This window comes from Hoplias malabaricus, chromosome 8 (genome assembly GCF_029633855.1).
Source record: "Hoplias malabaricus isolate fHopMal1 chromosome 8, fHopMal1.hap1, whole genome shotgun sequence".
Lineage (NCBI taxonomy): Eukaryota > Metazoa > Chordata > Actinopteri > Characiformes > Erythrinidae > Hoplias > Hoplias malabaricus.
This window is the reverse complement of record NC_089807.1, coordinates 36,595,344-36,710,460: the sequence shown is the minus strand read 5'-3', so window position 1 is coordinate 36,710,460 and position 115,117 is coordinate 36,595,344. Positions and strand designations below refer to the sequence as shown.

Sequence of the window (115,117 nt, the reverse complement as noted above, 5' to 3'; positions counted from 1 at the left end):
TGCCAGGTGCACTAATGCTCACATATACCATCACAGTTCCTGGCTTTTGAATTGTGCACTCATAACAAAGCTAGATGTTTCCTCTCCTCTTTAGCCCTGAAGACGTGGCATTCACAATTCAAAATAACATCGAATTTCAATTCATTCAAATTTTGATTTGTCAGACCACAGGGCACTTTTCCACTTTCAGGCCCAGAGAAGGCGGCAGTGTTTCTGGATTTGCTTTATATATGGTTTCTTCTTTGCATTATAGAGTTTAACCTGCATGTGTGAATGCAGTGACAATGTGTCACAGGCTGTGGTTTTGGGAAGTATTTCTGAGCCCATGAAATGATTTCCACTATAGAATCATGTCTGTTTTTAATGCAGTGCATGTTTTAATCTCTGCATTAAAATATCAAAATAACAGCCAGCAATTGGTTTGAGCCTTGTCTCTTGCCAATAGAGATTTCTCTGGACTCTGCATTTGATATTATGTAATATTAATCTCATCTGAGATTCAGAATTAGAATCACTTTATTGTTCTCCACATTTAACCCAATCAGTGCAGTGAAACACACATTTACACACACACACTAGTGAACACTAGGGGGCAATGAGCACACGGGGAGCAGTTGGTGGCACTTTAGTCATGACCTGCTGGCTCTGGAGATCAAACCAGATCCTCTCTGTTTTAGAAACTCTCCAGATTTTTTGCTATTTTACACTGAGAAATGTAATTCTTGAATTGTTTCATTCATTATTTGCCCTGTGCATTCTTTCACAGAGTGATTAAACCCTCTACATCTTTAATTCTAAAAGACACAACCGTGCTGAGAATTTCTTTTAAAAGGCATCAGTTTCATTAACCAGTTGCTAATTAATCAAATTTATTTTTTGTAGAAAAAAGTAAATGAAAAAAAAAAAAAAATATATATATATATATATATGCTTAATTTTAACCTTTGAAATACTGTCTTTGCAATGTATAAAATTAAATATTTGAATTAAATTTCTTGTACATCTTTGCATTCTGTTTTTAAATACATTATTTACATTTGCATAATATATTTATAAACCAATTGCTGGGTTGACAAATTGAACCAACTTGGGTTATTTCAACCCAACCAATTTTTTTGGAAATGGGGTTTGAAAAAATAAATTAATAAAAATTAGTACAAATGGTGTCAGCAGCACAAAGATGTTTGTCTGCTGCAGTTGTTTATGAGAGTGATGGCATGAGAGAAAAATCATTTCTGCAGTCTGGTTGTTGTAACCCTCATTATTATATTTCTTACAAATGAGGGCCAGGGTTTGACAGGTCAGCCATGATTTCCTCTGCACACTACTTGGTTCTGGTGGTGTGCAGGTCCTGCAGGGTACTGACACCAGTACTCTTTTATGCAGATTGAATTATAGGTTTCAATTAGTGAATGCCATGTTTGGTGGCTGAAAAGCATTAGAACTCAGATGGAGGAGGTGATTATAAATAACAGCTGTGTAGAACTGAACTTAAACTTCAGCTGGCGAAAGAAGGAAGTATCTTAGTATGGTGGCATTCTTGTATCAGTTATATGCATGTTTTGAGATATTGTCCTGCTGGAAGTTCACACCAGAGGCAGGTATTTGGCAAAAGACAGGTTTTCCTCAAAATATGAGATTTTATGAAGTCATTGGGACCAAATATTCCAATAAAAAAAAATAAATAAATTCACAAGGTCTCTGAGGAACAACAACCCCATGTTCAGCATACGTAGCCCCAATTCTTACTGTCTTATATGAATGTTGGCAGCTATTATTGGGGTCATTCATATCAGTTCATTCATTATCTGTAACTGCTTATTCAGGGTCACGCTGAGTCCAGAGCCTACCTGGAATCATTGGGTGCAAGGCAGGAATACACCCTGGAGGGGGCGCCAGTCTTTCACAGGGCAACACAGACACACAGATACATTCACTCACACCTACGGACACTTTTGAGTCGCCAATCACCAACGTGTGTTTTTGGACAGTGGGAGGAAACCCACGCGGAAACGGGGAGAACACACCAACTCCTCACAGACAGTCACCCGGAGCGGGAATCGAACCCACAACCTCCATTTTTTTACAAACTCAGTATCACTGCTGGACTGAGAATAGTCCAACAACCCAAAATATCATGTATAAAGTGTCCTGTGACCACTGATGCAAGTTCAGTGGACAGTGAGTGGGCAGTTTTTAATAACTCCAGTAGCACTGCTGTGTCTGATCCATTTGTACCAGTGCGACTCTCGCAGTAACTCTGTGGTTCTGATTATTGAGGAAAGGAGGGGTCTAAGCAGTAGAACAACACACGGAAAGTCATGTTTATGGTTAGGACAATGAATGTAGAAACAAACCAGTAAACATTTAGCCGTTGATTCAACGTTGAAATAACGTAATGACTGCCGTCTAATCAACGTTCTCTTAAGGTTGAAAATGAAAGTTGAAAAGACGTCGAAACACAGACATTGAAAAGACGACTATTAAACGTATTTTGGACGTCCGTTGACGTTATTAACTGGTTCCGATACTGATTACTTGTATATAACGCATTTTGGACGTCCACTGACGTTATCGATTGGTCATCACTTGATAACTAACTTATTAAGATGGATTTTGGACGTCCATTGACGTTTAAAATATGTCCTTGACGGACAGACTACTTTTAGACCTATTTTGAACGTCCAGGGACGTTCCTAGTTTACTGGGAAGAAGGTCGTTTTAATCATCGGGGTAAGACACATCCTCCACATTCCTACTGTCCTGTTGAGAGTACTGTGGTGCTGTGTGGAGCTCGGTAGTGGGCGCTGGAGCGAACGGTGTTCTGTTCATTTCTATCGTTCGTGCCATGTTTGCGGAAGTGTTTTCATTGAGCTGATCTGACAGATACACGTTAGTGAAGTTTAGTCAAAAATGGACGTTAAAGCCTCAGATTTTCAGTAGTAAACAAAGTGACACATTCCTGTATCCGCTCTTCTCTCTCCTTTAGAAAGATGAATCTGCCAAAGGGACCCGACTCTTTGTGTTTTAACAAAGACGAGTTTATGAAGGTAACGTTACGCTCTGTAAACTAACGACAACGGCGCTTTATATCTGCACTGTTTTGCACATAAACTCAATTTACAGCATTGTTTTTGCTTTTACTGCTCTCTACACATTTACATTTATCGCTACATGACCATTGTTAGCGCTAAGAGCTTTAGCCAAAAGTTAGTTGCTCTCTGAAGCACGTAGTAATGTCTTAACGGCTTTTTTAAACCGCTGCAGCCACTAAGTTTAGGTTGCGTTAACATTCGTCAGCTTTTTTATTCGCGTATTTCATGCCTCCTTAAATTGTGCCAATTTTCGAATGTAATTTTAACTTTTAAATTTAACTGCTGCAACCATTTAAGGTGGAACGGAAAATTCTAATAAGAACCAACTCTTATTCAACGGCGTACAGCTGTGACGTATAATTAATAAGACAATAAATACGTTCTTAATAATATCAGGTAACAGTTAGCTACTTTGCTAACCTGCCTTAAACCGTTTTCTGCACCAACTGATGCTAATGTCATTTAATTTTGCACTAACGTTTTCCAAACTCTTTTTGTATTTTAGAAATGTACAGGCTTTTTACTGTATTTTCTAAGAGTTTTGTCTATATTAATACTCTGTGATATTGTCTCTTATTCAAAAGGCAGTCAGAGTGAAACACTCTTTATAACTTCAGTGTGAGTGGGTTTCTATGTAATGTGGCTTGTATGAGGTCACAAAAACAAGCTGACAAAACATACATGACTTAAGAAGTAGGTACACTTACATCCCCCACTTTGATTGTTTGCTACTGTTTTGAAACAATCAAATGTACCATCCTTGTTTAAAAACTGCTAAAATAAAAATGTGAAGAAAAAAAATATTGAGGTCAGTGCCCCTTGTGTAGTGCTAGATAAATTCTTCTATAGGTGCAGAAAACGTGGCTCCATAATGAAGAACAATATAATTACATGTCGTGCAAATTACTGAGCTTATTTCCCACCTCATTTTTTAATGCTCTCCCTATGTTGTGTTTGTACTGGAAAATAGTGTCCACCAGCACTTCTTGCTGAATTCCACCATGGCTGCACTGGTCTCCATCTTCTCTGAGGACACAGAACTGACTAAAACAGCTAGTCCTCTTCCTCTCACGTTCCTCCTTCTCTTGAATGTTCCATCTCTGTGTTTTGCAGGATGACTTTGACGTGGACAGCTTTGTGGCTGAGTGCAGAAAGCATGTCCAGCTGGAGCAGATGCGAGAAGATCTGGAGCAGTATTACAAGCTCCTCAAAACTGCCATGGTCGAGCTCATCAATAAAGACTACGCAGATTTTGTCAACCTGTCCACTAATCTTGTGAGTGTGGGATTTGGCCACAACAAGTACACCAACAAGTTAATTACAGTTTGTGGTTTAATCTGTGACCACTTTATGTCTATAGGTTGGAATGGATAAAGCCCTCAACCAGCTTACTGTTCCTCTGGGTCAGTTACGTGAAGAAGTGCTGGTAAACACTTTAAAGATTATCTTCATGGGCAATTATTACACAGTTTATGTATGTAACGATGTTCCCTATAATTTATGTGTATTGCCATGCCTAATGTAGCATTCTCTTCACTTGAGCAGAGTTTGAGGTCATCAGTCAATGAAGTAATCCAAGCCATAGACACGCAGTTGTCCAAGCAAGATGACATTCAAAAGAAGAAGGTATGTTTTTCTATTGATTTGCTTTATTAATATCAGAAGATGTGAAGTGGATTGAGAGTATATCAGAAGAGTTATTAACAGCTTAACTCTATGGCAGCCATGACTTGAGTGTGAGTAGGTTGGAGGGGTTATGATTGGATTATACACCTCACACCACAGGTTAATCTGAATATCTAAGACCTACCTGAAACTTTTGCAAATGTTGGACAGACAAAATCCATCAAATTGTGCATTATTTGTTTTTCTATAGGCAGTTTTAGACTTTTATCATGCATCTCATCTCATTTACACTTATTTGTACTTCAAACCAGATCTGTGTATTAAGACTCATCCAAGTCGTTCAGTCGGTGGAGAAGATCGAGAAGATCCTACACTCTCAAAACACCAAAGATACATCATCTCTAGAATCAAGCAGGTGACTTCAGTTGTAAATCATTTACAGATATTAATGCATCTGAAGTTGAATGAGCAAGATCCTGTTTCTTCTGGTTTTCTGTTACATTTTATTTCTCCAAAAAGGGAGGGGCTTTGCAGGCTCACTAATTTAACTTGAACATCTATCAGGGAGCCAGTTAACAGTTGACTAAAGGAATTGAATAGAAATATCAACTACAGCTTGAATATGTTGGCGTAACTCTTTATTCGGTTTCTTTGAAGTCCTCTGCTAGCGGGGCAGATTCTGGAGAGGATTGCCACTGAGTTCAATCAGCTGCAGTTTCATGCTGTCCAGAGCAAAGGCATGCCACTGCTGGACAAAGTGCGACCGGTGAGCCCTGCTTTCACAGTCACACTCTTTCTCTCCCCATCCATGAGCACTCAATGCAAAAGTAAAATAATAGAAAAGCTGTATGTTACACGATATATTGAATTAAAATGAGACGGTTTGCACTGTCTGTTTTTCTTATTTTGGTTTGGTTTTTTGTTTGTTAGAGGATTGCAGGCATCACTGCTATGCTCCAGCAGTCTCTGGAGGGTCTGCTGATCCAGGGTCTGCAAACATCAAATGTAGACATTGTGCGACACTGCCTTCGCACCTACGCCACTATCGACAAGACCAGAGATGCAGAGGCACTAGTGGGACAGGTTTTAGTCAAACCATACATGGATCAGGTGGCTTTATATACGTAAATCTTGATAGTTCAAATAAATATATGAAAAATGATACACTGAATAAAGGCCAAAAACTAAATGGAGAACATGGTGTTTTGAACAGGTCATAACTGAGCAGTTTGCGAAGTCCAGCCCTAACGGTCTTCAGCTGATGTACGCAAAACTTCTGGAATTTGTGCCTCATCACTGTAGACTGCTGCGAGAGGTCACCGGAGGGACCATTTCCAGGTGTGTTGGAATTTTTTTATGCCGCATTAAACACTGGTTCCGCTGGACTGCTTTGCTTTTGAATGTAAACTGTCGGCTCAGGTTCAAACCAGGAGCTTTTGTTGTTTCACCAAGAAAGCTACTTTGTGTGTGTGTGTGTGTGTGTGTGTGTGTGTGTGTGTACAAAAATACAATATACATATATAAAAAAAAAAGCATGTGTTTTGATTTGCTCTGTTCGTGTTGATAATGTATTAATAATTAAATTTAAGTGTTTTTTAAATAATAAATTAACGTAAAGTGACAAAAGAATGTGAGTAAGATTGAATTTTTAATTACAACAATATTTTGCAAAAAAACACTTTTAAATGTATTTGTACCCCCAATATTATTATTTTTCTGTGATTGTACATTTTATTTTGTGAAACGTTGTTTGTAAAGCACTTTGTGACTTTTATGTTGCTCTACAGAGAAGTTTTATTTACGTATTTAGGCTCAGTTTTTCTATTTGTCTGGTTGAAAGCATGTGAATATGTGATTAGATACAATCCTGATCACTGTGCTATTGTAGATTAGGAACATGATGATGCTGTTACATATGTAACACTGTCTAAGCTCTTACTTCACATTGTTTACTTTTAGCAACAAAGCTGACATCGTGCCAGGTTACGACTTCCTGGTCAACTCTGTGTGGCCTGAGATTATTAAAGGTGTTGAGGGAAGGATTTCTTTTCTTTTCAATCCTGGAAACCCAGATGCATTTTACGAGGTGAAAAACAACATAAAGACAACATATACACGTGTGCACATCTGTGATATTTAATGATATTTAATATGCCGTCATTTTGGCAAAGTAAACTATGTGAATGACACTAACCTGCCTTTTGTCTTGTGATTTTGCAGAGATACTGCATTAGCATGGACTTTGTACGGAAGTTTGAAAAACAGTGTGGCTCTCAGTCGAGTGTAAAGAGACTCAGAGCACATGCGTCATACCAAAGCTTCCACAACAAATGGAACCTCCCTGTGTACTTTCAGCTACGGTAAGTTCCAGACCGTGAAGAAGATGGTTTTTATAATGAATACTGCAAACTCATCAACTTTCTGCAACTCTTTACCTTTTTAAAGATGCCAGTCACAAAAGAACCACATGGATTGGATGAATTTTACAATTTGAAAAGGGATGCCAGGTGTCTTTTCAGCAGATAATTTTGAAAGAATCCCTCCTCTCCCTGAAACAAAATGTCCTATGGCAACCCACTGATAAAATAGTACATTTTTATGACCCAACCATTTGGAACTAAACATACGTTACACAAAAATGAAGAAGGAAAAACAAATCAGAGCTATTTTAAAAGAGCTTGAGCATTTCTTTCTTCTACAGTCTGTGAATTGTGGCTTAAATATGACCATTGTAGCATTTAAACTGACTTTATTATTTTTTGGACTGTAGTAACTGCTATCACAGCTTGGTGGCAGTTTGCAACAGGGGCAAATATTAGCTGTCATTATGGATCCAGTAGAACCCAAAATTAAGGATGTCTGCCAAATATTCTAAATGTTTTTTTCTCTTTAGCCATTGTTTGTGGGCTTTTAAATGTTGGTATGGTAAATAATTATTTCACTCTATATCCTGGAACATTAGTAAAGTTTCATGGAAGCTGTCTATGGATGTTCCTCTTGGATGCAACATGTGTGAATCAGTGCGTGAGATCGATAGCTGTGTAAGGTTTGGACAGTGTGTGCTTTGGCCTGTTTATTTTGAGCCCCCACATGTTGTAAAGTCCAGTCTTCTGCTTACTGCTAGCTTACTTACAGAATTTGGTTTGTTTTCCAGAACTGATTCAAAACCATTCTCATTATGCAATCGATTGTGGCTGTAACTGGAGTTAAGCTTGTCCATACTGTTTAAAACAGTACATTACATTTCCGCCTTAACACTAAATATAAATACGGGGATTGTCCAGGTTAAGAATTTTAGCATTTTTGTTTTCCTTTCAAGTCAAGTCTCAAGCAAATATATATTTAAATTTTTCAATTTGTCAAGTCCTTTTTCTCTGTGTCCAGCTTTAGGGTGATAAGTAGTATACAGGAGGTTCTCGGGTTACGTCAGTCCCGAGTTACGATGTTTCCTGGTTACGACACATCTCCCATTTACTGTATAAAGCCTTGTTTCGACTTAAGTGGTTTTGTTTGTTTGGTGTGCGCGGCGGAAGAATACACGGTTACAGAGGAGGATAGGGGTTCGGATAGGATAAGTGCTTACAGTATGTTATTTACGTACAGTATGTACGTGTGTTCCGACTTACACCGAAAATTGGTTTACGACGCGACGTAGGAACAGATCAACGTCGTAATTTGAGGACCCCCTGTGTATGAAGTATGAAAAGTATATTTATTTTGTTCTCTTTATGGTAGATGATCATTTTTATTATTACTTTTATTTAAATAATGTGTACAGCAGCATGAATATTTTTCACTTATTTTTATGTATAACAAACAAAACAGATAATCAACAGACATTGATAATAACTAGTCACTCAAATAATTTCAAAATCCAGCAGTATCCAGAGTATTGCACAAAGCAGGATTTCTTAGTTTAACCAAGTAACCACAGCCCAATGTTAGACCTGTCTAGTAGGAAAGGAGCCAAGGGACATTTGGGCTTGCAATATCTGGCTAATTAAATAATCCCAGTCACAAGTTAGACACCTAAAATATAATCTCTCTTCATCAAAATCGCATATCCACTAACACCTTAAAATAAATCGATATAACTCTAGAGTTTTGAATTTGTTCAGTACTCGTGGATCTGTGAATAAACAATTACTTCCCCACCTCTATCTCTATTGGTTCCTTAGGTTTATGATGTAAGAAACCCTGGCTGTCTGTGTTTGCCAGTTTAAGGCCAACACACTTGAATATATTTTGAAGCATATAAAAACATCACACACACATATTAACGAGGTAAAAATCTTGAATATTACATGCCATCTGGAATCTTGAATCCCTTATGATACTTGTCCAAGCTTACTTTCCCATATGATCATTTCTCCCTCACCATGTTACCTGCTATCGTAAATGTGATCTTGAAGCACTGTATTCACGCTGTAATGTGTAGCCACATCTGTGAAAACACCATATAAGCCTCAGATTTAGGTTATTTATTGAGTGCCACTATTCCGCTTTCCGATGTATATGTGCTGTGTGTTCCCTGACCTCTTGGTTTGGATATGTTTTTCAGGTACAAGGAGATTTGTGGACATTTAGAAAATGCTATCACAGAGGGATTAGGACCAGCTCCAGGTAAAGTCTATATACTGTGATGGCTGTATGATTTTAATGTGGAAGGGACAGAAATACTGGTGTCAAATTCATTTTGGTTCTCTTTAATTTGTGAAAAACAATCCCATTTATGTTCATATCAATGCTCACTTTTTCCCCCTCTGCGTCTTGTATGTGTGTTTATAGTGGGCAGTCGCTACCGGCTGCAGGTGACGGAGGTGTTATGGAGCTGTATTTGCAGGTGTTGGGTAGAGCACATTTACTTGCCACCGCTGGCTCATCGTTTTTGGAAGCTGACGCTGCAGCTGCTCTCCAGATATGCCTCCTTCCTCACTGAGGTACAGAACTGCAACACAAAGGCTCAAAAGGTCTTGTCTTGAAGTACCAGCTTTAAATCTTACTGTGCTCTCTGTAGGAGGCCTAATGTGACAGTGGCTTTACAGGTTCAGCTTGTTAGGGCTTTGCAACATGAACCCCCCTAATTTTTCATCAATTTCCTCATACTATTTTCAGTAATACACTTTCTGGTTTCTTTATGGCTCTGTAGGTCCTAACGAAAAATGCACCTCCTGAAAGCACCAAAGACCCAGTGAGACCGCTTCCGAGCTCGGCCTCCTCTACGTCAAGCCGCACGTCTCAGGATGCAGACAGCGAGAGTGGAGGCCCCACAGCCCTGTCCACCAAACAGCTGGTCTTCATTGCTGCTGATGTGGACCACTTAATGGAGCAGGTACTCTGGAGTAGACAGGCCAAGCAGAAAACACATTAGATTACATTTCATACCTGTCAACTTGGGGATATCAAAATAAGGAAAACAACATACTCCTTACCTTCGACAAGGCTACACACAGTGAATCCTAAAATCTCTTGTAGACAAACACTTGCTTTAAAATATCAGTGCAACAAGGACGGAGATCTTTTAGAAGAAGAGTTCCTTTAAGAAGTCATGTCTGTCTGTGTGCCTGAGGCTCGCGAGTGCGTGTCAGAAAGAGAGCGAGCAAGAGGAGAGAGTAAACACAGAATAGAAAGAGAAACATTGTGATCTTAAACTTGCTTTTGAAATAAGGGTCAAAAGCCCAAAGCCCCCAGTGGAAAGCAGCTAGAAACCTAGTTGTCTGAGCAGTTTCTGCACTGTGTTTTGTTTCTCTAATAATCTAATCCATTTTTCTGAGGTTCCTTGGATAAAACTGCTGTTTGTGTTCTTGTGCTTCCAGATTCCAGAAATCTCTGACATGGTCAAAGAGAAGCTGGAAGGAATAGGTTTCAAAAACTTTGACATTGTTTCAGGCATGGCTCATTGGTTTACTTGTTATTTTGATTTTTAAAAAAATAATAATCAAATGATCTCAAGAGCTATGGCTTATCCTTTTCTCTTTTGTCTTTTATTTTGTAGAGGCCTTGAACGACTCCAAAACTGCCCTGTCTATGTGCGTCCCGACACTGAACAACAGAATGACACAGAATTTGACAGAGAGGAGCTTCCGCTTCCTGAAAAATGCTTCGGAAGTCCCACGACTTTATAGACGGACAAATAAGGTCTGCTCAAGCACTGGGCGTGCTACCTGTAATCACTGCAGAATCAAAGCGTAGTGTTTAATGCATCTGGGGTGGGCTGTTTTCAACCTGGTTTCATTCCTGACTCAGGCAACCACACCACTGTATACCTATACAGTGCCTTGGGCAAGACTCCTAATGCTATATACAACAGTTCTTGATATATTTAAAATCAATGCCACCTTTTTTTTTGTTTGTTTGACAGGAGGTGCCCACCCGAGCCTCAGCCTACATGGATAACGCTTTGCAGCCGCTACATCAGCTGGTCAATGACTCCACAGGTGTTGTGAAGGACTCCATCATCCACCAGTGGCTTCGTGTTACACTTTCAGACTGCACCCACAGGTAGAGTGTATACATGTGTGTGGACAAAATGAAATCCTCAGGAAATGTTTAGGACTGTGGTGTTCTGGGATGACTCTTGTTGTCAGATAAAACTAAAGGAATTACACAGTGGATCACCTAAGCCTTTCTCACTCTCTCTCAGATACTTTGAGACCATATCTGATGTCCTGAGCTCTGTGAAGAAGATGGAGGAGAGTTTGAAGAGGTTAAAACAGGCCAGGAAAACGGCCACTACCAGCACAGCAGGAACCAACACCGGGCCATCGGACGACGGCAAGATCCGTCTGCAGCTGGCTTTGGATGTAGAATATCTTGGAGAGCAGGTACAAAATGCCATGACCATTTTTGTTAGATTTCCCAATCATAGTTTTCCTAATTTTCCACCCTAGGTATCTCCAGCTTCATTTTTAAGGACAAATAGACATTTTCAGAATGACTCTGAATGTGTAATTTACACAGCTCCAGGGTCCCGGGGTTGTGAGGTCAAACCCTGCCTCAGGTAATCTCTGTAAGAAGCTTGCTGTGTTCTCCCTGTGTCTACATGGGATTCCTCCCACAGTCCAAAAAATAGGTAGTGATGTTGGTAGTGATTGGCGATTGACTGTGAGTGTGTGATGCCCTGTGATGGACTGGCGCCCTCTCCAGTGTGGGAGCCTGCTTTGCGTCGGGTAGTTCCCAATTGGGTACATGAAAATCAAATTTAAATAGTGTGTGTATGGCAAAAATAATAATAATAATAAATTCTGATATTCTACTTCATTGTAAATTTTATCAGCTCCACTGATCATATTGGTGCACTTTGTGGATCCTCTCTTGCTCTTCATACCTTGTTAGCCCCTTTTCACCCTGTTCTTCAATGATCAGGACCTCCACAGGACCACCACAGAACAGATATGTATTGAGTGGTGAATCATTCTCATTGGTGGCGATGTGCTAGTGTGAGTTGTTTTGATGTGTGTTGATCAGACACAGTAGTGCTGCTGGAGTGTTTAAACAGTTTGCCCCCTCACTGGTCTCTGAATAAAACACATCTACATTTACTCCACCTTGTAGATGCAAAATATAGAAGTATTATTGTATGTATTTAAGGCAAAAAAAACCAGTAATCACTCACTTATCGTGGAAATCCGCGAAGTAGGGAAGCTATATTTATTTTAATATTCATACATTATTTTAGTAGTTGTACACTATTTTAAGAGCGGAGAGGGGTGGCTGAGCACAAACGACTGGGATACATAGCAGCATTCTCTGGTTAGTCGCTTTCCATCTGTCAACCAATTATGTGTTGTTTACAATCTCATGTCTGCAAGTAGCGCTTCAAGGGACCATATATTAATTATATATTAATTAAATACATTAATTACATTACAATAATATTTATTGGAAACTCGCGAAACAGCGAGTCTGCGAAAAGTGAACCGTGAAGTAGCAAGGGACCACTATATATATATATATATATATATATATATATATATATATATATATATATATATATATATATAATTTGATATTATAATATTTTGAAATATATATTTATTAAAATAATGGATTGTTATTTTTAGTTGTATTTTATTCAGTCGTTTTAGAACAATCTTCATCTCTGTTCATTGTTCTGAAAACATAAAAAATTAATAAATATATTCATTACTGCTTGTAATTTCATGCAAAGTAGGCACAGTTTGAGCATACCAGAATAATTGTATTTAACGGTAACTATGGCACTTTTATATTGTTGATACCAAGCTTTAAAATTGATAACAACTTAATTTAATTAATTCATTATCTGTAAGCGCTTATCCAGTTCAGGGTCGCGGTGGGTCCAGAGCCTGAGGCACAAGAAGGGAATACACCCTGGAGGGGGCGCCAGTCCTTCACAGGGCAACACACACACATTCACTCACACACTCACGGACACTTTTGAGTCGCCAATCCACCTACCAACGTGTGTTTTTGGACTGTGGGAGGAAACCCACGCAGACACAGAGAGAACACACCACACTCCTCACAGACAGTCACCCGGAGCGGGACTCGAACCCACAACCTCCAGGCCCCAGGAGCTGTGTGACTGCGACGCTACCCGCTGCACCACCGTGCCGCCCTTAACAACTTTAACATAACATTGATACCAAGCTTTTGATCTTAGACTCCAAAGTGTGTATTTTTAAGTACAAAGGTAACAAGGTCTGTTTCTTTAAACAGATTCAGAAGATGGATCTCCAGCCGAGTGACATCGCCATGTTCTCCGCTCTACTGGACCTGGTGAAGGAAGCACGGGACTTAGCCACAGCAGAGCAAGCCGGCTCCTAGGGGTCAGTTCCAGAGAGCCCACAACAGCCTTTGTGATTGGAGACGCCTGATCTGAATGGCTTCTACATGCTCTAAACTGTGAAGGGAGGAAAAGGACTGCCTGCAATTGTCCTTAATTTGCTGATCAAAATTGCAGTTATGAAATTACTGAGGAATCACAGCTGATCTGGGGGCATTAAACTCCACCCGTGCAGTGAAGAAGCACACTACAAGAATGTGTCTAGACGCTCATGTTATTTATTGTTCTGTCCTACTTGGTAATATGTAACAGAATAGGATCAATGTCACTGGTAACATGGTTAGATTATATATTATGCAATGTGAATTCTAAACACGTAAGGATTCAAGGTGCGAACACTTCCTTTGTGAAGTGACCCGGCCAAGGGGTTAGCGTGTCAAGATGTGTCACAATGTTGTTATGGCCCGTCGTGCACAGTTACATCAAGTAATGACAGGCAACGTGACAACATCTGACTCGAAACCTGGTCATGAACTGAGCACTGTCTGTCAGAATCAGATATCAGCATCACATCTGCCAGTGTCTCATCTGTGGCCAGTCTAAACAAAGCTCTGTGCCCTGTAGAACCTTACTGGATTGTTTCTGACATTTTAAACACCATGCTAACATGGCAGATAATATTTACTTGTTCTTTTACTGGGAAAAAATTGGGATCTCTGTACCTTTTAACCTCAGCTTTGACAATAAAGGGTTTGGATAAAAAGACCTGTGTCGGTGCTTGTAGTTATTATTCCCACAGTTCTCATTATAGAGTACACACAAAGGGCACAAAGTCTGCAAATGCACATCAAAATGCTGCAGTTTTTCATCTAGGAAAAAGAAAAAAAGAACAGTCACCTTTATTATTCCCCTTAGTGGAATTATTTCTCTGCATTTAACCCATTCATTTTAGTGAGCACACAAACACACACTTAGTGAGCAATTATTCACACACACTAAGAGCAGTGAACACACACACACAACTGGAGCAGGGGGCTACCAACCTCCTCAGCGCCCTGTGAGTAGTTTGGGGGTTAGGTGTCTTGCTCAAGGGCACTTCAGCTGTGAATGATTTTTTTCCTGCCAATCCCGGGAATTAAACTGGGGACTCTCTGACCTCACGTCTTTAAACTTAAGGCCATGGCTTACCCCAGACTGAGTTCCAGGTTATTAAAGGTGCAATGTGTAAGATTTAGTGGGATCTAGAGGTGAAATTGAAAATTGTTCCCCTGCATTTAAAGGCAGTGTAAGCAATTACTTACCATTTGATAGCCCTCCGTCCTGTTTGCATACTGGAAAGAGATTCTGTGTTTGTACACATCCCTCACTCGTTAAATGGGGAAAAAAATATGGGTCTCGGCCCAGTGATTCCTAGTAGCAGGTCCTTATTTACAAACGAAAACATTGTTTTGTATTCTGTTTCTAATACAGATGCACCAACATTTTACACACTGCACCTTTAATTGAACAACTTTTACACAGACCTTGAAAACTTAGAATATAACTTAATTTTATTAAATTAATTTGTTAAATATTCATTCATTCATTCATTGTCTGTAAGCGCTTATCCAGTTCAGGGTCACGGTGGGTCCAGAGCTTACCCAGAATCACTGGGCACAAGGCGGGATCACACCCTGGAGGAGGCGCCAGTCCTTCGCAGGTTTGGTAAATGTGTATTTTTAAATTAAAATATAAACAATCAAACAAAATGACATACTATTAATGTGGGCGATAAGATATTTATTTTTATTGTGATAAATCCCTTCACAATGTTTTTCTGATATTATCAGTGCTTAAATAACACTGATCTGCCACATGATCAATTTCAAACAGTGCATTATTCAGCAGCACGTTGTGTGAAATAAAAAGTAAAAAGTGTGCTTAGCCTTTAAAGGAACACTAGGTAAAATTTAGCAATTTTGCTCCTGGGCTCCCCCTAGAGTTGCAGAGTGTAATTCACTTTAATATCACTGCCCTGAAATAAAGAAAGGGGGGGGGGTCCTATCCTCCTACATAAGTTACATAGTTCAGTTTCTTCAGTGCTGAGCCCAGAGTAGCACTGAGGCAGGCCCTGTTCTCCCTATTATAGGTCAGTGCAGCATCAAAATGATTTTGAAACTGTACTTTTAAGGGAAAAATACTACGTAATGTTGCTTTAATAGTGTTAGTGTTCAAAATATATCTAGCACTACTGTGCCTGTTATCAAGCCTCAGAAAAGCCAAATATTGTGATACATAACATGAAAATGCCCAAGTATCACAGCCATGTGTATTGTTTGCCATATCGCCCACCCCTGCTTTGCTGTTTATAAATAAATGGAGTTTACACGGATGGGTTCCTTATCTTTCCAAGCATAAGAATGGCTCGAGAGTTGACCTCTGCAACGGCAAAAAAGAATGGTCTGTTGACAGTGACTTTGAGGGGCACTCTTTCATCCAGAGGCGTACTCTGAACCTCTGAGCCTTCTTCGGACATCTCAAAAAGGACCTTGTTGTACACCTGTCAGACACACACACATATAACAGTGCTGTTTAGGTGCTTTTTTACTTGAATGATCTTAAACCAGACTGATATTTTCAACAAATAATGCAACTAATCTTTTAATTACTCAGCGTCTGCGAAGCTTTTACCTTTTCCACTGTGAAGTTTGCCTTGCTGCTGAGTCTCTCGAAGCTGGTCTCAGAGTCAAACAGGTATTTTTCCACATCCATGTCAGACAGCACTGATCTCAGGTCAACAACAGCTGTCAGGGAGAATTTAGGCAGAGACAAATCCAGATACCTACAAAACAAATCCCAAAAGAATTATAGAAATAAAAACACTACCTCCACCAGCTGCTCCGTACTGGTCCTGACTACTGACGAACTGTAAAAGAGGGCTAACAAAGTATGCAGAGCAACAGACAGTCTAGAGTGAGTGTAGAAACAAGAAGGTAGTGTGATTGTTATGGCTGGTTGGTGGATGTAGATGTACAAATGTTTATTTATGACACTGTTCTTAATATCCGCTTAATATCCACAGCAAGGGCCTGAGATTAAAAACTCTTAGAGAACTTGTGTTCTGTGAAATTATTGATCTGTGGCTACTGTCACACGTGTTAAGGCCAAGCTCTGTGGCGTGAGTATGACACTTTGACTCCTGTTTAATCATTGAAATCATTTTGTCTGTACTTCTTTAAAGCAGCACCGATATTTTGAAAGTAAAGGAGGAAGCCTGTTCACTTATGGCGCTTTTCCACTGCATTGTACCTACTCTACACGGCTCTACTTGCTTTTTGGTCCCTGATTGGTTTTCCACTTCAATGGCTTCCTTATTAATTGTAACCAGTCATGTCCCAAAACACTGTTCCTAACAGGACCCGCAGGCTTTGGAAACCACAACAACAGCATCTGTAACATTAAGCGTTGTTTACTCGTTGTCACGCCCTCATCCTGTCTGGTCTGTTTTCCCCGCCATGTGCTCTCTCAGCACATGGCTCTGTTTGGTATTGTCCTTGTCTCTGCCTTTGTTCCGCCTCCTTGTCCGTCATCCTCGTTATCCCTTTTAGGTGTGTCTCGTCTGTTGATGTATTTAAGTCCTCTTGTGTCGCCTCCTGGTATCAGTCATTTGTTTTGTTTTGTGTTATTCCTCTCCCAAGTCGTGTTGTTTCGTGTTGTTCTTATTTCTAGTCAGTTGTTCCTTGTTTTCGTTGCCTCATTTCATGTTGTTGTTTCAAGCCCTTTCATTTATTCAGTCGTCGTGTTTGCCCTCAAGTTTGTTTGTGTTTGTTTTGTTCTTTCGTTAATAAAATACTGTGTTTTAGCGTCTGCGTCCGCCTCCGTCAGTCCGCCATCCGCTAATCGTGACACTCGTTGTGTATTCACTTGTTGTTGTTTTTTTTCGGGACTGAATACAGCTCCACACGTCAGTTCAGACTGAGTTTTTCAGCTCCTTGTTGCATAGTACATCTCTTGCTGGATTCTTTCGGCCATTAGCCACCAATCTAAGGAACATTTGAACGTCTTCGGAAAGAGCACATCGTAATTTTACCAGCAGATAAAACAAATGTAATCTCTACTGAAACGTTGGAGATTTTATAAATGTCTAGTTTGTGCTGGATGTCTTCATTTCAAAGTGATTTACAGGTCACTCTGGCCAGTCAGCACTCTGCAAGTTTTAAACCTGACAGTTTAGTCCCTACTCAGCTTGCTTAGTAAAATGTACCGTTCCAGGTACCGAGTAGCAAATTCGCCAAATTGAAAAAAAAAACAAAAAACAGCAGAGTAGAGCCGAGTCGAGTTGAGTAAGTACAAAGCAGTGAAAAAGCATCATTAATAAGCTCATATACGCTTATCAGTAACTACTCACTACTCACCGCTCCTTCAGATGATTGATCCATGTTGATATGACTCCTGTCTGCAGCTTCGACTCAATGTCTTGCAGTTTGGCTCCCTCATGGGGGAGCACTAGTAGCATATAAGTCCTTTTGCTAAGGTTGAGTTTGATTACAGAGCACTTCATGCTAGAATCATTGAGGTACATGTAGTCACCCGTGTGAGTCATGAGAGGTACTTTCACAGTGGACGTCTCATTGACTCTGAAGTCTTGCAGGCTTGTCTCTTTCGGCTGGAAAGCGGTTCTCCAGTTGCCTAAGGAAGATGATGATTATGGTTATTAAAACATTTATCAAAATAAGAACAGTAACTTATAAAGAACCTTATGATAAAGGACAAGAAACACACACCTTTGAAATGTACAGAGCTTGCGAACAGTAGGTTTGTTCTCTGATTGATGTCTGTTAACAGGTTCTGGACCTTGCTGTCGGAGGTCTTCTGAATGAAGTTGTTGACCTGAGCTTTGGCCACTTCGGGCTGAGAGAAGTCCACTGCTCGAACGAAAGAGGCATCCGAGAAGTCTTGGATTCCAGTCACAAAGTCTTTAGAGAGGTCCGCTTCACTGTTTACGAAGCTCCAAACCTGGGTCCTGAGCTCATTTTGAGGGCCATCTCTCTGTGAATTGATGCCCTGAAGAGTGCGCAGCACCTTGTGGCCATCTATGAGGTAAACACAGTCAGTTCTTTCAGAGTCCCTGTTGAGTCCCAGCAACTGCTGGAAAGAGCCAGACGTTTTCTTTGATGCCCCGAGGTACAGAGTCACGAGGACACCATAGGCATTGTAAGGGGACAACAGGAGATTGCCCTTCTCCTCCTTGGGGCTGAGGGTCTTGTACATCCGCAAGCCCAGAGAGTTCTGCAGTTCGGCCAGCACGGCAGTCCGCTGTGTGAGGTTCTTCAGGCCCTCAGGGCTAGTGCCAGTTCGAGGGTCTGGCTGGATGTTGTCTTGGATGGGAGTCAGAGGATGGATGGTCTGCAGGGGCTCAGGGTCCTTGCTTTCGATGGCTTCACAGCTAATGTTTTCGTGGCTAAAGAGGTAGAAGGGATGGACGTAGACCCGATTGGATAATCCCATTGCGAGGCAGGAGAGCAGGAGAAGAGAATAGAATAACGTGTTCATCTTCATTTGTTGGTTCGGTAGTAGACCTCAGAAGACACCTGGAAGACATGAAGACATCAGAGACAACCCTTTATTTAATTTCCAGTCAAAAATGCAATATATTACTGTTAAGTAGAGATTCTTAATTTATCAGGGGATATTTCTAAAAGTAATAAGAAAGTAAGTGGGGGACACAGGAGTTAATTAAGTATTAAATATGAGAAAAAAAATATTAACAAGGTCTGGTAGAACTTCAAAAATGTCACAATTAGATAAACAGTACTTGAAGCTTTTATCGTTGACAGGAGAAAATCCTCTCCACTCTTGCTTCAGATCTGAAAGAACCCATTCATTCATTATCTGTAAGCGCTTATCCAGTTCAGGGTCGTGGTGGGTCCAGAGCCTACCTGGAATCATTGGGCACAAAGCGGGAATACACCCTGGAGGGGGCGCCAGTCCTTCACAGGGCAACACACACACTCACTCAGACCTACGGACACTTTAGAGTCGCCAATCCACCTACCAAAGTGTGTTTTTGGACTGTGGGAGGAAACCGGAGCACCCGGAGGAAACCCACGCAGATACAGGGAGAACACACCAAACTCCTCACAGACAGTCACCCGGAGCGACTCTAACCCACAACCTCCAGGTCCCTGGAGCTGTGTTACTGCGACACTACCTGCTGCACCACTGTGCCGCCCCAGAACCAATACATTGCTTGCATAAAATTGTATCTAATTATTATAACTACGGTAAATGTAACTACTTATTGTAACAATGTTATTTGTATTTATTCTAATGTTAAGGGGGCATTTTGTTTGTTGGTTTATTCCCCTTTTTTGTGCAAATAACTAAAATAGATTTTAAATCTCATATTCCCAGGAGTCTAAAACATTTGCACAGTGCTGTACCTGCAGGTTTCTTTAACAGTCTGAAAACAAGTCTCAGAAGAAAGCAAAGCGTTGGTGCGCTAAATACACTGTTCTTTTAAATACACTTGTTTCAGGTTTTTACCTCACACTAAAAATAATAACACATTCTCTTTGGCGTTTGGATCATATATTAAAAAAAATAATAAGAAGAAGAATTTAATTACTTAATTAAGTTAATTAAGGATGGATTCTGTGTTTTGCAATGTACTGTCTATCACCTCTAAACAAACATAATCAACAGAAAGGTCCTGTCTGCCTGTCTTCCTGTCTGTTGCTGAGGTCTGTGTGCTGGTGAACTATGTTTAGGGACAGATGACCCCATCTGAGTGGGAGGAGCGCCTCATAATGCACACCACGCTCTTAGCTCAGACGAAAGAGTAAACACTCAAAAGGGCAAATATGACTCCTTTGTTGTTGACTGAAGAGCATTATTGACCAGTTTACAGGAACACTGAACTGTAAAGAATGTGCTTGCCAAGGCGGCAAAGCAATGAATGAATAAATGTTCAAAGCTACGTCTGAGAAAAATTGTGTTAAACTCTATTACGCTATTTACATTGGTTCTTATTCTGATGGATTTAAGTATTTAGAACAGATGGAAATAAAAAAACACTATGTAAAAATAAAATAATTTACGTTCAAACTTAACTGAATCCATTATACACGTCTAAATGATTTTATTTTCTGTAAACAACTTTTGAACCATCCTGTTTCTTTCTGAAGAAATGAACAGTTCCTTTTTGTAGATAAGAATATTTTTGAGCCCTCCCACGTACACATTCCTCCCACGTACACATTTCTGCTTCCAAACTCCACTTGAATTTCTTTTACACACTGAAATTCAAACAGCAAATTCTTACTAGGAAAAAAGAATCAAAGAAAAAAAAAATCTGTGGGATTTTGCATATGTATATGTATTCAATTGCACCCCCCCCCCCCCCCCCCCCCGCCAACGCAACCATTCTACACCAGTCCTTGGACACAAGCTTCAATGCTAGCTTGCCTAGCCTCTGTAACATTATTAAAAAATAAAGTCACCCCGAATAAGATCCTCTGTCAAATCTCACTAACGTTAATGTTTGACTTGCCTAAACGCTTGAGTAATTGTTGTCTGTTGTCTTAGCCCAGCTGGTAAACAGCCTTCTCTCAAAACCAATGTAACCTAAGATTTAACCACCAAAGTGAGCTGGATGTTTCAGACAGGATTTTCTTACCTAAAGTTGCACCACAGGCCCCACCGCTGAAATGAGGAGCAATGGAACCTGCTGTGAGTTTTAAAACCTTGATGGAGTCATGACTGGTCCCCTGAGTTACACATTAACCTCAGAGTTAAGAAACTGATTCTCTGGATGCTATATTTCAACATGGCTTTTGAACTTCTGTGCTGAACGACAGATAGGAAGTCCACTTTTGCATCAAAGCAGTACTCAGTTTGTGACGTTGGAGGGGTTAGTGGTGAGAAGCAGGGTAATGCAGTGATTACATCAGGGGCCAGCAGGAAACTACGGGGGAAAGGGAATGAGTCATGTCCTGTTGTTATTCCTTGAACTGAGATGGAGCTGATTGGCCAATGTTGTTTTTATTTTTAATTCATCAGTGCTGTCTGCACACCCATATTTCAGAATCAGAATCAGATGAAATTGCCAAAATGTAGCACATACAAGGAATATGACATCGGTAACATCCAGTATCTGTAACTCTTATCCAGTTCAAGGTCACAGTGGGTCCAGAGCCTACCTGGAATCATTGGGTGCAAGGCGGCAATACACCCTGGAGGGGGCGCCAGTCCTTCACAGGGCATCACACACACTCACACATTCACACCTACGGACACTTTTTGAGTCGCCAATCCACCTACCAACGTGTCTTTTTGGACTGTGGGAGGAAACCGGAGCACCCGGAGGAAACCCACGCAGACACAGGGAGAACACACCACACTCCTCACAGACAGTCACCCGGAGCGGGAATCAAACCCACAACCTCCAGGCCCCTGGAGCCGTGTGACTGCGCCACCGTGCCCCCCCTCATTGGTAATATCTCAACATAAATTCCATACTGACCTAAGCTTGTTTATTTTAGTCTGGTTGTGGTTTTTCTGGCCACTCAACCGCCTGTTCTACTGACTTAATGTAAATGTGTTAATTTTCTTAACAATTCAATACATCTTCACATTTCTTGCAAAACATCAAATATATATCAAATGAAATAGCTTTAATGTGTTTTATTAATGTGAAAGTTATATATTAAACCTTTAATTAAGTGAATTTAAAGGAGCACATTAATTTTTTTTTTGTAAGAGTAGTGTTAAACAGACCAGAAATTGACCAATAATAGGACTTGCTTAATGTATGTGGTGCAGTAGTTTTGCAATAAAAGAAGTGACACAAACACATTAAGTCCACTTGTACAATAATCTGCTTCACTAATATAGTCTTTTCTAATGAATCCCCCCATTGGACACAGTTAGGGTTGTTTCCGAGGAACAGTTTGTTAGTTTACAGTCATTTTAAATGGAGCAGATCCTTCACACTTGAAAGAGACAGAAATGGAAGTGAGCTTGTTTGGAAACAGAAAGAGAACGTGACAGTGAGGAATTAGTCAGAGCAAAGTCAAAAAATGTCAGCTGACTAATGTGCTGTTTGTTTTCTGCTTATTTCAAACACAACTGAACTAAACAGCGAATGCTCTGCTGCTAGGAGGATTAGCAAGGCCAAACTGGTGCTGCTGTTTGCTAGTGGTTTTCCCGCCTGTTTTCATACATATCCCGCCCTTCGTATGCTTTGATTGGTTAGTTTTTCCTGATGATGCGCTTGGAATGGCCAATGGGATAACTTCTATTGAAATATTGGCGGAGCTTTCCTGAAAACAATAATATATACTAATAAAAAACGTGAAGGCTTTTCACTACTTTGCAATACAAACAAACAAATGAATACATTAATATAACTTGTTCAAAACTCTGTTTCATCCAGAAACTATTTTGGAAAAAAAAATAGACGATTCTTATTTTTGGTTTTGTGATGAAAATATGTTGTCCATAGATTTTTCCAGATTTCATTAATATTTATTTTATTTAAAGAGAGAGGAAAAGCCTTAATTTAAACTATGATAACCTCTAATCTATAGCATCAATTAAGCCATTTTAGAGGCGTCAAGCCACACTTGTTTAACATTGTGAATTCAGTTCAATAGGACTCCATTTCAACATGTGGAATATCTCAGGAACATCTCAAAAAATATTTAATGATGTGTACTTCATTCAGGCCCAACCCCCTTATACACAGCTGACCTTCTTCAAGTTCCTTGTGGGTGGATACTTGCGCCACCAATGAACTGTGCCTCAAACTTACACACATACACATGCACACATCTCTAACCTGCTCTGAGGCTGCAGCTCAGTGCATTGTTTCTCATTGAGCTTCTGCACCATGAGCAATGAGGACAGTTTCCCAGATGTGCAGTCGTACACCGCAGGATTTCCCATGTACAGATGGCGCTCTCAAAGCGATGCCTCTGGTTTCACATCCAGGATACTGAACAGGTTAAGGAAAGCATGCTCAGGTATGGGCCTTTCATAATACTTTTGTATAGTCTCTATACAGGAAAAGACTTAATTTATATAACATTAAGATGTCCACATCTATTTTTTTCAAAAGATATGTTCACTTCCAAGTTCATATTTTGAGGTTGGTAGGTTTCTTACAGTATAAATAATCCCAAACACATTAATTACGCTGAAGTCTGGACTATTATCATAGAAACGAATCTATTTTTTATTTGCTTTGTCACCTGTGGATTTGTACAAAACGAAAGCAACAATTAGATTTTTTTTGTCTCTCTAACACAAAAGCTTTGCACTAATCTGATGGGGTGGTTTTGGTGGTCTACCATGTGTTGTGTTGGTGTTAAACATCCCGGTTTCTGTATATCTTTGAATATATGTTTAAACTCCAAATCACTACGTTTTTTTGGGTCTGGAGAGGAATAACATCCAACCAAATTCTAATACAGAGGTTATCTGCAGACATCTACCCAATCATCTTTTGGACTTTAAGTGTAAATACGGGGTAGTTTCTTATTTTTGCATAACGTAATACAGTGTGGATCTGTATTTATGATGCCAGATTATTAGGCGGCCTGTAAATAATAAAAGTTTATCTAGTAAACTCTCAGCTTAGTTTGCACATAAATGAAGAGAACTCCGGCAGTATGTCAGCTCCACATCGAATACACTATTTCATTAGGATGCACTGTTTCTTGTGTATTCTCTCAAGCTTGAGATTAGAACAGAATGACTGATGAGTCTAGGGGTAGGGAAGCAACAAAAACAAAACAACATCCGCTTGTCCTATATACAAGTCCCTGTCCAAGCTCTGGCCACCACTAACTAACCACAAGATGTTTATCTGCTTGGCTTTGGGCTCAGAGATAATGTTATCTATTCATGCCAGGCATTCTAGTAAACATTCTGTTACACTAAGGTAGACTGCTTTTGGAGCATAAACCTCTACTATATATATAAACATAATTACAGGTTATATTTGAGTCATGACGTATTTACATTTCATTCCTATGTCTCTTTTGAATTTATTTTTCATTGTAATCTAAGAATATAAGCATTGGGGCTGATTTGTTGCTCCTGACATCTGTTCCATCTTTCACAATCTTATATTACACCACAAAATCCCCCAGACATGAAAAGAGGAACCGTGACTGAAAACCTCTGTTCTCAATTTTTAAAGAAATGCCACAGTAGTTCTATTTCTATTCGATATATATATATATATATATATATATATATATATATATATATATATATATATTTGAAATGATGTCGAATATATGGCAAAAGTATAAAACCAAGACAGTTAATGACTTGTTAACATCATGTATCATTTTGTTTATGTGAGACTTGATATTAAAGCATCTCGCAATGCATAATCTTGATGGGCTGCTGAGGCATGTGAAGCCCTAAGTAAAGAACCTTGGGGTTATATTTGATCCAGACCTCAGGTTTGATAAACAAATTAACTCTTTTATTAGGAGCTCCAAGATTAAGGCATTTCTATCACTTCAAGACCCTTCAAAAAGGTTATCCATTCATAGCTTTTATTACTTCTTGCTTAGACTACTGCCACAGCTTGTATTTGGGTGTCTGTATGCCCTTAATAGCTTGTTTGCAGTTAGTCCAAAATGTGGCAGCTAGTCTTCTCACTGGCACGAAGAAACGGGACCTCATTACTCCTATTCTGGCATCATAACATTGGCTTCCTGTACAGTTTAGGATTCCATTTAAAAATGTTGCTCCATGGAGTGGCTCCATAGGAAATTTCCTTCAGTTCTGCCCTGCCTCCAGGTCTTTGAGGTCATCAAATCAACTTCAGCGCACTCGGTGCTGTAGCTGCACCGAGACTGTGGAACAGTCTACCTCTGGACATTAGGTCTGCACCCTCTTTTGATGGTTTTAAGTCTGGTCTAAAAACCTATTTTTATCGACTAGCTTTTGGCTCAGTAAACTGATCATCACTGTATTTGGTTTGTTTGTACATTAGATGTTGTTTTATATTGTCTTTTTAAAATGTATTTTGCTTGTAGAGCACTTTAAAATGTGTTTATAAATAAATAGCTACCTACTTACTGCAAAATGGATAAAGCGGAAAAGATGATGATGATGATGATGATGACTTTAGCTACTTACTGTCATGCTACAGTGATTACTGGGATAATTGTTGTCCCCTTGGCCCAAGCTTATCTCGGACAGTTCCAAAGATAGTAGAAACATGTGCTTTTACATGAGGAGCCCATGTTTAAGCTTTTCTTTAAAAATAAAAAAATATATGTTGTATTTTCTTGCTAATTATGTAAGGAACCATCCAGACTGTTATCAGTGAAAGGAGCAGAAGCCATCCCTCATGGTATGGGTGGGGGTGACAGTGACCACAGCATGGATGACTTGCGTATGTGAGAAGTTTCCATTGATGTGGAGGTGACCTTTGTTTTTAGAGGTGTATATGCTATCAACAATATGACGTCTATTACTGGAAAGTCTGTGCTAATGTCAGCAGGACAATGTCTATGTGCTACAAGAAAAAGGCTTTGTAGACAACAAGTGCGTGTGAGTGGCCTACCTGCGGCCCAGAGCTGTCTCCTATGGTGCAATGGCAGTTGAGCAGCTGAAGTCTTGTATCAAGTCACAATGGGCAAAAATTACACTTGCAAAAATGTAACAATTGGTATTCTCAGTTCCCAAAATTAGTATGCAGAGTTGATCAAATGAAAGCTGATGTAACTCTGTGGTAAACAGGTCTGTCCCTAATTTTTTGGAATGGGCTGCAGGTGTCAAATTCATTTGAGTTGTATCAAGAATGAATAGGCAAAAAATTAACTTGCAAAACTTCAATCATTTCAATTCACAGTTCCTAAACATATTTGTTGCAGGTATCTAATTCTACATTTGTTGATATTTATATTATAAATTCAAGTTAGTAAGCTATTGGATTATTTATTTTTTTTACATTTGTTAGTTTTATAAATGTTCAAGAGACTTCAGTTAACAATTCACAGATTTTATTTAGATCAGCTGTAGCGTTTCCTTGGTAAAATTACACAAGGTCCTGTTTCAGATATGGCTTTGTTTGCACATCATAGATTCCAGATATATATTTGTGGGTATAATGTTTACAGGAAAGTCAATCTTGTGAAGTTATATATAGTACAGTTGTGCTGTGTGACGCATATCTCTCAAGCCACAGTCTAAAACCACTAGAAATGAAGCTCTATTAAATAGAACTGTGACCAAACTTTTGTTGTCTGTGTTCAGAACTGTAAGTGATGCTGACATGAACCAGATGTGTGATGCTTTCGACACTTGTTCAGTTATACCTGTACAGCTAGTATAATCTCCATAAAGCAACATGGAATGAAGCAGCTGCACAATATTACCAAGCTCAGTGCAAAAGCACCTGCAAGATGGTCATAAATCTTAGAATGGTAGCTGTAGAGCTTTGGCTTCATCCCCGTCTGATTTGACCATTAGATAATTAGATAATTAGTTGCAACAAAAACACCACTCCTACTCCAAAGCTAATGGATGGAGCTCCATGTTAGCTACATTAGCCTCATAGCTTGACAAATGTTTTAGCTGGTTAGCATGACTGGAAATCTGTATAAATGTGATTGTTATGGTCCACCAGTTCAGTAAAACTTGTATTAAGGTGCAGACTTCTAGTCAAATCTTATTGGCAAATTTTATGTAGATGAGTACTCTGTTTTATCTCTGCACCATTTCTGCAAAGATGACGGTTTCAAACCACTTCCTGAGACATAACCTTTTTCAGGCAGCAACACAAACTCCTTCACCCAGTGAATCTTCCCCAAACACAAGAGTGCACACTCATCTCACTTTCTTTGTGTTTACTGGACACTGAGCTGTCTGATACCATAGTAAACCTCAGAAAGTTTGTAATTACACTATTAATTAACTGTATTAAACAACTGAAACTGAATTAAATAACTGTTAATATAAATGTGAAATAAATATTAGAGACATGACAAGACAAGTCATTATCAAAAGGTGCTATGTCATTATATGAGGTGTTAAGTAAGGTGCTTCATTATTATGATGTGTTTTGTGGTTACTACGTGGTGTTAAATGAGGTGGTAAATGGTTATTTTGGTTAGAAATCACTATTATTAGGTGTTAAGTCATTATTATGTTGTGTTAATCCATTACTATGAGGTGCAGTGTCATTAACATGAGATGTTAAGACGTAATCATGAGGTATTAAGTTGAGGTACTGATTTACGATTATGGGGTGTCAAGCGAGGAACTGAACAATTTTTATAATGTTAAATAAATATTGTGAGGTACAAAGTCATAATTATGAGATTTTAAGTTGTTATTATGAGGTGTTACATGAGGTAAAAGTCATTATTACAAATTATGAGGGTTTTAGTCATTGTTATGAGGGTTTCTTATGTCGTTTTATAGGAGTAATTGCCAAGATGCTAGTCACTATGAGGTGTTGCTAATGTCATTAAAACAAGACACTTACCCATAATTATGAGGTGCTAAGATATTACTATGAGGTGCTAAGATATTACTATAAGGTGCTAAGTCATGACTATGAAGGTGTATATTTATTTAAAAATTAGGGTGGACTTTTGTTTTGACAGACATCTTCAGGCGTTGTGATTAGGCCTGTGTTTCCATCAGCAGCCACAAGGAGGCGAACAAGTACTTTCTGCACAGTCCGGACCATAAAATTAGTCTAAGTTTTACTGGTGTGTTGGATTGTTTGGGAACGTTCTGTAAAAAAAAAAAAAAAAAAATAGTGAAATTAGGGAAAATACAGTCTGTCAAAGATTTGGGGACAATATTGGGGAGAAAAACTGTATGTAAATTTAATTTTATGTACAATTATAATCAATCTTCATCAGGAAGGACATGAAAGCATTAGCGAGGCCAGATAAATAGATGCTAGAGAAATATTTTTGCATCATAAACGCCAGTCCCAATCCAAAGGTACTAGATAGACCTGTGTCACTCCAGAGAACATAGACCAATGTGCCACAGCACAGCTGACACTTAGCATTGAGCCTGGTGACCTCAGGTTCAAGGGCATCAGTTTGAAGGGTTAGGATGTCAACATTAAAGCATGCTCAATATTTATAAAGGAAAAGCTAATGTATTAACTGATTCTCTGTTTTCTTTGTGGCTGATATGACAGGACCCTGCCATTGTCAATAACCTGTGGATATTATGATCCAGAGAAAGCTCTGAACTACAGTTTTTCCTGTTTTAATCTCAGTGTGATAGTCGTTACAGCTTCTGGTATCTCTATCTTTTTAAAACTCCAATTTTTCACTATGAACTGGCCCTTTCTGTTGGAGGTGGTTTGTCATACAGACTTTACAGTCCACTGTTTTGGTGGAACCGGAGACCACCATGTGTAGAACATTCTTTGCTGCAGATGTGGCTATTAGGCATCTCAGATACTTGATGATTTTCTTAAGCCTATGAGCTGTGACCTTCAGAATGCTTATTAAACATTTATAGCATTCTGCACTAGGCCTTTGCAGATATGACTTCCCATAACTGCCTAATGCAGCTGACTTAATTTGCTCTGTGGAGCTGCGACTGCATTACAGCTGAGAGAGGGTTATTGTGACATACAGACATTGCTCCAGATTCACTGTAATGTATAAATGTATTGCAATTAAACTTCTGGACTTTTTTTTCTGCAGATTGAAAGGCCTTGATCCATCCTTATTTAGACAATTCTGAATTTTCAGAGTTTTTTTTCCATTTTGTTTTGTTTTTAAAACAGACTTTTATTATGTAATCTGATTATGTCACTTTTGTAGCACAGTTCTGTTGTGAAATATTTTTCAATGTGTTGCAATTGTCAATTTCAAAACTAGAGAAAACACTGAAGTTGATGAGTGTGAACATTTATTTATTTATTTTTGCATCGTCTTTGCCTCTGTCACTACTTTGTGTATTTATTTGCATTTTGCATATTGTTTAAGAGAATTTGGTATGAGGTTTAACATCAACTTCAACATGCATTGAGGACACACACACTAATGCACTAGGGGCAGTGAGCACACACACACACACACACACACACACACACACGCACACACACAAAGCAATGACTGGGGAGCAGTTGGTTGTTGGATGCTTTGCTCAATGGCAACCAATCCATGGATGTTGAGGGAGGAGTTAGTTCTCATCCTTCACTCTGTCTGCCCCCAGTTTTCATGTCAACTCCCCTGTAAGTTCCATAGTAGACACCCTTTGTTTAATCTGTGTTCTAAAATGCAGAATGAAACTTTTTATTTTGTTTATTTATTTATTTATTTATATTCTTGCAGTTGCTAGAAATGTAAATTTATCTTGTGACGGTTACTAAATGTGGTGTTTGGCATTTGCAGAACAAAAGCAGCACTTTCCCAGTGATTTTAGAGCTCTGGTGTAAAAAGGCAGGAGAAGCTGGCAGAGGCTGGTTTGTTTGGATTAATTTGTAGGTTTCGCTTCCTTTGATGCGGCTGTGAGGATGCTGGCTGTTAGGGTAATGACAGAAAGGCGGACAGTGAGGGGGAAGCACTCCTCCAGCAGTGGCTCAGAGAAAATGGATTACGGATGCTCACACGTCTACATTCTACAAACACTTTCCTCCTCCGGCTTCCACAGTCATTCTGTTCAGTTTAGCATCAGGACTGTCGTGTGAAAACCCACAGATGCACAGTAATGCATGGGCCCAGTGGTGGTTATTTAAATTGCAGCTATTTTGAAAAAGTTTATTATAGTGTTTCCTTATTTTTGGGTACATTATACATTTGAATACTGTGTACACTACTGTATATTGAGTCTGTTATTTACACTCTCTCCTCTACTGTCCACTCAGTCCTGTACTGTCACTGATTTGATTACAGTTCCCTTAGTCCACTACTGTACACACAGTCCTCTACTGTCTACTGAGCCACTACTGTGTATTCAGTCCACAGCTGTACACTGAATCATTTACTATACACTCTGCTTGTTAATGTACACTGAGTTGATTACAGTACATTCAGTCTTGAGCCACTACTGTGCACTCAATCCACTATAACAGGAACACATATATAACATGGCAAAAAATAAAAGCAGACAAAAAAAACTCAGAGAGTTTGTGCAAATGGTGAGTGTGTGTGTGTGTGTCGCCCTGTGAAGGACTGGCGCCCCCTCCAGGGTGTATTCCTGCCTTGCACCCAATGATTCCAGGTAGGCTCTGGACCCACCGCGACCCTGAACTGAATAAGCGCTTACAGATAATGAATGAATGAATGAGTTCCATACTGAGAAGTATGTAATTTATTAATTAGAATAATTATCTTGGGGCTGACATAGTAGTCAACCACAATATAGAATTTTCTTCCAAAATAGAAAGAGTGTGAGCAGTGGGTATGTCATAAGATCTAAAATCATTATAAAAATAAAGATGCTTAACAAGACTGAAGGCTTAAACTTGCTCTGGGTCCCGCTGAGCTGTCTGAGATGAACGTGTGATGGAGCCTCTCTCCACAGGCCGAGCTGCAGGCTGCTGCCGCTGCTCTCTGTTCCTGCCCCCCCAGCTAACCTGCGGGGGCAGCAAGAAACAGCCCCGAAATATCTCTTTATCTCTGCCTCCTCGTCTAGCTCTGTCTCACTCTCTGCTTGAGTGCTTTTAAGAGTGTCTACTCTGTGCATGTGTGTGTGTGAGAGAGAAAGAAATCAGCTGTGGGTGTTCTGTGCTCAGGTTTAAAGGCCATGTGTATTAGAAAGGCCATCCTGCCTTTCAGCTGTCATTACTTTAGCGCAGCTTAGCTTCCCTCGCACAAGCATGTCTAATTTTGCTGTATTTATTAGTGAAGGCATGTCTGGAGTCACTCTGAGTCGGGAACTGTATCCTCATACATATACAGCGATCTTCAGATTCACCAGCACCCCACGTAAAAAAAAGTAAACAGAGTACCACAGTAAAGGATAAATAAGACTTATTGTGCACACACTCTTTTGGGCTGCAACATCATTGCTCAAATGCTCCACACACTTGGAGGAGAACACCAATATCCAGAATCTGTTATGTTAGCTAATATATGGCTGCACTGGCATGCATTACTTGACCGGGACATAGACATTCTGTGTTACACTCATATATATATATAATTGAGAAATTACTGTTGAGAACAGTAGTTCTCCAGAATAGCTTACGTTAGGGTGACCAGGCGTCCTCTTTTACCCGGACATGTCCTCTTTTTTAGACTTAAAAAATTGTCCGGGTGGAATTTCACAAACGTCCGGGATTTTGTTTTTCTAGAGCTTCCATAGAATACATAGAAACTACTCCCGCCCTCCCCTACTCCGATTGGTTTGCTTGAGTGAGAAGGGGGCGTGGTGAAGTAGCCTCAAATATTCTGATTGGACGGTCTGACTGTAGAGCTACCGTTATTGGTCGATAACCTCTGTAAACATTTAATTGGTCAGTCTGCACGTCAGTAGTCCTTGTTTACGTCAGAGGCAAAGCTCATGTACCTACCCTCATCTCGAGCAGCTATGCCGAAACGCTAATGTAAGTTCTCGGGTGAATTAAAAAAGAAATTCCCATGTTTTGTGTAGCAAATAAAGGTGGAAAGGACCTACAAGCACACATAGGTTCAGCTATAACGGCAGCGAGGGGCGTGACCTCATCATAAAATTCGGCTGGATTAAGGTATCTCAGTAGGCAGCATGTTTGAGGTGTCTACCTAGGTGTCGGAAGCGCGCCCACTATGACGTAAATGACGTAAATGCTCTCTATGTAAACAGCTCACTAGGCTTTTGGACAGACCCAATGTGTTGTCCTTATCTGGCCATGTGGATTTTCTAGTTAAGGAGTTCAAAAGTGCAGTTATTTATAAATAAATCAATGATCCCAGTCCTACAAAGCACTGCATGTATCCATGGCACATGCTTCCTTTATGAACAGGGTGATAGTACTGATAGTGTGGTGATATTTTAATGTTAAAATGTGCTAAAATTGTAGCATAGAACTGCAAGGAATGTCATAACAGCACCTCATTAGTATACCATGGAACGCTATTAGAATAGCAACTCATTAGAATAGCATCTCATTTGAATATCATGGAATCCAAGTGCATTCCTCCCTGCTGAATATCTCCACATCTCTCAGCCTCCTTGGTCCTTGTTTACATTCGTTCAGTTCAAAGATGGCTTCCCTAAATAGGCAAATGAGGCCTCATCCTCACTTTATTTAAAAAAAAAGGAAAAAAAATCCATCAGGAAAAAGATTTCCTTTTTGGCCTCAATATTGTTTTACTTGCGGTTAATACATAAAAATAGACAATAACCATGTGGAACCAATAGCAGCACCACGATAAGGTTACAATTAAAATAGGAGTAAGCTGAGATAGGATAATTCACACAATTAATATATGGTTCTTTTGTCAAACATGATGATGTTTTCCACAAAGAGTCAAGCGTGCCCTAAATTTGTGTCTTATAAGTCAGTCTGGGCTGATATATTTAAGCCCAATGATCTGTAGCTCTGCCTTTACAGTCTGCAAATGCCAGAACATTCTGGAATGCATTGTAAAGATATATTATAGGCATTAATATGGAGTTGGTTCCCCTTAACAGCTATAACAGCAGGTTTTGAAAGTCTGCAGAGCATTTTATGCACTGTGCACATCAGCACTCGGGACCCTACTTTGTATTTTATGTGATGTGCTATTTAATGGCTGAATTGCTGTGGTTCCTAAATGTTTACCCTTTTCAGTAATACCTCTCACATTTGATTGTGGAATATCTACGAAGGAAGATATTTCACAAACTGACTTGTTAGAATGGTGGCATCCAACTACAGTACCACACTCAAATTCAGTGAGGTATTTTGAATGACCCTTTCTTTCAAAAATGTTTGTAAAGATTAGTGTAGCGTTGAATTGGGCGCCCCTGAAGTAAACTATTGATAGCAGGTTCTAGCCCTCCTGTCTAATACTATGACCAGACATTGCTGCTTTCAAAGTCTGGGGTTTTCGCTCAGGAGATTGGAATGACCTTTTCAAAAGCTATTTTCTGTGGTCATTCAGCCATTTTTGCACAGAGGTATTCTTTGTGTTATTGGAGTTTTAAGCGACAACCCAGTTTCACACTCCCTGTAGAGGCGGCCAGGTTTCCTCTCTAAAATATCTTGGTGTAGGGCAGCGTCTACAATGCCATGCAATTTTAACGATGTCCCCGGGCCTTTGGAGACAAAATAGCTTTGCAGCCACACATAAACTACCACCACACCATTTATATCTTTGTTTTTAGACAAATCCAGTTTCAGTATGTTATTAAAAACATTGTATTGTTGTCTGAGATTATCTCAGCTCCAGTGACACTGAGATTACAGGTTAGCCTCTGGTTAAATTAAGGGTTTTTGTATAACTTTTATGGAAGATAGAATTGTCATAGAATTGGATGCAGTGGAGCAGCCAGATTTTGGACCATTGTTGTGAGGATTTGATGTAATACAACCACTAGAGCATTAGTGAGTCAAGGTTTGTATGCTGATTGTGTGTATATATATATATAAAATGTATCACATTTACCACACACACACACACAGAAGAGTGGGTAACAGCCCCTGAAACCAGAGAGCATTTGTGGGTTATGTGCTTTGCTCAAGGGTACCACAGCTCTGAAAGCTGAAGGAGGAGATGTGCCGTCACTTCCCCAACCCCGTTTTTCCTGCCAACTGATGGTCTCTAACCTTTAAGCCACAGCTGCCCCCACTACTGACATTAGTCATTAATTGTCAGCTTTAAGTTCATAGACAGTTATTTTCTTAACACTATTTAACCAAATTATTAAACAAATAGTAACTCTGTTTGGTTAAAGTGTCTCCGTGTGGCCCTGCAGTTTCCGGCAGAGTAACACAGAAGGTCAGTACGGGTCATTGCTATGGTCTTGTAACCTAGTGCTGATGCTGTTTTAAGAACAGAGGGGCACTAATGAACTGACCTTGGGAGTGCACGCTGGACTTTGACACAAAGAAACTGTTGGTTCAGACAAAGTGAATGTAATGTGTTGTCTATTCTAAGCATTAGACCAAACCTCTATCGCTGTATGTGTCATAAAAGACATAGAAGGAGAAACATAGAAGTGTTATCATTATATATATAAATTAGTGTTGTCGGTCAATTAAAAAAATTAAAAAATTAATTGCAGTTTTCTGAAATGAATCACATTGTCTCTTGTTAAGACTGAAGCTTTTAATAATTTTAATAAAATATACAAATCAATGTAAGATCAACACAATGGAATATTTAGATTAGTAGTGTCTATCAATTTAATAATAGAATTTCAAAAATAAAGCTAAAATGGCCATTCTTGCTTGTATTTTTGGGAGCGAGATGAATGTGCAGGGTGATATGCATGACAAAGTGACTACAGGATACTTTTTTTTTACCTTTATAAAAATACCTCTAAAATACATTTAGAATTTTTGAATTTGAATCTCTTAATTTGCTGAGTAAAAGTTTCAGGGGGAGGTTTTACATTGGACACAGAAGCTTTAATAAAGGAAATTAACACTAAAGCACAGCTTGTGGCTCAATAACAGATGGATTAAGCCATAAAGAAGATGAAAGAAGAGCTGTGTGTGCAGGCGGCAGTAACCCAGCGAGCAGGGAATGTTCCCACAACTTTGCTAGCATTACCCAAAAGGTCTAATAAAGTTTTTAAAAAAGCATTTTAGCCTAATGTTAGCCGAACGTTTTGTTTAAAATTACAAACATTATTAAAGCATTCATTGAACATTTGACTAAAACATTAAAAATAAAAAAAACTTTATTGGAACTTAGCCAAAGTTGTGGGAACATTACGTGCTAGCTGGGGAGGCACTATTCAGAAAGAGAGAGAGAGAGAGAGAGAATTATGATATTTAAATAAAATGCAGTCTACCTTCTAAACACAACAGTAGAGACACTGTTTATATCACTAGATGAAACCGCTAATACGTCACTAGAAATTAAGGTGACCAGACTTCCTCTTTTACCCGGACATGTCCTCTTTTTTAGACTTAAAAAAATGTCGGAATTTCACAAACGTCCGGGATTTTGTTTTTCTAGAGCTTACATAGAACTTCGAGAAGCGTTTCGTTCACAAACTAGTCCCGCCCTCCCCTACTCCTATTGGTTCGCTTGAGTGAGAAGGGGGCGTGGTGCAGTAGCCTAAAATCTTCTGATTGGACGGTCTGACTGTAGAGCTACCGTTATTGGTCGATAACCTTCTCTGTAAACATTTAATTGTCCAGTCTGCACGTCAGTAGTCCTTGTTTACGTCAGGCAAAGCTCATGTACCCCCCCTCATCTCGAGCAGCTATGCTAAAATGTAAATGTAAGTTCTCGGATGAATTAAAAAAGAAATTCCCATGTTTTCCCATGTGTAGCACATAAAGGGGGCCTACAGAGCGCTGAACTTTCTCACAGTGGCTCCCCAAGCCTAGGCCTGCCTCGTCCAGTCATATATCATGTGTTTAGCATAAGGCTAATAAGTGTCCTCACCTCCCTGCATCACTGTACACCCTAAAATGCAATATTATATTACACACACACAGTAGTGATTAATGAATCTGTGATTCCCTAACGATATCACCTAACTGCACCAGTGGGGAGCCTGTGTTTTTTTGAAAGAGGATATGACAAACAGCTTGTGATGCCTGCAGAAATTTCTTTTCATTCCTTGACATCTGCGGTGTGTTTCCTTAAAAAGTGTTTACTCATAAGCGAGCTGGATGGAAGCAGCAGCAGCAGCAGCTGCACACGTTTTTGTGGTTTTCCAAATATATCTCTAGTCTTACCCTGCGCCTCCACGAGCCTTCAGATTCTGCCTCTCGGCTCTAGGCTGATCGCACATTATAATACGAAAACTAATTCTTGGCTCATATGACCGCTGTAAGCCTCCAGGGGTGAGCTTTGAAAGCTTGCTTTAGCTCCTATACAGCCAGCGAGGAGCATCACAAGCTGTGATTCATCCTTCTTGAGCGGTGGCCAATTCTGAGCATCGAGTCCCTGCTGCTGAAAATAGTCAGAAAAACGGTGAAAGACTTTCACCCACAAGGAGCTCACCCAAAGATGACCTGTTCCTCAAGGTTCTACCCTGAACAGCATGTAGAAGCTAATCTGGTTTTCCAGGATACAGAGGAACACAAAACACAGGTGTGGGTTCTAGAGCCTCTGTAGGTGCTCCTGAGTGATAGGACGGTGTAATAAAGGGAATAACTGTGGTTTACACCAGCTCTTTTCAAAGTGGAGGCTGGGTTACACCGGGGTGTTTAGATGCAAAGCTCCCCATTCATCTCTTAACTCACTCACTGACACACTCATTCACATTTAACAAAGTCCTTAATTCAGTTTTATATAGGTGTCTTCATACTCACATCTGGCGGCACAGTGGTGCAACAGGGGGTGTCGCAGTCACACAGCTCCTGGAGGTTGTGGGTTCGATTCCCTCTCCGGGTGACTGTCTGTGAGGAGTTGGTGTGTTCTCCCTGTGTCGGCGTGGGTTTCCTCCGGGTGCTCCGGTTTTCTTCTCACAATCCAAAAACATGTCAGTAGGTGCACTGGTGACTCAAAAGTGTCTGTAGGTGTGAGTGTGTTGCCCTTTGAAGGACTGGCGCCCCCTCCAGAGTGTTTTCTTACCTTGCGTCCAATGATTCCATGTAGGCTCCTGACACACTGGACTCCGGACCCATAGCGGTGGAGTTTTAAAGAGGAGATCTTCAGCAGCAGCTGCTACCTGTTGAGTGAGTGTGTGAAACTCTCCAAATGTGTGAGTGACTGGGTGAAACTCTCCACATGTGTGAGTGACTGGGTGAGTGGCCAAACCATCAATGCCATTCAGCAGTACAGAAAAAGATAAGAATCCTGTTAGCACTTAGCGTGTTTTTACCTGAGAACCCCAGGGACAAAGGGAAAGTGTATTTTTGGAGGGAAAGTAGCAGCAGAAGGTAAAACATTCCTTAGGCAGTTTTCCTTAGGCAAAGCCACACTGCTGGACTGTGGCCTGTCTGCTTTATCATGGTCAGCAGTAAGGGTTAATGGACACAGGGATTGGATAATTTAAATGGACTGTTGTGCAGGGGTAATTAATGAGGGTTACGGAGCTGTTCTCCATTAAACAGCTCTCTCTTAACACCTCTCTCTCTCTCTCTCTCTCTCTCTCTCTCTCTCACTTTCTCACACTTTCTCACTGTCTCTTTCCTTCTCTTCCACACTTTCATTCTGTTTTGCTCTCTCCACCTCTCTCCCCTGTTTTTCTGTGTATGAATATGTCTTGCCCTGGGCAGTAGCTGAAAGCCCCAGTGGATTCGGAGTTTCAAGAAGATGCGCTGGGACCAGCGCAATCAGAGAGTTCTAATGGAGGTAATTGCTGTTTGTCATCCTTCATCCCTCGCTCTCTCATTCCTGCTGTGGCCGCACTCACTCTAGCACAACAAGAGACAATGAGAGAGAGAGAGAAGAGGAGGGGCAGGGAGAGAGGAGAGGAGAGGGAGAGGGAGGGAGAGAGGGAGGGAGGGGGTGAGAGAAGAAACAGAAACAGAGGAGCAACTCACTGGAGCAGTCATTTTCTCTCCTTCCAGACATGGAGCATGCCTGTGAGTGTTTATTTCGCTCTTCAACTCTGTGTGTGTGTGCGTGTGTGTGTGTGTGTGTGTGTGCCAAGAATATATCAGGAACTTGTCTTGTCTTCCTTGTAGGGACCACTGACTGGTCCCCACAGTGTAAATCATTGGATTTTAAGGTGGACATGTTTTAAGGAGGGGTTAAAGGGTTAAAGTTAGGCTTAGGTTTGAGGTAAAGTTAATAGTGAGTCTCCACAAAATGAATGGAAGTCTATGTAATGTCCCCACAACTCAAAGGTACCAGATTGTGTGTGTTGAACAAAGTTTCTGAGCTGGTGTGAGCGCTGATAATGAGAGTCAGTCATATGTGATGTTGCTAACCTGTGGTCATATGTAGTTACACATGGGCATTTTTTTTTATGGTGGAAGATATGGGACGCGTCTCATGATCCATTCACACGCTGCGAATCCATGGAACATGATGGGTTTTATCTTGAATAAACAGAGTGTGTTGTACAGTGCTGTTTTACAGTCAGATTATTTTTGGTCCACATCATATGATGTGGTCAGCTGAGGTCACTCTACGTCTGTGAATGGCAGGATCTTATAATGTACCTATTATGAAATGTCTTTAACGCTTCAATCAAAGTGTTTTGCAAGTAGAAGGAAACTTCAGAGTGTGTCATCTCTTTGACAGGCAGTTAGCGAAGCCTGCAGCTTGTTGAGAGTCCAGTACTGGTCAGATTCAGAGTGACATTCATTTTCTACATCACATGAACACATCAGCTCCGTTTTATGTTGAATGAAAATGCTACAATTAATGAACCAATAGAAATGCTCCAAAATGACATGGATTTATATCATTGTTCATTAAAACACAATGCTTTCTTGTAAATTTACCGTTTCAGAGCTAGAGTTTAAGGTTAATGTTCTGGACAGGGACAATAATGTAGTTTCGGAGTGAACTCTGATCTAAATGTGGTGCAGACTCAGTCCTGAGCAGTGTAGCTTTGAGGGGAATCTTTGGTCCAGATGTTTTGCAATTCAAATATCATGATTAGTAAAATTCTCAACATGTTTTAGACATTTGCATTCCCTTTTTATGTGCTGGCATGCAAGATAGATAGATAGATAGATAGATAGATAGATAGATAGATAGACGTTCATAGATAGATGTTTAAATATAGATAGATAGATAGATAGATAGATAGATTGTATGAGGATAGATAGATGTGTATAGATAGATAGGTAGGTAGGTAGGTAGGTAGATAGATAGATAGATGTTTGTATGAGGATAGATAGATGTGTATAGATAGATAAATAGATAGACGTTCATAGATAGATGTTTAAATATAGATAATTGGATGGATGGATAGATAGATAGATAGATAGATAGATAGATAGATAGATAGATAGATAGATAGATAGATAGATAGATAGATAGATAGATAGATAGATGTTTATAGATAGATAAATGGATGATTACTTCCAGAGGCCTTGTGGAGTCCATAGCTAATAGTCAGAGCTGTTTTGTGGACACATGGAGAACCTTCACTTTATGCAGGTGGTTTTAATGGTTTTAATGTTATGGCGGATCAGTGTAGATACAGATGTGTAACAGAAGTGTGCTCAAAAGCAGGTGAATACTAATACAATCATATACTGATACGAGCCAGCCATTCTGATATAACACCAGCAGCTTTTTTGTTCATTTCCTTTTATCAGTAACTGCTTTTAGACAGCACCACATCCTTTCAGACCCCCCATGTGTTGAGTTGCCTTCTCACAGTGAAAGGATGTACACAGAGGGATGTGATCTGAAGAAACATTGGAGCTTGCTTTTCTTTTGCCTCTCAAAGATGAAAGCTTCAGGTGCTGTTTATCTGATGGAGACCACTTTGACGGTCTAAAAGGTCTTGCATGGTTGTTAGAAGTCCAGTTTATTGAACTCCTGTCTTCTACACAGCTTGAGCAGAACACAACACTATAAAATAGGAGCCAAGACTCCTAATACTGCAAATTTAATGGTGCCTCCAAATTCAGAGCAAATTTAATGGTTCCTCACATGTTTATTCTGGGCTTCATGGCAGGATATTTCAGCTCTGGTTCATGTGGACCACCAGCTTGCCCATACTTTTGTTCTCCTGCGCTCTTGACACACCTGGCCCTGGTAATCTGTGCTCTACAGCTCTGTAGCCCCTCATTATCTGGCTCCGTTGTGATGGGAATGGGAATAGAAAGCCGTGAGCTGCGCGGGCTGGAATAGCAACCTCTTTACTCACAGGCTTTACATGACGTCTCTTCCATTATTTCTATGTCAGTCCTGCCATTATACAAAGCTCGGAGTGTCAGCAATGTCAAAAACGTTGTGGTAAATTATACAACATGGTTTTATAGAAAAATATACAATGAGAATACGACTTCTTTTTATAGAAGTTTAGACATATTTATACATGCATTTTCTTTTACTTAAATCTCTTTTGTAATTATAGTCATGAAAAACACAAGAGAATTCCACCTACAGAGAGCAGCAGTTCAAAAGAATTGAAGGCAGTCCTGGGTAACTTCACAATCCAAGACCATGTATTCACTCTGGGTTTCTCTTGTACACTGCATTGCATTGCTTTGCTCCCTCTGAAAGAGCATGCTTCAGAACGGTTTTATTGAGACGGACAGCTGGGGTAAAACACCTCAGTGCCTTGCGTCATTGTATCATTAGGTCCCAGAGTGGAACATCACCACAGAAGCCATGATCCTCAGGGAGCAATTCTTGTCAACATATATACATTGCCCTTGCACATACATGGATAACATAATAATATAATAGTAATTAATTACTATTTTTAGATGTTTATTAGATGAAGAATTATCTTCCTTTGTAGTCCCTGAATGATCCCGTTTATACTGCATGGAATGGGTACTTCATATGGGGGCAGTCATGTTTAAAATAGATTAATGCTGCATTCCATTTGAACTCTGAATTTGGATGTCTGATTTTCCAAGTTCTAAGTAAGAAATTTAATCTGGAATTCCCACACAAGTCAGAATTCCTAATAGAACCTCAACCTGAGTTCAGTGTCCAAGATGGCTGCCGGCATAGGATTACTGTGTAGCAGTAGTATCATACAGTTTATTATGTATTCATGTATTATTAAATCAGTCGCACACACTAATGTCCAGCTGCTGTTTGTGGATGTGTTTCCGTGATGTGTAGATGCATACCTGGGACACATGCTGCTTTCCATTTGAACTCAGATGTCAGAATTTCCAAGTTTCTAGGCAATTAACATTAACTGCAAAAGGCAGTAGAATCATACAGTTTATTAGCACTTCTTATTAGCGCTTATTATCTAACAGTGCTATAACAGTCTAACAGTGATAAAAAATAATTTGAACTCGGATGTTGGAATGTCTGAGTTTCAATTTGGAAATTTCAACTGAAACTCCCCACAATTTCGGGAGAGCCTCACCAACCCAGAGTTCAGAATCCAAGATGGCAGCCTGCATATTAACAGTATGTTAAAGCAGTTGTATCTTAAAGTTTATAAGTGCTTCTATGTATTTGTATGTTGTGCATACAGTACTTCATCCATTATCTGTAAGCGCTTATCCAATTCAGGGTCGCGGGGGTCCAGAGCCTACCTGGAATCATTGGGCGCAAGGCAGGAATACACCCTGGAGGGGGCGCCAGTCCTTCACAGGGCAACACAGACACACACATTCATTCACACCTACGGACACTTTTGAGTCGCCAATCCACCTACCAACGTCTGTTTTTGGACTGTGGGAGGAAACCGGAGCACCCGGAGGAAACCCACGCGGACACGGGGAGAACACACCAACTCCTCACAGCCAGTCACCCGGAGCGGGAATCGAACCCACAACCTCCAGGCCCCTGGAGCTGTGTGACTGAGACACTACCTGCTGCACCACCGTGCCGCCTCATACAGTACTTTCCAACTTTTATATGTTTCCATGGTGTTTGGATGCATATCTCATAAAGTGCTTTTCAACTGGAATCGCTAACAACGCTAACCAGGGACAAGCTAACAATGACAAACTGGAGCATTGGGTTTTTTAAATGTTTAAATGGAATGCAGCATTAGTACAGAACTTCTCATACAGGCTACAGTTAGTGTTATGACTGTTTCATTATGTAAAGAAGATTCACTGAAGGCATGTTTGATAAAAGCCTTGTTGCCTCCTCTTGCATTGGACCGGCTTGTTGTCCATCTGCAGGTGTTGAACATTTACTGTAGGTTTCTCTCTGCTGATGGCATCATTAGCTTCCGTTTCCCTGCACTTTGAAACCTAATGCTCTCCCTGTGATGCGCTATTATTAAATGTCCTACATTTCCAAATAAGAGCCATCCTGGCTGGGGAGAAAACACTTACAGGCAGGATGTCAAATATTGATTGACAAGGTTCTTGCAGTACCTTTGTTGTGCCTCAGTGGTGGGTAAAAGGCCCAACAGTAGCCAGAGCCATAACAGATTTGTAAAGCCATTTACAAGCTGTCTACTGTCCAGCACTGTCGCTGACCCAAGCACTCTAAAGATTCTCGGCATCGGTTTTAATGGCCGGCTTATTTAATTTTGCAGCAAAATATCAGCTCATAACTAATTGTATGGTGACAGAATTTTTATCGTTATATATTAGAGCACACTAATTTTGAACGGAAACATCTGAACTGGCTGGTTCATACTGGGTGGGTGTCATGACAATGTCACTGAAAAACACATCTTTAAAATGGAAATTATACAGAGGCAAATATGTTCACAAAGGTAATCCATAAAGAGATTTTATTCCAAGCCATTTTGTAGGATTTCTACTGGTCCATCTGTCATGAACTTTCACACAGTGTAAAGAGCACTTGATGAAATGAGATGAAAGAAGTAGAGAACATATAGACATGTTTTTCTTTGGACATTTTCAAAATAACAACCACATCCCTGTTTATATAGATGTGTAATGCTGCTATTTTCACTTTATGATTGTTTCAGAGCATTTTTTTTGCCTTCACTCTTGCATCCACTAACTGAAATGCATCCTCATTTTGGCTCAGATTGGGGCTTGATAAAAATCCATAACAGTTTTAGCAGAGTATTTTTGATCAATCGCCCTAATTCATCAAAGCCACGCATGATCTAATCTGATAATAAGCAAATTTCACAGACTATTTTGATATTTATCAATTTATACTTTGGCCTAGATATCTGTTCCAATAAACTCCTGGCACAACAGTTAAGCAAATGTGAAAAATACAGGATTTGCAGCTAAATAATAAAAAATATCAAGAAAATTTACAACAGGAATAATAATAAGAACGAAAATTCCCACAATGCTAAGAGTTTGTGTAAACTGCACCTGTACTAAAGTGGAAGGTTTTTTTAATGTACACTGATATAAACACTGTGTCTAATCTAATATGTATTATATGACTGATACTGCACAAAAATAAAAAAATACACAAATCTAGTTCATTAAAAAGAACTAATATACTGCAATAATACACCGTCAAATATGTTATTTTCTGAGAATATTCACACTACACAGTCACATCATTCTGTCATTTTTTAATCAAATTCTAGAAGTTTATTTATTTTTTCACATTTTCCATTTGTTGTAATTTTAACCCTATAAGTTCATGTATCCATCTCTTGACTTCACATTTTGTCTAGAAGTTCTGCCATTGGCTCACAACTCTTAGATTTCCATATTTTAATGGTCTCACTACAGAAAATGGGCATGAAATAGGCACTGGTAGGCTGTGCTTGATTTTTCATACTGAAGCTGATTCATCAACTGTGCTCGAATGTCTGCTTGCTTCCACTTTGTAGGAAGCGTTCATGAATGAGACAATGACAAGTTGGTATGATATATCTGCATTTGAATTCATGCAACATTGATTAATAAGGGCCATTGTACTGATGCAGGGGTTTTAATATATTTAATTCACTTTTTATCTATAACTTGGCATTTATATCAGCAAGTCTCACTAGGCATCTTCTTATGAAATACCAGAGTAATCTGGTATTTCTTAGTGAACAATGAGAAGTGAAAAAAGCAGGATGAGAATGAATTATGTCTATGATAAGAGTAAACTAACAGTAAGTAATCACTGAAAAGAAACTATCTGAGAAACAGGAAGTATGGCGTGTCTATGTCTCTGATTGATTTAATTCTAATTAGCCGCCTCATGATGGGATGGCTTTACTGGCATTAGCAATTCTTCTGTCCTTGAGGGACAACAGCAACAGCTGCAAATGCATCATTAAGTACTGAATCTAAAACTTTCATTAGTTGTTAGTGCATGAAATCATACAACAACAACAACAACAACAACAACACACGACTGGCAATGAGCTCGGTATAAAACAGACTGTAAAATTCCTACCCAAATCATCTGCTACAGATATATACTCTATACCTGCAGAGTAAAGCCAATAGTATACGTAGATATAAACAGTTGATGTCCAGGCGTACAATAGCACCATAGCTTTAAAGCAACACTACATAGTATTTTTTACTTTGAAATGTCAGCTTCAAAATCATTGTGACGCTTCACTGACTTGTAATAGGGAGAATATAGCCTCTGTTGTTTCCATTCTTGGCTCAGCACTGCAGAAACAGCACTATGTAATTTTTGAGGAGTGTGAACTCAGAAAACATCTGTTGATTGATTGGTAGTTTTGTTCACTGGAAATCATGTGACCCCTACCCTTATCGTGACCCCCTCTTCCTATCATCAGTCACTTTCTCTACAATAAACCACTTTGTTTGTAATCTATGATTGAATTATATAGACGTTTTTGGAATGTATTTGCAATATTCCCATTAATTAGAAAAAGTTGGCAAATGGGACACCAAGGATTGTATAGAACTGAATCCATTTCACTCACTCTTCTACTGTGACCTTAGACCTGTGGATGTTTTTTGGCCATCCACAGTTATCCATTTGCATACACCCATGGGAAACAAAAATCTATATTTTCCAACACTTCAGAGCTTTATCGCAGGACTTGCGGTTAATGAATAAATCATCCGAGGAGAGGAAAGAACTAAAGAGCACCACTTAAACAATAATTACCCAATATTTTTGTGCTGAGATTGCCGGTTAATATTTTATGAAGCCCTCCTCCTGCCTTTGTGGATGTTGTTGTATTTATATTCCATGCGTAGCCTCAGACCTGCAATTTTAGTTGACTGTGGCGCACTCCACAGACATCAGGGTCATCATTTTGATTGGCACCATCTCATGGCTGAGTCAGTGGCTGCTGGGAGCTGGGTTTACGGCATACTAATGCTTCTATCAAGCACTTTCCACCGCCAGTGAGAGCGCTGCAGCTTGCCTCGGCTCTCATTATGGGAAGTAGCTTATCTAGATTGAAACATTAGCATTGTATTAGCATTTAGAGGTTGCTTTTGTGTTGATGGGAGGGTACAGCCGAGTGGAAAGGTCTACTCCGGCCTGTCTGCCATCGCTGCCTTCGCATATGCACTTAGGCTCTACTCCAGAGCAAATGGACAGGGCTTTCTCTTCCTCACTCAGTCAGGACTCCTGTCTCTTGGGATATTTGACCACTCTGGAATTCGGGCGAAGGCATTTCTGAACACAGATGGGGGAACACTATGGTACGTGCACCAACAATAACTCTGTTGAGAATGCTTAATGTGAAACTGGAAACTTATATTAGAATCATACTGATATGATACTGGCAACAGATAAGTTCAGAAATATAGACTTTGACAAAAGTAATGACATATGGGTTGATTGAGTTCATTAGTAAATTTGATGGGCTTTTTTTTGCTATATATGTTTATTATAACAATAATAATACATTTTTATTTGAAAATGTGTCTTTCAAGAGACCCAAGGACACTGTACAATAGATGATAAAATAAAAATAGAAAAATAAAATAAAAATAAAAAAAAGAAAAGAAAAGAAAAATAAAATGTTTGTCTCTATTTGCATTAAACCCTTTAAAAATCTAATTGGCTCCATAAATACTTCTCAATTTTTGCTCTCAGTCTTTCAACACATTACTGACTTGTTTTGAATAATGAATATAAATATCTCACAGGAAGAGTTGTTTTATTTTGAAGGATTTACTGGATAATAATAGAGTAGATAGAGGAACTGAATCTTAATAAACGAAAATTTAATAAATGGAAGCTTTGCAAAGAAGAAAGGTACACAATTGTTCAAACAGAGAAATTTTCATGAGCGGTTTGGCACGGGAATGTGGGCTCAATCCCCCTCTCTGGAGACTGTATTAGAAGTTTGGGGTGTTCTCTCTGTGTCCGCATGGGTTTCCTCCAGGTGCTTAGTTTTCCTCCCACAGTCCAAAAACACATGTTAATAGGCTGATTGGCTACTTAAAAACGCCCACAGCTGTGAGTGTGTGAGTGAATATATGAGTGTGTGGTGCCCTGTGGTGGACTGGCACCCTGTCCATTGTGTGTTCTTGTCCTGCACCCAGTGATTCCATGTAGGCTCTGGACACATCTTGAATCTGAACAGGATGAAGCAGTTTTAGAATATGAGTGAATGAAGAAATGAATGAATAATTACTGTGGTGGAGGAGACTCAAGATAATATGTCTCCAAAATGGTGGTACACAATGACCTCTTGACCTGAGCGCGGTCAGCAGTAGGTTTCTAACAAAGAAATCAAAACATAAAAGCAGTTATTGAAGTCGGTGACAGCTATGTACAGCTATATTTCGCCTGGGGTTTTCACTGGAATACTTCATCTGTTATACACCTCACATTCTTCCATTCTCCACTACAAGGTGGCCACTTTTTTCTTACATACTCCCCAGGATTATATTTTTGAATAAGGTTGTTATTAAATGATAACTCACCTGATGTTTACAACTGAGTGTAAAACACAATGAACTGCGTATGTAATGAGTCATACTCGTATTGTGGTTGATGCTTAAATGTTCTCATTATAACAAATTTGTTCAGAGGTATAAGGAGATAACTACAAAATGTTTTGGATTAGAAGTAATTTCTTTGGCATTTGACCTGGAACCAAGGTCTCGTTATGACTTTATCATAAAATCTCGCTTCACTGACCAGGCCAGCTCAGAAATTTTCAAGCAGAAAGTAAACAGATGACCAAAAGATGGCAGTGTTTTCTAGAAGCTGATTGAGTTGGAGTTGGAGGAGGTGCTTCTGAGCGTTGGTGACTCACCAAGCAGCCTCTATAAATGATTTGTATCAAGAATACATTACAAGATGCTGTGAGTCAGCACTGAGCATGGATGTCTAGTTTGTTCTGTCTTCTAAAGCATATGCTGCACCATGTATGCTGATTCTTAATACTGTAATGATGGTGTCTAACAAAATGCTACGGCTGCATTTAAAGGGTTAATACTCTTTATTGAACTGGTGTCTCACCAACTGCCTTTACATAGGCTCAGGGACGACTAACCCAGCTCATAACACAAAATGAGAAGAAGGAGAGGACACACTGTGACTGAGTCACTTAAAGGTACATAACACAATATGTTTTTACCGTAAAATTACAGCTGAAAATAATTGTGATGTGACCTGTAAAAGGGAGAATAGAGCCTCTGTTGTTGCTAATCTGGGCTCAGGACTGCAGAAACAGCACTATGTAACTTTTGGAGGAGAGTAGGAACCAACCCCCCATTGATTTCAGTACGTTCATTCATTCATGGTCTATAACCAGTTATTCATTTCACTTCTGACAGACATTCACTCACTCACATCTCTGGGCATATTTGAGTTGCAAATTCACCTACCAACGTGTGTTTTTGGACCGTGCGAGGAAACAGGAGCACCTAGAGGAAACCCATGAGGACAGTGGGACAACACACCAAACTCCTATCAGTCACCCGGAGCGGGTCTTGAACCCATGTGACCGTGACACTAATTGCTGCGCCCCCGTCCTGCACTGATTTCAGTACAAGGCTGTTGAAATGAATTACATTAAGGGGAGTTCTAGGAGCAAAAATAAACAAATATCTAATGTTCCTTTAACAACTCAAAGCCAAATTCACAGTACACCAACCAACATGGAAAACACATCTACACATCTAAAACAGCATAACAAGTATTAACACTACAAGTAAATTCTTACTTGCCCATGAGACATGGTGGCGGCCATTTTGTACAGCCTCACCCACTTACCATCCAAAGGAAGTTTGAGGGCTGTGTCAACTGTTGAAGGAATTAGATCAAACAGTAAGGTCAGTGTAGTCTGGGTCCTAGTGCGGTCATTTCATATAATGTAAGTGCTTTTTGAATAATTGCACTATAGTTACATCATTGTTTATAAAGGCTGAGGTTGATTGGATGCTACAAAATAACATTCTTCCAATGCAAATATTTGTACAGTTTGATGAGAATTATATATGACACTTTGACAGTTTCCCCTGCTTGCTTCTGTACAGTGTGTGTGTGTGTGTGTGTTTTCGTAAGAGCACACTAGGTACTCTATCAGGCCTTGTCGGAGTGTTAGCTGATCAGAAACAGGCAGGGTGTGCTATCGACCTGACGTACAGTTACGGTCATCCTCTGACCATTAAGGGCAGCAGCTGCTGACCTCAAGGGGGAAGTGCTTTTAAAAGCCCTGGCCAAGAGAACTGCTGAACTAGTACTATGTCTACATGTATTAGCATAGCATGCTTAAAGCTTAAACATTTAGGGGATATTAGCAGACTGTTGTACAGCCAGTGCTATTTTTTGGCAGCTGATTTTTAGTTTTAGTCTTTTTGACCAATTCGCATTAGTTTAAATCTCATTTTAGTCATTTTAATCATTATTAGTTTTAGTCTAGTTTTAGTTCACCATATAAAATAGTTTTTTTGCTGTGGATTTTTAAAGCTTTTACTATTTTCGAGGTTTTAATTAATACTATAACTTTCATAATTGTTACATTTAAAAACAAACCAACATCCAAAATTCTGAAAAGGATCAGGGCACTTTTTTCAAATGCGTTTTGCACATATTTAAAGCTAATATTTTAATTTCAAAATGCGCTGCAAACTGAGACTGAATCGACTCCAAACTGAGTCGACTCCAAGTGCCTCAACTCTATGAATCATTGGCCAACAGTTCAAACAAGCGACTCTCTGGGGAATCATTTTGTTGAGAGTCAACTCATCTTCCCTATTCCTGCAGGCTGCTTTCATTGCCCTGCCACAGCAAATAAAGTGAGCATTTTCCTGTTTTATTTACTTGTGATATCCTGTTTCCAAACCAGAAATAACAACAACAAAAAAAAAAAACTAAACATCCCCCCTCAACTGTCAACTGCTGTGAAGTTCCAGTGCTTTGAGAAACAGAACAGAATGAAAGCATTAGTATCACTTTCTCTTTCAAACTAATTTCTGCCACCAATGGCAAGCCTAGAACCACCAGATAATGCCCTCTTTGTCCATAAAGAATAATTTGAATGAAATTGATTTTATCATTTTAGCTGAAGCATCTCTGAATGCCATCCTAGAAATCTCATCAGTAAAAGGTCAAAAATGGCATACACATGTAATGACAGAGTAATAAGAGTTCCAAGAGCTTTAAATGATAAACTATGCCATGGCTGAAATATACTGGCCAGTAATATATTCTAAGAGTGATTGATACCATGATAGATTTGTTACCGAGTATTGTATTTGACTGTGGTCTTGAGACAGCTGTTGTGGTTGAGGCTGTATTGTGGTAGTGTTAAGAAAGCTCAGGAAGAAGGGAAAGGGTGGGGTGCAGAGGCTTGATGAGAACTCATAGCAGAATGGTGTGTAAAACAATGCCTTCCATCTCCAGAGCAGCCTCATTTCCGTAAGCCTTCCTGCCTGGATCCCTCCCACTACTTCACTGCTGAGGGAAAGGGGAACCAAAGGCAGTAGCGCTTTTGGCCTTTTTTACAGGAAACACACACACACAAACAAGCACAATCCAGACACAGACACCACAGATCATGGCAGACCTGACATCGTGCTTGATTGCTAGCTCACAGTGGAAGCAACCGAACAGCCGACATTGTTCTAACTGATCTCAAAGGGGCTGGGAAATAGACTCTGTTCATGGTTCCTTTGGTTTGTTCCCAATACTTTTATGTCAAAAAATGTCTTTCATTTTTTCTTTTCTGAGTGTGTATCAACTTACTCTGAAAACTGCTTTATCTTTATGAAAGGTGCCAAAATGTTAGCTTTGGCACCATATATATATTCCCTGAGGTCAACTTTTGTAACAAATGTGTGCTTTTTAGTCCAAAAATATATTTTTTCACAACAATTATCAATAAACAGTGACCCTGAACTGGATAAGCGGTTACAGACATGTCTGACGACCACACTATATAGTGTCTATATCAAAAACAGGCCGGGCTGAGCCACTTTAACTCTTAACTGTACATGGTCAGAGCTCAATTCTTGTAAGCTATAGGCAGATACCTTGCGACGGACCTGTGCCTGGTCCAGGGTGTGTTCCGTCCTTTTGCATTCTGGGTAAGCACCAAAGCAGCTGTGACCCTGAACAGGATGAAGTGGTTACAGAAAATGAAAATTGAATGAACGAATGAATGTAGGCAGATATATCCCAGTAAACAAGGAACGTCCCTGGACGTTCAAAATAGGTCTAAATGTAGTCTGTCCGTCAAGGACATATTTTAAACGTCAATGGATGTTCAAATTTCATCTTAATAAGTTAGTTAAGTGGTGACCAATCGAAAACGTCAGTGGACGTCCAAAATGCGTTTTATACAAGTAATTTATTTCGGGACCAATTAATAACGTCAACGGACGTCCAAAATACGTCTAATAGACGTCTTTTCAATTTCTGTGTTTGGACGTCTTTTCAACTTTCATTATCAACCTTAAGAGAACGTTGATTAGACGGCAGTCATTACGTTATTTCAACGTTGAATCAACGGCTAAATGTTTACTGGGAAGTATTAGGCTTTGGGAGATTAAAAACAATTCAAAATAGAACTCACTTTTCAAATATGGGTTGTGGTTGGTGAGTGGTTAAGACCTTACTTAAAAAAACAAAACTCAAAACAAACATCAAGCAAACAGGTGACACCCCATATCTTCCCCCTTTAATGAAATGACAGAGGTGTTAGGCCATGCTAGTTTACTTCTTTTGACTCCAGCTTCCTCCTTATATAACCAATTTCATGCGTTAGTCTGAAAATAAACACACGTTTCCAAGATATCTTAGTGTTATGAAGATGAATGTAGGTCAGAAATAGCGAAGGAGCTCTTACTCGTGGCTCAAAACTAACATTTGTGTTGAGGGGCTGTAGCAAGGAGGAGCCAGGCAACTTCCTCTGTGTGACCTCTCACAGTTTTGCATTCAGTGTGTAGAAAGGAATGACAGGCATTTCGCTATGAAGAAGGCAGGCTAGTTTGTTTCTGACGAGCTTCCGAAGCATGGAGGAGCCTCGGTGAACGGCAGGACCTGAAATGAACGGACTTTGTGGCCAGAGTTGCCGGGGGAGTGGACGGCTATCAGATTAGTGAGAGAGACCGAGAGAGTCATGGGCCAGACCTCCGTCTCCAACTCCACTCACAGAAATAGCGGTGAGTCTCCTCAGGACGTTTAATTTCGCCTTTAGTTTTATATGTACACCGCTAGCTGCAAAAAAAAGCAGGCACGAAGCTTGTTTACGCGGTAAATATTCGCCGAAAACACAGTAAAAACGTCCAAGTGACGTTGACTTTAGAAAAGCGTTGGACTGAAATTTAACGTATTAAAATGCATTTTTGAGGACAGAAAGTAGAAGTAAGTTGCCTGAAGCACGAAATGACACTGGTATTGATGAGCTCCTTCACTTCATTACACCTTTGTTTACTATGTTTATGGAGTAACGTTAGTTAGGAACCTTCTTAGTAGGAACTTTGTTGACTACAAACCTTCAAACAACCTAAATCCTAACCCCCTCACCAATGCTCTTCCACAGAATACTTTTCTCTATGTTCACAACAGACACAGACCAAGGAAGTTGTGCTGTGATCTATCATCTGCAGAAGTTGATATTAAAGATAAAGCTGTAAATGTGTTTGAATGATATTGACTCAGAAATGGCCTAGAAATGATTTGTCTCTGCCTCCGTTGGATCAGATACCACCATGACTTCCTTGTCATTTTGTTAGAAGAGGGTCATCACTGTCAATTACAAATATTACAGATGCTCTCCGGTCATTAATTGAACTTGATGCATTCACTAAAATGTTTCTGCTGTATCCCCAAAGTCATTACTAGGAACTGAAACTGTGAGATTAGAAGATGGAAGTACAGTTGAAGAAGAAGGAGGGGGGAAAAAAAACGATTTCCTTTGTCTTTGACGTGACTTCAAACTGTGCATTTCTTGTTGACATCATCATTGAAGCGTAGATCACTGTCACTAAAACTACAGCCCGAGTTGAGGCAGAGAAAGCTTGTCGTACGCAGAGCAATAAATAGGCTATAGGCCTAGAATTTTCCCCTTACAAGGACGTCACAGGAGATGAGTGGTAGATGTCCTATTTAAACATATGACACACATGAATTATACGGTTACGCCGATCTATAACTGACACCAAATCCAAAGGTTCTTTTCAAAAATCACTCCCACCCCTCACCTCTCCCCACAGCCGCTTTCTTTTTCTCTGCCTCTATTTTTAGACAATGATGCAAGCCAATAGTATGACTAATCTAATAAGAAACACGTTTCCATGAGTGCTGATAGGAACGACAGGCTGAAGTATATTTCAGCTGAGATCTCCCAGTCTTGTTTTTTTTAAAAAACTTTTTAAAATCATCTGTTGTATAGAAGTTTTTCACAGAAGTCCCTCTTCTGAAAGCGTTTCAACAGAAACACCAAGCTGGAATACACTGTTGGTAATGGATTCTTCATAAGCTGGAAATAGGGGTATGGAATTACGCAGAAAAACCCACAGACAGTGTGGTATTTATGTCTAGGCATGACATCGGATTGATCTAATTTATACAGAAACCAAAACTTAACTCTTGTTTCATTCATTGTCAGACACGATTATCCAGCTGTTTGCCTTGAGTGATGTTTGCCCAGCGCTGGCCCAGTGACCAGCCTGTGTTTCAAATGGACCTGACCTTCTGAGAACTGCCTCCAGGGACCGACCGCATCAATCTGAGAAATTCTATTAATAATCCCCTCAGAGCCTGACTGCCTCTTGACAGATGAATGAAATCATGGGTCAGTGACTCTGTGGAGAGGGGTGGTCAGGGAAAGAGCATTGTGGCATTCCTTAGCTGCTGCTAAAAAGACCCTGCTCATGGTACCCGATGTGTACTTATGTCATGAGATCACTAATGAAATCTGTCACTGTGGTGAGAGTAACAGGCGGAGATAAGTGTGGGTAAAATCCATCACCACTGGGTAGTGCCAGTCTGGGAAATTGTCCCTGAATTAATGGATGAAGGGTTGCATAGTGTATGAAACACCAAATTAATAGATTGTTATACTCACAATAGGGATGCAAGTTGTGGCCTGCACAAGGGTTTGTATCAGTGTCAGAAAAATGACGCATCACACCATGTTTATTATTATGTTGTGCCTCATTTATCTGAGAGTGTAGAGCATTATTGCCAAATGTTCCACTTCTAGTTGGAAGGTTGGTAGAGGAATGGTATGTTTGGGTATGAGTGGTTGTGGCATGTTTAATCAGTTGGTGTGAGCAGAGATACAGGTTATTTGGTAAATCTATAAAAGTGATGCCCAAATAAAGGACTGCAAACTGTCAAATGCCTATATTCAGACCTATTCTGCATGTGTTGTGTTAATGGAGATGTAAAGATTGAAGTCTTAAGGCCTATATGAGCTGATTAAAGTTTCATGGGGTCTTGGGGCGATTCTTTCTTTACAGGAGGTGCTCTGTAAATTTATTTCCATGTCTGTGTTTTTCCCCAAAATGTTCTAAGAAAATTACAGGCTGAATTACCTACTGAATGTCACTGAACTCAGGTGTCATCTGATCATTTTAATCTGCTGCATCTTATTTAGCCAAAGAGAGTGTGTTTTAATAGATACTCCAAGAAAATATTTGCAGAGCAGCGAAACAGTACCAAAATGGAAGAGTGGTTTATTAGAAGAGGAAAGGGAGATGACACAGGTTGATAAAAGGAGCAATTATAATGGAAGCTGCAGGTATACAGTGTTACTTTTATATTCATATAATGTTATAATTAAAAATGTTGCAAAAAATATATAATTTGGGAACTAATGATCATGTCACAGGAAGAAATAATTCGGGAACTGAAAGCTCAGACATCCTCTAGTTTGTTTTAAATTGCCGTCCAGATATGAGAGTTTTATCACAGAGGACGCATATAAAATTTATATTATTACAGACGTCTCCCTGAAAAATTAATCCAATCCGAATGGGGCTTTAGTGAAGGTTTATAAACTCTAAAATGTGACGCTCAAGCTCAGTTAGCTCCTACTATTCCTCACATGGAAGACTGCAAATGGATGGATCACTGCCTTTCTACTTTATTCAACATGTCACTTCAGACATGGCAGGTCATATACTGAGAAAATGATGCTAAGCAGAGAAGGTGCAGAGGACAAATCCCTCAGATCAGAACATGGAAGTGAATGTCACATTTTGCTGTGTTCAAGTGCTTTTCTACTTATGTTTTGATCTTGTGTCAGGAAGGGATTTGTTGCTGCAGTTCATCATGGATCATGCTGCAGATTCTGCCAAGTCATTGTGCTGCTTGTATTAGTTTGAGTGAAGGAGAGCTGCACACAGCTTGTGTTTATTATAATTTATGATATTGTTTATGGAATCTAAACATTTTCTGGCTTGGATTCTCAGCATAGGGGGTTGATTAACTTAATGGCTGTGCCCCACACCCCCAGACATACTAGAACAACCTGTTGTGGATCCTCCAAAGACAGCTGACCTGCAAGATTGGAGAATGAACCTTTATTAAGCTAGTAAATAACATTTGAATACACAGCACAAAGGGTTGGTTGATTAACCAAACTGATAATGAAGAAGGCTACAGTATGAAAATGTTGCGTGCATAATCATCTAATATGATTATTTTGACATACAAGGAAAAGAATATGTAATCTGATCAGTGGCAAGAACCACAGCCTTTATTTATTTGTGTGTGTGTGTGTTTGTTTGTTGTGGGGGCCATATAGGGTACTGATTGTCTGGTTTCAGACCACAGCACTTAAACAGATGGCAAAATGTATAAATTTATCTCAGACACAGCTCTTCTCCCTGCACTGGAGAGAGTCTCACATCACTCAAAAGCACAGAAACCCACTGCCTATTTGTGTCAGGAAGGGTAAAGTACCCCAAAGTGTTGCGTAATGAGGATAAAAATACTATTATCCACTGTTAGCCGTGTTAGCATTTTTATAGTAGAATCTAATGGAAAACCATTAGCGTGTTATACTGCAGTGCGCTTTTCTGGTATTGTGACTGAATCTGAATGAGTTATTTATACACAGATAATTTACCCGCTTCAGTAATCATGTTATTTCACAAGCTATGCATTCTTTAATCTCATTATTTTCCCCTGATCCTGCTGTCCCTGCACTCTGAGAGTGGAACAGATTCTTGGAGGATGATGTTTTATAGCAACTACCTTAATTATTTCTCTGATTTGGCTTAAAGTTTAATAACGTAGTTCTCCTTGTCTGAAAATTTGAGTGATCAGGGAGTGATGTATCCATGCTGCAGTGAAGCCAAAGCCGAAGCCCAGAACCCTCTGTAGGTCACAGCATGGGTCATAAAATAACGGTTTCTTTACTCACGTAGTGTGTTGTGTGTCGGAAATATTTAGTCAGGTATAAGATTCACATTTTTCTGTCGAATTAGGAGACTGTCTGGGTGCAGTTTTTTAGTTTTACTACCTGTCATGTACATTATGTAGGAAGTGTGGCGGTCTTCGGGACGCAGCCTGTATTCCCTTCTACTGACTGACCCAGACGAACAGAACTCTCTTTACACCGTGGCATGGATAAATAGGTTATGGATTCCATGGTTATATTTTGGTTGAAAGAAGCAATACAACAATTTAAATATTGCAGTTTTTATTGGAGTTGTGTGTTTGAGTAATGATTAAAAACCCAATATGGCGGCTACTATACATAGTGATGTCACCTGCAATTCATGGATAAGTGTCTTGAACTTTTCCATTGGGAATTTTTCCCATTCATCATAAGCAGTTAGTTGCAGCTCTTGAGTATGTGGATTTCTTTTATCAGTAAGCTCTTTAAGTTCTTTTTCAGTTCAGTTTCTTTGCTTCCTCTAAAAAGCCTTGGTAATGATCTGAGTTGATGATTGCTGTAATATTCTCAGGTACTCCAGTGTAAGAAGCAGCTCAGTAGTCCCACCATATTATGGAACCTCCACTATATTTGACTCTAGCTAGGGTGTTGTTTCCTAAGAACCTTCATTGTTTGCCTGTAAACAAATTATTGGTCTGCACTCACAAAGGTTTTGGTTTCATCAGGCCACAACATTTTCCCAGAATGACTAGGGTTTGTCTGTGTAGTTTTGGTTAAAGATTAATTGTGCTTTTTTATGGTTATGCTTCAGTATCAAGATCCTCTTTGGTGTTCACACATGAAGCACTGTGAGTTCACTCTGTTCACTCCGAATCCCTCTGGGGTCAGCTTTAAGCTGTTTGAATGTTATAGTATATGGTTTTTAACAGTTCATCGCAGCCTTTGCACACTTTTTTTGGTCATGTTTATTCCTACCTGCACGTCCAGTTCTATGAGCCACAACGTTGTTAATAATATTTGCGAACAGGGACGCCAGGTTCTCTGGAGTTTGCTTTGTACTCGTCTGAATGTTTGTGTTTGTTAATGATGATGTCTCTGACTGTCTGACTTGGCTTTGGCGTGTTAATGTATGGTTATCTTCATTCATACGTTAATTCAAGTCATATGAATATTGCCAATTTATTGCAAATAACTTCACAATGAATAGCAAAGTATTTAATTTAACTAAACACAGGACTAGGTGAAATGACCAAAATTTATATCAGGATGTATTTCTTAATTTTGGCCGATGTGATTTAATTCGAATGTGGATAGGAAAAATATTAAAGCCACAGAAAAGCTGGCAAGAACAAACAAGAAAATTAACATCACTCTCAAAATATCTTGGCTTTGTCAATATTAATTTTTAATGTTTAAAATGGAGTGCAGTGAACTGATGGCTATGGTCCGTACGGAAGGTGAATCAGTGACATATGCTGTAAATAATGTATATTTAAATATTTTAAATGGGTTTAAAAATCGTATTGTTATTGAAACATTTGATAATGTGGTATATATTGATATTAGATTATTGTCCAGCCCTATTTTTTACACATGAACTCTGGAAAAGGTCCTTAGAGATAGGATTGGCCATTTCATGCAGGTAGTGCACAGGCAGAGATTTTCTGTGACTGTTGGAAATGTTCCACGTGATTTAGGCACCGGGCTGTGCCTGTGTAGCATTTGCAGGAGACACGGCATGAATTCAGTGTGACTTTCTGGAACATTACCAGCTCTATTCACACGTGGCCTCACTCTGACATTAGCCGGACTTTGTACTGTGTAGATGGCAGGTTAAAATCCAGGTAATTTCCGGTGCAAATGTATACAACCTGGCTGGGTCATGTGTGTCAGTAATTATGTCATGGCAGTTTTTCAGTTTTAACTTCCACACACTACCTTTTTAAAAATGTTATAGATTGTGTTACTGGGCACGGTGGCACAGCAGGTAGCGTCGCTGTCACACGAGGTTCGAGCCTTCTGTCTGTGAGGAGTTTGGTGTGTTCTCCCTGTGTCTGTGTGGGTTTCCTCCGGGTGCTCGGGTTTCCTCTCATGGGCCAAAAACACTCGATGGTAGGTGGATTGGTGACTTGGAAGTCCATAGGTGTGAGTGTGTGTAACTAGCCACTGGAATGCATCGTGTGTCAGTGCCGGTCCCAAAGCCCGGATAAATAGGGAGGGTTGTGTCAGAAAGGGCATCCGGCGTAAAAACTGTGCCAGATCGATGGTGCGGATTGTGGTTGATCCGCTGTGGTGAGCCCTGATGGGAGGGAGCAGCCGAAAGAAGAAGAAGAAGAAGAAGATAGATTGTGTTACTGGGAGTCAAAATACTGTGTACTAACCAAAGCCTTTCAACTGCTCCCTTTCTGTGTAGGCATCATGTAGAAATTTCACACACCAAGGGCGCCAATAATATTGACCAAAATTGTATCTTAAGCCCAAAGTTCAAGTTTGTACCAATAGGGAAGCTTCTCAGCTCTTCTCCTATTGGACAGTGCTGAGTCTGGGGTGAGACTGCTGTTGTGCAACATTCATTCATTCAGTATCTGTAAGCGCTTATCCAGTTCAGGGTCACGGTGAGTCCAGAGCCTACCTGGAATCATTGGGAACAAGGCAACACACATTCACTCACTCACCTACGGACACTTTTGAGTCACCAATCCACCTACCAACGTGTGTTTTTGGACTGTGGGAGGAAACCGGAGCACCCGGAGGAAACCCATGTGGACACAGGGAGAACACACCACATTCCTCACAGACAGTCACCCGGAGCGGGAATCGAACCCACAACCTCCAGGTCCCTGGAGCTGTGTGACTGCGACACTAACCTGCTGCACCACCTGTTGTGCAACACCTCCTTGATAATTAAGGTGTTCACAGGTTCCAACAAGCAGAAATATTTTGCCACAAGGTCCATAACCATATCACGTCATAATTTACTGATGCACTTCTCATGAAATATATATTCAGACTATTCAGATAGTCACATAGTGCTATAGCAGTAGTTGGTACCTTTTAAAAAAATACTTTAGCCTTAAAGCAGACTTTATGAAAAAGGCCCATTCTTCTGATTTCTGAATAGTTTTAGAATTCTATATCATACTTTTGACTTTTGTGAACCATTCTAAACCTTTTAAATGTTAACATATGCTTTTTGGGGCGGCACGGTGGTGCAGCAGGTAGTGTCGCAGTCACACAGCTCCAGGGGCCTGGAGGTTGTGGGTTCGATTCCCGCTCCGTGTAACTGTCTGTGAGGAGTGTGGTGTGTTCTCCCAGTGTCCACGTGGGTTTCCTCCGGGTGCTCCGGTTTCCTCCCACAGTCCAAAAACACACGTTGGTAGGTGGATTGGTGACTCAAAAGTGTCCGTAGGTGTGAATGTGTGTCTGTGTTGCCCTGTGAAGGACTGGCGCCCCCTCCAGGGTTTATTCCTGCCTTGCGCCCAATGATTCCAGGTAGGCTCTGGACCCACCGCGACCCTGAATTGGATAAGCGCTTACAGATAATGAATGAATGAATATGCTTTTGAAAAGCTACTGAGTATTAGCATTATCTATAACATATTTTAAAGCAATATTCCACATCAGTCCCTTGCCAATCCCTCAAATCCCTTGCCATATATAATCTTTTATACACCCCATTATAACTAATAGTGTATTAGATTAATGAGTCAGTAACTAAACTGCACTCTAGAGTTTGAGTACGATTCTAAATTTGCTCTAAATCAAATCCATTTGTTGATTTTTTTTGTTTATCTTCTGTATGTATTTAATTTGCAGTGGAAGGACTGGAAAAAGCTTCTCTGGCCAACTGCGATGTTGTAGTCGGGGGCTCATCTCAGCTGAAAGGGAAGGGGAAGCTGTCCTCTCTAGGCAAAATCTTTAAACCCTGGAAGTGGCGGAAGAAAAGAACCAGTGATAAGTTCCAGGACCTCTCCAAAGGTAGGAATTCGCTCGAGTCTCCTCACTGTCGGTGCCTGGAGATGCTTCTTTGTTTACTTGTTGTTTTCCCCTCATGCCTCTCTAGTTGCTACATTGGGTTTGTAATGTCAGTTTTGCAGAAATAAGGGAAAGCTGTTTTGACTGAGATCTCGGAATATCTTTGTGCTTGTGTATGATTTTCAGTTTTAACTGCGCTGCTGTAAACCTCACTGTTGCAGAACTGCTAAATTTGTCTCAAGTCCCACAGTCTTACACCACCACTGGGAATTTTATATGACTTGGGCTGGGAGTCAGGTGTTGATTACATTCTTGTGTGTGTGATTTACAGTGTACAAGGATCATAAAATATATTGCAGTACACTATGGCCATCCACTGCCTGTAATTAAGATGAACCAGGTGCTCCTCTAATAACCAGAGCCTTACAACCACAGATTTGGTGCTGTATTTAACCACTTTCTCCCATCTGTTTTTCTAGTTCTAGAGAGGAAAATTTCCACCAGACAGACGCGGGAAGAACTGATCAGGAAGGGTGTCCTTATTCCAGATCAAGGTGATATTTTCAGCAGACAGAACACTGACAGAAAGTCGACTGGTGTGACACAGTCAATGGGTTAATATTATATAACAGGTTTGAATGTGTTCCTTGTGAGCTGCGAAGTTGCCTGGTTTGTGTCCAGAGGTCACCGTCTGCACCGGTTTTATTTATTTATTTTTAATGTAGCGCAGAGAACAAGGAACAAAGTCATTGGCTTGATTCAAAATGTAAATGACATATTTGTTGTGAGTTACCGTGATTGTGTAAGCAGTAACTATCTCATAGTATCAATAATGAAAAGTCTCATTATGTCTCTTAAATGCAACATTCAGCTCCTCTTAGTTAAAGACAAAATATAATTCTTTTTCTAAATGTTGTAATGAATATAAGAAAACTTTCAGGTGCAGGAAAACTGTGTGGCTAATTTTCACATCATTAGAGTCCTAAAACACTTTTTAACACAGCACCATGCCTCCTTCACCTAATGTTATAAGTGCCGAGGGCTGCAATGACCTGCTCATAGCGCCATGCTGTTTTCACCTATAGCCTATTAAAGCACATAATAATATTAAATTCTCTCTATTTATTCATTCATTCATCTGTAAGCGCTTATCCAGTTCAGGGTCGCGGTGGGTCCAGAGCCTACCTGGAATCATTGGGCGCAAGGCGGGAATACACCCTGGAGGGGGCGCCAGTCCTTCACAGGGCAACACATACACACTCACACATTCACTCACACACTCGCACCTACGGACACTTTTGAGTCACCAATCCACCTACCAACGTTTGTTTTTGGACTGTGGGAGGAAACCGGAGCACCCGGAGGAAACCCGCGCGGACACAGGGAGAACACACCACACTCCTCACAGACAGTCACCCGGAGGAAACCCACGCAGACACAGGGAGAACACACCACACTCCTCACAGACAGTCACCCGGAGCGGGAAGCGAACCCACAACCTCCAGGTCCCTGGAGCTGTGTGACTGCGACACTACCTGCTAAATTCTCTTTACAATCATTTTGCGTATTTAAATTTAAGTAAAAAAAAAGCAACAAAGACATGCAAATATTCAAGATTTAGCCTTATGCCCCCTGAACAGAGGAAGATCCAGGGGCACACGTGTTTCTGTGGTACTTGGTCTAAAAAGTTTGAGAACCACTGTTCCATAACATAGTTTTAGACGTTTTGGTACAACAGTAGTAATATGAACTGTCGGAAACATCATGAATTCTGAGGGAGCAAGGTGCAGATTGATGTCATACATTTGTGTAAAATGCTACCATAAGATATTTCAAAACAGTGCAGATATATCCTTTGCTGCCTTTCATTTGCCATAACCCTTAACTCAACATGATCAGCAGCACACTTTGGTAGAAAATGGCCAAAGTAGCAGGAGTGTTATGTGGATATAGATATGTTTCTGTACAAATGTGCATTCGGTTTATATTAATGTCTTATTTATGTCTTATTTCTGAACAGAAATAGCTGAAGTAATCATAGCTGTTTCACTCATTTCCTCCAAAATAATTTTTCTGGTTAGCCTAGTGTCGTGACATACTGCTGCCTTCAAAGTGGGTGTAGAATGCGATTCGATAACAGTTACCCTTCTCTCAAATCGCTGCCTTCTAGAGCACTGACTCATAAGAGGGCACAGGCGGCACGAATTGAGGTTGCAACCTTCTATTTCAGACACAACCATATATTCTGTCTGCGCTTAAGGCAAGAGTTAAATGACCGTGCTGTTTGCTGTTCTTCAGAGGACCCTGCGAGCACCGAGACTTTGAATGGACACGCAGTTCCCAGTGGAGTTACCGAAGAGGTCAAAGTGGACATAGAGTCGCCAGACACCCCCACTGAGGAGAAGACAGACCTACCCACAGAGGACACAGAAGGTAATTTGTTTTTGGCTGTCTGTCAGTGTCTGTGTATTGCAGCTAAACTGTGTTCGCTTGAAGCAATCTATGCTTATCGACTAAACTGAAACCGGAAATACAAATGATTAATTGCAGTTATTTAACTGTAAGTCTATGTTTCAAATAAAATATTTAATTATATTTCTAATCATCGATTAGAATTGATAATCTCAGTTCTGTCTCGTTCAATTTACCAAAGTTGGAAACACTGTTCAACTCTAAGCTGTTGAATACAGCATGTATAAAATGTTCATTTAATGGACATCTCATATTTCTCATTGGCACAAAATGGCTGCTCTGACTGGAATATTCCTTTTAGTGAAAACCCTGTTGCAGAATTAATTTAATGAAAGTTTTCCATGCGCAGAAAATCTAAGGAACAAATTCTATTCACAGAGAGACGGTGCAAACACACATATGTCCAAGCCTTTTTCCAGAAACGTTATTGGCTTCTCTGCTATGGCCGAACACATAGGTCTGAGTGGAGAATATGGCCTTCTACTGCTGCAGTTAGAGCTGAATGATCCACCGTTTGCTAAAACAATCTGACACACTCAAAACTGAGACCTTCTTATTTCCTCCCTACAGTTGATCCTCAGGGCTCTCAGCAGTCCCAGGCTTTCTCATGCTCTGAACTGTTCTGTCAGTTAAAGGGGAAAATCAGTCCAAATACAGGTGAAAGCGCTTGTTATGCATCCCCCTGCGCTTCATGGTAACTGTTGATTACAGTAGTCGTAGTCAGACAGGTTAATGTGTGGCTGTCTGTTTCTTTGATGAGGGATTCCAGCGTTTATAAAGACTCCTTTATAATTAAACAAAGCTATTCAGAGTGGTCTGAATATCTTACCTAGTCAAATTTGTTCAGAGCAGTAGTGAAAGGAACCAGATGTCTGAAGTGTTTCACATTTTGGCAAGCTAAGACATGAAAGGGTTATTAGTACATTGCATGATGCCTGAGAGAAGGCTTTGGCCTAAAGCCACTTTATATATTTTTCCCATAAGTATTGCTATTGCATATTGTCACTGTCCAAACAAAAACATGCATCTCCATTTTTGTTTACTACATCATTGGAACACAGCAGCTGTCCCTCACATCATGTAAAAATGTAATAATAAATGGACCAATAGAAATTACTTGGAATATAATTTATTACACACATGTCCATTGAAAGATAAGAAGATTTTTCCTTCTATAAATGTACAATTTTAGGAGATACATGTTTGCAATTGGACAGCGATGATATATTTCTTTCAGATTTATCGCTATATTATGCAGACACACTGAATTAAGGACAGTAATGTGCGAAGGTTTAAGGCACCAAAGAAAAATGAGATTTAAATGGTATTTAGCTGAGCAGTAAGAGTGTATTTGCTAAAATAACAAAATTAAAAACACTTAAATATTTAAGGTTATCATCCAATACCTAGATTTACTGGTTAATAAATACTTCATTATGTTAAATCAAGTGAGAATAACTGTAAACAAATTTTTGTTCTTCACAGCAGCTCAAAAACTCATCTACTACCAAAAAAAAAGAATCTTTTATTTTACTGTATTTGTTTTTGTATGTGTTGTAATTATAAAAATAATTTTATACAAGCGCCATACTTAGTGAGAAGATACATTTTAAATTATTTTAAATAATATTAGTAATCTTAAGTGCCGAAGACTTGAAGTAGGGTTAGGGTTAAGCCCAATTAAAGGCTAAGCACCAGCTCTATGAAAGTGTCAAACAAATAAATACAGTGGAATTTGAGTTCCTAACTTGTGTTTATTGATAGTCAGAAAACATGTTATTTCTTACTGATTCAAGGAATAAGGTTTAAAAGACCGTTGGTCCCCCCCCCCATGCGTCTTGCATGTGACGTAGATGGTGGAAAACAACTCTAGAAGTTGCACACAAAATGACAAAAAGGTGTGTTGTTTGCAATAATTCAATGTACAGTGGGACATCTGTGCACAAATGGCCCAAAAATCCCAAAATATCCAGAAAATGGACTAAATTTGTCAACTTTATTTCCAACAATATGGGCATGTAAGGACACCAACGAAAGGTGTTCAAGAGCCTCTGTAACATGGAGGTAAACAGGGTCAGGACACTTACTTCGCCTGTTTTAGTTGGTGTTAGTTAACGTTAGCTTGACTCGCTAAACTCTGTGTCTCAGATTATACTCGGCTACGTAGCTGCATTACGGAGGTTTATAGTGTCGGGTGAATTCGAGTTCAACTTCGATCACATTTACAAGAATAACGGTACCTCTACATTTGAGTTTAGCTTATTGCTAGGCTATTGTCATGAATAATGTTGTTTATTTAGCTAGATACTGTCATAACAGTCAGTCATAACGGTGTTTTACCGCGGCGTTGTTCAGCTGTTGTCCACCAGTGACGTCATGGTTGTGTTCAAGAATTTCCGTAGCGAGCTCGGGTTTTTCCGTCAATTTAATAAAATTGTCAGTTTTAAATCAAATTAAGCTGCTGTTTTCATCTTAATTCATACTTATATATGTCAGTAACTACAATAATGTGAAATATTCATGGAGGTCCATTAAGTGGTGCTTAGCCTTTAATACTTCTGTGTTGACTCGACGCAAAGCCTATGTCGTTGTCCCACTTCTTGTCTGCATTTTCCCTTTGTTCAAACGTTTTATTCATCCCTGACGTCCACACCTTGTCTGAGGAAATCCCTCGCTATGAATTTGCTGCTGTCTTCGTCTGTGTGTGCGGATGATAGGAGTTCATGTTTCTATTCTTTTTTGGCTCAACTTAAACAATGTCCGTCAGACTACTGACCAATCACAGTCCTTGTGCTCTGCGTCGATGCAACACGTAGTTACATTTCTAGGGAGGAGAGCGCCAGGCTATGCCATAGGTTAAACACAGAAGTATAAATTGGGCTTTAGGATAAATACTACTGAATGTAATCTGATCATTTTTTGTTATAAATATAACGCCAATATTTGCCCTGTAAACATCACGACCCCTGATTCTGTTCACCACCACTGTAAATATATACAAGTCTACCTTTGTCTACAAAGCACCATTTCTCAACAAATCACTCTTGAGTGCTGTTGTTTACATCGTAACCAGTGAATGATGCCGACGTTTTAAAGAGGTTCTCTTTTAAGTGGATGAAGGGTTGGGTTCCTTCTTTTGTTTTTTGGCTGATGTCCTTCTGGACTGGCCAGAGCCCTTTGCACAGACAGAGTCTTTTAGGCCTTTGATAACATTTGGCAGTGGACTTGCAGAAAAGTGTCTTGCTGATGAAAAGCCTCCCTCTTGAAACTTGACTGCAATTTGTTTTTATCCACTTTGGGCCTGTTACATTCATCAAGCCACACTTGACAGCTGCACAGACTCACCCAAATTTGTGAGGCCTTATTGTTGCAGTTGACATCATTATTCTTGTCCCTCCCGAGCTCTGTCTGTCTGTTTGTCTGTCTGTGTCTCTCTGAGGCTCTGCCAGTTTTTGTTTGTTTGTTTTGGTTGCTAATGCATTAGAGCCCTGTGCTCCTGTAGAAAGGAAAGGAAAAACACGCAGCCCACAGGCCAGCGAGGCTGGAGCTCAGAGGACCCCTGCTAAAAAGCAGCAGCAGCCTGTATCCACCAAGGCCACGGGTGGGGCCACAGCCTCAGGGGCCAGGAAAGATGGCAAGACAGGGGGTAAAAAGTTGCCAAAGGGGGGCAGTAAACAAGCCTCTGCTCCTCCACCCAAGCAAACCCCACGAAACACAACCCGTGGGAACGGTGAGTAACTGGCCTTGAAATGTTAAAGGAGCATCGTCGTATTTGCATGTGTGGTGGATGCACGGTGCATGGAGAAGTCGTGTTCGTTTGATACCCATGTGTAATCCCCAGCAATTTACTCCTCGGTTGCATCACGGGAAGGATTTATTTCGGATAATAAATGGGAAGCCAAAGTTCATGATCGGTTTCTAATTGAGATAAAAGGTAAATGCAATGTCAGCCCTATGAACCGCTTACTGTAAAGTTAAACATAGAGCGAGTTACAGTTAACATATGTGTTAAAGTTTGCACAGACCTTATCTTCACTAGTCAGAAGGCAGATCTCAAGAGTCTGTTCCTGATTTAACTACCTCTATTCTATCTTTTACATATTCTGTTAGACTACGGCATGAAATGCATTGACACGTGTTAAATCATACTCGCCAACAGGCTCCAGAATTATTTGTTAAAAGCATCATTGAACTTCAAAAAGCAAAATCAGACAAAACCAATTTAACACGAATATAGTGTCATCTGCAGTTTGGATTGAACTAGTGCTGGGCGATATGAGCGCAAATCAATATCACGATTATTTGTACATTTTACCACGATTACAATTAATCAACGATTATTTTAGTTTTTGTATTTATGACCCTCATAGTCCAGTGACACCAGTATATTCCAGTATTAAAGCTGGGATATTTTTTTCTAATGTTGCTGGGAGCTTGTTCCTCTATTGTTTTTTGAGCACTGTTTATATTTGGTGTGTGATTGTGCTTTGGTCGCTGAAATTGCTTTTTCTGATTTTACATTTGACTTCTTTTTGTTCTGTGTCGTAATAATTAAAGTTAAAGCAAAACACATCCAAACCACAGACGCTTTGTTTTATTTTGGTACGAGCTGCTCGAGTAAAAAAAAATCATTGCTGTAAAAAAAAAAAACCATGTATCTCCATTTTTTAAATTTTAGTTTACTACGTCATTTACACACAGCAGCTGTCCTTCAAATTTTCTAATGAATTAACCAATAGGAATGCTCCATAATTATTTGATTTGGAGATACAAGTTCATCTTTGGACAGCGACAAAATATATGTTAGCTAATAAATAGCATACCCTCACATTCCAATTAAAAATATATAGCAAAAAATACTAACTTTATTGGAGAAAAAATATCTTCCTAATATTCAGTGGAATTCAATGTAAATAAATATATTCCAAGTCATTTTGGAGCATTTCTGTTGATTCACTCGTCATGAAATGATAATGCGATGGAAGGACAGCTGGTGTGTTCATGTAGTAAAGTGAAAATGGGAGGAAAAACGGAGATTCATGTTTATAGGTGTATAGGCGCATTTTTGGTAATACTTGTGATTGCCTGACATTAAAACAAGTGGGAATATCAGAAATACAGTGAATGCAGTCATTGCACAGCTCAATATTTGTATAAACACCATTTGAATTTAAATATTATAAATATATTAACTCTCATCTTGTAGTTTTGTTTTTTTAGGTTAATTTTAGCAGTTTTGCTAAAAAGGGAAATGGGGGGAATACGCACTGAGGAAAACAAGCAGAGAGCTTCTGCCTAACTTCTCCATTTTTACTTTTGAGTATGTTTTATGCTTGATGAGTCTGTGCATGGTGCTTTATGTGTGGTGTTGCTGTGTAAGCAGGACTGAGTGGACTCTCTTCAGGACGCATCTTCCGGTTTGAGTGCATGACCAACGTGCTGCTGGTGAAAATACCGGACTGCTGCGTTTCTGTGTGATATGAAGTATTAAGCCACAGAATGATTTCTTCTGTGGTTCATGTTTTGCATGCGGTTTGTTCAGCCTTGTCCACTGCATGAGTCTGTGTGCAGGGAGGGGCTGCTCTTTGTCTAATGATGCTGTCCTTACAAGCCTTTTGAATATTGTGGTGTGGAAGTAGGGTTGGGTCATTTTTCATACCGTCTCAAAATATTATCGTGGTATACGGTACTACCGCGGGTAGGGGGTGCTCTTTCGGGCAGCACTGAGCCTAATATCTGTGAGCACAAATTCGACTGAATGTAGCTAAGCATAGGATGACCAGACGTCCTCTTTTACCCGGACATGTCCTCTTTTTTAGACTTAAAAAAATGCCCGGGTGGAATTTCACAAACGTCCGGGATTTTGTTTTTCTAGAGCTCACATAGAATTTCGAGAAGTTTCGTTCACAAGCTAGTCCCGCCCTCCCCTTCTCCGATTGGTTCGCTTGAGAAGGGGGCGTGGTGAAGTAGCCTAAACTCTTCTGATTGGACGGTCTGACTGTAGAGCTACCGTTATTGGTCGATAACCTTCTCTGTAAACATTTAATTGGTCAGTCTGAACGTCAGTAGTCCTTGTTAACGTCAGAGGCAAAGCTCAGGTAATTACCCTCATCTGGAGCAGCTATGCCGAAACGTAAATGTAAGTTCTCTGATGAATTAAAAAATATTCCCATGTGTAGCAAATAAAGGTGTAAAGGACCTAAAAGCAGACATAGGTTCAGCTAAGAATACAACGGCAGCGAGGGGCGAGAGCTCACCCCCCCCCTCCCCCGTTGACGATAAAAAAACCGTTTCTGAGAGAGCAAATTTCAGCAACTGGTGCTGAAGTAACAGAATATTTTTATTATTTTATTATTAAAACAATTTGAAAAATAAACGAAATAAGGCGGTGTACACTGTTTAGAAACACAGCTGGCGCTAACAGGCATTTGTGATTGAACACACCACAGGTGATTTTTTTTTTCAGCGAACTGAGGCTCAAAGTACACATACTTACGGGATAAAGCCATATACATGTGAGCACAAAGTCAAGTGAATAAATTTTTCTGAGATTTGTGTCTATTTACAGCTTTCTTCCTCTCTCTCTTTTAACCAAAACTCTGCGCTAAACTTACAACGGTGGAGGGCTATTGGGCTTGTGCTTTTCTCCACCCGTTTTCAGACCGTGACGTCAGCAGTCATTGAGCTCCCACAGCGCCCCCTCCCTGTGGCTGTTTTTAATGCACATGAACATTTTAGCTGACTTTTAAAGACACAACAGAAATTTGACAAACCACACCAACGTCAAAAACACCGCCTTCATTTTGAGATACGGTACACATGTTAAAGTACCGCGATATTATCGTTATACCGCCCAACCCTGTGTGGAAGTGTATCATTTCTTATTGAATCTAAATGACATTTGTATTTGCGTTGTCTCCGTTTGCACGTGTACTACATACTTTCCTTTAAGTGTATTGTTTAATTGAATAGGTAAAAAAATCTATATGCTGCATGTTCTGGCACTGTTCTCATCTTGTGCTCACTCTTTACAGCGAAATCCCCGAATCCTAAGAAAACTGCCACCACACCCAAGAGTTCTTCTCTAGCCTCGGGACAGAGCTCATCAGCCGGTGAGAAGATCCTCAAAGAAAGTGTTTCAGAACTTACTCCAGTAGAGACTAAGCATGGCAAGAAAACCAGCAAGTCCAGATCTCCACAACCCCGACTCAAGACTCAGACCGAGCAGACTGGAGGAAGCTCTTCAAGTAAAGACCAAAGGAACAGCACTGTAGCCTCCAGTGCAGAGGAGAAGCCAGTTGAGGAGATCGCTCAGGTTTGCGAAGATGCTAACAAGCAGCCAGATTGTTCTTCAGAAGCAGAGGGAGCTCTGCCACATGTAAACGAAGCCACAGAGGAGACCTCGTTCACTGAGTCCTCCTGTCAGCTTACCTCAGACACCACAGGAGAGCCTCAGAGTACAGAACAAGTCACAGAGGAGGAGAAGACTGCAGCAGATGGTGACCAGCAGTGAGTATAATTCAACCACTGTCACATTTGTTTCCTTTTTGTAAGCCTTGAAAGGAATATTTTAGTATTTCTCAACATAATCTTTGTCCATTACCACAGACAGTAAATTCAGCATGATCTACTTCATAATAACTGCTCGCGTATTTCATAAAAACCATTGGGCAGTTGCTGAATTGTGGCTTGGTTTTTGAAATAATTGACTATATATGCACACAAGCATTTCACGTAGTACAAGTCCTGCTGAAATAATGGCTAAAGCTGTTTCTATGAAGTTGTATCCAACTTTCAAAGACTGAAACCATGCAGTAGACCATTTCCAGTTGGTTGTGCTGTATCCAAGGTTTTTTGGAATCCTCCGTGATGTAGTTTAGTGTTAAAGCCAAATGTTTCTCTGGTGTGATTTCTTCTAAATGCAGATGCTTTGAGAGTGCATCTGAGAGCTAAAAAGATGCATGTTCCACAGTCTTAAATGCAAATGCTGTTTTAGACAAGTAGCTTGTATAGTGTCAGGATCAAAGGATATCATCAGAATAGTTTTATTTATTAGATATCTGTGGTTTATTGTTAAAGAGGTTTAAACAATGTTTTTTGAAAATGTTTTGGTGAAAGCTAATTGTTGAGATGTTGTTGTTTCATGAGGACATTCTAAATGATACGATGATGCTGTTTGTTTCTGATGCTGACTCAAAATTAGCTCTAATCATCAATTTGAAAGTAAATATTGCCTTCATGTTTCTTAACCAGACATTTTTAAGTTTTGATTTGTGTCATCACTCCTGTTCACGTAACAAGGGAGGTGGTAGATTGTGATATAACTTCCTATGGTGTAACTCTGCGGAAAGTGGTTTTTGTAATGAAAATCCTCACTTGCCCCTGGCACACATTGATTGTATTAGTGCAAGGCTGTTTTTTTACGCAAGTCTTCCAACTCCTGCGTGACAGCGTTGATTAAAAACACTTTGCATATTTCAGTGAGGAGTCATTGGTTTGGTTTTGGTTTAAAACCATGTTGAGCCTTTCTCCTCCTCTTGGTGTGCTGCAGGACTGAAGGAAGCCGGAAGCCACAGGGGGTCAATGTGGAAAACCCCGGAGTGACCATTATTCCTGACACTGTCCGAGAAACTCAGGCCAGTGACTCGGACTCAGACGGCCCTGTGCTATACAGAGATGAGGAAGAGGAGGATGAAGAGGACGAGTATACTTCCAGTATGTGTTTCCTTGAGCAGCGCAACATGACAATATTGAGTATCAGTCTAAAGGGCAAGAGTCTGGGGTGGGCACTGTGGTCATATACGGTCATTTTACTATTACATAACAAACAGGTCAAATCTAGACATTAAAAGAAGCCATTCTGACTTTGTGCTGCCTTTTAGCTTTAGATATCTACCTGTGCAGCCTTTTTAAAAATGTATTTATTTATTTTTTTTTGTGTGAGGAACATGCTGTATATATTCAACTGCAGTTAGTCTTTTGGCACATTGATTGTTCTGTTCATTTTACTTTGTCTTTGCAGTGCTTAAAACCCAGCCATAAAACCTCTGCTAGATTGACTTTTATTATGTTACAGTGTTCACTTTTCCTCTCTCTCACACTCTCTCTCTCTCTCTCTCTCTCTTTTTTTTTTTTAACCTCACCCTCATTTTCTGGCAGAAAACTATGTGTCTAAAAGAGATTAGAATGAATATTTGTTTCCACAGGTTCTCTTGCCAGCAAAATCCGCCGCAGGGACACGCTTGCCATCAAACTCGGCAATAGGCCCAGCAAGAAGGAGCTGGAGGAGAAGAATATACTTCCAAGGACTTCAGAAACAGAGAGGCAGGAACTGCGACAACAGATCGGCTCTAAATTAGTGAGGTGAGGCTGCCCTGCACCTGTAGCATGGCTTTGGTTTTTTGTTTGTTTGTTTTTGTTAAGTATAAAAAACAAAACAGACTTCACTTAACACTTGTAAAGTTCAGTCTTAGAAGTTGCTTGCATTCTTTGCTTCTCACAATATAAGTAGATGTAATGTCAGACACATCAGTGTTGTTGTGGTGGCCTGTGCTCTGGGGTGGTTAGTGTGTGTGTGTGTATATATATATATATATATATATATATAGGGTGGGCCATTTATATGGATACAACTTAATAAAATGGGAATGGTTGGTGATATTAACATCCTGTTTGTGGCACATTAGTATATGGGAGGGGGGAAACTTTTAAAGCCAAGCACACCATTGTTTTTCTTGTGACACATCAAACTTATTGGGAATTTCACATGACCCTCTTCCCATTGAAAAAACAAAAGTTGGATCCAAAATGGCTGACTTCAAAATGGCCGTCATGGTCACCACCCATCTTGAAAAGTTTCCCATATACTAATGTGCCACCAACTATATATATATATATATATATATATATACACACACCAATATTCTGAAAATAAGACATACTGACACCTACTTGGACACCTCCCACTTGAGTTGTGACAGGCATGGCCTATTGGAAGGAAAGCCTCATTAGATATCGCCAGGTCAGCTGGAGGAGCTGGTGGGAGTTGTGTGGGACAGACACAGTTGTGTAGGTTGCCACCGCGACCCTGAATGGATTATGAGGAAAAGATGATGATGATGATGATGATGATGACAACGACCAGTTGGAGAAGTTGATGTGTATAATTCTGTGGGTTGACAAATGAACATTACCAGTTAATTTAGAAGGATATTTGAAGGTGCTTTTTTAATTTGCTGATTTAATTTGATAAAGTAGGGCTGAGTAGGTGCTATCACTGCCACACAGCTCCAGGATCTTGGTTCCGTACCCAGCTCAGAGAACTTGGCTTTAAGGGCTTCATGTGTCTGTATGCATGTGTGAGTGTGATACCCTGTAATGGACTGGCACCATGTGTGTAGTCCTACCTTGTGCCCAATGAGTCCAGGTAGGCTCTGGATCCTGGATCCTCCCTGAAATTTGATCCGAATGAAGCACTTACCGGAATTGAGTTTCATAGAAAGCAGAATATGGTCTTTTAAACCTTATTCCTTGAATTAGTGAGAAATAACATGTTTTCTGACTATCAATAAACACAAGTTAGGAACTCAAATTCCACTGTATTTATTTGTTTGACACTTTCATAGAGCTGGTGCTTAGCCTTTAATAACGGCACTAGAACAGAAATAAAACTACAATAGACGCATTTACTTTGTAAATTCCAGGGCTTCTTCTGAGCTGTGATTCCAGAACACTACTTACGTTTTTCATCCTTGTATTCAAAGAACATTTTCTCTGTAACTTTTATTTTAGTGCTCTGTATTAACAGAATCATTTGCCAGTACCTTTAGTGAGATTTGTCATTAGTGCTGTGATTGGCTCACTGGCTCGTCTTCCCTCTGCAGACGGCTGAGTCAGAGACCCACGACTGAAGAGCTGGAGCAGAGAAACATTCTGAAACGTGAGTAAACACTGATTTATTTTGTGCCGACAAGACATGATCACATTTACATTGCCCCCAGGTTTGTACGCTTGTTGTTGGGGTGCTCTCGCAGCCTTGGAACCCGCTGAATAAATGTTGGACGTTAACACCGACACCACAATCTGATTAAAGATGTATGAGTTTGGAAACACAGGCTGCTTATATGTTTATTAAGAGATTTATTTTTGTGTGTTAGAAGTAGTTAGAGTTTATAGGGGAAATTAGTCATTTTTAACAAAAACAAAATGGAGCAAACTGTATGAATAAAACAGTTTTTTATTATGTTACAAAAAAACGAGTCAAATTGCTGTGTACTCCTTGATCCAACCAGTGTGTGCTCCATAGTGCACATATGGGGGAGGCCATGTTTTAAATATGTTTAGTGCAGAATCTGATTCATTCAGGCCACTAGGTGTCAGAATCTGAATCACTTTATTGGCCACTGTGCTTGTGCACAGATGAAATAGTTCTTCGCATTTAACCCAATCCATGTCATGAAACACACATTTAAACACACACTAGTGAACACTAGGTGGGCAGTACTTTCCGGTTACAAGCCCAGTTCCCTAACCACCAGGCCACAGCTGCCCTCTGTATAAAGGCTGTTTCAATGTATGACGAGCTTCTTTCTGTTGCTTCTTTGTTTTTGTTTTTTTTAATAATGCCATATAAATTAAGGACGGTGTGTCCTCAGGCTCTCGACTCACACAGTAGCTCAATTTCTAGTGAATCATAGCATAGCAAACTAGGAACATTAGGACACTCATTTAATTACATACAACATAATGTGATTGGGCGGCCCCCTGTCTCAGGTCACTGTCTTTGAGGAGTTTGGTGTGTTCTCCCTGTGTCAGTGTGGGTTTCCTCCAGGGTCTCCCCACACACAGTCCAAAAATATATGTTGGTAGGTAGAAACTTGTACATAGGTGTGTGTGTGTGTGAGATGCACTGTGATGGATGGGTGCTCTGTAGACACTGTGTTCCTCCCTTGTCTTCAGTGATTTTGGATAGGCTCCGGACTGACTGTGACCCTGAACAAGATGAATTTGTTACAGAAAATGAATGAATGAACATAATGGGCCTGTGGTAGACATGACTATTCCTGGTCAGGAATCACAGTGAATAGTTGATGCACTGTGCATTGTCTGAACTATCAGGGAACAAATAATTATAGTAAACTGGTGTCATACACACAGTTTCTAGTAAGGGTTTACAATCCTCAAATAATTAAAACTCAGCCATGTATCCCCCCTGATAATTAACTTTAATGATACCTATTTTGCAGTAAAACCTAACTAAAATGTTGGTGTTAAATGTAATTGTGCTTTTATTGTCATTGCACAGCAGTACAACAAAATTGCCTCTGCATTTAACCCATCCTTGGGAGTGAATACATACACACACTACTACTAGTGTACTAGAGACAGTGAAAACACACACGCATCCGGAACAGCAGGCAGCCATCCAAGAGCCCGGGAGCAGTTGGGGGTTGCATGCCTTTCTCAAGGGCACCTCAGTCATTAATGTTGTGGGAGGAGACAGTGCTGTTCTTTCACACACACTCTATGTTCACACATGCATACCATCAGTATTAATATTACTAATATAAGAAAATATAGTACACCTTTTAAAACTGAGGTATACCATATACCGTTTCACATGCTCCGGCAGGGGAAAAGTGCTGTCTTTCCCGTGCTGTGTGAAAGGCCAATGAGCAGTTCTGGTTCTTAATGACAGCAGGAGGCACAAACAGATTGAGTGTGTACAGTCAGCATAGAGTATCTGAAGAGGTCTGAGTAATGCTCATTTTACGTCGTCCACATTTAGATTATCAAGAAAATCAGAGCCTGTTCAGCTGAAACGCCTGATTATTTGAAATATAACATGAAAATAGGCATGTTTTTGAACCACAGGAGATGGAGAACTATTGAGGCTGATGGATGCTTATTGCAGTGGGCAGAAATAAACAGTATCCCTGTGTGCTCCTGACCAAATTGCCTCTGCACTCACTCAGCATAATTAAGTCAATGTTTGAGGACAAGGTTCATATTCAGTGCATAATATGTGTCACTCGCTCACTTTCCCAGTGACACATAGTAGAGCTAGTTTCTAGTATTTAAACATTTGTTATTTTAAGGGATCTCTGGCTGGGAAATGATCCTAATTTACATTCCAGTTGAGGGTCGTGGTGGGTCCGGAGCATACCCAGAATCACTGGGCGCAAGGCATTAACACACACTCATGGGGCGACATACATTCACTCACACACTCACACCTTTGGAGACATTTGAGCAGCCAATCCACCTATCATTGTGTGTTATTGGACCGTGGGAGGAAACCGGAGCGACCGGGGAAAACCCATTCGGACACAGGGAGAACACACAGACAGTCACCTGGAGCGGGAATCGAACCCACAACCTCCAGGTCCCAGGAGCTGTGTGACTGCGACACTACCTGCTGCTCCAGTGTGCCGCACATTAACTCATATGAATTAATTTATTTTATATAAGTGTGTTCTTGTAAAATGTTAATGAGAAATTAATTAGTCTTCTCTTTTATGACTGCAGAGAAGAATGAGGAGGAGGAGCACGAGGCCAAACAAGAAATTAAAAGACGACTTTCCCGGAAGGTAGGAACTTTAACAAATATGCACCTCTGAATTTAATGATGACATTAATATCTAGAAAACCTTAAATTTTAAGAATTCCAATCTGGTTTAACTTAAAGGAACTTTAAGATTTGGTATTTTTGCCCATGGTCTCCAGATTGGCGGCAGAGTGTAATTCACTTTGAACAGCACTGCATTCAAATCAGGGGGGCAGGGTGGGGTAGTTTTGTATACTCCTCTGAAAGTTACATAGTGCAGTTTCTGCAGTGCTGAGTCTATCCATATATACATCCATCCATTATCTGAAATCATTATCCAGTTCAGGGTCACCGTGGGTCCAGTGCCTACCTGGAATCATTGGGCGCAAGGTGGGAATACACCCTGGAGGGGGCGCCAGTCCTTCACAGGGCAACATTCATACACATTCACTCACACACTCACACCTACGGACACTTTTGAGTCGCCAATCCACCTACCAACATGTGTTTTTGGACTGTGGGAGGAAACCGGAGCACCCGGAGTAAAAACTACCTAGTGTTCCATTAATACCTGTCCCAAATTAAGATTACTTATTAGGTTTAACCCATTAAACTCTACACAATCCATAATAAACTACAGGAAGCCTCACTATACTTACTTCCCTCACTCTATATGTAACTACCCAACCTGCATATTTCTTTCACAGGTTTCATAGTTGCTAAATTATTAACAGTAGTCCCTTGATTTAAAGGTCTACTTAGAGCCCACGTTTATTATTTATTATGTTATTATCCTAAGAGGTGAATTCTCCAGTACTGTTGTCTGTCCTAATTGGTTAAGTGCAAATTCCTGTAAATTGTTTACAGCCTAGAGAGAATTTGTGGTTTAGGGCGCCATCTTGTGGAATGTAAAGTGTAACGGATGTGAAGTGTTCTGCATTTTCATTAACAAGTACATGATATTAGTGGCTCATTTTGGATGTGCTTTCTGTTATCAAATCATAAAGGACATGTTCAGCAAAATTCAGAAATCTAATTCAATAACATAGCAGCAGTAACTCCAAGCCCATACATATTTTAATATAAAACATATAAAATTTTATTTGTAAAAGTTTGTGAACCACTACTGTACCTTTACTCGAGAAATTGAATTGTTTAATTATGAACGTTTATAAAATAATTGCTGTTTAATTTTAAGGACACAATTTGGGCCAGAGAAATCACACACTTATTAATACTTTCTACTTAATCCCACAAATAGTTACGTTCTAGGGGCAATTTTGAAAGTGTAAACAAGCAGAAACAAGATCTAGTTGTATATTTGTTCCTTCTTTATATAATTGAATTTATATTCGTGCAGGATTTGTGTGGTGTTAGTGTAGTCCCAGGGTTTGCACCTTAGGTTAAGTGGCTGCCAGAGTCAGTATAAGTGGCATAGAATAGAATAACACTGAATGTAACGTATCCATTTTCTCTGCAGCTGAGTCTTCGGCCCACTGTGGCGGAGTTGGTGGCCAGGCGGATTCTACGCTTCAATGAGTATGTGGAGGTGACGGACGCGAAAGATTACGACCGCCGTGCAGATAAACCCTGGACCAGGCTGACCCCCGCTGACAAAGTATGCTGTTTTTTTGCCCACCTGTGTATATATATATATATATATATATATATATCATATATATATCACACACACACACAAAATAATATAAATGGTGTTCTCATAAATGGAGGCTAGCAAACCTGTCATTATGAGTTGGTTTAAGGGGGATCAGTAGGGGGCATGAGAACCTCTTGACTGCCACTGGAATAATGTTCTCAGGAAAAGCAATTCTCACACTGGGTCTTTATGTTCAGTTATTGTTTGGCAAGCATTGGCTGGCTTTTTTTTCTTTTTTTTTTTTTTCTTTTTAAATAAATATTAAATTCTTTGTAATAACTGAGCCATGGTCTGAGTTCCTGGAAAATACTCAGTGTTAAGGCTGGACAATAATTCAATGTCAATAAATATCGCAATATAAAATGTTTCAAAAACAATGCAATGAATTTTAAACACATTGTCACGCCCTCGTCCTGTCGTGTCTGTTTTCCCCGCCATGTGCTCTCTTGGCACATGGCTCTGTTTGTTATTGTCCATGTCTCCGCCCATGTCCCGCCTTTGTTCTTCCTCCTCGTCAGTGATATTTGTATCCTGCCCCTTCATTATCTGTTCAAGGTGTCCGTTGTCTATGTTAGGTATTTAAGTCCCCCATGTCTTACTTCCTGGTTGTTGGTCATTCGTTTCTCAGTCATTGTGTTGCTTGGTCTAGTCTGTCTCTACTCTCATTCGTTTCGTTTCCAGTTGTTGTTTCCTTCTGTATGTTTCCCAGGTCATGTTTCTCAGTCTAGTCTGTCCATCTCTGCTGTTCTTCGTTTAGTCCACTTTTGTTTTGTAATCTTAGTCTGTCTTAGTTTTGTTACATTTTGTAAATAAAAGTCTTTTGTGTTTTAGCGTTTGCGTCCGCCTCCGTCAGTCCGCCCTCGCGTTCCTGACACACATTTTCAATATTTGAATACACATTATTTACAGCATGTCACTGACTGACGTTCATTACAGAGCACACAATTTATAATTTAGTTTAAAAATATTAATATTGACAAAGCCAGTAGGTTTATGTTTGATGATGATGTCATGTTTATTACTTGTTTCTGGAAGTTTTTATTACTTTTATTACTGTTCAAATGTGAAGACGGGATTATATTGTATCAAACAAAATTAAGAAATGTATTGTGATATAAATTTCAGCCACATCGTCCAGCCCTAGCCATTTTAAATGAGGTTCCAAACCATAGGGAGAGAAAGCACTCAGAGTGTGTGAGGAGAATCAAGTAATGCTTTATCACACAGGAAGTTGACAGTGAAGGTTTTATCATCATGAGCAATGCAACATAATGTAAACACAACACAAACCTGTGGTATATCCATAAAATGCTTAGGGACCCAGAGGAACGAACCACAGCTCTAGTCTTAGAATGAAAGTTGCTCATTGTTACCCCTGGTTGTGATTTCTTTTTTTAAGGTTCAGATGCCACTACTGGCCGAACATTGTTATGGCTTAATGCTTTGAACGAAAAAAGATATCCCTTTGCTGCCTGTGGTCAGTCATTGACCGAATATTTCAGGTTTTCTAGTGGCCTGCTAAACTTGATCTTTGTTTCTCTCAGGCTGCTATACGCAAGGAACTTAACGAGTTCAAAAGCAAAGAGATGGAAGTTCATGAAGAGAGCAAACAGTTCACCAGGTGAGTGAGCTTTCAGTGAGACCTGAGAAACAAACACAACAGCAGAGTACAGTGAGTCATGTGTTATGTGCATATGGACCACAAATTCAACACTCACGGTCCAGTCTCTCGGCTCCACAGGCCAGACCGGAGCACCCTGTAGTGCTACCCCCACAGAGCAGGTATGATGTGTTGCACTGATGTAAGAGGATCAGACACAGCAGGGCTGCTCGAGGTTTTAAAACCCCACAGTGTCATGCGCTGTGCCACATCTGCCGAAACTTCTGAAATAGCTTTAATGCTTCTTCTGTGCCATTAGGAAATTGCTACTTGTACAATTTTGAAGCATTTCTGTTGAATTCATCACTACATTTTTGACAGCTGGGTAAAAAATATGAAGACAGCAGTGAAACACATACGGCTATGTGCATTGTGTGTTAGTGCCAGATTCTGCTCTGTATTCTTTGTGTTTGCATCTGGATTTCATAAAGGATTTTTTTCCCTTTGCCTTTAATAAGAGGTAAATGACAGTAAGGGGAGCTTGTTATCTTCCCCTCGTTTCCCAATAAATTGTGTAGAGGTCTGTTATTCCCAGCTTCCCACTGAGAATGCTGCTAAAATAAAGTCTGCACCGTCTGTGCCTTGGCAGGTTCCATCGGCCCTGAGGCGGTCTCCATCGAGAGCTCTCTGGCCGGCCGCCCACGCTGGGCTCTCTCTTCCTGTCCCTCCACTCCACAGCCAGGCTGTCCTCTGGCCCCGGCAGCACTCTCCTGCTGGACATCTCTGACCATCGCCCTCACCTGCCCCGGGGACTGGAGCACAGCTGATAAACAGAGACACAAAGAGAGAGACCTCAGGACATCGTTGAATGTGAACGCAGACAGGTGCCTTGGTCTGGGATTGGGTTTATTTTATTGGTTTGAATATTCGTTTCTGTTACTTTCGCACACACTAAGGACAAGACTTGTACATATTTTTGGCCATCAAGAAGAGTCACATCATGCTTCGTGCATAAAATATAAGGGACAGACTTCTCCTTGACAAGCCATCGTTGTGTATCCAAATCCGCGGTGTGCTGAGGATGTTCGTTTTTGTATTTGTGACTGTTTTTAAAGCAGTATTACATTGTGGATTCCCATAATAGCTCTAAATATTCATGCATGTGACAAGCATTTAAAACAATCATACTCACTCGATTCTTATCATGCCTTTAAACCAAGTTGGAAAGGACATTTAAACTGTTGTAGCGTTATTATTATTACTCTGTACCCAGACTGGTAGTGTCCGTAAAAATCAAACTAGTTTCCTCTTACACCCAATAATTGTTTTTATGTATTAGTCTAGATTGATATATATCTATATCATTTGCTCCAAAAAAGACCAAATGCAGTCTGTTTTAACACTGCAGTTTACTTTTTATATGATCCCAGGCTTCTGGTTTGCCTTTAGTTGGACTGGACTGTGCAGAATGGATGTTGTGTTGAGGGCACCGGGGTTAAATAATACACACAGTGGTTTTAAAACTACAAAACTGGACCCTGGGGTAAAAAAAAAAACACCAACATCTATTAATACTACATACCAGGTTTATACACAGGCAACACCGTGTGATTTTTATGTAAGTTGGTATATGTGTTTATATATATATTTTTGCATGTCGTCTCAACACATGGAACCTCATCTTTTCACTTCTGATCTGGACCACTTTGAGGTGCTTCCAGAACATGTGAACACAGTCAGGTAAAAAAAAAAACGAAAGTGTACCACTTTCAAATAAGGTTTGCTTGTAAAACACTTTAAAATGAATTAATAATCATTTGTGAATATTGATAGAAGTTGGTGTGTTCTTCCTGTGTCCATGTGGGTTTCCTCCGGGTGCTCCGGTTTCCTCCCACAGTCCAAAAACACACGTTGGTAGGTGGATTGGCGACTCAAAATTGTCCGTAGGTGTGAGTGAATGTGTGAGTGTCTGTGATGCCCTGTGAAGGACTGGCGCCCCCTCCTGGGTGTATTCCCACCTTGCGCCCAATGATTCCAGGTAGGCTCTGGACCCACCGTGACCCTGAACTGGATAAGCGCTTACAGATAATGAATGAATGAATGAATGAATATTGATAGAAATGGCAACAGTTACCTGTCATTTGCCAAATAGTGAACCCACACCTGTCTACACTGAAAAAACCTTGGAACGTTAACTAACCGCCAACAGAACGTCTTTTTAGACTCAAATGTTAATGTGAACCTTAGCCTGTGAAACACCAAAATTCACATTCTAAAGTTCTGGCATCTTCTTTACCTTGATGTTTTCAGTACGTTATCCGACTCTTTCACTTTTACGTGTTACAAATGACTATTAATGATTTTAAGGTGTTCAGGACCTAATTTTTACCATTTAATAAAGAGATTTCCAAACCTTTTAGGGATATTCTTATTTTAAAGTGGTACCGACAGATCCATCTTAATCTTAGCTTCTCGGTATAAACAATGAGTTGTTACGTTTTATTGTCAGATGCTGTGGGATCAAACTTATAGCTGATGTAAGGTCAGAAGACGACCTGTAATTTGTCAGATGTTGAGAGTTGTTATTTTATCATTGAAGACTTGTATCCTGGAAAAATGTTTAAATTATTTTTAATCAGTTGTTGTACAGAATGTGCAGATAGTACATGTGAATACATCCACCATGCTGTGAACCACACTGATTGCTTTACCGCTTTAACGGTATGATGTATTAAACGGTTTCTTTTTGAACGTGTTTATTATATTCACACTGCTACACAGTCTCGCTGAATGAAATCAGATAAAACGAATCTACAAATTAATCAACCCTTCCACTGACTATTAGCCTGTGCCCTCTGATCTTCAGCTCACTACCATTTCAGCTTTGCAGTACAGGATTGTGTTCTATGATGTCACGTGTCCTAAGACGACTTCCAGGAATTGGGCAAATGTACAGGACATTTAGAAAAAAAGACATGTCTTTTTGTTGAGAATTGAGAATGAGAGTAAGATCAGTGGTGATCATAGTAAATAACAGATGACTTTGCTCATAGTTTATAATTTGTATTAGTGTGTGTCCAATCAACATCAAAAACCACCCACCTCAGATCTACCCCCACACTACACCGGTGTCCCCTGCAGCCCCACAGCCACAACCATCCATTTCTCTACACAGTCCGCCAACACCAAATGGCCATGACCCCACAGGACCACCGTGGAGCAGGGTCCACCTGAGTGGCAGACCATCCCCAGGACCACAGTGACAAAAGAAGGATCAAGAACAGTCCTATGGCTGCACCACGCAACCACAGAGGGCCAGCGGGCGGCCAACATTCAGGAGGGGGACCAACGACGTCGTATCTAGCAGAGTAAACAGGGTAGTGAACAAGTGGGCGATAAGTAGTTAAAGATGCACCTGTTCACACATTTGATGAAAAGAAGTTGAGGTGATTACATTACGTTATTTATATAAATATATATAAAATATATTAAATAAAATTCCATGTGTGTCTTACTTCATACTTATACCAAGAAACTTACGGAATGCCTCTTGAATGTACCCATAAGATTATTTGTTTTCTGACCATAGAACCTGGTACCACCTGAAATATTTTAAATACCAGAGACTCATGTTTGCAGCCGTATGAACTGATTTCTTTCTATTTTTAAAAAAAATATTTAAATTATTTTGTTGACATGGAGACATAGCGGGTGCACACGTTGGGTCACTGTCATTTGGTGTTTTCTTGTGTTTATGTGGGTTTGTTCTGGGTGCTCCAGTTTCCTCCCCGAATACAAACCCATGTTAGTAGGTGAATAGCCTGTGTGTAATCACCCCCTGATGTGACTGTGGGTGTCTTGGTTCAGTGTGTGGTGTCCTGCAACAGACTGGAGCTCTTTCAAGTGTGTGTCCCTGCCTTCACTGAATAATTGAATAAATAAATATGAATATAGAATATATCATAATAAATAAATAACCATTTTGTGTTTGATAGCATTTGACGTACAGTGAATGTAAGGAAATGAGGTCTGTTCTTTATACATACCCTCACTGACTTTCTTAACAGGATTAGCCTCCATATAGTTGCAACACCCCGACCTTTTCCCTGTGCATTAGCACGCCCTGCTGAATAGATAGTATCGGTATTGTGGACCATTTTCAGGACAGCAGATGGCTGTAGCATGTTGTGCTGCTATCCTCTAGTGCGGTGGTTCTCAAACTGTGGTATTCATATTAACTGAATATAAAATGCTTCACAGTTTTCATAATTATGCTTTAATAACATTTGTCTTAACAAAGAATAAACAACAACATGGGCTACACATAGAGGAAGGGGAAACAGCATTCCCCCACTTTCTCCAGGGAGGGAACAACATAATTCCCTAACATTTTGTGAAATCCATGTAATCACATCGTTTGAGTCCTAAAACACTGTTTAACACTACAAGCGCCACAACGGGTCTCCTTGACCTACTCATACAAGCATCTAGAGCCACCCCTCGAGAGCACCTTCTCTGTGCTGCTTTCACCTATTTAAAGCACATCATTGATATTAAATTGACCTCTCTTTTTGACCTCTTTTTATTTTCTTCCAAAAGCCTTTCTACCATTTCACAAAAAAATCGTAAATGTATAATTGTGTTTAAAATATTCAGTAATTCAGCATTCAATAATAATTGTAAGTAAAATAAAACATATTAAAAAAAATTAAGCCAAGGTTTTGTCTTTTAACCCCCCCAGGTGGTACTTGGAAGTTTTCGCTTGGTAATGGGTGGCACTTGGTACTTTGACAACCTCTGTTCTAGTGTATCGAGCAGAATGGTGTACAAGCAGGAAATCAGGCTGAATGTTTTAGCTTTATTCTTGCAAACAAATCCAGCTTACAAACCCCAGGATATCTGTTGTTAAACGGACTCTTTTAACATTTAGCTTTACCGTTTATAGACACAGAGCTGCTCTAATTGCCAGATGGTCTACTGTATTTGTCTGCCAGTTATCTATGTCCACCATTATTTCCACCTCCTCCTCCACTGCCCACAGCTTAATGGTGATAAAGTGCAGGCTAGCCAAACATTGGAAATGCACTGTTGCTCATGAAAACCGCCTGCTCACCGGAGAGGAAAGTAATGGGGAGCATCCGGCAGGTCCAGCGCATTGGGATGAGTCCTGCAAAGCTGACAAGCAAGCCAATAAAACCAGGAGAGCTCAGGGAGTGGTCCTAATGGCATCAGGAGGTTTTATTCAGATCCCTGTGCCTTAGATTCAGATACTGTGGGAAAGAGAGGCTTCAGTTCACGAGAATGATTCATGCTGCTGCTGATATTATCAGATGGCTGTACTCAAGGGTCACTAAGATGGATTTCCCCAATGTAAGGCTTAGCAAATTAGTATTACATAATAGTGGTGGATGTGGAATCTGTCTAGGAGAGATATGAAGGCTCCCATTGCTTTTAGAGATGGAGACACTTCACGTGGCGAAGGCCAGTAAGTTATAAGTGCTGTAGGTTGAGCAGCAAACAGATCCACCTAATACACAATAAGAGCTGACAGTTTTGGTCAAAGTTAACTTGAGGAAAATGTCGTTAAGGGGCTTTCCACAAAGCAGGGTATCTCAGTTTAGCCTTATACCTTAAAGCAACACAAGGTCAGATCTAGTATTTTTGCTCCTCAGCTCCCCCTACAGTTGCAGAGTGGGGGTGTTTCCTACTCTCCTCTAAAAGTTACATAGTGTAGTTTCTGCAGGTGCTAAGTCTGGAGTAGCATTGACAGACACTCTAAAACCTAATGTTTCTTTAAAGAGCTAATAATGTAATTTGTGGCCTTGGCGGATGCTTGTTCTGGAGCGACTTTCAAAAAAACTTCCTGGAAATAAATTTCAAATTTCCATTATAATTGATTGCCTGTATGTTTCCAAGCAATGTCCCCCTTATAGAACAGGATTGACTTCAAAATCATTGTGATACTCCACTGACCTGTAATAGGGAGAACAGGCCCTGTGTCGTTGCTACTTTGAGCTCAGCACTGCAGAAACTGCACTATGTAACTTTTGGAGAAGGGTAGAAACCACGCTCCCTCTACCTTGATCTCAGGGCAGTGCTGTAAAAGTGAATTACACTCTGTAACTGTCCAGGAGCAAAACCCTGCACAGTTTAGCTCCAACTCTAATCAAACACACACCTGATGCAGGTGACAAAGGCCTTCAGAAGTATCTGAATATTAGGGCTGGGATTGTGGGTGTGTCCAGAACAAGGATTGAGCAGCCCTGCTTTAAAGTAACACTAGGTAAGATTTAGTATTTTTTGCTCCTGCTCTCCCTTTATGGTTCATTCATTCATTCATTATCTGTAAGTTCTTATCCAGTTCAGGGTCGCGGTGGGTCCAGAGCCTACCTGGAATCATTGGGCGCAAGGCGGGAATACACCCTGGAGGGTTCACAGGGCTCCCTTTACGGTTGCAGAATGTAATTCACTTTTAAGTAGGAGGGAGCAGGCAGTGGTTTCCTACCCTCTACTAACATTGACATAGTGCAGTTTCTGCAGTGCTGAACCCAGAGTAGCAATGACAGAGACAGTGTTCTCCTCATTACAGCTCAGTGAATCATCACAATGACTTAGAAGCTGTAATTGTAAGGTAAAATACTACCCAGTGTTCCTTTAATAAACAATAGATAAGTTGACTTATTAAAGCATGTTATTTCATAGAGTGTACACACTGCTCTAGAGTCCTAGTGTCATGTGTTACATCCTCACCTGAGGTCACTGTCCGTGTTCTCCCTGTGTTTGTGTGGGTTTCCTTCCACAATCCCAAAACACATTTGTAGATGGATTTGGTGTACAAATATCCACAGGTGTGAGTGAGTGATACCCAGTGAGGGATTGTTGCCCTGTCCAGAGTGTGTCCTTACCTCAAACCCAATGATTCCAGGTAGGCGCTGGTCCCACCACGATCCTGACCAGGGTGAAGTGGTTCAGAAGATGAATGAAGGGATAAATAGCATGCAAATTAAAACTAGAAGCAGCTGGCTTTTAACAAAATGTGTCCTGTATAATTATGCCACAACACTGTGCTACAGCTGCTCTCCAAATACAGCACAGTACACGTAGCTGACTTGTGCTATTTACAGTAACAATATAGAAATACTAAGTTTGATGAACAATTTCTGTCAGTGCAAGCTGTGTTTACAAGAAATGTAATTATACACTCATGTGGGTCTATGTTGAGCTGTGCAGGGTGAAAGAGGAGTGAGAACAAACCCTTAGTGCAAATAACTTACTGTGAACATATGTTACGGGTTGTATGCCTTTTCCTTTTCTTGTCTTGCTATCCCTCCCTGTCTTTAGGTGGAGCTGTGGAGAGATCTGGTATTGCTGGCTACTGAGGTGCTTCCTGTGTCTGCCTATAAAAGAAGCAGGAAGCTGAAGATCGGAAGGCTTTTCTTTTCAAATTGTGAACTTCTGTGTATCTGGAGACTGTGTGTTTCCATGTGTGTGTTAGTTGTGAACTTCTGGAGACTGTGTGTTTCCTTGTGTGGGTTGATTCTGTTCTGTTTATTATTTTTGTGGTCACCTGTGCCGGAAGGGGGTAAGCGCCTTTTGAGTTTATCTATTTTCTCTTGGTTTATTGTTAGATAGGGAGTCAGGGTTATTTATTGTCATTTATTTGTTTATTTGGTTTGAATAGCAAAGTTAGTGTTGGGGTTGGAGTTAGTGTTGGGTTATGTTTGTTATTTTGGCCGTGGCTTACCCCTGGAGATATGGCTTTAAGTTTTGTGTGTTGTGATAAGATTTGTTTGTTTGATTTTGTTTAATATCAATATTTTCTTTGTAAATACAAGTTTTTTTTCATTTATTCTAAACTGTGTGAGTTTCTCTTTTTTTTTTTTCTCTTTCTACCCATCCCCTAGACTGAAACGTAACAACATATTAATCAGCCATGGCCTGGTGGGGGTTTGAAGTTGCTGGTTTGATCCCCAGAGCTGGCAAGTCATGACTTCAGTGACCCTGAGCAAGGCCCTGAACCGGGCGCCGTGGCTAGGGCTACCCATGTGTGCTCACTGCCCCCTAGTGTTCACTAGTGTGTGTAAATGTGTGTTTCTCTGCACGGATTGGGTTAAATACAGAGAACAAACTCTGGCCAATAAAGTTATTCAAATTTTAATTTGTAATAATAATACAATGGGCGCCACGGTGGCGCAGCAGGTAGTGTCGCAGTCACGCAGCTCCAGGGACCTGGAGGTTGTGAGTTCGATTCCCGCTCCAGGTGACTGTCTGTGAGGAGTTGGTGTGTTCTCCCAGTGTCCGCGTGGGTTTCCTCCGGGTGCTCCGGTTTCCTCCCACAGTCCAAAAACACACGTTGGTAGGTGGATTGGAGACTCAAAAGTGTCCGTAGGTGTGAGTGAATGTGTGTCTGTGTTGCTCTGTGAAGGACTGGCGCCCCCTCCAGGGTGTATTCCTGCCTTGTGCCCAATGGTTCCAGGTAGGCTCTGGATCCACCGCGACCCTGAACTGGATAAGGGTTACAGATAATGGATGAATGAATTATAATACAGAAACAACAACTATAAACATTTTCATAAACCCCATTTGTGTTATTCTGAGTATATATATACGTTTACCTTCTGCTGAACTACCTTAAAGTTGATACAACCTTTACTGAGTTTATAGTCAATCTCCCAGACTGTAATTTTTATCGAAGCTGAGTCTGCACTGCTACACACTGCAGTGCTAATGTGCAGGAGTGCGGTGTCTGTACTGATAGATTACTGGGTACATGTAATACATAAAACAGAGAGAGAAAGAGTGAGTGAAATGTTTACAGACGAGAGGGACGTGGCACTCTCTCAACTAATTGAGCTGTGGTTGCTCGCTGCGTCCTAAATTGCATCTCACCAGGATTATTGCTCATACAGCACATTAAAGCAGCAGCCATTATCCCGTCTCCAACTGTCCATCTGATCTCAGCTTGTCTCATCTGCACTCAAGACAGCTGGAGACATGCAACATATAGAACACAAGGATGAAAGACTTGAGGGAAATGGCACACTTCTGTCATAAATAGATTCATCTATTTTCATCAGAAAAACCAACAACTCTCACAATTTCAACCCAACAAAAGCTACAACTTTGAATGGTGTAATGTGAAGATTTCACATAATAAAAGGGTGTTGTGCTGAAATTAGAGCTCACTTCTTTAAAAGGGTTGTTTTAGTATACGTTTGAAGTATCGCATGTGGAATGCAACATTTACGTTTTTTTATATGTAATCACACTTCATCTTTACTCAAAATATGATAATTTATTCATTCATTCATTCATTATCTGTAACCCTTGTCCAGTTCAGGGTCGCGGTGGATCCAGAGCCTACCTGGAATCATTGGGCACAAGGTGGGAATACACCTTGGAGGGGGCGCCAGTCCTTCACAGGGCAACACACACACATTCACTCACACACTCACACCTACGGACACTTTGGAGTCGCCAATCCACCTACCAACGTGTGTTTTTGGACTGTGGGAGGAAACCGGAGCACCCGGAGGAAACCCACGCGGACACAGGGAGAACACACCAACTCCTCACAGACAGTCACCCGGAGCAGGAATCGAACCCACAACCTCCAGGCCCCTGGAGCTGTGTGACTGTGACGCTAACCTGCTGCGCCACCGTGCCGCCCAGTATCATTTATCACTAACATATAATAATTTTCCACTAAATTCTTTCTTCAAATTGGGTTGGGAAACAGTCCAACAGGGGTAGGAAACGGGTAGGAGTGATAAAGGTGATGGTCAAAGGAAGACATAGTTTCTATCAATTGTCATGTCCTAGAACCTTTATAAAATAACCTGCAGGATTAGTCCATCCCCAGAACTTATGGCATGTCCCAAGTATATCCTTCGTGGTCAAAGCAGTCATTCTCTACATGTAACTCAGGATTTCAGGAGATATACGTGTGGAGATCAGATATAAGATTTTCCAAGATCTAGTAGACCAGCAAAACTGTCCCCTTCAGACCAACAGCACTTCAAGCTTTCATCTTTGACAGAAACTCTAATCCATTCTTGCTTTAGATCTGAACAAATCCACCATTCGGTTTATCCTTTTACGGCGTGGAGACAGCACAGTGCTATGGGTCACGAATGGATGTGCAGCATATGGTGTTTTCTTTGAAAAACTATGAAAGCTGTAATTAAAAGATAAAGGAATGCCCTCTTAACTTGCCTTTAACCATTACAGTATGTGAGGATAACAGTGCATTATTATACTGTGTTACCTTTAAATTAATTTGATGTGAGTCTTTTCCTCAACCCCTGCTTTTGAAAAGCCCTGTTCCGAATGACTGGTTTCAGTGAGGAGCAGAAACTCTGATTTTTAGCCATTGTCACTTGTTTCTCTTTCCTCTCTGTACACATTTCTGACTGTGGGAGAGGCCGCCGTACGCAGACACAGGGACACGACTGAACCTGTAAACCCTAGGACCCTGGAGCTGTGTGGCATCATTAAATAAAACTCAAAATGGTCAACACACTATTAGACTGGTGCCCCATCCAGGGGCCTCTTGCTCAGTGATTCCATGTGGACTTTGGACCCAGCATGGCCCTTATCAGGATGAAGAGATTAGAGAAGATGAATGAATGATAAAAACACATGATATCACAAGGATAGAGAGCTATTATAGCTTGCTGTTTAAAGGTCAGACTAGTAGTGTTTAAAAATCATTGTATTATAAAGAACCACTGATTTTCTGTTGGAAAATGATAAATCCATAAATGGTTTCATGGTTCTGATTCTTTTGTTATTTGTGGTCACGTGTCACACATCCAGAAGGGCTGGCGTCATGGTGTGGGATGCAGTTTGGTACAATACCTAATAACCTTTCGTCTTCAGTACAGACAAGGGATGGATGATCTCAGGACATCATTAGAAACTTCTACAACTGAGAAGGCAGGCATGTTGTGTTAGAAAACAACAATCTGATGCCATACTGAGAAACACTATTCTGTGTAGCTCAATAAACATTGCCAAAATCCATCTGTCTAAATCTTTAATCATTTATTGTCCCTGGTAACCGTTATCTTCATTCCAAACATCATTGCAGTCTTCTGTTTCCAACTCTTTAGTTGATGATGAGAGTATCACAGAACCAAATGTATTTGGACAGTTGTTCGCCTGTGATTACCTTGTCTGCAGCTAACCTTTATAAACAGCCATCGTTTCAAATCCAGCGTCCTGGAAACAACAGAAACAACACCATGGTCCAACAGTCTGAACACCATCTTTTTCCAACCTCTTCCTCTAATCTTTTCCTTTAGCATCTCTTCATGACTTCGGCTAAGTTTTCCCCCATTAAACCTCTAATTCCTTTCACACTCACAAATTATATTCATCTCATGCTGTGTGCAGGAGAGCAATTGAAGCGTTCTAGTGCACAGTAAATCAGAGTGCTGCAGAGAGGTCTTAAAGTTTAATGTGCTTTTCAAGACAACTGCCTCTTCCAAAGGCGCTGACCTATGGTTTCCCCCCAACATCCAGAATGCGACTAATCTTATTTAAGAAAAAAAAAAAACTCAGCCTATTATCTTCAGGTTATAAAAGCACTGGAGTAATGGTTTATGAAACATTCATCTAATTACATCTCAATTATCCAATGGCTTCAGAATGGGGCGACAAACAAGAAGCCGCAATGACTCACCATAAATTTCATGGAACGGTGAATGGAAGACTGAGATGGGTTATGGCTGATTAATTAATTGCTCATAAAGATCATGAGACCATGCAGAAGGACATGAAATAAAAATACTTCATTATTTTTAAGTAGAAAACAACTGTGTCTAATGGTGCACTATTCCCTGAAGTCTCTTGACACCAGAAGGTGTAGGTGCACACACGGTGGACGCAGTCAGTCAGTTATGCACACAACTCTCAACAGGAACGTAGGAAATGGAATTGGGTGCTCTGGAGCTGCTGCAGAGTAGCCTAAGGTCATTATGCCGATGTTGGATCTGTGGCTTTAGGTATAGAAAGCCTCCAGGACTGGGATAAGCAGCAAAATTTGGGCCACATCCACACGAATTAGTTTATTTTTAAAAACAGTATTGGCCTCCGGTTCACATCAAATCTATGTTTTAGGTCACTGAAAACACTCTTCAAGTTGGAGATCTTTGAAAATGTGTTTTCAAATGCATCATGTGGACAAAGATAAACAGATATTTTTCAAAATGCTGACCTCAGCGGCACAGCAGGTAGTGTCGCAGTCAAAAAGCTTCAGGGACGTGGAGGATGTGGGTTGAAGTCCTGCTCCTGTGACAGTCTGTGAGGAGTTTGTTGTGTTCTCCAAGTGTCTGTGTAGGTTTCTTCTCACAGTCCAAAAACGCACGTAGGTAGAAGGATTAGCGACTCATAAGTGTCCATAGGTGTGAGTGAATGTGTGAGTCTGTGTGTTGCCCTGCAAGGGACTGGCGCCCCTTCCAGAGTGTGTTCCTGCCTTGCGCCCAATGATTCCATGTCGGCTCCGGACCCACCGTGACCCTGACCTGGATAAGATGTTACAGACAATGAATGAATGATGACTTTGATTAAACTACAATATACATGCAGCTAACACTAGATTTCAGAGTCCCACAAATGAATAAGTACAAACCGGATTCCAAAAAAGTTGGGACACTAAACAAATTGTGAATAAAAACTGAATGCAATGATGTGGAGGTGCCAACATCAAATATTTTATTCAGAATAGAACACAAATCACAGATCAAAAGTTTAAACTGAGAGAATGTATCATTTTAAGTGAAAAATGTTGTTTCAAAATTTCATGGCATCAACAAATCCCAAAAAAGTTGGGACAAGGCTATTTTTTACCACTGTGTGGCATCCCCCCCTTCTTCTTACAACACTCAACAAATGTCTGGGGACAGAGGAGACCAGTTTCTCAAGTTTAGAAATAGAAATGCTCTCCCCATTCATGTCTAATACAGGCCTCTAACTGTTCAATCGTCTCGGGCCTTCTTTGTCGCACCTTCCTCTTTATGATGCGCCAAATGTTCTCTACAGGTGAAAGATCTGGACTGCAGGCTGGACATTTCAGTCCCCGGATCCTTCTCCTACGTAGCCATGATGTTGTGATTGCTGCAGAATGTGGTCTGGCATTATCTTGTTGAAAAATGCAGGGTCTTCCCTGAAAGAGACGACGTCTAGATGGGAGCATATGTTGTTCTAGAACCTGAACATAGTTCTCTGCATTAATGGTGCCTTTCCAGACATGCAAGCTGCCCATGCCACAAGCACTCATGCAACCCCATACCATCAGTGATGCAGGCTTCTGACCGGAGCGTTGATAACAACTTGGGTTATCCTTGTCCTCTCTGGTCCGGATGACATGGCGTCCCAGTGTTCCATAAAGAACTTCAAATCGTGACTCATCTGACCTCAGAACAGTCTTCCATTTTGCCACACTCCATTTTAAAAGACCTCTGGCCCAGTGCAAACGTCTGAGCTTGTGGAGCTCGCTTAGAAATGGCTTCCTCTTTGCACTGTAGAGTTTCAGCTGGCAACGGCGGATGGCACGGTGGATTGTGTTCACTGACAATGCTTTCTGGAAATATTCCTGAGCCCATTCTGTTATTTCCTTGACAGTGGCATTCCTGTTTGAGGTGCAGTGACGTTTAAGGGCCCGGAGATCACGAGCATCCAGTAGAGTTTTACGACCTTGACCCTTACGCACAGCAATTGTTCCAGATTCTCTGAATCTTTTGATGATGTTATGCACGGTTGATGATAATAACTTAAAAGTCTTTGCTATTTTCCGCTGGGTAACACCATTCTGGTATTGCTGCACTATCTTTCTGCACAACAATGGTGGAATTGGTGATCCTCTTACCATCTTGGCTTCAGAGAGACACTGATACTCTGAGAAGCCCTTTTTATACCCAATCATGTTGTCAATTGACCTAATTAGTGTTAATTGGTCTTCCAGCTGTTCGTTATATGCTCAATTTCCTTTTTCCAGCCACTTATTGCTACTTGTCCCAACTTGTTTGGGATTTGTTGACACTGTGAAATTTTGAATCAACATAATTTTCCTTTAAAATGTTACATTTACTCAGATTAAACTTTTGATCTGTCATCTATGTTCAATTACGAATAAAATATTGACATTTGCCGTCTCCACATCATTGCATTCAATTTTTATTCACAATTTGTTTAGTGTCCCAACTTTTTTGGAATCCGGTTTGTATAAATGATGTTGTTTTAAAATATATATAATGCACTATTAAGATCTATATTCAGTAACTTCATGACTTGCATAGTACACTACAAAGGGAGTATGAGGTGATTTGAGATTAAACCACTGTGGTCCTCTCATACGTCATTGTGTTTTGAGGTACTAAGGCCTGGACTGGACTGGCATGAGAATGCACCTGTTTTTCGTATTCGTCTGGATGGAGATATTTTTAAGAATGGAAAAAGGAAAACCGCCTTACTTTCATTTATGCGTATTGAGAATCAGAAAAATATGAGTTGTAATAGCAGTAAAAGGTTTATTATATATTTTTTCCAAACTGGATTGCTTGGAGATTCTTACCTGAATTTGTTGATGAAGTGGTTCCACTTAAATGTCTTTGGCTTGGCTTTCAGGTCATCTGACATGGTACAGTTACATTTTAGTTACATTTTGTGTTGGGCCAGGTTTTTGCTCCAGCTAGAAGTGTTGCCATGGCCAGCTGTTACAAATAAGGTCATACACTGGGGCTACTCTGGACTTTCTGATATAAGTCACCCAAGGTCATTTAGCCAGTCATGGTGGGCACCTTCATGGTGGGTCTGCTGAGAATGAAAGTACTCTTAAAGAAAAACTTCAGTACCCAACTGTAATTAGCGATTTCAAAAGACACACTTTAATTTAAAAAAAGACACTAATTTAAGTTGCGCCAACTGTGGACTCTGTATATTCTCCATAGAAAAGCATGCAATGGAACGGCAAAATCTGGGACAGCTGGACTTGAGCTGAAAATCACCCTGTTCAATGCTAACTGCGAGCAATGGGCTGTGAAAAAGTGGAACCGCGATAGAGCAGCATCCAGTACCTTTGGCATGAAGATCCTATATCAGCACCAGACCTCATTAAGGCTCTTACAGCTTAAAGTCATCAGATCCTTACTTGATTGGTAGTGTACTATGCAGTGTGTAAAAGGCAAGAGGCTTTAAGGCTGACGACATAAACCGCCATTGCTCTGTGCATCCTAAAATGCATGTCACCAAGGGAACCGCAACTGAGGCACATTAAAGCTGGAGTATCTGCGATGGCCATCCTGAGCAGTCAGCCAGGGAGTCATTCTGGGGGGAGCGATAATGTGCAAAAATCTCAGAGTGAGTTAATGCAGCGAGCCTGGGGATGCCAGCCAAAACTGCACCTAGCCAATAGCACTGTTTATAGCACTCAGGAGCCAGTCTGAATGTCTGAATGTACAACAGTCTGCCACAGTCACACAAACACTCACCTCAATTCATGCTGCATTAGCCTGGGTAATATGTTACTTCTATGGGCAGTTTGATCATTTCAATTAGCGAGACCCATCAGGAAGCTGTGGATAGGCTATGTGCTGTGGGAAAAAAAAAGCAAAAAGCAAGCTCATGCATTTGGATTGGAATCAGAGACTGAGAACACTGCATCAACCCAGGCCACAAAAACAAAATGTCTTGCCCAGCGTGAGTGTGATCATGGAGAAAAGCAGAAAGGCTGGCAGCAGTATGCTGCGTCTGACACAGCACAAATCACCCCACCACCATGTTTCACACTGTGGGGACAGCTGGTGAGGATTTACCCCGTCAGGCTGGCCACAACCATGTACACACACACACACACACGCCAATGCTACAGGGGCACACAAGTAGCAAGTAGCTGTTTTCTTTCTTGTTTTAGAAATTAGACTCATTAGATTCATCAATGGAGCTTTTCCACTGCATGGTACGAAGTTATACTCCACTTCAGGTTCCTGGTACATTTTCCAGTAGAACAGTTCCTACTTGAAATGCAGCCTGTGATGTCACAAAAAGGGAACTGCGAGCTTTAAAAACCACAACTGCATCGCTAACGTTAAACATTGTTAACTACTCATGTATTCATGTTATTTTGGGACTGAACACGGCTCAGATTAGTGTTTGATCAGCGACTGATCCAAGGAACTTTTGAACCTGAAGGTATAACAAAAAGCAGAGTAGAGCCAAACCAAGTTGAGTACTGGGGTGCTGTTTGGGTCAAACGAATATAGATTTATGAATATGTATGTATCATACTGCTGATCAAGTGTATAGATACCCGTTGATCTTACATTACCTCTTAAATAAATGTAGCTGTATGGAGGTACAGCTACTTCTCTTCCCTGAAGGCTTTAAAGGTAGCTGCTAGAACTTTTCCGTCAGGATGGTAACCAAGACGTGTCTGCAAGGGTTTTCGCCAACAATTCAAAAACACAAATTGGTAGGTCGATTGTCTGTGCAACATTGTGAATTTTTTAATGGGTGATAGGTCGACAGTGAGTCCAGAGTGTGTTCCTGTCCTGAACTCAATGATTAGGCATAGGCTCCTGACCCACCACCAACATAATCAAGATAAAGCAGTTACAGAAGATGAATGGATGACAGTGAAGTTAGAGTAAGGTCAGGTTCCAATGTTGGACAAGTAAGTCTTGGTCACAAAAGCCATTCAGTCTTATCTCAAAGGTACAATGAGGAGCATGGTCACTCCAGAGGTTGGGGAGGTTATGTTCCTCAAGGACTTAGTGACCTCAGATCCATGCAGACTTTAGAAAACAGGTTTTGAACATTCTTCACAGACCGTGACTCATGCCTGGGACTTAACCCACAACCCCAAAACTCAAGCATATTAGAATCACTCCCCATGCCATCTTAGAGATACCAAAAGAACCCACGTCATTCCAATCAGATCATAAAATGTAGCAGTCTGTTTTAAGGCAATAAAAAGATCATGATGTTAAGATAAAACACAGTGTAAGCTCTGATCAGACCTGTTGGCAATTAGTTAAAACACAGTACGCAGTGGCTTAATTACGCTGGAAAGCTGCACATCTACGGTGAATTACAGCCTTTAGTGTCAGAGTGGGAGAAGATAAGCTGCTTTTAGACTCATACATGGGGTTCACAGAGGAGCTCATTATTAGCAACCTGCCAGAAGAAAAATATTCTGAAGCTCTAATTGCTTTGTCTCCAATAGCATTGGATGGGAATGGGCAAGAAAGAAACCTTTCAGACAAAAGGGATCATGGTTCTTGTTTTTGTTAAGTATAAAGCTACTTTCCAGGATAGGTACATTAGGTTACGATGTTCTGTGATGTGTCTGACTGCTGAATTCATTGCGCTGCAACTCATCATTCTTTTACTGCTTTCTTTGCAATAAAGACTACGGACTGCACTGTTCTGGATAATGTTCCGTTTTCATCATCTTTACAAGACATTCTTAAACGGTAACTGATGTGTCACCACAAAGCATGGGAACTATTTCAAAAGCTTGTAGAGATAAAATGATTTACAATTTTCACTGAAGTAAACTATGGGTTGGAAATGTGGTAAAAATATTGCAAAAATATGACATTTTCACAATGTAAACGATATTTTGAAACAGACAAGAAACTAATGCCACAAAAATCTCTGACTACAATTTTTTATATTCAATGTCTTGCAAAATCCACTGCACCAAATCCAATAAATCTGAATTATTGGCTCGTTCATACATTTTCTGTAGCTGCTTCATCCTGATCAGGATCTTTGGGCAGCAACACACCCTAACACAGGGTATCTGACACACACACACACACACAACTGGGCAAATTTTACACAGGCTAATCAAACCCACACAGACAAGATGAAATTACAGACACAGTCAACCAAGGTGGGGAGTGAACGTAGAACCCTGTGTGATCCTGGAGATGTGAGACAGCAGGGTGACTAAGTTCTAGTTTCTTTGGAGGTTAAATATATATAGCTTTTATAGCTAAATAAAGTAAAAAATAAATAAATAATATAAAGATTTAAAGAAGATGTTCTTTATTATCTGCAAGGATAAGCCATGGTCTTTGTGTCCACATTTGAGGGTCATATACAAAGTATAAAAATTACATGAAAAAACGAAATTACATAAATCCAAAATACAAAAAAAAAAAAAAAAAAAAAACCCATTCACTCTATATTTTACACAGTTGAAATTACTTTCACTTGCAGTAGAGAAAACTAAACACTACTGCCATAGTCCTCTCAGTGTTTTCAGTATGTTAGGCATCCTCAGGCTTGTCGGCAGGTGGGCCGCAGGGCTGCAGCATCTTCTCCATTAAATTGAAGCGCACTCGAGCTTTGCTCTCATTCTCTGCGACGGAGAAATAGTTGAGGAGGTCAAAATGACCCATGTAGGAGCAGTAGGAGTCTCTGTGTTGATTCACCAGCCATTCCCATTTGGTGGTGTCTGCGTGGCCAGTGCCAATGTATTTGGACTGCAGATGTTCCAGCTGGCTGTGGATGTTGTAGCGGTCTGTCATTTTCAGTTACAGATTTGAGTTCAATCCACTGAAGGAACGACAGAAAAAAAAAAAACATTTGGTCATTCACCACAAAATTTTACAATAATTGGAGAATCATGCAGTTAATAGAATACACGTAAACAACTGAGAATCTAACGTATATTAGCCAATCAGCTGTGGTATATCACGTAAAGAGTAGATGAACATTAATCCACCTGGCAGTCCACAAGCTAAGCACAAGGTGTTAGGCTACATTTTTCTCACCTCAAAGTATCAGTGGTGATTAAGTAGAAAATGAAAAAAGGCAGCTTTTGTAATTTGACCATTCTAAAACTTAGATTTTTTACTAAAATCAATTAAACTCTCAGCTCTATGCCAAGGTGAGACAGGCTTTTAAAGCCCTAGGGACAAAAAATTTCCCCAAGGACATTTAATCGATTTCCCGGGGTGACAAATTCTGAGCTGAAGAAGACGAATAACTCCAAGGCAGCAAAATGAAAGAAATGGCCCGAGAAAAGAGCAGTCAGGCACAAAGTGCTTTGGAGCTGATGTAAAAAATGACTTTTAAACATAGAACTAGAATTCTGCAATCAGAGACTTGAATGTTAAGTAACTTGTTTAAAAATAATTAAATAAATAAACCAAGCACACAAAACACCCTTCTGTATTAACACACGACGAACCAAGGAGTACAATCCAGAAGAATCTTCAATCCAGAACTCATCTATTTCAAATATGAAATGACAAAAATGATGGCGAGGGAAGGCTATTACTAAAAGAGGAATAGACCATACGGCAGCAGGTTGCAATGACAGCTCTGAAAATTGCACTTTACAACCCTCACACTGCCTGGTGCAAAGCTCATCCCTGGCTATGAAACATGACAATAACACCCTCAAGTGTCACATAAAAGCACAAATGTCCTCCATTCGACTTTTACAAAAGAACCTTGTCTAACTTTACTTCTATAAAATAGAATGAAAGGGAAGTGACTCATCTCTTCACAAAGGAAATTCACAAAAGTGTGAAAAGGCAAGACAAACCTGCCCGAGTGCAAGGAGAAAAGCCTCCTGCTTCCACATTAACTACTTGAATTCAACATTATCCGCAGTAGGCCTAATGCTCAGATAATTATGGCAACAATAATGATACATTTTAAATAGTCAAGCTTTATTTAAACTGCGGTTTTTCATACTGAAGGTTGCTACCCAAGCCACTGTAAATCGTGTTGGGTTTACGGAATGTATTATTATTATTATTATTATCTGGTTCAGCGAGGAAGAATAAGTTTAAAGTTTAGGAAAATCCTAAAACAAATTGTAGTCTGCGCTTATGGAACATTCTACAAAGCAGAATATCTGCAATAAAGAAACCGAATAAATCCTGATTTGTAGATAGAAATGCCTCTATTATCTTCCAAACACAGTAGTCCAAACAAACTGATAGATCAAATCCAAAAAAGAAAATACTGTTTTAGAATATCAAAATCTCAAATGGTTTAATTTACTTTCAACTTAAAAAATAACTTTGTTACTGTAAAATATCAGAAAGAAATCAAATAGTTTGCGGTGGCAGTGTTCTTTAAATAACAAACGTTTACTGACAAACAGCATACATCAGAGTTAATTAAATACACAAATGTCTTTCAGTGATTTATGATGATTATCTTAGATGAATAAAGCAGTTGCAGATGCCAATAAGCAAGTGGCTAGTTGTTGATACATGCTTTGAAACTAGATTATTAGTCAAATGTGTTGAATACAATTATAGCATAGCACCTACTGTTACCTTCTTATATTTGTAGTCTTTCCCTTGTCCAACAACACATTTCTGCTTTTTTTTTTTTTTTTTAATGAATTACGTACAACAAAACAGTGCTGAAGCCACAGTTAATTTTGTCCAAACATTTACAGAGTGCTGCAAAAAGAAGAGGTGATAAATGTGACCATGTCCTGACTGTTTTTGTTTTGTAATGTGTTGCTGCAATTACATTCAAACAAACAACAATAACATTTCTCTGTTTCAGCATTTGAAATGTAGTCCTTGTACTATTTTCATTGTAATATACATTTTAGACCTGTGTAGTGTTTATTTACATCATCTCAGTTTTTCTGGTAATGAAATTTGTCATATGTCACTATTTTAAGGCATTTTTATAGTTTTTCCCCTTTGAAATGACTTCCAAATATGTAATTATGATTACCTGAGATGCGTTTTATGGGTTTGATCGATGTTTGGAGGGGGAATTTATGATGGTAATCATTTGGTAATCATCTGTACGTTACTTTACTTCATTCAAAGCTGGTCCAGTCTGTAACACTGCTCAAAACATCCACCATCATCAGTACAGCAAACTCTTTTAAAAACTGTGAGTTAAATGGGCCATTCCATAACATGTTGTTTAGTTAGAGACTTAGTTTAAAGTAGATATCTATTTGGTCACTTTGTTCTTTAGTGCTCAGTTATTGTGAGAGTTATACTTATGTTGTAATATTATATTGATATTAGTACATTCGTGTTCGAGTCTGCTAAAAGTAAAAAGTACAAAATAAATAAAACAAAATTAAAAATTAATTTTAAAAAAGGTATGGGACCATACTTAAAAGTGTGTGAGTGTTTAAATAACATTAAATATATCCCCCGTGTCTTACAAGTGTTATGAGACGTTAGAACAGCGACAGCGAGAAGCCGATTAACTGCAGCTTTAACCGCCGAGACTCAACACTGAACTCCTCATTTCACATCGTCCTGCTGTAAAATAAACTCTCAAGCCCACCTCACCTTGCGGTAAAGTCAGAGAGTAGTCTCCACGTCTCTCTCTCTCTCTCTGTCTGTCTCTCCTCAATCCGCCGCGCTGCAAAATGTCCGCCGCCTTCCTCCGGAGGAGCACAGAAGAAGCGTCACACCAAATTGGGTCTGGAAAAACGGATAAATCATACGATAGTTCCGGCGAGGTTTCGAGCGGTTCACTCACAGGAGCGTCACTTCACCCAAGGGACAAAAAGCAGCACCGATACAATGCATTTATTTATTCATTAATTTATTTAAAACAAAAAATAATAAAATACAATCATTTCTTTTTCTGAAGGAGTGTGTGTGGAGCCTAACCAAGATTTTTAGGCTGCGGACACAGCCTGGTAAGAATAAAAATGTTACAATAGAAGGATTGACATGAAATGAATGACATTTTTATCTTCTAAGCAAGTATAATAATAATAATAATAATAATAATAATGGCGGCACGGTGGCGCAGCAGGTAGTGTTGCAGTCACACAGCTCCAGGGACCTGGAGGTTGTGGGTTCGATTCCAGCTCCGGGTGACTGTCTGTGAGGAGTTGGTGTGTTCTCCCCGTGTCCGCGTGGGTTTCCTCCGGGTGCTCCGGTTTCCTCCCACAGTCCAAAAAACACACGTTGCAGGTGGATTGGCGACTCGAAAGTGTCCGTAGGTGTGAATGTGTGAGTGTGTGTGTTGCCCTGTGAAGGACTGGCGTCCCCTCCAGGGTGTATTCCCGCCTTGCGCCCAATGATTCCAGGTAGGCTCTGGACCCCCCGCGACCCTAAATTGGATAAGCGGTTACAGATGATGGATGGATGGATAATAATAATAATAATAATTTTGGGCTTCTCTCAACTGGACTAGCTTCTCTCTCTCTCTCTCTCTCTCTCTCTCTTTGTGTGTGTGTGTGTTTAATTGATTATCACCTATGCCACACACACTATATATATATATACTCACTCACACAGTAGTTCCCGTTGAATAAATACACGGTATAAGAAGATTTGTAATATAATATATATTTCTACATTATTAAATATAATATATAGTCAGTTATGTAGATAAATAATGTATTATTATTATTGTGTAAATACACATTTATAAGAGACACACTATGAGGTATGTGTTGTTATTGTACAACTACCTCTTAATTTGACAGTTTAAATATGGACTGTTAACATGTAAATACATAATTAGCTTGAGACACAATATAAAGAACCTGTTGAAAATGTTTAACTACGGTTTAAAACATTTAAAATAGTGTGTTGTTGTTATTGTGTAACAACACGTCTACTTAAGTTGTAATTATACCATTGTTAGTTACACTTAGCCTAAAGTATGTGTTGTTAATTTATAACTACAATGTTATTAAAGACAAAACATAAATGTGGAATGTGTTTATATATTTTGGGGGTAGAAAGGATGTATGTGGCCTTGTTAGTTTGTCTGAAGGTGGGAGGATTTCTGCAGAGCTCATCGTTTCACACCTGATCTTCACTATGGATGTATTAGCCATTGAAGTCATACATTCGGGATGTACTGGACTAGCTTCAAAGAGCTTTTAGTGATATATGTGAAATGTACTTCTAAAGAGAGTACATCTCTCTCTCTCTCTCTCTCTCTCTCTCTCTCTCTCTCTTTCTCTCTCTCTCTCTCCTTCATACCCTCTCTCTTTCTCAACCGGAGCACTAAAAGAGTTCATGCACAATGACAAAGCAGTTAATCAGCAGCGTTCCATCCTGTGAATTCTGTGTTTATAGTTAACAAAGCTTGCCCTGAATGTCTAGCCACTCATCACAGGAGCTGTTAAGAGCCGCCAAGAGCCGCTGCAGTGTCCAGGGCCTTTAATCTCACTGACAGGAGCCCTGCAGAGCCAAGGGAGACGCTGGGGGAAATGAAGTTGTCAGAGGAGAGAAGACAGTGTAGCACACTCTGCACTGTACTTCACGGCAGCGAGTCAGATCTCATCTAGATCACACTGGTGCCATAAACACAGTATTTAACCCTTGTTTACAGTACTGCGCATAAGTAAGGGTTTGTTTTTCAGGAGATTCGAAATCAGATCATCCATGTTCATAAAGAAATCCAATGGAAAATACGTGGATGAATAAAAATATTGTTAAACTTTGCTAGACCTCGCAGACCATCAGATACCATCGCTCTCCATCAGATAAACAGCAGTTAGAGCGTTCATCTTCAAGCGATAGTAAATGACTCTTGCTTTACAGGTGCTTATGTCCCTACTTTCATTGTGATAATTTCACTCTTTTAGTTTTTCACATTTATCTAGCGATGTATATTAGTTGTGTCCTCACAATACAAACAAAATATGAGTGCGATGGTCCTCAGAAATATATAAAAACATAAACAATTGTATGAATTTTGGGAACATTGCATAAACATTATTCACTTTGTGGAGACTCATCATTAACGTTTGTAGAAGTACTGTCCATTCACTTTAAAATGTAATGATAATTATATTGTGGGGACCAACTGGATGACCACACAAAGAGGACAAGGACACAGAGTGTGTAAACAGGTATTGGTCACCACAATGTGATTTATTCCTTTTACAAACACACACACAAACACACACACACACAAATGAAAAATGTGTAGACCCCACAGGCATTTTCTTTATCCTTTGTTTATGGCTCTGTTTGTGTTTTTGTACTGAGCCGAAGCTAATCTGAATGGCAAAGTTTTGCTCATCCAGGCCATTATCATCAGCTCCTCATTCTCCCAGCAATTCTCCAGCTGGATCTACAAGACCCTGGGCTCTATTAGGAATTACGACATATTAGGAGGTTGATACATGGGGGAAGTTATGGCTTTCTGTTTTTGTAATGAAATGGATTCTTTCATTTCCTCCAAATTGCATTAATGAGAGAGGAAAGCCATTCGGATGAATAATACGTCCTGATAGTGCCACCTTTCCAGTCCCACTTTCTCTCGCATCGTCTCTCTGTCTCTTAATGGATTTGTCTTTACATTACATTCATCTTTTTACACAACAGCAGTGTGAATAAATCTCTTTTCTTATGGGGGGTATTTCACTGATGGGTTGAGCTGGTAAACATCCCTCATCCACCGAAGACTGAAGGCAGGAGTGGGAGTCAGACAGGCAACTCATCAGGAAATCACATTTAGCTCCAGACATCACAGCACTTGATGAGCTATAACGGCTGAGTCTAATGGAGGAACCCAGAGGAGCCATCAGATCCTCTCGCTGGTGGACAGGTTAGTGATGAGACAGCAAAGCACACACACACACACTGCAATATCTGAAGTAGCCTCAAAGGAATAATAGTGTCCAAAACTTTAAAGAGTCATTTAAAAATATAGAGGGGATATAAACTGCAACTGGCAACAACCATGCAAGACAATTTAAACTGCCACGGCTGCCCCATCAGATAAACAGTACATATTTCTTTCATCTTCTTTCAGATCTGAAATAAACAGGAGTCTATAATCCAAAACACCAAGGGGGAATATATGTGTGAGCACTCTCAGGAATCATCAGCCTACTTAAACTCTGATAAAATCACCATTATAGCTATATTGAGCTTTTATAATTGGCTGCAGGGTGGTAAAAGCCAGGAAAGGAATCCTGTTTTGGGAGTAAAAGTCAAGGTGAAATAGAATTCCAGATGAGATCTAAACAATAATATCCTCTGTTCAGCCACAACCTGGTCAGTCAATGGGAAGTTGGTTTATAGCAGCACCTCCTCCGTCTCCATGGTAACGACTTATAGCAGTGCGTTCATAACATTCAAAAGTCCCACAGTAATATTTACTTTAAAGCTAATCTAATAATATAAAATGAATCAAAGCTCTGTTCTGTGTATAATAGTCTTCAATATAATGCAATGTTTGGGACTCTAAAAAGAATCACATATATAAAATCTTTCTAATATATTTGTAATAAACAAATATAAGGGGGGCTCAAAACTAAGAAAAGTAAATCTAAAAAATTGTGATCCAATTATAGAGAGAAGCTGTGGGGGACGGGGCTAACCATGACCTGACCATGTGTTTTTCTTTTCGACTTTTTCCTCCTATTTGCAGTATATAATTCATTCCTTCATAATCTGTAACCCTTATCCAGTTCAGGGTCGCGGTGGGTCCAGAGCCTACCTGGAATCATTGGGCGCAAGGTGGGAATACACCCTGGAGAGGGCGCCAGTCCTTCACAGGGCGACACACACACACACATTCACTCACACCTACGTACACTTTTGAGTCACCCATCCACCTACCAACTGTGGTGTGTTTTTGGACTGTGGGAGGAAACCGGAGCACCCGGTGGAAACCCACACGGACACAGAGAGAACACACCACACTCCTCACAAACAGTCACTCGGAGCAGAAATCGAACCCACAACCTCCAGGCCCCTGGAGCTGTGTGACTGTGACACTACCTACTGCACCACCGTGCCGCCCTGCACTATATAATGATAATCCAAAATAAAAATAAAAAAAAACCTAAACAGACTGTGACTAATGTCAAATCCCAAGTCTTTTAGTGTGCGCTGTTAGGGCCCTGTTTCCTTCCTTTTTGAGACACTGTGTATATTACTATAGATATTTCAGATATTTCGCATTCTGATCTATTGCAAAATTTGCTCAAAAGTTTTATCAAGTTTATCGCACAAAAGCTCACCTTAAAATAAAAATAAATAAATCAATAAATAAAAATATAGAGTTATTTTTCCCCTTTTCTATAAATTAATGGCTGCACACCGTCTACAAAAAACTGAAGGCTGTAATACCTCTGCACACTACACCTCCTTCTCAAAGTAAATGTTATTGCTCTGTACTTTATTTCCATGAAAGCTGTGTTTTAAAAAGCACCTGGAAAAATAGACTGAAAATATTATTGAACAGAACATTTCACAGAATATGCAAAAATGACTTCCTTCAGTGTTTGCTGCACATGCCTCGGCTTTTTAAATTACAGCTTCCACTCTTCACAAGATTTTCTTTGAATTTCTCAAGGGACTCTGCAGGGATTGCTTCACGTTCTTTTAGAGCCATGGTGTTGAACTGCCTTCTCTCTGTGGAAGGATGGAGATGACCAGCTGTGGATGTTTTGTTTCAAACTTTAGCAAGCATTGATTTTCTCCATTGTTTGAAGCTTGGGTTTCTCTCGTCTGTCAAAGACTTTTTATCTGTCGGGGTGACCGTTTGATGGCTGATGCCAGGTCTAGAACCCCCCCACCCCCACCACCCCTCTCTCTCTCGGAGTGAATTATTCTATGTGCAGTGAAACATCTGAGAAATTAACAGTGTGTAAATGTTTTGAAAGTTTTGGAAATGAATGAAGGGTGGTCTCTGACTTTCGCACAGCGCTGTAGTCCACAGTTGTTTTAACCTACACTAATTCAGACAGAAAACTCAAAACAAATGGCGCCGGAATTCAGCCAAAGGAAAAAGCCACAGCTTCCTTTCTGTCAGTAGATGGGACAAATGAACCATTGAGCCCACTCAGTGTTTTATTTTTCCAGCCTGCAGCACAGAAAAAACAAATAAAAAAGAATTACATTACAGTGTATTATACAAAATAATTTCATTTCACCTGCTGTACATGTGAAGCAATTATGTGAAAGATCCAGGCTCTACTGTCTACATGCTTATAACACTGGGACACTGAGATCTTAGACCCTTATATCATTTTTATCAAATCATACAGTGTAAGTAAGAATAAATCTGGAGTTTAATATTAAACCTGGGCAGTGATACTATGTTCCCTCTGATTGGAAAGTTTTTTTTTATTGTAATTCTTATAATTATTTAATCCTGTATTATATTTCTTATAACTGTATGCCTTTAGGGCGGCACGGTGGCACAGCAGGTAGTGTCGCAGTCACACAGTTCCAGGAACCTGGAGGTTGTGGTTCCAGTCCCGCTCCGGGTGACTGTCTGTGAGGAGTGTGGTGTGTTCTCCCTGTGTCCGCGTGGGTTTCCTCCCACAGTCCAAAAAACAAACACACGTTGGTTGGTGGGATGCCGATTCAAAAGTGTCCGAAGGTGTGTGAGTTGCCTTGTGAAGGACTGGCGCCCCCTCCAGGGTGTATTACTGCCTTGCGCCCAATGATTCCAGGTAGGCTCTGGACCCAGCGCGACCCTGAACTGGATAAGCGCTTACAGATAATGAATGAATATATGCTTTTTTACTTATGTATATAAACAATGCACGTGTATCTACTTCTGTTTTGTAATTACACAAGTGTATAATGATCATTCATGCATTGTCTGTAAACACTTATCCAGTTCAAGGTTGCGGTGTGTCCGGAGCCCACCCAGAATCATTGGGCTCCAGGAATACACCCTAGAGGGGGTGCCTGTCCTTCACAGGGCAACACACACAAATTCACTCACACCTACGGACACTTTTGAGTCGCCAATCCACCAACGTGTTTTTGGACTGTGGGAGGAAACCAGAGCACCCGGAGGAAACCCACGCGGACACAGGGAGAACACACCAACTCCTCACAGACAGTCACCCGGAGCGGGAATCGAACCCACAACCTCCAGGCCCCTGGAGCTGTGTGACACTACCTGCTGCACCACCGTGCCGCCCAACCACAAAAATAAAGACACAAATAATAAATATCTTATAACGAATGCATTACAAGTCATTACACTGTTGTTAGTGTGTAATTGCACAGTTATTAGTGCTATTTCCTCTTCAGTGGTATTTTTATGTTTAAAAAAAAGTGTAGAAAATTGCTGCTCAACTCACATATAAAAAGCTCATGTTCTGGTCCATTCCATAAAAATATCTGAGTTGGGTCAGCGTTTTATTTAATTGAACTTTATGGCCAGCGCTACGCTCCCATCTGACATTCTAAAACCGGGAGAATTTCCAAGGATCCGCAGAGGAAAAAGGTACTTTAGCTCTGATAATTGAAGATTTCAGCAGCCAGGCTGATGTGTTCTGCTCTGAGGGGAAGGCCATTGCTTACTAATGTCCGGCAAAAGCCCAGCGCTTCAATAAGTAGACCATAACAGCACATCTCTGACCCTGCCTGCTGCATGCACTCTCTTTCTGCATAGATAAAAATACAGACTTTAAAGTTAACCCCTCGGACTCTAGGCATAATAATCACAGCTGTGTGAATACTACTTGAAAGCAATTTCACTGAATTCTGCAGAATGTAATCAGGTTCTCTGTGGTGGTGCTGATCACTGATGAATGGGGATATGGGGGAATGGACTGAGGGTGATTTGCAGTAACACAATTTGGAGTGTTGCAGAGATATAAAGTGCAGCTGTAGGGTAAAAGCTGTACCTAATAAAGTGACCAGAAGGGGTACAGCACACAGATCAAACCCTCTCACCCCAAGCAGCTGCTCTTGGTTATTACAGGCCACAGAGAAATGGCTTGGATCCTTCTCTCTTTGAGGTGAATAATCATTTCTTCATTTTCACTCAAAGGTCAGCTCCCACTTACAGGAAAAGTGAGGCTAATTTGAGCTTCATGGAATGCTGTGTTTGTGCTGGTGTGTGAGTGTGTGTGTGTGTGTGTGTGTGTGTGTGTATGTCAAGAGCTCCCGAGTGCTGCAGTGACTTAAGTGTTGGCCCTATTATCGGGAGATACCTGGTTCGTTTCCCCTGTGATGCCGCAGCCAATTGAGGCCGGGGTCCAAGAGAACGCAACTCTCCTCACTCTCTCTGAGTCGAGAGAATGCCCCTCCTTCCTTTTCATCTCAACATCTCCAGCATCTGTTTGATGATATAACAGGTCTGGATAGTTAGTGAGGGATCCAAGGGATTTGAGCTGTCTAGTGGTGCTGTGTTAGCAGCAGCTCAAAAAAAATAAGTGGTATTTTTTCATGGAAATATACACATTTTGGAAATGTATTATTCTGATGAACAGAGGTGAGCTAGGGGTGTAATCCATGAATTGGGGTTGACTTGAAAGACAGGTTCCTACCAAGTTCTACAGAGGAAGTTTTAAGTCTAATTCTCCATGTTGGGTTGCCAGATAAAATGTGATAATGCATGACTAAAGCACACTTTTTACAAGTGGCAATTATAGTTAGTACACATTGTATACATTCTGGGATTGGCCTTTACGTGAAATATGACCATTCTCGAGACCCGTCTGTTAGTTATTATGACTTTTATGAGAAATGGAATTGGAACTGGATTGGAATTCCTCTTTAAAGCTATTTATAGGCATCCTATGATATCAGTTTTCCTTTTACAAACAGACCACAGCTGCTTTACGCGGCTGAATTCGGAGTGATGAAGAGTTACTGCAGTATTAGGGGTGTATTCAGTTCACTGAGACATGATTGTTTCAGCAGTGTGTGTGATGAGTTGTTTGTCTCAGTGCTGGCAGAGCTGCCGCGTTTAAGACAGAGCAGAGACGTTGGCAGAGAGAGGAACATATTTGCATATTTTTCAAGGAGCACTGTTTATCATTTGAATATTTTTTTGTAAATAATGATGAAGTGTGGAGATGCTTTACTGCTGCTGTGATCACTGGCCTGTCATTGGCTTCAGTTAAATTTAAACGCTGTAGAAGATCAAAGCTAAACAGGGCAAGGTTTGTCATTTTTGTCATTGGAAGGCCAACAAACCCTGTTATACAATATAGAAATATTAATATTATACTACTATAATAATGGTGCAGCTTGAAAACAGTGCCAAGTCGTACCCAGCGTGCCTAAGGGTCCACATGGTTAGCTGACTTCAAGATGGCCATTGGCTCTGGGTGTGTTGGTACATGAGACCCAGGTGGGCTGCCTATATTAGATAAATGTGGGCAGTCTAACTCTCTTCATAACGGGCTCACATAGACCCAGAGAGTGCTGTTGTAATTTTGAGGGTTTATGTTTTCAGTTGGGCTGCCTATGGACCCCATGTTTAACTCATTCTATATCACCGACCCTGAAGTGTGTCCATATGTGCACATTAAAAAATTGTTTGCATGTGCTTTTACGAAGCCCCAGTGTCAGTAAATTAGTAAAAAAAACAAACTGTCTCAGTCTGGAATGCTAAGCTTTCTCTCTATCTCTGGAATTTTTTTAAGCAACAGAGAACTCCAAATGTTGAAAAGCACAAACTGAGTTGAGGATATTGCTTGATTCCTGCTCCAAAAGTGGGTAATATTCACATATTCTTTGTCGTTTCAGATCGGCTGACTGCAATACCCACCGATGTGCTATTAAGTGCTAAATACGTACAGATGAGTTAAACTTCATCCACATACAAGCAACTGTTGTTTGTTTCCCTCAATCACACCATTCCACACTGTAAACCCTAATGTTCAAAGTAATTAACTGGATTGAGTGATTCTAACTTAAGATTTAGTATTATAATTAATCTATAAAAGTTAGAAGAGTAGAAGAGTATTTTTGTGGTTTTAAGTAAAAATCACTGGATATGAGAGATTTAACTGAACTTAAAAATTTAGGCAGAATGACCATGTCTGAAGTCACAGACACAGGACCATTCATTCATTCATTATCTGTAACCGTTTTTCCAGTTCAGGGTCGCGGTGAGAGATAGGACCAGTGCAGCAATTTTCAGCCAAGATGGCGGACATTCTGGGGTTCACTGCTTATAGTGAATATGGATAGGTTCATGTGTTTATATCAGTGTAAGGAGAGGTGGCACAACAGGTAGAATCACTATCACATAGCTCCAGAGTCCTGGGGTTGTGGGTTCGAGACCCGCGTTGGGTCACTGCCCTCAGGAGTTTCGTGTGTTCCCCACATCACAGTGCAAACACAGTCTACGGCCTGCACAGGAGTGTCCACGAGTCTGTGGTTCACTGTGATGGACTGGCACCTTGGTTACTGACAATGAATGAATTTATGGTTAAAGTAGTTAATAGTATTGAGTACCACATGTTTTTTTGAGTTGTATTAGACAGTAAATGAAGTTGTAGACACTTAAAGCAAATGTGTATGCATACTTCTGACATTTGAGTTTATGAACTTTCAAATTTTGTGGCAAATGATTGCCTCAATTTTTTTAAATTCAGCTAACTTACTCAGGTTTACAGTGGAGGCAGAGCTTCTGAATGTAAACAAACTGAGAGAACGGTGTTTCCTTTTTTAATGTGCAGTATAACTTTCTGTTTTGTTACTGCACGCTTAGATCTGTTTCATAATTTGTTGGAAGCGGTGCAAAACTCTCAGCATTATGTGGAGGATTGTGTGGCAATGGAGGATAATGTAGCTTGGTACCTCAGAGGGCGCTGCAGAATGATATAATGCTGCCTGCCCATTGGAGTTGTGACTGATGTCTTGGAAGAGGTGCAGGAAAGTATTTCTACAGAATCTGCCCCAGAGGCAGCAGAGCATTATAACATTCTGCTTCAAAATACTTCCGATTTTTTGCAACACTTCTAACAAACAATATTAAGTCTACAGTAACTAAAAGAGAAAGTTACAGTGCACATTTATTCTTCCAAAGTCATCCCTGATACTTAGAGCAGGCAAACACGGGGGTCTTGGAGGAGATTTATCATATCATATTCATTCCTGGCAGTTGGCTAGTAACCAGTTACGCTCCTTCTGCCTCAAAGGCAGCGCTGCCTTCAGAACCATTTTGCATGCGTGCTCCATGTGGGGCCAAATCAATATTATAATTTTTATTATTTGGGATTTAAATATTATCATTTCCCACCTACTTGGTGCCCAAGTCACATGAGTTGGGCCACTTGTCACATGATAGTAGAGCGAAGCCCACTTCATTTGTATTGGTTTAGTTCCAATTCCCAGGAGAGACTATGACTGTGGCCAAAACTTGTAGACACACATTTGACCAACATTTATTCCCAAATTAAAGGTAGATCATGCATATTTGTTGAAGTACAAGCATCAACTCTTCTTCAACAGAGAACGGCTGCTCTGGAGAACACAGTTCCACTCTTTAAAAGCACCACTTGCTGATGTTAGGCACTGGGCATTAGCTGATGCACAACATCCTGTTCCATTGGTCAATGTCTTTTTATGGGAATGGAGAAACTGCAATAATTACACCATAAAAGAAGTGAAATTACTCATTAGAAGAAGTGCGTAGATGGTAAAGGTGTCCAGTGCCTCATACCCAGACCTGGGGAACTGTAAACTATGGTGTTACATGGAAATGTTCTGTTCTTTCTCTATTTCTTAGCCTTTAGCTGTACCACACTTTTATTAAAGGAACAGCTTTACAGGGGGATAATATAAGAGTTATGTAAAAGCCTAGATCTCCAGGGCTTTTTTTCTCCCCTCATTTTCAGAACACAAACACACACACACACACACACACACACACACACACACACACACACATACTCCCGCACACACAGCAGCAGCTCACATTAGGGTAATGAGAAAGCACAGCACCCCTGTCTTATGGCCCGAGGTTATATGTGTTGTTGCTGTGAGCACAGACCTATTGTGTTTATTTGCCTTGAGCTCTGAAGTCCCTGCAAGACAGGCAACTGTGCGATATGAGGAGGGTCCGAAATGGCATCAAGAAGCCACAATTATTTGATTTTTAGAGTATTAAGGATCAAATCATTGCCCTCTCTACAGCTGCCTGGGGTCCTGAGTGGAGTTGAATGGTTTGGTAATAACTTCAAACAGCTGGCATGGCTCTTTCTGTGTGTGTGTGTGTGTACTCAATTTAGCTCATCTCTGTGAAGTAGAACCAAGCAGCAATGACAAAAAACAACAAACTTTTACACTAGCAATTTCCCACTCTTGCAGGTCTTTGGAGCATCTGCACATGAACCTACAGTCACCACGTTCAATGCCAAGCATCGGCTGGAAGGGTACACGCAGTAGAACTGTGTTTTCTGGCACACCGGAGTGTCGTTTGTCATTTGGAACACACTTTCTTGACAATGAAACATAGAAAAACCCAGAAGGTCATCGACTGATCCCAAAATGGGTAATACAACTTGAACACATGTAATAACTATGTAATCATAATGTAATAATTATGTAATTTAGATGAATATGGTTGTGCTGACTCTAGACAGCTCTACAAGCCAGATAATGTGGAAAATATGTTTTAACATGGAGCGTTTCCTTAACACTTTCGAAATTTGAAACATTTAGATGAAAAGTAAGTAAAGGCCATTAACATTCTAGTAAATAAACTCTCAGCAAAAAAGAGCACTGATAATATTTATAGATGTATTTGTTAACTAGGGTATAAACCATGGAAATTTACTCACAAAGATAGCACTCTGCCCTGTTGTAGCAACCTCAGACCAATCAGAACTACTGTAGTGTTGTAGTAACAATGAAAGATCAGTTAAATTAATTGTTATATTAATTGGCTGTACAGTATCAAAGGGATACGTTACTCAAACGTTATCACTAGCACATTTTGTAGGAATCCTGGAACATGTACAAAGTCACCTTGAGATCATCCAGGATTGACTGGGGATGTACTTTTTAAACTTTGTGTTCATTTTAAACATAAGTAAGGGAGTGTTTTTACTGTCATTTGGTCATTAGCTTTAAAGGAAAAAGCTACATGGATTTTTACAGTGTTACTTACTGGTTTGAACATTGGGAGGACTGACCAGGACCTGTTTGTATTGGAAAAGGAGACACTAAACACCTTTTAGCCATAAGAACAAATGTTTTTATAATCTCTCCAGTAGTATACCACTGTAAAGGGTTTAATCTGATGCATTTTACATATCAATTATACCAGTAAAATCATGTTTTATTATAAATTGATTATTTTCAAAACAGAATGTTTTAGGAATCTATGCCTCTTTGGAAATGATACCTATGAATTTGTTTTAACTCACTCTGAGCTTTCATCAATAAAGTGCATTCCCGACTGATTTCCAGGAACTGGATGTAATCCGTTGTGAAAAACTGTAAGAAAAGTGAAGTAAAGGGAGGAAAGAATTGTAGTATGTGCTTCAGCAGAGTTCTGGGAGTTGTTTGTGCAGGGTACAGCAAAAATCCTTGGCTGGTACAAACATAAAGGAGGGTGTGAATAATTCAGAATTCATAATTCATGTTATAATACAGTTTGGATGAGCTTCAGCTTTGAACACCAAGCCCCTAAGACCTTAATGAGTTCCCTTTTCATTGAGTTCTGTGACATCTCCTTTCTGTTTTAATGAAGGGCCATTTAAACACAGCTGCATTCTCAACATGTGTGTGTGTGTGTAAAGGCTGTTGATTAATTAAAAAATTATGAATTAATTGCACAATTTGCTGTGATTAATAACAGTTATTTTTAAGACTGAATCTTTTAATTACATTAGGATATAAAATAAAAATCATTGTTAAATCAACACAGTGGAATTTATCTATTCTTACTTTTACATTCTATTTATATTTTCATCTGTTTATATTCTGTCTTTTTCGAAAATGAAATCATACAAATTAAAGTTAAAATACTAGTTCTTTCTTGTATTTTTGGGAGATGGATATACTGTATGTAGTGTGATACGCGTGATAGACCTGCTTATTACGACTTTTTATGATTTTTGAATGCGAAAATTCTTTCAGTCATTCATTCATTTTCTGTAACCTCTTATTCACTTCAGGGTCAAGGTGGGTCTGGTGCCTACCTGGAACCATTGTTTGCAAGGCTGGAACACACCCTAGAGGGTGTGCCAGTCCTTCACAGGGTGACACACACACACACACACCCACACTGAGTTGTCAGTCCACCAATGTGTGTTTTTGGACCATGGGAGGAAACCTCATAGAGGACATGGGATGAAACACAGAGACAGTCTCCCGGAGTGGGACTCGAACCCCTGACCCCAGATCCCTGGAGTGTAACAGTGTTCCTACCTGCTGCACCACAATGCCGCCCTCTTTTTACATTCACTTCCATTAAAAGTTTAGAAGGTTTTTCTGTCTCCTGTAAAGTTTATATATTGGAGATACACGGCTCAATAAAGTCATTAGAGAGCGACAAATACCTAAGAGGCAAGGCAAGAGTCCAGGGATGCTAATTAGATGAGGTCCAAGTGAGTGTGACAGGGAGGAGTCAGTTCTAATACTGTGGAGAAGTTGATCTTTGATTGGAGGAACAGGAAGTAGGTGTGACAGAGCCTTTCCTTGCCTTTAGCATGTGATTAGAGGAAACTTAATCTAGGCACGTTTTAAACTTGATATCAGGTTGTTCCAAGCCGCGTTAGAAGCAAGGGGCTGCATCATGTGTTTAACATAGAAGACTGTACATTTTAGCTGGTGTGTGCTTTTGGTAGCTTAGGCACATTTCAGGCATGATATCAGGTTGGAAATGAGTTAGTGGTAGGGTTTAGTTTTAGTCATTCATCTTTGGTAACCACTGTGTGGTTCTGGTGCATCCAGAGTCATTGGGCACAAAGTAGAGACACACCCAGGACAAGACCCCTGTCCTTCAAAGGGTATTTCCCAGAAGTCCCTGACATGACCATGAATAATTGTTCTATTATGGAAGCCAGGGAATATCCAGTCAATAGCTTTATGGAAAGACCGTCGCCATGAGTTCCACAACGCTTTGAGAAAAGTGCAGGAATGAAAGTGTGCAGTGAGGCTGGTGGGGGGGCTCGTGTTTGCAGCGAGAAGAAAAAGCAGCAAATCCCACCTGGTCACGTCTTCACACATGATTCATTACGTGAGGAAAATGACTGAAGACTCGCCTGTGAAGTCGCATTCCAGAGTCCCATTGCTGTTTGTCACTGGTAATCAAAGCCAGCGGGCCGGAGAAAGCATGCAATTATGAGGCTGAACAGACCCGAGCTCACAAACCCAAGCAGAACATGAATCCTGGAGCTGTG

At 40.2% G+C, this 115,117-nt stretch overlaps 4 protein-coding genes across 8 annotated transcripts; 2 read left to right on the top strand and 2 right to left on the bottom strand.

The window, feature by feature from the left end:
- Positions 1-2,772: 2,772 nt before the first annotated feature.
- Positions 2,773-15,113, top strand: cog2 (component of oligomeric golgi complex 2). Of its 2 annotated transcripts, XM_066680096.1 has the most exons (19): positions 2,773-2,892; positions 2,990-3,050; positions 4,209-4,370; positions 4,456-4,521; positions 4,641-4,721; positions 5,033-5,136; positions 5,379-5,487; positions 5,652-5,831; positions 5,935-6,059; positions 6,681-6,807; positions 6,942-7,081; positions 9,283-9,344; positions 9,510-9,661; positions 9,871-10,053; positions 10,538-10,610; positions 10,717-10,859; positions 11,083-11,222; positions 11,365-11,545; positions 13,422-15,113. In XM_066680096.1, the coding sequence occupies exons 2-19, from the start codon at positions 2,994-2,996 to the stop codon at positions 13,527-13,529; spliced, it is 2,193 nt and encodes a 730-aa protein (XP_066536193.1). In that variant the 5' UTR covers positions 2,773-2,892; positions 2,990-2,993; the 3' UTR covers positions 13,530-15,113. The 2 variants fall into 2 exon arrangements, with proteins under 2 accessions (XP_066536193.1, XP_066536191.1); XM_066680094.1 differs by having other exon boundaries at positions 2,846-3,050.
- A 139-nt stretch (positions 15,114-15,252) lies between these two features.
- On the bottom strand, positions 15,253-21,173 carry agt (angiotensinogen). The gene is made up of 5 exons (XM_066680101.1): positions 21,146-21,173; positions 18,252-19,058; positions 17,883-18,156; positions 16,159-16,309; positions 15,253-16,027 (listed from the first exon to the last, which is right to left on the bottom strand). Exons 2-5 carry the CDS (start codon positions 19,024-19,026, stop codon positions 15,851-15,853), a joined length of 1,377 nt encoding a protein of 458 aa, XP_066536198.1. The 5' UTR covers positions 19,027-19,058; positions 21,146-21,173; the 3' UTR covers positions 15,253-15,850.
- Positions 21,174-23,330: 2,157 nt separating this feature from the next.
- phactr2 (phosphatase and actin regulator 2) lies at positions 23,331-83,674 on the top strand. Of its 3 annotated transcripts, none has more exons than XM_066680097.1 (13): positions 23,331-23,492; positions 59,629-59,790; positions 60,267-60,341; positions 62,086-62,220; positions 65,744-65,989; positions 69,294-69,768; positions 70,811-70,974; positions 71,466-71,622; positions 73,143-73,198; positions 75,787-75,848; positions 77,286-77,423; positions 79,007-79,083; positions 79,712-83,674. In XM_066680097.1, exons 1-13 carry the CDS (start codon positions 23,360-23,362, stop codon positions 79,725-79,727), a joined length of 1,896 nt encoding a protein of 631 aa, XP_066536194.1. In that variant the 5' UTR covers positions 23,331-23,359; the 3' UTR covers positions 79,728-83,674. The 3 variants fall into 3 exon arrangements, with proteins under 3 accessions (XP_066536194.1, XP_066536196.1, XP_066536195.1); XM_066680098.1 differs by lacking the exon at positions 23,331-23,492 and adding an exon at positions 51,409-51,622; XM_066680099.1 differs by lacking the exon at positions 65,744-65,989.
- A 13,453-nt stretch (positions 83,675-97,127) lies between these two features.
- sf3b5 (splicing factor 3b, subunit 5) lies at positions 97,128-100,531 on the bottom strand. Of its 2 annotated transcripts, none has more exons than XM_066679942.1 (2): positions 100,360-100,531; positions 97,128-97,629 (listed from the first exon to the last, which is right to left on the bottom strand). In XM_066679942.1, the coding sequence occupies exon 2, from the start codon at positions 97,599-97,601 to the stop codon at positions 97,341-97,343; it is 261 nt and encodes an 86-aa protein (XP_066536039.1). In that variant the 5' UTR covers positions 97,602-97,629; positions 100,360-100,531; the 3' UTR covers positions 97,128-97,340. The 2 variants fall into 2 exon arrangements, with proteins under 2 accessions (XP_066536039.1, XP_066536038.1); XM_066679941.1 differs by having other exon boundaries at positions 97,130-97,629; positions 100,365-100,520.
- Positions 100,532-115,117: the final 14,586 nt, after the last annotated feature.

Excerpts from the sequence above, each read along its gene's own strand:
- agt (XM_066680101.1), bottom strand. The coding sequence starts at position 19,026 with ATGAAGATGAACACGTTATTCTATTCTCTTCTCCTGCTCTCCTGCCTC. Across the intron at positions 18,157-18,251 it reads AAGCTCTGTACATTTCAAAG|GCAACTGGAGAACCGCTTTC; the intron begins GTGTGTGTTTCT and ends CATCTTCCTTAG. Across the intron at positions 16,028-16,158 it reads CAAACTTCACAGTGGAAAAG|GTGTACAACAAGGTCCTTTT; the intron begins GTAAAAGCTTCG and ends TGTGTCTGACAG.
- sf3b5 (XM_066679942.1), bottom strand. The coding sequence starts at position 97,601 with ATGACAGACCGCTACAACATCCACAGCCAGCTGGAACATCTGCAGTCC.
- phactr2 (XM_066680097.1), top strand. The coding sequence starts at position 23,360 with ATGAGCAATGAGGACAGTTTCCCAGATGTGCAGTCGTACACCGCAGGA. Across the intron at positions 59,791-60,266 it reads GTTCCAGGACCTCTCCAAAG|TTCTAGAGAGGAAAATTTCC; the intron begins GTAGGAATTCGC and ends CTGTTTTTCTAG. Across the intron at positions 70,975-71,465 it reads AGAGGACGAGTATACTTCCA|GTTCTCTTGCCAGCAAAATC; the intron begins GTATGTGTTTCC and ends TTGTTTCCACAG.
- cog2 (XM_066680096.1), top strand. The coding sequence starts at position 2,994 with ATGAATCTGCCAAAGGGACCCGACTCTTTGTGTTTTAACAAAGACGAG. Across the intron at positions 5,488-5,651 it reads TGCTGGACAAAGTGCGACCG|AGGATTGCAGGCATCACTGC; the intron begins GTGAGCCCTGCT and ends TTTGTTTGTTAG. Across the intron at positions 10,054-10,537 it reads TGGACCACTTAATGGAGCAG|ATTCCAGAAATCTCTGACAT; the intron begins GTACTCTGGAGT and ends TTGTGCTTCCAG.